The sequence below is a fragment of the Pan troglodytes genome, chromosome 13 (assembly GCF_028858775.2).
Source record: "Pan troglodytes isolate AG18354 chromosome 13, NHGRI_mPanTro3-v2.0_pri, whole genome shotgun sequence".
Taxonomy (NCBI): domain Eukaryota; kingdom Metazoa; phylum Chordata; class Mammalia; order Primates; family Hominidae; genus Pan; species Pan troglodytes.
In genome coordinates, this window is record NC_072411.2 from 41,220,406 (window position 1) to 41,364,584 (window position 144,179).

The window sequence follows — 144,179 nt, forward strand, 5'->3', positions numbered from 1 at the left end:
AAGTAATGGCAAAACCGCAATTACTTTTGCACCAAAATATTTCCATTTTGTTCCACAGAGCTGCACTCTATTTTTGATTTCCTTGCAGTTAAATGAGGCTTTGTGACTGAGTTTCAACAAAGTCACCAGTCCCCATTTCACTAGGCATGTGGATGGATAGCTTGTGCTCCAGGTCCAGGCCTGTCTAGTGGAAATCTACCAGCCATGTTCTTCTCAGCTCTTTTCCACCTGCTGACTGTGTGCCAATGGTCAGGGCAAACACGAAAGTGGCAGGGCCCAAGTAACCTCCATCATGGCATGAGACAAGCCTTACAATCCAGACCCATATTAGACTCTTTTTAGAGCAAGAAATAAACTATTATGTTCAGCCACTGGATGTGTGTGTGTGTGTGTTGGTAACAGTAGTCAGCCTGCCTTAAACAACAGAACCTCAACAAAGCTTATCTGTTATGAACAGTGGCTGTCCATTCAGGGAAATTTTATCCCCCAGGGAAGACTTGTTAATGCCTGGAAACAACTGGGAGAAAGTCCTGTTGGCATGTAGTGGGTAGAGGCCAAGGAGGCTGTAAACACTTTACAATGCATGGGACACACCCCACAGCAAAGAATGATGTGAACCCAAAAATCAGTGGTGCAGAGGATGATAAACCTTGCATAATGAGGGCGAGCACTAGATAAAGTGTCACTCTTATTAACTGTTGAAAAACACATTTTTATCTTAAAGTGAGTTCTATTGCAAATATATTAGCAATTAAAGACCTTGACCTAATGGAATTTGAAATTTCAGGATATTCTTTATGGTCTGAGTCAACACTATACCACAACAATTGCTGGATAAAACTTGAAGTAATTTGAATTTGTCATCAGAGCACTTCTTATCCTCCCCATTGTCTTCCTGAACTCAATTTTCCGTGCTTCTTTGTCATAGCATGCATGCATGCATATATACACACATACACAGAAATGCACACACCACACTAAAACATCCCTTGCTATCCTAATGTCTTTTTGCTTACTCCTGACAAGCTGTGATATCTCACTGAAGAACCGTAATTGAGTAAATGGTCAGGCATCAATCTACATTTTCTATCATTCAATATGTCACTTTTCACATATTTGATTATCCAGGTCCCATTCTCTCAAGACTTTGCACTCTTATAAGTATCTAATACAATTTTAAAAACCACATGTTAATGATTTCATGTTGTTTTTCTTCCATAAGAATACACTAAGTTTTTCATAGGGTCCTATTATTCCAGGAGGACAATACCGTGTTATGAAAAGAGCCATGGACTGAGGATATGCAATCTGTAGCACTAGCTAGATGACTATTGATTAACTAGCAGAGTAAAAGTTAGGCAATATGTTCTCTATAAATCAGTTTTGTTGCTTGAATGGGAAGAAATTTAACTGCATGGTTTCTAAGCTTCATTTTAATAAATTTACTTGAGCATATTCACGCCACAAATACTAAACACTGCTTTTTTTTTTTTTTTTTTTTTTTTGAGATGGAGTTTCGCTCTTGTTCCCCAGGCTGGAGTGCAATGGTGCGATGTCCGCTCACTGCAACCTCCGCCTCCTGGGTTCAAGCAATTCTCCCGCCTCAGCCTCCAGTGTAGCTGTGATTACAGGCATGCCCCACCACGCTCGGCTAATTTTGTATTTGTAGTAGAGACAGGGTTTCTCCATGTTGGTCCGGCTGGTCTCGAACTCCCAACCTCAGGTGATATGCCCGCCTCAGCCTCCCAAAGTGCTGGGATTACAGGCATGAGCCACCGCGCCTGACCTAAACACTGTTTTTGTATAGGCACTGTGCTGATGTTGGAAACTTGATGATGAATAAGGTAAACATGACCTTTTCCCTAATGGAAATTACAGTCCCAATTCCTGTGCGCAGAGCATGGTTCAAGGCACTATGGAGGCTCCAATGGTGTCACAGAAGGCACTTGCTTTTAAGGACTGGAAGTGCACTAAGAAAAATGACAGGTATACCTATGACTGTAGTATGTATTGGGCTGTGGTAGTTACTTTATTAGAGTTAAAAATAAAGTGCTATTGGTGACCAGAAGAAGGATTATCTCCAAGTTCAGGAATGTGAGATAACTTTCAGAAAGAAGGGAACATTTGAGCTAATTATTTAAGAGTACAATAAATTCAGAGACAGAGAGAAACATTAAATATCAGCAAGAATGTACAAAATGGTGAGCAGAAAATATTGGAATAATGTTTCTGTAACTGGAAAATACTACAATGTTATTAAGTTTCAAAGTGTATGTCTTTGTTTGTTAGAGTTGTTATAACAAAATATGACAGACTAGGTGGCTTAAACAACAATTTATTTTCTCAGCTTGGAGGCTGGCAGTTCAAGATCAAGGTGTTGGCAGGGTTAGTTTCTTCTGAGCTCTCTTTTCTTGACTTGCAAATGTCTGTCTTCTCCCTATGCCTGCATATGACTTTTCCTCTGGTGCACAAGCATATCTGGGCCCTGGTCTTCTTTTCCTATGAAGAGATAAGTCAAGGCTGGGCACGGTGGCTCATGCTTGTAATCCCAGCACTTTGGGAGGCAGAGCAGTTAGATAACCTGAGGTCAGGAGTTCAAGATCAGCCTGGCCAACATAGCGTAACCCCATCTCTAATAAAAATACAAAAAGTTGCCAGGAATAGTGGTGGGTGCCTGTATTCCCAGCTACTCTGGAGGCTGAGGCAAGAGAATCACCTGAATCTGGGAGGCAGAGGTTGCAGTGAGCCAAGATCACCCCACTGCACTCCAGCCTGGATGACAGAGACTCTGTCTCAAAAAATACAAAATAAAAATAAACAATAAAAAATAAAAATTGGCTGGGCACAGTGGCTCACGCCTGTAATCCCAGCACTTTGGGAGGTTGAGATGGGTGGATCACCTGAGGTCAAGAATTCGAGACCAGCCTGGCCAACATGGTGAAACTCCACCTCTACTAAGATACCAGGAGGCCAAAGGTTGCAGTGAGCCAAGATTGCACCACTGCACTGCAGCCTGGGCAACAGAGCAAGACTCTGTCACCAGAAAAAAAAAAAAAGAAAAGAAAATACAAGTCAGATTGAATTAGATTGGATTAGGGCTCATCCTAACAGCCTCACTTTAACTGAATCACCTCTTTAAAGGTTTATGCTGCAAATACAGTTATTCTGAAGTACTAGGGGCTAGGGCTTCAACATGTAAATTTTGGGGGGACACAATTCAGCCCATAACAGTGTGTGGGGCTATCGTGAGAGATGAGGCTGGAAATGTACCAAATAGAGATTTAATAAAATTGAAGTAGATGGGACTTTCTCTGTAGGTCCCATTCGGGATGTAGAGCAAGGCATTAACATCATCACATTCTACTTTAAAAAGGTAAATCAGGCAACAGAAAGAATAGTACAGATAAGAATGAACAGACAAATCTCTTTGAAAGGTAAAATGGAAAGACATTCAAACTTATCAGATGTGATTTTTAGAGGACAGAGAAGGGTCAAAAGATAACCCAAATTTCCCTGCATCTATCATTGGAAGCATGGGATCCAGTAATAACAGTATGAGAGTCAGAAAATACATGGTTTTGTGTAGGATGTGATGCCTTGGATTTCAGGTACATAGACATGGAGGTTTTGCTGACTGTCAGAAAAGGTGGCCAGAAAGCACTTGGTACACATATTTGGAATTGTAGGCAGGTGAGGAGGGTTGGTCCAGCAGCCTAGAGGTGATGTAAGCAACTTCAGAATGAGTTAGGATCCCAGTGCTTCCCATGTGTCCAGAGGAAAGGAAAACTGGTCTGAGACAGGGAGTGATGGCATGATAGGTTCTGACACCATCACAAGAAGGGGTTTTCAAAAGAAGGGGACGCTTTACATCCTCTAAACTGTGATACCATCTCTGCTCACAAGAGTGCTGTCCACCTGATGAGAATCGAACTAGCCAGACCCCATCTGTCTCACAGTGGAAGCCCTGCAGTTTGAATTTCCCAAATTCCCAAGAAACTTTCTAACATTTGTCAGAGAGGAATGGCCCAGTTAGTGTTGATTTGGAGATTTCCTTTAATCAAGCATTTTCATGTAGAGTAGACACAACCCAGAGATTCTTATCCAGTAACCCTGAAGGCAGGTGGTAGTGGTCACCCTCTGAACTCTCCTCTCTGTTTTCCAGCAGGGCAAGTCATGTTTTCAATGAAAGTTCTTCTATCTGACCCCATTAGCATTATCCTAGTAGATCTGGCATCGACAAGTTATTATTTAGTCTGCTGGGGAATACACACTGTAGTCTATTTAAACTGCAGGAGACTTGGACTCTTGCCTTTGTTAGTCTCTGAAATGCTATTACATTAATTGTTTCACCCCGCCCTATTTGATATACTATTCACAATGAGAAGTGGGTACCTTTATGCAAATGCATGCAGCATTATCTTTCCATTTTCCCACTCAGCATTCCATGTCTTTTCTCCTCATCTGTTTCCTGTTTTTGAATGCAATTTATTTTTTAAGTACCCGGAAGAGATACTTCAACATTTGTTGATACTAACTAGTTCTGATCTTTCCCGCCCCCATCCAGAAGCTCTGTGGAAAAACTCCAATTGCAAAATAACAAATGAAAGCGTTATGAAATCTCTCAGGAGAGCTAAATAAATGATTAGATGCTCAGGCGGCAAACTAAATTACCAGAATCCTCTCAGGCTTATGTCTGAATTTGACAATCTTCCTGCTTCTCTGACTCTCCTATTGAACTGACCTCTGGATACCAATTCCAATGTATAAGTCTTTTCACACTGAACCAGTATATACATTATTATAACTGGAAGTCCCAGACTTGGATTACCAAAAAAAAAAAAAAAAAACTGAAAATAAAAGCAGTGTTTATCACTCCATTACTAGTTTAAGTGCTATGCAGACACCCTCGGGATTTAAGATCAGAAACTTTCCCCAAATTAGAATTGACAATATCTTCGTTGCTGTATTTGGGTTTACCACTTTGGAGTACTGAGCTATATGATGAAATTATTGAGCAGGTAGAGCGATGAAAGCAGTTGAGTTGGAATAAAAGGCAATAAAGAAGAATATTACTCTCTTTTTGAACACAAACAAACAGAAATCTGTGTTTGACAACTGTGAGATATGTGCATTTCAAAGGTTAAGATATGGAGGGCATAAGAAAATAGCTCTTTCATGATTAAGTTAAAACTGTAGAAGCCAGCAAATATAAAAGATGAATCCTGAAAGGACAATTGTATAGAAGTCAACAACATCCTTCCCCTTAATAAAAATAAGCTGACTAAAGGCAGTATGAGGCATTTCTGCTCTTTTAGGTTGAACTATATGTTTCCAAGTACTATATAATAATAATATTTCCCACACTTCAACACAGGAGTAGAGAAATCTGAGTGAATTGTTATCTAAATGAACAGACCTCAGGAAATGGAAAAGCTGTTCAAATCTAACATGGCAGCTTAAGAAACAAATTCCTTCCTGGGAAAACTTTGTAAGCATGATGAATGGAAACTTCTCCATTATCTCTTGCATCGCTGGAGCTGAAGCCTCTCCATTTTTAATTTTTAATTGGCTGTAATAACCTGAACTGTTGGTCAGCCACACTAAACAGCTTGGTTTAAAAGGAAAAAATAAATAAACTCCTACTCAGAGCAGATGTAAGTTCTCTGTAGGGAGAAAAATAGTCACAAAATGTTTGTGGAATATAAAATTCCAAATAAAAATCCTTTTAATTTGTCTTGGATGTTGAAGTAGGGGGAGTGCAGCAAGCAGAGTTTGTGTGCTTTGCAAGCAATTTCTGAAAATGACAATGCCAAGCCTATTTAGCTCTTATAATTACCTGTCACCGTGCTTCCAGGAACTGGCTGGAGACAAGGGAGCTGCACGCCTGGCAGTGCAGTGCTGCCTGGGAGATAAAAAAATGGGGACATGCCTGGGGCTTGCTCATCCTGACTGTGTTGTGTGGGAAGATAAGCCCGCTGACTCAGTCCTCCACTATAGGTAAAGCAGTTATGTGGCCCCAAGCAACTGCACCTTTGCTCCAGGGTCAAAAAAAAAAAAGTGTCAGACAAGTTTGACTGCACTACCAAGACTAGAAATCAGAGATACTTCTATTTTTAGATGCACTCAATTTTTTTTGAAAAAGTATAAATCTTATAAATTGAGTTATTTGATTTGTTAATTCCTGCTAATATCTGCCTTTTTGATGTAATGATTAGTTTGACTTTAAACTTTGAGACCTTCCTGCCATCCTATGTCTCCTCTCAATTGCCAGCCCGGTTGTTGGGGAATATGAATGATTTCTTGGAGTGTCTTATCTCACTCCTTGGATATATTTGGCTATTTTCATGACTCAACCCTACCTCCAATTTTTGGTGTATTATAATATGGGTACATTAACTTTAATAAAGATATTGCTGTAGCAAACAAAAGATATTCTAGGAATACCCAAGGCTGTCCAAGCTCCACTGGACTTATCTTTCAGTTCTCTTCCAAAATATGAGTTAAGTGAAAGGTATTAACTCAAGAATCAGAAGACTTTATTTTAGTATATGCTTTATAGGGTGAATTCAGAAAACAAAAAAAAAAAAACAAAACAAAGAAAGACAATTTTTTTTGTTTCTTCATTTGTAAAACATGAAGTATATCTTTTGCCCCTCTGCTTCTGAGTGGGCTGTCAAGTATAAATGAGATACTATAAGTGAAATCATATTTTGATCTGTAAAATGCTGTGCAAGGCGTGCATGATGATAATAGTAGATATGCAAAACCTCATTCATGGTAAACAAAAAGCGCCTGGATGACAGGGGAGTCACACACGTTGTACTGTTCTGGTTTGTCGTTTGGATGTGTTTGCCTTCTGTCCAAAATAAAAGGTTAAGGTACATTGTTGCTGTACATGGTTGTGAAATCATTTTAATAAAACTGGCTAGCATAAATATGTGTGTTTGATCATTCATTTATTCACTTAAGATATATATGTGTGTTTATTCATTTACTTATTCATTTGTTCTGGAATGGAGTTTTGGCCCTCCAGAGATTTTAAATCCCTTCTTCAGGTCCCTCTTATACCATTCCAGAACTTTGTTTGAGATTGCACGGAAATCTAGCCTCTCAATTAAGACAACAGCTGCTTTGTACAAGAGAATAGATAGGACATCTGCTTTTCGTACTGAAAGGTAATCCGTTTGTCAAAGGGATTTGCAATGTGTTTCAAGGAAATGATATGTATTGAGAATAGCATTGGATCTGTATCTGTAGGGAGAATAAGTAAAAAAATTATACTAACACTTTGGTTGAGATATGGGGACAAAAAAGAGAGAGGCATATATGGGATTTTTACCTCATCATGTGTCTGTCTGTTTCTGCATTTGAGGCTTTGCCTAATTTGGATATGACTTTCTTTTGCAATTGAACTATATGGTACATATCATAATGAGTTCATGGAATGCTAAGGGGCTGCACTGTGAAGCTTTGGACCCCTAGGGAGCCTTTGGTGTCCTGATATAGAAAGGATTTCTATAGGTGAATGGCCTCATGATACATTTCTTCCACAAGAAGAGACTGGTGAAACTACAAGTTACTTGCTTCACAAGATCAGCATATTTTCAGAAGAATAGAAGATATGCAATGTTGTCAAAGTAAAATGAACTTCTGAGCCAAATTAATTACTGTCTGAAGTATTGACATGCTTGAAACTTGACATGAATATACAACTCGATCAGACTTCTTTTTGGCTTTTCGAAGAGTTGTATGCAATAGTTTTACTGTTCACTGAGATACAATAAAACCTGAAACTAGAATGCAGTCAATTAAGCTGCCTGAAAATCAGATGATGACTATCGTAGAAATATATTGGAAAAGATAGAAGGGAAGAAAGAACATTTCTTCAGTGCACACTGGATTCTTTCATGAATCAAATCAAGTGCTTACATGCTAGAATTAGGACCAGGTTCAATCCAAGTAACAGTCATCTTGAGACACTATGTACACATCAGTAGGACATGTATAGCATTCTTCAGAAATCACAGCCGAACTCTGATCCCTCATATTCTGTATATCAATGGTTACATAGCTCAGCTTCTTCTTTTTTTTTTTTTTTGAGATGGAGTCTCTCTCTGTCTCCCAGGCTGGAGTGCAGTGGCACGATCTCGGCTCACTGCCAGCTCCGCCTCTCGGGTTCATGCCATTCTCCTGCCTCAGCCTCCCGAGTAGCTGGGACATAGCTCAGCTTCTTTAAGGGTATGTTGGGAGTGCAATGCTCATACAGGGATGGAATAAGTAGAAATTATCATCCTTGGAGATGTACCACAAGGAATGTTGACAAGAAAGATATTTTTAACTTGCTGAATTAATAACAATCATAGAATAATTTATACCAGAAAATTCAATATTTTATGGATTAAATACTTAAATATAATTCTCGATTGTTATATCTTTTCTCTGTCTCTCTGTTTCTCTCTCTCTCTCTCCCTGTAAAATATGGATATAACTTTATTATGTGTGGTATTAGAAACCAGGCTTGCCACACTAGGGTATTAGTAAAGCCTTATCTTTGTTCTTATTCAGGTTCTCTTGTGTACTCTGAAAACTATATCATCCACTAATATTGACTAGAATTTATAGCCAAGTGAGGTTGGTAAAGAAAACCACTTAACTCTCCAAGTACTGATTTAAACCCAGCTGACCATACATTGACTTTCCAGCACTTACTATGGCAGTAGGCACTCAATATATATTTCCAGAATGAATTAATCAGCATCTTACCTTTGTCTACATTTATACATCTCAGATTCATCATTTTATTCCTTTGCATTAGACTGGATCTATCAATGACAAAGCATTTCTGTCACCATTGCCTAGATGTGTCCAACATTCAGGCCTCAAATTACAGAAGTTTTACCACCCCAAATTGTATTTCTGAATGTTTTTAGTGCCCTATCTAGGTATTTCCAGTCCTTTCTTGCTGTGTCAGATTCTGGGCAACATAGAACATGTCTGCTATTTTGCTTTCCTCGAATGTGGTAATGATGTACAAAAAGCCTGCAGTTTATGAACACCTGTAAAAGGCTGATGCAGTTGCAGAGGAAAAATATTGGTTGTTGTCATTTCCTAGACTAAGTGTTCACTGGACAATTTCTCTGTTTCCCTCTATTAAGTGATCCCTATGTTGCTGCAGCTGGTGTTAAAATCTATTCCTTTGCAAACAAATGCTGCTTTCCCATGGTATTGTTGTTTATCTAATTTGGTCTTTTTTACATGTTGATTATAGCAAAAAAACCTCAATGTCAAAAGATCCTGGGAATAAGAAACAGAGCTTGTGACATGCTTCTTTTCTTTCTACAGTATCTATCCTTTTGCTGGCACCTCCTGTTCATTTTGGGAAAGACTTTTTTTCACCTGCTGAATTGTATTCTTCTGTGACTATTCTCTTTATTGCAGTTGCTTGTTTTCAATTCACCACAAATGGGAAGTCATCATGCTGATAGGTGGGTATTACTTTGCTCAAGAAGAGGGTTACTGTGTGAGGAGGATAGAGCAAAGAGAATACAGCACTAAGAAGGAAAAACGTTTTCTATGTATGTTTACGTATGTTTTCGTTTTCCTCTGCAGATTACTTTCAAAGCCTTTGAGCTCACATTATGACCTTTTGTTTAGACATGGTTTTGTGGTTCTGCATTGATCGAGCCACTGCTGCATTTGGTTGACTTTTCTTCCAGCTGAGAAGCAGGTAAGGCACAGCAGTACAATAGAACAGAATTGGAATTAGGCAGCATGCAAATTGTATAAGTCAGGCCCATGGCCAGACAATAGCCCTTCACTCTGGCTGTAGTTGATAACCTAGTGAAGGAAAGCTGTCCCTTGATTGGATGAAGCCTGCTATTGCACATGCACAAAAGACCAAAATTAAAAAGAATTGTCTGTGAAACAAAAGGAGGATTTCTGAAAATAACCAGAGAAAAGCACATTTTCTTCAACACCTTTTGCAAAGGAGAGAGCCAGTCTAAAAAGAGCTTGCATAGTCATTGGAATGTATATTTGACAGTAGGCTTGTTCTTTGACCAAGGGTAAACTAATGAGATGAACTTTGGTCAAACAATGGAAATAATGGTCCATAAGGAAAACAAAACACTGTTCTGTATGAGGAAGGAGCTTGATTTGGTTAGCAACCTAAAGAACTGAAATATCATGAGAAGTTCCACAGAGTCACATTTTTTAAAGGGTATTTTAAATTTCCCATGGTAAAGCCTTTTTGCTTGGGTTTGATTCATGTATGCCCTTGGAGCTTAGCTATTAACTGCAAGTTTCCTTAACACAGGTCTCAATTTGTGGGGAAAAAAAAATTTCCAACTGAAGACTGGCAGAGTAGAAAGTAAAGCTAAGAGCCAGGAATAAATAATACTAAGACTCATAAGATCAAATTGATTCAACTAAAAATTTTCAAAAAATTAGTATGCTTTAAATATTTGACATTACGATAAATACCTCACATATATTATGATATGTGGTCCTTACAGTATAATCATTTGTAGCTATTTTGATTCTTATTTTAAATATTATGAATCTCATTAGGGCTATATTAAGGTTCAGTTCAATAATTTACATAAGGTTTCACAGCTAGTAAGTGGCAGAGATAGACTGAACACAGCCCATGTTCCAAATTCCATATTCTTGACCACTGCACTATATTTCCCCAGATGAAGTCTTTGAAACTCAGTCCTTGGAAGCAGTCTGAAGAAATATGATGGCAATATGATGGCAAAATAAATTAGAGAAATACTGTGAGTTACAACAAGTTCTCCTATCCCTTGGTGATCCACCACATTAGGTGACTGACAAATGTGCCATACATTTATCAATTAAAGCATGGTAAATTCTAAAGTTACAAAGTTTATTATATACTTTTAATAAATCTAACATTTTCTCAGGATAATTGATGATAAGATTCTTCCTTTCTCTATTACACCAAGCTTCAGCACACTCATTTTGCTATACTTTGGAGAAGGATTCCCCATTTTAACAATGATGTTTCAAGCACCTGTAAAGTCAAAGACACTGTGCTAGGCTTTGTTTATAAATTTAGTCTCTGCCCTTAAAGAGCATATGATCAAGTGAGGGGTTAAGGGTATGGAACACAGTGCACTAAAATCCATAATGACGACTGTAATTGGATAGAGAGAGGCTAACAGCTACGGGAGAAATAATAAAAGGGCAGTTCAGTGATTTTGAAGAACTGTTATCAACTGTTGATAGTGGGTGGCAAATAATTTGCAGAAAGACTGTCATTCCAGTATCCACAGCATAGGTATATGTTAATTGCCAATGACTTCAGTATCTTCTAATAAGGATAAAAATTTTAAATTTTGTTCAATCAAATGGGTTACAACCAGTAATGGAGCACGATGACTATATGGTGTTCAGTCAGAGATTAATGTTAGGAAGATGATTGCTACCATTAATATGTTGGATCCATTCGTAATATGTATGTTGACTATGCCAATGATTTTCTTATAGGATTAATAAAGAAGCTAATTCACAGGCCAGACATTATTATCTTTACATAGGAGATAATAATTATGAACAATTTTATTCCACCAACAACCAGGAATCCTTGCATTCTACTTAATAATGCATTTAATGTGTTTATCTATGTTGATCTAAAGGAGTACATAAAGGTATACATGCTTGAATTATACTACATAATGTAGTGATTATAAAACCATATCGGAAATTAGTCTCTCTTATTAAAATTTAAAATATGTTTTAAATAGATAACTCTCAAGAATTTGTGATTGAGGTCAAATAACAGATTAAGAATTAAAAACCAACATCCTAAATAAAAGAACTAAACCAGATATTATGAAAGGCGTGACTCCAAAAATAAAACTTAGATGCAATGGAAGAAAGAATTGCATAAGTCAGATGATATGCAACAGAACGTTCATTATACCTTAAACGTTCATGTACTAAGGGTCTGTTTTGGCAAAATCTGAGAATAATTAGTCAAGATAAGCCTTAGAATTTTGCAGTGTATTCAATGAACAAAAATTTTGTTTTGCAAGAACTGATAGGAGGAGGGAAGGTAGTTCCTCAGCAGTTAAAAGTAAATTGGGCAGAAAAACACAACAGACGTCTAATTCTGGCACCAATTTGCAATGCTTCCATTTTTGTGACCATTGGATATAAGGCAACATACTGTCACAATCATGAATTCAGCTGGTTGACTAATACTAAGACCTATGGCAAGTAGGGTGTCTCTCTCTCTCTCTTGCTCTCTCTCTCACCCCACATGCCTCTCCCTCTCTCTCTCTTTTTAGACAGAGTCCCACTCTGTCACCAGGCTGGAGTGCAGTGGTGCGATCTCAGCTCACTGCTACCTCCACCTCCCTGGTTCAAGCAATTCTCCTGCCTCAGCCTCCCAAACAGCTGGGACTACAGATGCGTGCCACCACTCCCACCTAATTTTTGTATTTTTAGTAGAGACGGGGCTTCAGCATGTTTGTCAGGATGGTCTCAACCTCTTGACCTCCTGAACCGCCCACCTCGGCCTCCCAAAGTGCAGGGATTACAGGCGTGAGCCACTGTGTCAGGCCAGTAGAGTGTTTTTTGAGGGAAAGCTGAGAAGTCAAACTGAGTCTCAAGGCATCATTTGAAACAACAAAGATGTACACAGCATTAGCCTCAGTCTGTGACCAAGTTTTAGTCCTGTCAAGAGTTCCCTTCAGATCATTTCCCCAGAGACCAGGGCCAGCTTCTTGTTACTTTATATCCTCTAAAACAGTTGCATTGAAGCAAGGTTTTATTTCACATTGATGTAATTCTTTTCTTAGTGAAATTTAGAAGCTAGAGCAACTAACACATTTTCTGGTAGGCAGTAATGATTACAAGCCTGTTACATCTGCTTTCTTATCACAAAACTTGCAATTCTAGAAGCAACTGGATACTCGCTCTTCTTTATCTCTGGAGGTGAGATAATCACAAGTAGAGTACTTAGGAGTTTTGAATACACATGCTTCCTTCTAATGAATTTTGTATCTTCCTCTGATCTCTGTGATACAGAAATTGTGATGTGTTTTGTTCATAATATAGAGCTTACCAAAGTAGTTTAAAATAAACTTGAAGGTAAACTAAGATATTCAAGGCTGCTTCAGCAGTTGAAGTGTATTTACAGATCTGTTAATTAACTGAGGGTACTTCCAACTTTGGACTTCACAAGCAAAACGTCTCTCAGTCCTCTGTATGCCTTTGGAATGTTTACTTTTTGATATTTGTCTTTTTAATTTTATGAGAATTTACTTCATTAATTTGTATGCGAAAGTCCCCATGTGAATGGAAAGTAGAGTTAAAGATCAGGAAGTGGGTTTCTTGTTTCAATTGTTCCCTTTTTTTCCGTCTGTTTTAGTGACTGGATTTAGAATTGTCATGAACAGCACACAGCTTTCTCATCTAGCCCCAATATATATATATATTCTCCTAACCCTTTTGCAAATTTAATTGAAGAAATAAAAGAGGAAAAATATCTGTCATGTCTCTCACTGTAGCTAAGGGACTTTCCCAGAACCTTAATTTCTCTTAAGTGGACTATGTCTTCAAGATTCCTTTCCATCGGCATAAGAAATAAGAACACTGTAGCACAACACTTTTTTTTTTTTGTAAGGAACTAGAGAAGATCCCAATAATCATAGAGGACTGTCTAGCCTCTTTTTCATGCTTTAATAATAATAATAATAATGTGGATGTTTTATGAGAAAAAAATTAGAACAGGACTCCGAAGTTAAACATCAAGTACCCAGTACAGGCCTACATGTAATTGGCAGTTTGAAAATTGCAGTTTATACAGACAAAATGAACATACAATTGGGAATATATACTGAGCCATTTCTTTGCATTAAATTTTAAGAATTTTGTCTTTTTTGATATGGGCATTATCAGGATGCCTTTTTATCGCTTATTTCTAGTGGACATATTTGTTGTAGGTCTGTAAATGACCTTCCCTTGCCTCTGGCTACAAATTCTAGATGTGGGGGATCCAAACTAATGTTTATCTTTAGGTGTCAGTGCTTCTTTAACTGTCAATAGACATCACAATAGCTTTTATTTCATTCTGTTATATGCTATGCTTTATAACATTCAACATACAGTGGGCTCTCAGTAAATATTGCTGACAAAATGGGTTGCCTGCAAAAGCCAAAATTTTCAAAATGCCAGCTACATGTAGTCCCTGTGCTGGAGCTTCTTTTTTTTTTTTTTTTGAGATGGAGTCTCGCTCTATCACCAGGCTAGAGTGCAGTGGTGTGATCTCGACTCACTGCAACCTCCAACTCACTGGTTCAAGCAATTCTCCTGCCTCAGCCTCCCGAGTAGCTGGGATTACAAGCACGCTCCACCACGCCCAGCTAATTTTTGTATTTTTAGTAGAGATGGGGTTTCACCATGTTGGCCAGGATGGTCTTGAACTCCTGACCTCGTGATCTGCCTGCTTCGGCCTCCCAAAGTGCTGGGATTACAGGTGTGAGCCACCACGCCCAGTCTGGAGGCTTTTTTTTTTTTTTTTTTGGCCTGATTCCAGGGTTCAGTTTAACATTCCTCTCACAAGTTTTTCAAAGTTTGCCGATGGCCAGCTTTGTGACAATGTCTGTCTCGGTGACATCACTTTGCAATTAACATTAGTTCTTACAGTTCTGATAATGGCTCCGAGGTTTATCCGGAGTGAAATGAAGGAATGACTATTTTCTTTGAAAACTTGTTTGTGAATCCAACAGAGCTCTTCTCAATGAATGTCCTTGATGTGGTTTCAGACCATGATTTTAAATTTGTCTGTCTCAAAGGGGCTGTATTGTGAAGGTTGCAAGCCACTGTTCACATACTATGTTTATTGTAGTGCTACAACAAGTAGTTTTCTTAATATTGCTGTTCGCCTCATCTTTGTTGTTATTGTTCATGCACCTGGAGGCTACTTGGCAATGGGTGTACACATAGAAAATAAGAAACCAGCAAATTTCATTGCATAATAATAATCTAGGAAAGGCAAGCACTGTGACAGAAATTATTCTCATCATATTACTCTGCTTTCTATGAAATACACATGCTCACATTCACAAATTGGGTTGCCTCAAGCTTTGAGGATAAGCATTGCCCTGTTCTGTCTCCAAGGAGAAACACAGTAAAAACCTGAGATAGTGCATGCATTAAGCATGCTCAATTCACTCAGCTGCAATTTGGGGGAAATTATAATTGTATTCCAGTCATAGAGCATATTAACTCACTTTTACAAATTATTATATTTGCTGTGTTTCTGTGTGTGTGTGTGTATACACATACATGCATGCATATGTATGTGCAGTATTGGAAAATGAAAGAAATCACTTTTTTCTTTTTTTATTAACAAGTATCAATTGTATATACTTATGGTGGACAACATATTTTGATATATGTATCAATTGTGGAATGGCCAAATTAAACTAATTAGCATGTGCATTTCCTCACACAGTTTTTTTTTTGTTTTTTTTTTTTTGTGGTGAAAACTCTTAAAATCGACTCTCTTAGCAATGTTTAAGGGTACAATATATGGTTATTAAATGCAGTTACCATAACATATATGAGATCTCTTGACCTTATACCTCTTGTCTAGCTGAAATTTTGTATCCTTTGACAACCTCTCTCATCCTCCCACCCCCAGCCTCTGGTAAACACCATTCTACCCTCTGCTTCTCTGAGTTCAACATTTTTAGATTCCACCTATAAGTGAGATCATGAAGTGTTTGTCTTTTTGCTTCTGTCTTATTTTACTTATCATAATGTCCTCCTGATTCATACATGTTGCAAATGACAGGATTCTCCCCTTTCTAAAGGCGGAATTGTATTTCATTGTGTATTTATACCACATTTTCTTTACCCGTTCATAGTTGATGGCTAATATAATTGGAATATTGCATCCTCCAAATCATAGGTCGAAATTTGCTTTCCAATGTTGGAGGTGGGGCCAGGTGAAAAGTGTTTTGGTCATGGGGGTGAACCCCTCACGAATGGCTTCGTGCCATTCTAGAGGTAATGAGTGACTTCTTGCTCTATAATTTCCCTTGAAAGCTGGTTGTTAAAAAGAACCTGCTACGTCCTCCTCTTTCTTGCTTCCTCTCTCTCCATGTGACATGCCTCTTCTAACATAATTGGAAGCTTCTGGGTTATGTACCAGAAGCAGATGATGGTCCCATGCTTCTTACACAGGCTGCAGAACTGTGAGCCAAATAATTTTTTTAAATAAATTACTCAGGTTCAGGTACTGCTTTATAGCAGCATGAATGGACTAAGACAATGGACTGAGATTGATTCTCAGCTATTGTGATAGTGCCACAATAGACATAAGAGTGCAGATGTCTCTTTGACATACTGATTTCATGTCTTTTGGAATTATACCCAGAAGGAGGAATTCTGGATCCTGTGGAAGTTCTATTTTTAATTTTTTGAGGAACCTCCATACTGTTTTCCAAAACTGTTGTCCAAAACTAATTTACATGACTACGAGCAGTGTACAAGAGTTCCCTTTTCTCCACATCTTTGCCAACACTTATCTTTGTTTTTTTGATAGCAGGCATTGTAGCAAGTGTGAGGTGATATCTTGTGATTTTAATTTGTATTTCCCTGATGATTAGTGATGTTAAACATTTTTAACATACCTGTGTGCCATGTGTATGTCTTCTTTTGAGAAATGACTACTCAGGTCCTTTGTCCATTTTTAAATTGGATTATTGTTACTTTCTTACTATTGAGGTGTGGTTCCTTATATATTTTGGATATTAATCCTTTGTCTGATGTATGTTTTTCAAGTACATTTATCCATTCTGTAGGTTGTCTTTTATCTCTGTTTGTTGTTTCCTTTGCTGTGCAGAAGCCTTTTGCTTTAATGCAATCCCATTTGTCTATTTTTGCTTTTGTTGTCTGCACTTTTGTGCTCATACCCCCCAAAAAATCATTGTCCACACCAATGTCATAGAGTGTTTCTCCTATGTTTTCTTTTAATATTTTATAGTTAACAGTTTTACAATTAAGTCTTCAATCCATTTTTTGTTGATTTTTGCATATGGCATGAGATGCGTGTCTAATTTCTTCCTTCTACATGAGGATATCCAGCTATCCCAACACCACTTACTGAAGAGACTGTCGTTTTCCCATTGTGTAGTCTTGGTACTTTTGTCAAAAATCAATCGATGGTAAATGCATAGGTTCATTCTTGGGATCTCTATTCCATTCTTTGGTCTATGCATGTATTTTTATGCTAGTACCATGCTATTTTGATTACAATTGTCTTATAATATGTTTTGAAATTAGGAAGTGTGATGCCTCCAGCTTTCATCTTTTTGCTCAAGATTACTTTGGCTATTTGGGGAATTTTGTGGTTTCATACAAAATAATTGCTTTTTTCCCCTATTTCTGTGAAAAGTGTCAGAAATTTGGTAGGGATTGCATTGAATCTGTATAGCATTTTGGGTAGTACTGACATTTTTACAATATTAATTCTTCCAATCTATGGACACTAGATATCTTTTCATCCATTTGTGTCTTCCTCAGTTTCTTTCATCTATGTTTTACAGTGTTAAGTGTACAGATCTCTTACACTATTGGTTAAATTTATTCCATTTGATGGTATCTATTATAGATGAGATTATTTTATTGATTTCATTTTTGGAAAGTTTTCTCTTAGTATGTAGAAGTGCTACTTTTTTTGTGTGTTGATTTTGTGTACTGCAATTTAACTGAATTTATTAGTTCTAAAAGTTTTTTGGTGGGGTCTTTAAAATTATGTCATCTGCAAACAGACAGTTTAACTTCTTTCTTTCTTATTCAGATGACTTCTACTTATTTCTTTTTCCTAATTGCTCTGCTTGGGACTTCGAGAAATATATTAACTAGAAGTGATGAGAGTGGGCATCCTTGTCTTGTTCTTGATCTTGGAGGCAGATCTGAAGTTTCCCTGGATCCCCTTAGAAAAGTTGCTGAAAGAAACTAACAAATACCTAATCCTCCTACTTTGTTTTCTTCCCAAGTTGGATGGCCAACTAAACACATTGCTTCTTTTATTCTATCATTTTGTTCATTGATTAATACTCTCTGTCCCAATGTTCAAATTTTGTGATTCAGTGGACAGGCAATGGGTTTTGGCATTATACTGACCTGGATGAGAATATGACACTAATGTATGTCACAATTATCTTAAGACATGCTAGAGGTAAGCTAAGTATCCAATTTTGTAGTCCAGCAGGTTGAATGCAAAGATTGCAACATAATCAACAACAGGATACAAAGTGTTCATAAAGAAGAACCAGACAAAGCAGGTTGTTGGAAGGAGAGTTTATTGTTCTTTTTGCTTACTTTTTCTAATTGTATGAATTGAACTTAATTTCTACCATTAATACGCATAAAATAAACATGGTATAATGCATGGAACAACGCTCCTAAGAACATGTACAACATAAGAAATAATAAATTTGTAGGGCTGTTTCTTTTAATTCATTTATTATCCATAAGTATTTAATGCGTAACTAATACATGCCAGACACAGTGTTTAGGACTGGGAATATGATGTTGGTTAAGTCAAGGTCCTAATTTCAGAGAATACAGAGTATAATCAAGGTGATAAACTACAACAGATCATGTCACTAAAGTGACTTAGGTGTAAGGATACAAATAACTATAGGGTTTAATGGGTCCTGGGAAATAAGGAAACAGAAAGAATGGTAGACTGTGATTTAATGGTATGCTATGGAAAGATTTCTGAAGACTGTGGTTTAGCCTTAAGAAATTTATAGGAAACATTCAATAATAGCAATAATAAAATTTGGTGGAACATATGGAATTTCATATAATTAAGGCAATACTCTGTGAATGTTATTCCACATAACTATTTTTAATACAATTTTGGCATCAAAGAGTTTAATATTTTAATCTTAGAGTAAAAATATTTGTTTTACCCAGTTTTTTTTTTGCATCAATACTGAGTAGGCAGATAATTCTGTCATGTCTATCAACAACTTAGAAAATAGGCTATGTAAAAATCTACTTATTCAATAATTTATTTATTCATTATTTAGATATTTATTGAGCACCAGTAGGTGCTGTGTCTAATTTCTGTTGGCAGACATAAAATCAAATGCGTAAGTTAAAAATATAAATAAGATAAAAGATGTTATTCTTGCAATAATTAAATACAAAATCTGGATTATAATCAGTAAAATTTTGGCTGTACTTTGTATTGATCAAATTGATAAATTGTCATTTAGTAAGGGAAGAATGAAAAAATAGAGCATATTCAAACTTATGCAATCAGAGTGATTACAAGGGAGAAAAACACATTCCTTTAATGGTTGACTCCAGACTCAAGTGATTGAAAAATAAGTCTTTTGAATGGTCAGCCATTCAAATTATTTTCTTACATGGCTGACTCACTTGCTTAGATTTGGCACAAATTCAACCAAATTAAAAATAAATTTATTCATTAATGCATGTTTTTCCCAAAAGGAAAAACTCAGGGAAAAAAAACCCTATTTTATTTATATGATTGTGAAATTAACATGTTCTTGTCTGCAAAAGAGGAAAAGATGTTGATTTATTATTTCCTCTCCTGGTGTCAATTTTACATTTTTGGTTTGCTCATTTGTTATTTTATTTTTAATTTTTATCTGTAAATAGTAGGTATATATACTTATGGAATACATGCGATGTTTTGATGCAGGCATACAAAGTATAATAGTGATATCAGGGTAAATGGGGTATCCATCACCTCAAGCATTTATATTTCTTTGTGATAGAAACATTCCAATTCTATTCTTTTATTATTTTAAAATGTACAATAAATTATTGCTGACTATATTCCACCCTATTGTGCCATCAAATACTAGATCATATTCATTCTATCTAACTATATTTTTGCATCCATTAACCATTTCCACAACCCACCCCACTGGTGTTAGCTACTTCAGATAGTACTTTTTCTTAAAAAAAAAAAAATGATTTGGCTCCTGATTGGAAAAGAGGTATCTGTGGCTAATTGCTCCTTGAGATAAATGGTGGAGAGGATACCTGAGTTTTACTAACAATGCCAGTGACAATCAATGTTAAATCCAAAGGCAATTTCTGAGCCCTCATCTTATTCTAATTGTCAGTGTCACATTTGTGACTGCCACAATTTTTTTTACACAACACTCCGAGTTTACTTCCTCCTCTATCTCTATTTTTTGTTTGTTTGCTTGCTTTTTTGTTTGTTTTTATTTTCTTCATCCTGGACTCTAGATGCAGAAGCACCAAGAAGTTTGATCTTTTTCTGTCTTTTCTCTCTAGACTTACTCTTTTAACTGAATTCATATAGTCCCATAGCTTTAAATATGATCTCTACCTGATCATTTCCATTTTTTTCTTCCATCTGGACCTCTTTAATAAAATCCAGTCATCTCTATTATGATGCCTAAAAGAGTCAGATTTAACAAGTTCAAAAATAAACTTTTAATTCAAAATGTACTTAACCTACTCTTTCCCTGGTTGAATAGGTCATTATGCGGATCTACATTCTATCATTTGATGGCAGTAGAAACCAAGGCTACTGTCTGTCTCTCTCACTTATGAACATGTCATCAATTATGCCTTTAAATGATACATAAATGTGACCACTTCTCATCGCTTTCAACCAGTTTCAGTTTTCACCTGGCTATTTGCAGTAGTGCCTCAAATAGTTTCCCCAAATCCTCTCTTGCCTGCTATTTTCTTTCCTGCCTACATCAGCCAGAGTGATGATAATGCAACAGATATGCGGTCATATCACTTTCTTCTCAAACCTTCAACTCGCTGTGGTCTTGGTCCTGTATGTTTCAGTTCCAGCTGGCTTTCTGACTCCCTCTCTGATCACTTGATATCTTCATCACTCTAATTCAACCACACCATCCTCCTCCTCTTCCCTTAAACACACTCACCTTAGGCCCCTTGAGTGCTAAATGCTCTGGCTAATAAGCTCTTCCTTATGTTTACTCATTGTCTCTTCCTCAGTTTCTGTAGATATCTGTATAAATATTCCCTTAACAAAGAAATCTTTCCTGACCACCCCATACAAAATAGCATTCCTCACTCTTACTTTCTATCCAGTTATTACCACATGGTTCATTTTATAAATGTATTTATTTCTGTCTCCCACCACTAGAAGGTAACCTCCATGAGAGTGAGGACTTTGATTTTACTTACTGTTGTGGCTCAAGCACCTTAACTAGTGCACTAAAAAAAAGTGGGCACTAAAAACAACACATAACTTATTTTCTGAATCTATGAATTAATAAAAGTATACTCAAACTTACAGCAGACATTATTTGTCTCATTGCTTTTGAGTCAGATTAGTTGCATAGGACAATATTTTTTATTTTCAAGTTTAATCAGGGTGGAAGAGATAAAGATATGTTAATTTCAGATTTAAAGGAGTAGTGATGCAGGATTAGCATATTATGGCTTACTGTTTGGGTAGAAGCTTCATGGGGTGAAAGTCCATGCTGACAAAACTCCAGAAATGATTAATGTGGCTCACCTGTAACTCACAACCAGCAATTTCTCATAGCTCTAGTAAGCAAGTCTGCTGACTCTCAAGAATTATCCCAGTAAGTAATAAATCACAAAAGTAATTAAAATCCCCCTTAGAGTTCAGTAGACTTCTTACATTCGACCCCACATCCAATTGTCTAGGAGAAATTATTGACTTAAGTTTAAGATCAGAAAACAGTGCAAAGCAACTTACGTGAAGTATTGTAAGATAGGTTATCTTTATTTTTTTCCCTGTCTGTTTCTCAGCTCCCATGTTCAAGAATATAACCTTGCCAGAGAATGACATGCAAAAATGTTGGTTATAGAATTGACAAGAAATAGTCTACCTTCTTAAGGTGTAAATCTACCCACTTAAAACTGGAAAATAAAACTTGATGTCATATCAGACTTATAATTGAGCCCATTGTCACCTTAGTCACAAATAAGGCACTGAAAAGAAATGTATTACTAGGGTTGATGTGTGTCATAATACTGGCTCTGACAAAGTCTGTGAGGCAGATAATGTGCTGGGATTCTAGAAGAAGAACAACACCCTTCAAGTTGCTACTTGCTTTTAGCCTTACGTCTCTTTTCCTCTTCCATGTTTTCCCCACACAAACACTGTAAAATTCCAGGAATTGTACATTGCAGCTTCCATATTCAGACCTATTGCTCTTTTGGGAGTATGTACTTGCTTTGAAAATTCTTCTATTTTACTATGAGGTATGGGGGAAGGTTTTTCATTTCTTTTCGTTTTTGGTACCTATTTAGTTGTTCTAAGGTTCACATTTTTTTTTCTCTTGGTACCAGGAAGAAGAATTGCTTGGAAGTACAATGAAATAGAAGAAAACCTCAGGAAGTAGCCTTTTTAAGGGTACTGGGCACCCACCTGCATGTCTTATGGCAGAAGTTACAGGGCAGAGACCTGTTGATCACGTGCCTTCCCTATCTCTTATCTATCTATACTCATCCTCCTTTCACCCTCCCACAAAAAATGATGGAACAATTATGTGAACTCTTTTATTATTCCAGGTTCTCACTATAAAAATTGTGAAAAGATCAACTAAATAATAAATAAGAAAAGACTGTGAGATGCTGAGGAAAAGTGCTGCATTTATAGAAAGTGCCATGTTATGATATTTTTTTCCCTACAAAACACTCTGCACTGCCATAAAATACCCGAAGACTTTAGTAAAAGTGTTAGTTATTTCTGTACACCTCTCTGGGAATATTTGTAGGTGTTTCACCCCTTTTATTTTTCTCTTTTCTCCCACACCATTTTTCTTTCTTCTTAGTCTGTTTTAGTTCCATCCTTCGGAACTCTCATTATAAGAAATTTCTTCCTAGATTGCAGTTTAATATCTAAGTCAATCAGACACTCTCTAAGGTTAGGAAAGAAATTAGAGGTCACCTAAAGTAGAGAAAATGAAGCAAAAATAGATGAATCCTTGAAATAACATTTTATTGTGAAATTATTTATTATTCATACTGGGACAAAACATTAAAAGAGTCAGAAATAAATACTCAAGGTCTCGGTATATATACTTAGAAAGTAAAATATGGCACACACAGCTGGAAACAGCCAAACTAAAAAAGCTAGACAGTTTCTAAGGTAGATGATTTTACTCTCCTAAGGAAATTGTCTCAAAAATTCGTCTGCCTATCTTAGGACTGTTCATTTTCTAGTTTTAACGTGGAGTTCACAGCCTGAGTCGGCATGAAGAAAACGACCTCTGGGACTGAGTAGCTAATCTAATTGATGTGAACGTGGGTCCATAGTGGGTACTGCGGTGCCGGTGTAGGCACTGGAAAAGGTAATTTGTTAAATGGCTCCCGGTGCTGTGTTAATTTGTCTCACACCAGGAGCTTTTGCTCTCAGAATGTAGCATATACTATTCTCCTGGCTCATGAGGCCTGGGCCTAGGAAGTAATGAAGCATGGTGAATTAAGCCGCTTAGGGCATAATATGCAAGAGGAGGAGCAAAAAGAAAGCCTTGGGGAGGTTCTTATTTAATATTAATTATTTTTATTTGACATTGCCTTTGAGCCAATATATACCTATATATTAACCAACATTTTGAACTTGTAGCTAAGATTTTGTCATGTTTATAGGGCTAACAGGCCCTTTTTGACTCAGAACCTACAAAATAAATTAGTAACTTACTAGTTTATGGTATACGTAAATATATATTGTGTGTTATGTATAATATGCAATATTATAGATAATTAAGATAGTCATTCCTTTATTAGTAGAGGGACCACTTATATAATAAAAAATAATTCCCTTATTAGTAGAGTATTTCTGAGCACTCTGACTCAAGTAAAAGGACATCTAAGGCCATATGTACAAAAAATTTAGAATGTTTTTAGTTATTGCCAGAATTGTTATCTTTATTTTGTAGAGAAATTTAAGTTCACATGGCTACTAAGGGGCAAATTCATAAGCCACATTTTTTACTCCAAACCCCGTGCTATTTACACCAGGCACATATACAGTCTAAGTGAAAAACAACTTCTTATCTGACCAATGATACTTAGCCATACTTTGCTAAGTATCGGGAAGGTAATTACCGCAGTTGCTTGGCATCAACTGGGTTTAAGGCAATGTTGCACAGAGGAATGGATGTGCAGTGAATTTAATACTGACCTATTTCTAACTTCTTGCTCTTTCATTAACAGGCTGTGTGATAATAGAAAAATTACTCAGCTACTCTGGATATCAGGTCACAATTTTATTAAATCAGTAAAGGTGTTGGTTTATTCCATTACATGCTAACACTTTCTGAGTACCTATCGTGAATTGGGCACTACTCTGTGTGCTAAGATTCAAGAGAGAAACAAGATAACATGCCCCAAAGTGCTTAAAATATTGTTGGAGAAATTAGCTTAGATGAATCCTGAAGTCCCTTCAGGCTTTACATTCTAGGGTCTAACAGAGTGCAAAAGACCACAATACAAGCTGTTCATCACTGGCAATCCTGACAGGCTTTTGAGAATTTAGAGAAAGTCTGACCAGAGGCATTGCCACCAACAGAAAGATTCCATAGACACAAATGGCCACCTGGTATCGGAATAATTTCTCCTGAGCAAATCACAGCTACTTGACCAAAAGAGTTGATAAAAGAAAGAAGGCTCTAAAAGTGTTAAAAACAAGCTATGCAATGGAATTGGAATAAATGGAAAGAAAGGAGTCTCTTTGACAGAAGCAAGAGACTCAAGACCCTCCAGGCTTGTTTTCATTGTTAATTGCTCTGCCATGTTTTTTCTCTTTCAATGCAGGAGAGTTCTGGGTTAAGAACAAGACTTTCCCCCAATCTCCAAACACCCAGCAGTTATTTTATTCCCTCTAGCCAGAAAGATTCTACCAGAAAGTCTTCATAGTCCCATAGGCCACACAGCATGTAACACTTTTACTGCAAGCAAGAAAGCAGGATTTCAAGTCTGGGAGGGCTACTTTTCATGAAGTTAAGGGAAGAAAAGTAATACCTATTTATCTACATATCATACATGTGTGTAGTTGTGTGTTTCTGCCATGAAAACAAAAATACTTGCCAGAGGGTGTTCAGAAAAAAGCACTGTGAGAATATGTAGCTGTTCCCTGCTAAAGGCAGACTTCCCTTGACAAATTTGAGCTAGCTAACTAATTTTCCCCTGGGTACAAAGCAGACTTCATGGATCACAGAACATCTAACATTGAAATGCATGCTCAGGATTTGCCAATGCCAAGACCACAAGACTTTCATATGAAGATGAGTCTAGTAATTCCAAAAGGCAAGAGGCATAGCTGTTGAGTACCTATGCATTTTCTTTTGAAGGAAAGGACTGCCATTTAATGTTTTTAAATATTAGGATCACCATCCCAGGACACATATTTAATTCTGTTTTCTCCACGATGAATTTGTATGAGTATAGTTAACAATAATTTCTAACTAAGGACACACTATTCAGTCTAAATCCAGTTAAGCACATAGGCCAGAGTCAACTAATCATTTTCTCTGAGCATATATTTGGCAAAGGAGTATTTCTACTAACCTACTGGTAGCAAGTGTAAGTGCAGGTTCAGAAATAGGAGTCCCTGTTCTTTGTATAGAGGTGGCTGGCTAATATGCCACGTTATGAAACCAGAATATTAGAGCCAAAATTAATCTAAATGCTCTACTTAATATGTATGTGAGAGAAATACAACTAGTGTCTAGTTTAAAAAAATAAGAAATATAGTAGGGAAATGGAGACCCTTTGCATGATAATGCCCCTGTGAGAGGACACTTTTGTTCTTAGATATTCTATATTAATCTTTAGTTTTCCACTTCCTTAATACCAATGTAACAAGATATAAAACTACACAAATGAAAAAGAAGGGACTAAGAAAAAAGGAGATTTGGAGTTTTACAGCTATTTTAATTAGAAGATGAAAACTGTTAATTTCATTTCTTAAAGACCACGGTCTTGTTTTGACAGAATTAGAAGACTGAAATACATGGTGATTGACCTTGGAGAAGATTATTGAATATGTTAATGGTTAAACATTTGCTTAGCCCAAGGTATGCTCCTGAAATAAAACAAATATGATGACAAGGCCTTCCTGGGAAACATTAGCAAATATTATACTTCACATAAACTGAGTCTATACAGGAAAAGCTGATTTAGGTTAAGACTAACATGATGTTTTTCTTTTGCTCATATGAGGAGTTTATGGAGTCTATTGTGTAAAAATAAGTGCTAGAATATAGTCAAAATTATTAGATGCAAGGTTAATTTTTGCTGATTTTGATAGCTGTTCTGTGATTATATGATGTCACACATTGAAACATTTAGGATTTTAAAGGCATGGCTCATGCAACTTATTTTTAAATAAAATATATACAAAGAAGGAGTATAGGGAAAAGGGTATTAGGTGTAGGGGGAGACAAAAAGAGGAAGAGGTAGAAACTCATAAAGCACATATGGGTGAAGGGTTTACAAGAATTCTTTGTGCTATTCTTGCAACCTTTGTCTATGTTTAAAATTGATTCAAAATTTAAAGTCTTTATAAAACATGAATTCTTCTATGTGAATATATTACAAAATAATTTTCTGGGAAAAAACTGGGTAGCAAAAGCTTACACCTATTAAGAATATCAATCATGCACATTCTTTGGTTTCCTCTGTTCTATGTGGCTACTACTGATCAACAGTGGCTCATTTCACTAGGGTGTTCCAGAAGAAAAGTTGCACTTTCACTGGCTCCCTTGATATTCCTGAATCACTGTCATAAATACGGACAGAAAATTCCTCTCTATTCTTCTATGTATAGTTTTTATAGAGAATGTGAACTTCATATTGGATGTAAACCAGAGAAGAAGCTGGTTCTTTTAGAGGTATGTGTGTGTGTGTGTGTGTGTGTGTGTGTGTGTGTGTGTGTGTGTGTGTGTGTGAGAGAGAGAGATTGAGAGACTGAGAGAGAGAGAGAGTTGCTTTTGAGAATGGTTTGGACCAGTGTACAGTAGAAATAACCCTGTTTTAGGCTTCAGGAGACTTGGAATTTACATGGGATTGTCTGTCAATCTAGCTGAATAACTTCGGAAAATCATTTAACCTTCCTGAGACAGTTTCCCTAATCATGAAATAGATGGGTTTCTGTACATTAGCACTGAGCAAGAAAATTTTCTGTGATGAAGTAAATGTTTTATAATCTGTCCTGTTCACAGTGACAACAACAAAGCCCTGTGGTTATTGAACATTTGAAGTGTGGCTAATGTGTCTAAGGAAAATAATTTTTAATTTTATTTAGCTTTAATTAGGTTAAAATAGTCACATACTGCTAGTGGCTACCATGTAAGAGAGCATAGGACTAGATCATTTAGATTTTTAATAATGACATGTCTATGTTTAAGTTCTGGTTTTACTACTTAGTGATTATATAATATTGGGTACATTGTTTCAATTTTTGGGTCTCAGTTTTCTCATGTGGAAAAAATAAAAATAAAGGTGAATCAATATCATATACACTGTTTTAATTCTAAAAAAGTGCTTTCACTCACCCATATTTTCTTATTTCTGAAATCAGATTGCCTTTTCTAAACAAAGCAAAAAAAGAGAACACCTTTCTGGCCACCTGAGCAGATGTAATCTCAGCTGCACAGAGAGGAAAGCTGTTTCTTTATTTTTACCTAAGTTATATTATTTGCTTTGGTAAGGACCTAATGTTTATATTAGGTTTGCATTTGGATCCATAATTCTTTCTTAATATGCTTTGAAAAAGATTATTCCCAAATATAAAATAAATAAGAGTTACTGTATTTCCAGAAGGTAACTTCTATTATAAGTCAAGCAGTAACATCACAGGTAGAAATTCCAAGTCTCAAGAGTAAACTGAAAATGTTCAAATCTAGGAGAGATTAAAACAAACAATCTATGTGTCAGGAAGTCCTGACACTTGGTAACTTGGTCTATCTCTTAAAAGCTCCAAGTGGTTTTCAGAAGAAGCTTTTTCAATTTAAGGGGAAAAATAAATCTATAAATCTAATAAAATAATAAATTCCTTAATCTATACTGTCATCCTAAGAATGGTAAGTAGATAAAAACCATGAACTTGCACTGTGACCATCAATGCCACCATGTCATTATTTATGAATACATATGACCAAGAGTAATTCAGAAGAAGCTTTGAACTCAGAATGTAAGTGCACAGACTTTGACCAAAATGTTAAAAAAAGATAGAAGTTACATGTAAATGTGAACCTAAATGTATGTTCTTCTCTGCATTTCATGTGCACATATAATCTGTGTTAAATTTGAATATTTGCTGTTTATTTCCTTTTCTTTACATGTTCCTGTCCAAATTCCCAGGAAAAATATGTGCTGTCTCATGCTGAGTTTTTGCACTGGGCCACACCAGACCCCCTAATTCGTTATAAATGAGCTATCCAAAGAAGAGGGAAACAAGAAATAGTATGACGTGCTGTTCTATCTTTTAGGAAACAGATTTTCCAAGTGAGGACTAGAGTATACTACTTGTGCCTCAGTGCTTCACAGAATTCTTTGTGAAATGAACTGATGAATTGGCATCTATTTGTTGTTTCCTGAGTCTACCTTTTCATCATTCTTTTTATTATTATTATTATTATTATACTTTAAGTTTTAGGGTACATGTGCACAATGTGCAGGTTAGTTACATATGTATACATGTGCCATGCTGGTGCGCTGCACCCACTAACTCGTCATCTAGCATTAGGTATATCTCCCAATGCTATCCCTCCCCTCTTCCCCCACCCCACAACAGTCCCCAGAGTGATGTTCCCCTTCCTGTGTCCATGTGTTCTCATTGTTCAATTCCCACCTATGAGTGAAAATATGTGGTGTTTGGTTTTTTGTTCTTGTGATAGTTTACTGAGAATGATGATTTCCAATTTCATCCATGTCCCTACAAAGGACATGAACTCATCATTTTTATGGCTGCATAGTATTCCATGGTGTATATGTGCCACATTTTCTTAATCCAGTCTATCATTGTTGGACATTTGGGTTGGTTCCAAGTCTTTACTATTGTGAATAATGTCACAATAAACATACGTGTGCATGTGTCTTTATAGCAGCATGATTTATAGTCCTTTGGGTATATAACCAGTAATGGGATGGCTGGGTCAAATGATATTTCTAGTTCTAGATCCTTGAGGAATCGCCACACTGACTTCCACAATGGTTGAACTAGTTTACAGTCCCACCAACAGTGTAAAAGTGTTCCTATTTCTCCACATCCTCTCCAGCACCTGTTGTTTCCTGACTTTTTAATGATTGCCATTCTAACTGGTGTGAGATGGTATCTCATTGCGGTTTTGATTTGCATTTCTCTGATGGCCAGTGATGGTGAGCATTTTTTCATGTGTCTGTTGGCTGCATAAATGTCTTCTTTTGAGAAGTGTCTGTTCATGTCCTTCACCCACTTTTTGATGGGTTGTTTGTTTTTTTCTTGTAAATTTGTTTGAGTTCATTGTAGATTCTGGATATTAGCCCTTTTTCAGATGAGTAGGTTGTGAAAATTTTCTCCCATTTTGTAGGTTGCCTGTTCACTCTGATGGTAGTTTCTTTTGCTGTGCAGAAGCTTTTTAGTTTAATTAGATCCCATTTGTCAATTTTGGCTTTTGTTGCCAAAATTGACAAATTTTGGTGTTTTAGACATGAAGTCCTTGCCCATGCCTATGTCCTGAATGGTAATGCCTAGGTTTTCTTCTCATGTTTTTAGGTTTTAGGTCTAACGTTTAAGTCTTTAATCTATCTTGAATTGATTTTTGTGTAAGGTGTAAGGAAGGGATCCAGTTTCAGCTTTCTACATATGGCTAGCCAGTTTTCCCAGCACCATTTATTAAATAGGGAATCCTTTCCCTTTTCATCATTCTTATAACCTCTCTTTCTTCTACAACAATCCCTTCAAAGACTATGGAGCTTTTAGATGCTCGCTTTGGAAAACATACTCATACCTTTCATATCTAATCCCTGACAACCAATTCTGAGCAATAAATTTTTTAAATCAGTTTCATCTTGACTGTAACATTGTTTTTCCTGAGGTGTGACCATGCACTGTTGACATAAATCCCAAGTGCATCTGTGACAGGCCTGCCAGAGAGACCAGCTTCGCCTCACATGTGGGTTAACAGGAAGTGGGGAAAAACTTGAGAAGCTAAAGGAGAGCCATCTACCAACACTTGCACACACACATTTAAATAACTGTATTCTGTGAAACAACCACCTAATGGGAAAGAAGTTAATAACTAATGTGTAATCAAAGTTGGGGATCTAATGGGGATCTAGGAAGGGTTCGGTGTAGCTTATGTTTACTGAATGAAGCTGGAGCTGGTGAGAAATAACTTGTTAATGTATCAGCACATGACTCACTGACATCATAAACATGTAAGGCATTATGTGGCTCATATGATTTAGAGACTGGAAAATATCTGGAAAACAGAATAATTGATCTACAATGTACATATCTTTGAACTTAAGAAGACTACTGGACTTTGAGATGCAAAAAGATAGCATATTGTGAAAGACAGTCAATTAAATTCATGCTTTTTGAACAATTTTTGGCAGATGTATTTTTATTTTTAAGGTTAACATTAGTTATTACAAATATTTGGTTGACTACAGCTTTAAATAAATACCATGTAGATCATGCATGTCTTGAAAATAGATCATGTATATGTTAAAAATATTATACCTCTAAAACATATATCTGAGGTAAAAAAGAACAGTGTTCAAAATGTATATTATGTATAATCATCAGTTGAAAATCTCCTGCATCTATTGCAGAAGATTTTTTTTTTATTTCAGGGGAAGATTGTGAGATTCATTGTAAAAATATATTTTTATATTCTTAAGAAGAAAAAAATTGTTATGATAGTACTTTACATTAGGTTGATGTGAAAGTAATTGCAATTTTTGCCATTAAAACTAATGACAAAACCACAATTACTTTCATACCAGCCTAATACATAGTAATCACACTATTTATTTAGTAAATAAATGAATGAATTATTCAATTTTTCAACAAATTAGTTCAACAAATACTTATTAAATACCTACTGTTTGACTGGAGTTGTGTTAGATTTTTGCAAGAGAATATAAATGATTTATGTGAAATATTCTTTGAACTCAGAGAAGTTGTCATTGTTTAGTGGTACTGTCAGGTGTACAGAAAGGCAATTTTACATTAAAAACAGAATAATCCTTGGAGTAAACAATGAAGTGCTAAGCATTATTGACATCAAAATATAGGGTATGTGAAGTAATTACTGTATGTCATCACAAAATGGAGAGATCAACATGAAACATATAAATCAACTTTAATATTTGTTTCTTAGAAAGGATCACATCCTACTTGCTCTTTTTATCTTGTTCCTAATGTGATTGTCATACTTCTGACCACTATAAATACTAAAGTAGAAATTCACTACCTTGAAATTCCTACCTGAAATATGAAAAGGTTACTGAAGTTTTATAAAGAGTTCTTAGTCTATCAAGTTTTTGACATTATTTTCCAAAAAAATCTTTAGAATATTCAAACGTTCATTTTCAGATCTGAGTTAACATTTTTCCCCTGTCATGCCCAATTTGATATTTAAATTAGCAGAAAGCATTGCAGTAATGAAACTGTAAGTCACGTTTTATATCAAATAATATATATAGTATTCTAAATATATTTAGAAGGCTTTACATTGTATTCAAATATGAATATTAATGATTTGGCAGTGGGTTATGTTTGCAGTCCCCAGGTTAACATTATTGCACTCACCCATATATTTTGAATCTCATCAACATTATTATAAATAATATCTTTTTTACCATGGGAACTCTTACATTAAAAATGTTGTTATAGAATGTGCATACTTTTGCATAATACAAATATGCAATCAAAAGGAAAATACCTTGAAAAATAGATTAGTCAGTTTTTAATCTTAAGTGTGTTGAACTTTGATTTTCCAATTCTCTTTAATCACAATGTTTAGTAAATCATGAAGTGAAGAAGAAAACATGTATTTGATTTTAATTTCATTATTACCATACATTGCAAATGAAAACATTTGTTAACAGAAAATGTATAAACCTTAGTATTTACTCATTTGTTTAAGAAACACTTACTGAGTACCTTTACAACTAAATTAAGAGCCCATCCATGATGTCCTGGATGAGTATTCTTTGACAGTTTTGGCTACCACAGGTGGCTGGCTAGTAAAATTGTTTAGAAAATTGACTACAGTAATGTCAAGATTATTGTTCCATTGTTTTTATAGATCAATTAACCTTGATCTTTCTAGTCCTTTAATCTTAGTTATCATTCTCACAGATATTGGCTTGAAAAATATTAAAGAAATCATGGATAAAGAAATAGGGAAAATATTATGAATGGTTCAACAAAATCTATGATGTTTACAAAAAAACTATTTTAGAGTGTGTAGCCTCTATCTCTAGACAGAGAGCATTATGAGATTTGCAGTTATTAAAATAATTGTAAAAGGTTGAAGCTGATAATCAGGGGGAAAATTGAGGTGATTAAAATAAATGGTGTAGCATGAGTAGAAATTTATGCGAGATAGCCTTGAGTCAAAGAATTGAAGTTAAGCATAAAACACCTAAGCCCAAAATCTAATAAACCTGTGTTCCTATGGGTGGTTGGGTGAGAGAGGAGTCAGGGAATCAATGGAGCTGAGATTATGTTTGAAGGGCTGCTTTAGCAGTCAGAACATTTTTATTTCAGGTCATGGTCAGCAGCCACCATAGCTGACACTCAGATATCTGGCCCTCTGTGAGGAAAAGGATGGAACCACTGAATGGCTGAAACCGAGATGATCACAGGCAGAATGCAAAGACAAAGATGACTTGTTTTCTCTGTCCAAATTATATCTTACAGTCAAGCAACAAAACTGTCTTACATAAGCACCATTCTATCTTTCTGTTTCACAGTTAGAATCTATAAGGTTACGAGCAAAAACTTCTGACAAAATAAGCTCACTCACATTCAGGAGGGTAAGCACATGAGGTAGAAAATGTGAGTTAATCAGAGAGTGAAAGATTTTCCATCTCATGGTGTGCAAGAATTAAAGACTTCTGAATAATTAGAGTTGGCAAGAGCATAATTCTGGCAAGAGCTAAGAATGTTCATAGCAATGGAATTAATAAAAGTTGCTTATTTGTGGTACAATATTAGCATTATTTAATATACTAGTTGTGTCTCCACTAAACAATTGAATCAGCTGGCAGTGATTTCAATCATATAAGTGATTTGATTCATCTTTTCACTGAGAAACACTAACATAACAAACTATATAAATTAAGTATGAAATAATTGTGCTCTTGCTGAAAAAGAATCAATTCTTCAAAAAAAAAATCCATTAACTGATGAGCTTGTAAAAATAGGTCCTACATATAAGGATTTCTTTAAAAATTATGTATAAATTCTATTTTAAATGCAGATAATTTTTCCTTTTCTAATTCAATGACTACTCCTCAAGAGCTTGTGTCTTCAAAAGCAATTCCAAATGCAGATTGTTTCAGTGGCTCACAACATGTTTATGCGATTTTCATGGACTCTGTCAGTAGTCTTGCTATTGGTACTGTGTGTGTGCAGAAACTGGGGGGCATGAGGTGTTTGTCAGGAGGTCTTCTGAATTTAAAAGGAAGAGGAATCTTGATTTAAACTGTGTATCAGAGACTGTAAAATGACAAGTGAAGGTGACTTACAGAAGCAATTAGGGTTTCCCAATGTCTAAAACAAAACTAAAACTAAACAAACAAAAGTAGAGAATTAATTGTGAACGTTTGAAATCAGATTTCACCCCCACAGTTGGCTAGAACCTAGTGACAGCCATTACCTTCAAAAAGGTACATGTTCTCCAGCCCTGTTGCTTCTGTCATCTCTTGGTCTCTAGACATTTGAGTTTGCCACTCTCAATATTAGTTTTGGGAATGACTGTAACAAATATTATTAAAGGAATGATTTATGTACGCTTAGGAATGAAATCGGTGATCATCATTAAGTGTAAGTCATACCAGACTAAACTAATTTCATCTGATGATGGAGAAGCTAGTCTGAGGAATCAGAAATAATCATTCAGCAAACAGCATTAACTTCTTTCATTCTATTTTCCACCAGTGTGTTTTGGTGGCATGCATAGATAATCACATTTTTAATAAGAAAATGCTCTCTTACTTTTAGTTCAAGAAATAGATTTGTGGATTTTTATTATATGTTTATTATATGTGTTACTGTGTTTCTTTGCCAGTCATAAAAAAGTGGTTGCCTTGCTCAGTTATAAATGATACTCATTGTGACAAATAGCTCATTGAATAACTTCCTTCCATTTTATAAATTTTCAGATATTGAATTCTACCAGTTTCTTATCCTTTCCATGTTATTATCTAATAGGAAAGTGGAATAAAATAATTAATACTTATTTTTATATTCAGAGAAATTGAATATTTGTCTTAAGAGCTGCAGTTTCCTACCACTGATTTGCTATTAATGACATATTACCAGGGATATTAAACTAAGATCTCAATATTAAGTGCTTTTCTCTTTATTAATAAAATGAATAAGTATAAAGTGGATATATCAGTACTTAATGTAATTAAGTTTAGAATATATTCTTTTATAAGCAATGCTTATAACAATCTACAAGCTTAGCTGTTATAGGCAACTTCTATATGAAGTTTATCTATAAATGATTTATCCATTTTTTAAATATCATACTTTTTAGCAACATCAACAAAACAATTATTAAACTGTAGTGTTCTTGAGATTATACTATAAGTTACCAAACCATGTTACCTTGTTACAATTTAATGTCATAATTTTGGTGGTTCACAAAAGAAACACTCATAAAAATTATTGGTAATGGATATGTAGAATTTTGGCAGCTTTTCCCAACAAATTGGTTTTCAAGGAAATCAAAAGGCATGTTGCTGCTCTACATTTACATTTAACAGATCATTTTTACAGTAAACTTGGTGATTTTACAATTTACATTAAAAGTATTTTCATTTTTGAGGAAAAAATAGGAAGATAGAAATATTATATACGGGTACTTACAAGAGGGCAAGAAAACCAGGGATAAAGTCACAGTACTACAATGAGTGAAAAGAAACGGGTCTGAATCTGTTTTTAAATTGGATATTGTGAAATAGAAAGCATTGTGAATGTGAAGAGAAAATGAGAAAGGAATTAAAGATGAATTGAAGACTTTGAACCTGGGGAATCGACAAAGTGTCTATGCTATTGGAGTAATTAGGGATACGTGATTAATCGCGAATGGAGGGAGTCAGTGAAGGATATTTGTGTTTAGTCTCCTAGCTACTGAGATACACAAAATGGATGCACCTTCAGTCAAAAGGACTGAGAGGCATAGACGGATTTTCAGTTCCTGGAGGGTAGTGACCATGTACATTTCACCATTTTTTCACTCTGAGCCTAATGCATACAGAGTATACAGTAAATATTTGTGTAATGATTGAAGGAGACACACACAGTCTGGCATACATACACACACATTACACATTTGTGTATAATCATATGTATCAAACACATATATTATACTACAACATATCGTATATCTATATCCATATATACATTATACTACACTATTTAAAATTAAGGGCACTGAATGTGGCTTTGAGATCATGGATGAAATTAAGGGAAGTATGAAGATGAGAGTAAATTCTTAGAGGTGACTAAGTAATGAAAGTATAACAGTGAAATAGGAAGAAGTGGATTGTTAACCTGACCAACAATTCAGGTCATTAATCAAAAGGTGAAGATTTGAGAAAACTCTTCTAAGGACTAGTTTAACCTAAGACTGACAATGTTTAATACAGCAGTCAGTGTCCACATGTGGCTTTTGAGCACATAGAATCAGGTCAGTCAGACTGAGATGTGCTGTAACTTTAAAATATATACAAAAATATGAAGTTAGTAACAAAATGTGCAATCCCTCATTTATGACTTATATATACATTGTATTAAATATAACATTTAAAACTAATTTCAACTATTTCTTTTTGACTTTTTAATGGGGCTACTAGAAAATTTCAGTATTCAAAGGTAGTTTATGCTTCTGGCTGACATAGAAAGCACTGAGAAGTGTCTTGAAGCTTCTCTTTTGATATTGAAAACTTCCAGAATATTGACAGGAGTTAGAAAATGTTTTTAGATTAACAGATTTATAATCCTACTGAGTATATTTTTTCCTGCAAGAATGTGCTTTATTTCTCATTTGTAGAAATAAAACCAAATTTATTAGTGTTAATAACTTTATTTCCCCTATGCCATGAAAATCTAAAGTACAGTGATAACAAATATTTATGATAGCTTTTCATTAAAATTATTTAACCTAAGGAAAATGTTAAAAGTAATCTTAAAATAACAATAATTTGGGGTTGTTCAGTCAAGAAAAAAATATGTTTAAAAGGAAGCAAATTAATTTAGAGCAACTCATTGCTAATAAAAATCAATCAAACACTGAAAATATTTAAGATTTGTTGACAGGTATCACCTCAGAGGGTCCAATGAATGAACTTAAATTATTTTCCCCAGAAGATCACCTGAGTACTTTCAATTGATAAAATAATAAAAATAAAATATTGTTTCATTACAGTGAACATTAATACTAAGCTGGGGGTTAGGTAATCTAATAACTTTTCATAGTTTAATTTGCTATGACTCATCATTTCATTCCACTCTATTTAAGTTTCTACACTCAATTAACCAACCCTGAATGCTGCCTCCTATCCATTGAAGCATTGTGATGGTTAATACTGGGTGTCAAATTGATTGGATTGAAGGATACAAAGTATTGATTATGAGTATGTCTGTGAGGATGTTGCCAAAAGAGATTGACATTTGAATCAGTGGGCTGGGGAAGGCCCACCAACCCTTAATCTGGTGGGTACCATATAATCAGCTGCCAGCGAATGTAAAGCAGGCAGAAAAATGTTAAAAGGCGAGACTGGCCTAGCCTCCCCTCCTGGATGCTTCCTGCCCTTGAACGTCCAACTCTAAAGTTCTTCAGTTTTGAGACTTGGACTGGTTCTCCTTGCTCTTCAAGCTTGCAGACAGCCTGTTGTAGGACCTTGTGATCCTGCAAGTTAATACTTAATAAACTTCCATATATATGTATGTGTGTATGTGTGTGTGTATCCTATTAGTTCTGTCTCTCTAGAGAACCTCGACTAATGCAGATTTTGGTGCCGGGAGTGGTTCTAGAGGAACAGAATATTAAAGATGGAGTTCTTTCATTGGTTTTGGGGTTTCTGGAGTTGGCTGCTTAATATGATTAGACCCCAAAATGCTAAGGACTCTACTTCTAATAGTATGGAAAACACTGATAGTCCTTGGCATGAACTGTTCAGAGAGTTATGCAAAATAAATGCATTTGACATTCCTGATTCACCACTCTGCTTGTGAGAGGCAAGGCGTTTAGTGGCTCTATACATAATACCTTTGATCATATGTGGAGAACCAAGGAACATAATGAAGGTGGTTGGTTTCTCCTAAATTCAGTGGACAAACTGATGAAAGAAAATGATGAACTCAGGGATTCTGTCTCCTGTCTTCACAAGCAAATACTGAACCTCAAACCTCTAAGTTGCCATGAGTGAGAGTCTTATCTCCTGTAGAGAAAAAGCTGAAATTGTGGAAAGACAGACACAAGCTCTTATCATGAGAGTGGCTGACCTGCAATGAAAGGTGCATGCACAGCCTCGCCAGGTGTCTACTGTTAAAGTGAGGGCATTGACTGGAAAAGAATGGAACCCTGCAACTTGGAATGGGGACGTGTAGGAGGACCCTGCTGAAACTGGGGACATTGAGTTTGTAAACTCTGATGAAACTTTTTTTTTTGCTAAAAGGAACAGTTTTCCCACCCCCCAGTAGTGGCAACATCCCCTCCCCAACCCATGCTGCTGTCAGTCTTTCTACCTTTGCCTGAGGAGATAAACGCTGTGCTGCCTGAGGCAACATTGATGGCCTCCCCTGACACATAGTTGCCATGCAAAATAATGTTGATTCTTTTCAGGAGCCACCCCCAACACCCCTGTTTTCTTCTAGACCTATAACTAGACTAAAGTCCCAGCAGGCCCCTAGAGGTGAGGCTGAGAGTGTGACCCATGAGGAGGTACGCTGCACTTGAAAAGAATTGCTTGAGTTCTCTATATAAATAAAAATCTGGAGAACAGGCATGGGAACGGATATTAAGGGTGTGGGATGATGATGGAAGGAACATAGAGTTGGATCAGGCTGAATTTATTGATTTGGGCCCACTAAGTAGGGACTCTGTTTTTAATGTTGCAGCTCTGGGAGCTAAAAATGGTTCTAATAGTTTATTTGCTTGGTCAGTGGAAATATGGATTAAAAGATGGCCCACTGTGAGCAAGCTGTAAATGCCTGATCTTCCTTGGTTTAATGTAGAGGAAGGGATCAAAAGGCTTAGGGAGACTGGGATGGTGGAGTGGATTAGTCACTTTAAACCTACTCATCCCAGCTGGGAGGTTCCAGAAGATATACCCTTGACCATTGCCTTGCAAAATAGATTTGTGAGGGCAGCACCTGCATCTTTGAAAAGCCCTGTAATTGCTCTTCCCTGTATGTCAGAGCTAGCAGTGGGAATCACAGTCACTCAGCTACAAAATTTAAATACAATAGAAAAAATAGGATCCCAAGGTGGCAGGAGCCAAGTGGTGCCACTCAACTGTAAACAGCAAGATGGGCATGGCTACGTAATGGACAGCAGAGACAAAGCAGCAATCAGAATAGTCTGACCCATGTAGAACTCTGGCACTGGCTAATAAATCACGATATTCCTAGAAGTGAAGTTGATAGAAAGCCTACTGCATTCCTACTTAATTTATATAAGGAGAAAACTTCTAGGTCAAATGGACAAAAGACTAATTTCAATTATAAAAACAGAGAATCACAACCCCTCTATCAATTTCCAGACTTGAGCCAGTTTACAGACCCAGAACCCCTTGAATGAAGGGGAGGCCGGGTCCCCTAGAGGAAGGACCTCACTACATTACTGACAATTTATGCAGTGAATCTTTTCCCTATCCTTCCCCAAAGAGACCTCCAGCCTTTTACTAGGGTAACTGTACACTGGGGAAAGGGAAATGATCACACATTTGAAGGACTACTGGACATTGGCTCTGAGCTGACATTGATTTCAGGAAACCCAAAATGCCATTGTGGTTCTCCAGTTAAAGTAGGGGCTTATGGAGTTCAGGTAATTAATGGAGTTTTAGCTCAGGTCCCACTTATAGTGGGTCCCCGGACTCATCCTGTGTTCATTTCCCCAGTGCCAGAATGCATAATTGGCATAGACATACTTAGCAGCTGGCAGAACCCCCACATTGTCTCTCTGACTGGTAGGGTGAGGGCCATTATGGTGGGAAAGACCAGATGGAAGCCATTAGAGCTGTCTCTACCCAGAAAAATAGTAAATAACAGGCTGGGTGCGGTGACTCATGCCTGTAATCACAGCACTTTGGGAGGCCGAGGCAGGTGGATCACGAGGTCAGGTGATCGAGACCATCCTGGCTAACATGGTGAAACCCCATCTCTATTAAAAAAAATACAAAAAAATTAGCTGGGCATGGTGGCGGGTGCCTGTAGTCCCAGCTACTCGGGAGGCTGAGGCAGCAGAATGGTGTGAACCCAGGAGGCGGAGCTTGCAGTGAGCCGAGATCATGCCACTGCACTCTAGCCTGGGCGAAACAGCCAGACTCCACCTCAAAAAAAAAAAAAAAGAAAAAAGAAAAAAAGAAAAACAGTAAATAACAATATTGTATCCCTGGAGTGATTGCAGAGATTAGTGCCACCATCAAGGGCTGGAAAGACTCAGGGATGGTGATTCCCACCACATCCTCATTCAACTCTCCCAATTGGCCTGTGCAGAAGACAGATGGATCTTGGAGAACAACAGTGGATTATTGTAAGCTTAACCAAGCGATGACTCCAATTGCAGCTGCTGTACCAGATGTGGTTTCATTGCTTGAGCAAATTAACACATCTCCTAGTACCTGGTATGCAGCCACTGACTTGGTGAGTGCATTTTTATCCATTCCTGTCCATAAGGCCTACCAGAAGCAATTTGCCTTCAGCTGGCAAGGCCAGGAATATACCTTCACTGTCCTACCTCAGGAGTATATCAACTTTCCATCTTTGTGTCATAATCTTATTCAGAGAGAACTTGACCGCTTTTTGCTTCTGCAAGATATCACACTGGTCTGTTATATCAATGGCATTACACTGATTGGATCCAGTGAGCAAGAAGTAGCAAACACACTGGACTTATTGGTGAGACATTTGCTTGCCAGAGGGTGGGAAATAAATCTGACTAAAATTCAGGGAACTTCTACCTCAGTAAATTTTCTAGGGGTCCAGTGGTGTGGGGCCTGTCGATATATTCCTTCCAAGGTGAGGAATTCCTTCTAAGATGCTACATTTGGCCCCTCCTTAAACCCAGAAAGAGGCACAATGCCTAGTGGGCCTATTTGGATTTTGGAGGTAACGCATTCCTCACTTGGATGTGGTACTCCATCCCATCGAGTGACCTAAAAGATTTCCAGTTTTGATTGGGGTCCAGAAAAGAAGGCTCTGCAATAGGTTCAGGCTGCTGTGTAAGCTGCTCTGCCACTTGGGTCATATGATCCAGCAGATCCAATGGTGCTTCAGGTGTTAGTGGCAGATAGGGATGCTGTTTGGAGCCTTTGGCAGGTCCCCGCAGGTGAATCACAGTGGAGGCCTCTAGGATTTTGGAGCAAGGCCCTGCCATCTTCTGCAGATAACTACTCTCCTTTTGAGAGACAGCTCTTGGCCTGTTATTGGGCTTTGGTGGAAACTGAACGTCTGACTGCGGCTCATCAAGTCACCATGAGACCTGAACTGCCTATCATGAATTGGGTGCTTTCTGAACCATCTAGCCATAAAGTGGGTTGTGCACACCAGCACTCCATCATCAAATGGAAGTAGTATATACATGATCAGTCTCAAGCAGGTCCTGAAGGCACAAGCAAGTTACATGAGGAAGCAGTTCAAATGCCCATGGTCTCCACTCCTGCCACCCTGCCTTCTCTCCCCCAGCCTGCACTAATCGCCTCATGGGGAGTTCCTTATGATCAGTTGACAGAGGAAGAGAAGACCAGGGCCTGGTTCACAGATGATTGACAATATGCAGGCACCACCAGAAAGTGGACAACTGCAGCACTATAGCCCCTTTCTAGGACATGCCTGAAGGGCAGTGGTGAAGGAAAATCTTCCCAGTGGGCAGAACTTCGAGCAGTGCACCTGGCTGTGCACTTTGCATGGAAGGAGAAATAGTCAGATGTGCTAGTATATACTGATTCATGGACTGCAGCCAATGATTTGGCTGGATGGTCACGGACTTGGAAAAAGCATGATTGGAAAATTGGTGACCAAGAAATTTGGGGAAGAGTTACGTGGATGGACCTCTCAGAGTGGTCAAAAAGCATAAGATATTTGTTCCCATCTAAGTGCTCACCAATGGGTGACCTCAGCAGAGGAGGATTTAATAATCAAGTGGATAGGATGACTTGTTCTGTGGACACTGCTCATCCTCTTTCTCCAGCCAACCCTGTCATCTCCCAATGGGCCCATGAACAAAGTGGCCATGGTGGCAGGGATGGAAATTATGCATGGGCTCAGCAACATGGACTTCCACTCACCAAGGCTGACATGGCTATGGCCACAGCTGAGTGCCCAGTTTGCCAACGGCAGAGACTAACACTGAGACCTCAATATGGCAACGTACCTCGGGGTGATCAGCCAGCTATCTGGTGGCAGGCTGATTACATTGGACCTCTTCCATCATAGAAACAGCAGAGGTTTGTCCTCACTGGAATTAACACTTATTTTGGATATGGGTTTGCCTATTGTGCATACAACGCTTATGCCAAGACTACCATCTGTGGATGCACCAGAATGCCTTATCCACTATCATGGTATTCCACATAGCATTGCCTCTGACCAAGGCACTCACTTTGCGGCTAAACACGCATGGCAGTGGGCTCATGCTAATGAAATTCACTGGTCTTACCATGTCCCCCATCATCCTGAAGCAGCTGGATTGATAGAATGGTGAAACAACCTTTTGAAGTCACAATTATAATGCCAACTAGGTGACAATACTTTGCAGGGCTGGGGCAAAGTTCTCCAGTAGGCCATGTATGCTCTGAATCAGCATCCGATATATGGTACTGTTTTTCCCATAGCCAGGATTGATGGGTCCAGGAATCAAGGGGTGGAAGTGAAAATGGCACCACTCACCATCACCCTTAGTGATCCACTAGCAAAATTTTTGCTTCCTGTTCTCGCAGCATTACATTCTCCTGGCCTAGAGGTCTTAGTTCCAGAGGGAGGAATGTTGCCACCAGGAGACATAGCAATGATTCCGTTAAACTGGAAGTTAAGCTTGCCACCTGGACACTTTGGGCTCCTCCTACCTTTAAGTCAACAGACTAAGAAGGGAGTTACAGAGTTGGGTGGGGTGATTGACCTGGACTATCAAGATGAAATCAGTCTACTATTCCATATCAGAGGTAAGGAAGAGTATGCATGAGATACAGGAGACCTATTAGGGCCTCTTTTAGTATTACCATGCCCTGTGATTAAGGTCAATGGGAAACTACAACAGCCCAATCCAGGCAGGACTACAAGTAGTCCAGACCCCTCAGGAATGAAAGTTTGGGTCACTCCACCAGGAAAAAACCACAACCTGCTGAGGGGCTTGCTGAAGGCAAAGGGAATACAGAATGTGTAGTAGAAGAAGGTAGTCATCAATACCAGCTATTATCATGTGACCAGTTGCAGAAAGGAGGATTGTAACTGTCATGAGTATTTACTCTTTCTTTTGTTAAAAACACGTTTGTGCATGTATACACTTGTACTAAGAAAATATCTTCATTTTATTTCTTTTTCCTTTATCATGTGACATAAGATTTATTGCCCTCATATCAGCATTTAAGTATTGTTAACTTTATGTAATAGTATTTGGGTTGGGGATTGGTGTGTTTCCAGTTGTACAAAGGATAGTTGTATTATGTTAGGTGTAATTAGGACCTTATTATTGCCTTTATTTGAAGATTATGTATGATCTCAGGAGATGTATGTGGGTTCAAGTTGACAAGAGGTGGAATTGTGATGGTTACTACTGAGTGTCAACTTGATTGGATTGAAGGATACAAATTATTGATCCTCGATGTGTTTGTGAGGGTGTTGCCAAAAGAGATTAACATTTGAGTCAGTCGGCTGGGGAAAGCAGACTCACCCTTAATCTGTTGGGCACCATCTAATCAGCTGCCAGCAAATGTAAAGCAGGCAGAAAAATGTGAAAAGGCATGACTGGCCTAGACTCCCAGCCAACATCTTTCTCCCATGCTGGATGCTTCCTGCCCTTGAGCATCAGGCTCCAAAGTTCTTCAGTTTTGAGACTTGGACTAGCTCTCCTTGCTCCTCAAGCTTGCAGACAGACTATTGTGGGAACTTGTGATCGTGTGAGTTAATACTTACCCATTCTCTAGAGAACCCTGACTAATAAAATCATCTAGCAGTCTAATTGAGTAAGTTGAAATAGCAACCTCTTTGTACCTTTTACATTAGTCACTCCACTGACCCTCTGCATATTCTCTGCATAGAATACTCTCGCTTTCCCCAGTCTTCCTTAACTACAACTAATGCTTCAGAACTCAACAGAAGTAGCCCTATTCTACTTTCTTGTCAAATTCCCATATTTACAACTTTATTTGTGGAATTTATTATAATTACAATGTTTCCTGCATCTGTGTGGTATTTTTATTAATGTTTGTCTCTTCCAATAGACTGATCCTAAGGTCAGAAATGAGGTCTCTGTGATGCTCAGTGTTGTACCCACAGCATACCATATTGGTGTCTGGCACATAATGGGGACTCAGTAAATATTTGCCAAAAAGTAGAGCATCTATGTTCATAAGCTTTAAAATAAAGTACCTGAACTCTTTCTTAGGTTTCTTACCTAATGGCTACGTTTAGGTAATACATTTCGTTGAGGCAATTAGGAATTCAATCGATACAAATTATCAGATCTTTGTATTGTTATATTCCTTTTTTTCAAATATCATTTTATTTCTGCACTTAGGGTTATATATTTTGAAGAGTAATAAAAATAATTTTCTCCTCTTGATGAGTAACTCTTACAAAAATAAATTAATCAAGTCTCCAAAAATATTACATGCTAGGTGTTATAGAGGCTACAGATCGACCTCTTTTTCTCCCTGAGCATATAAAAATAGAGAATGCAGGTATGTAATAAAAATTCTGGTTAGAAAGTGATATTGTTCCTAGAGAGGTCCAGGGCTTTTCAGCACAGAGTCTGGGGAGACTATCTTGAATTAAGGTAATATTCAAGGAAAATTTCAAAATAGGCAGGATTTGGGCTGCAGAGTGTGTAAGGTAGAAATGTATTTTCTTTGAAGAAAGATATATAAGTGGTGGCATGGAGGCCAGGCATTGAGGGACACATATGGATGATGATTATTTCACCATCTTTCTAACAGGAAGGGCAAATGAATGCAGAATGGTACAGTTGTCTAGAATGTAGACTTAGAAGGCAAGATCATGATTTCAATTCCTAGCTCTGCAACCTATTGTGCATGGGACCTTATGCAAATAATACCTCCTCTCTAAGCTTCAGTTTCTCCACATGAGAAAAATGAGAGTAAGAATAATATCAATTTCATGAGATCATTGGGAGGACAAAATAAAATAATGTGTATTAATAACTTAGGACAGAATATCCCAAATAAATCATTAAAAATGGGAGTTAATTTTAAAAAGCAGTTTGGGACACAGTTTTATAAAGGTTCTTAAGTGTTTGTCATTTTATTCTGTAGGCATTTTTTCTATGTGGCCTTAGAAGTCATTTTAGTATAGTGATTAGTAGCACAGATCTTTAAAACAGGCCACCTGTTTGATTTCTGATTTGCTTGTTTGTAGGTATATAATTTTAGGTGTTTGTTCTCATTTATGAAATGAGATGATTATTATGAAGATCAAACAATTTTTTATAATGCAAAATCTATAGGGTAGAAGCTGGCATGCAAGAAGTACTGTAGATGGATAGATAGATGATAGATAGATAGATACATAGATAACATAGATAGATAGATATGTTATCTATTACTATTGCTTAGTCATCAAAAGCATTTTAGAAGAATGTGTCTGAATCAGAGATGTACTTGATATTAAAACAATGACCTATCCCTGTGTAGAATAAATTGAAAAGGGAAACACATTAGAAAGCATCTGCAATCCTCCTAATTGGAGGGAGTGAGGGCATGAATTAAGATAGAAATAGTGAGAAATTAGAATTGAGGGAAGGATTTACAAAATAAATAAACCTTAGAATAGAGAGTACTTGGAAACTAATTGGATATGGGGAAAGAAATACATGAGTGGTAGATGTCAATATTGAGATATTCAGTCTGAGCATTGACAGATGATGCCTCAGACAGAAATAAGAGATTGAGGAAATACACAGATCTGAGATGGATGTATTTTGGACATGTTGAGCTTGTGCTGCTTTTGGCACTTTTCACTGGAGATGCCTACGAGGTGAAAATGAAGAGCTAGGGCTAGAGCACTGAAATATAGATTAATAGGTGCTAGTTGAAATTGGAAAATAACAAGGAAGAGAGGTGAGAGACATAAAACAATAAGACTGAGAGAAGTTACACATAAAAAATATATCTAGCAGGATGAAAGAAAAAGTAAAGTTACAGAAGAAAGGGATAGGAGGGAATCTAAAAGGCCATAGTTTTATAGAAACTAAAGAGGAGTGTTTTAAGATAGAATTAGGCAAAATATCAACTGCTATGAGGAGGTTCACATATAATGAGAGCTAAGAAAATGTCATTAAATTATAATGAGGAGACCCTGACATGGATCACATAACATCTCAGCCCTTCTGGTTTTAGCATCCCTGGATGGACAGTTCCAGGCATCATTAACAGTGACACACATCAAAGCCAGGCCAAGGTAGTTCTCTCTTCTTCACTTCCTCCTAGATTACAGATCGTTCAACAACCTGAAGGCCAACCCAGGAGTGTGGAGGAGTGAAGGTCTGAAAGAAAACCCTCAATCAAGGGGGAATGTAGTTTCAGGATGATATGGTTTGGATATGTGTCCCTGTCCAAATCTCATGTTGAATTGTAATCCCCCATGTTGGGGAGGGACCGGGTGGGAAGTGATTGGATCACACAGTGGATTTTTCCCTTGCTGTTCTCATGACAGTGAGTGAGTTCTCATGACATCTGGTTGTTTAAAAGTGTGTAGCATCTCCTGCTTCACTCTCTTCTTTCCGCTCTGGTCACGTAAGGAGTGCTTCCTTCCTCTTGGCCTTCTGCCAGGACTGCAAGTTGTCTGAAGCCTCCACAGCCATGCTTCCTGTACAGCCTGTAGAACTGGGGGCCAATGAAACCTCTTTCCTTTATAAATTACCCAGTCTCAGGTAGTTCTTTATAGTAATGCAAGAATGGACTAATACAAAGGATAAATGCCCCAGCTCTATAGTCCTCTGTGGGAAAATGCTGAGGCCTGTTGTACATGTCTTCTCAGAGGATATCTAGCAGGAATGAACCCCAGTTTTTCACATAAAAAAATCAGCATATTAGCACACTTTTCCCTTTTCTCTCTCCCAGGAATCAGTGGTCCCACTTTCTCAATTCTGTTGCAAGAGACCCAAATGTATTATCTGCATCCACATCCTTGTCTAAGCGTTTGTTTCCAGGACAAAAACCTAAGTTAAGACAGTTGATACCAGAAGTGGCTTTCAAAATCAGATCTTCATGATGAAATTATGGAATGAATTTATCCCACAGTCAGACGACAAGTAGGGTTTCATTGCTCACGGCAAGTGAAGTGGTTGTAACTCTTGGCATGCATTGACTAACATGAAACTGTGGTGGATTGGAAGGAGTTACAGATTAAAAGAAAAGCATTAGCCAAGCCAAATCTTTACCCATTGATATTCATGGCCACACAGGTAATTATAAAAATTGTGTGGTTGCCTGGCTTTTATTAACTACCTTGGTATCTTGACGAAAGGTGATGACAATTTCAGTTCAGCCAAATATCTACTCAGAGAATGCTGTGAAAGTTGCATGGTAGTATTTAGAGCTATCTTTATCTCCTATGACTAGATTGCAGACTGTACTAAAAATAAGGCTTTCAAATGAATCATAAAGGTGGCAGAACTTGCAAAGAAGACTGACTTCCTTTGGTTTTAGTATAAATGTAGAAGTTGTCGTCAAGGAATATCATTTTAAAACTGAAGATTTTGGCAGTGGATCATTGCTCAGAGGTGGTGAGATTCAAGGTATAAAGCCAAGATTATAGGCAGCTGACTTGAAACAATAAAAAAAGATAAAGAGTTGAGAAGATGAAGAAGCTACAAGACTGTAGTGCTAGAAAATTTATTGATGAAGGCTTGTGACTGTGACCAGAGAATTCAATGCATTTTATCAGAGTGAATGGGGGGAGGAGCTCATAAAAATATGTAGCATGGGGCCTGTAGGCCCTTTGTTTTGGCCAATTTGTCCCATTTGGAATGGCTGTATTTATCCAATGCCTGTACCTCCATTGTATCTAGGAAGTAACTAATTTGCTTTCGATTTTACAGGCTCATAGGTGAAAGGGACTTGCATTGTCTCAGATGCAACTTTGGACTGTGAATTTTTGAGGTAATGCTGAAATGAGTTAAGACTTTGGGGGACTGGTGGGAAGGCATTATTGGTTTTGAAATGTGAGGACATGAGATTTAGGAGGGCCAGGAGCAGAATGGTATGGTTTGGCTGTGTCTCCACCCAAATCTCATCTTGAATTTAGCTCCCATAATCCCCACGTGTCATGGGAGGGACCTGAGGGCAGGTAATTGAATCATGGGGTTCGGGTTTTTCCTGTGCTGTTCTCGTGATAGTGAATAAGTCTCACGAGATATAATGGTTTTAGAAAGGGCAGTTCCTCTGCACCTGCTCTCTTGCCTGCCCCCATGTAACTAGAAATCTCTGCCTACTTTACACTTTTTGGGTCAATCTGCTAATGAATTAAATTCTGATGTTAAAACAAGATTTGCTGCCTGCCACTGTATGCTTCTATACATCTTTGTGCTTTCTATGTCCATATCTTTTTCTACACACACACAATTATGCAAAAAGAGATATATATACAGCGAGAGAGAGAGAGGAGAGAGGCTGGAGAACTAGATGGACAAAAATGTCTTTTCAAGTAAGAAAGTAAGTAATGGGGGCTGGAAACACATTCTCGAATAACATAAGAACATAACTGAAAAAGTAGAGTAATGGAGTAACCTGCAGGAAAATTTCTACCTTGGAATCCTTGTAGAAGTGATATGTGTTCACAATTTCCAGTGAAACATAGAAAATGTGCAACTGAGAGTCTGCATGGTGGCCTCATTCAATATGCTTGGAGACCGCAGTCATTGTAACTGACTACAACTTGCATTGTTAAGGCAGGTGGCAGGATGTGGGCTGGGTTTTCTGCCTCCCTCCAGGGCTCAGTGACCTTGGTGTATGAAGTCAAGAGTAAAAGAACTGGTTTAGATGAAAATGTATGCAGCTTGGGCATTGGCGAGAAATGAACTTGGCTCTTTTAGTTGAATTCTATAATAGCAGGATGAATTTTTTTACAGACACAGAAAAAAGGAAAATAAACAACAACAACAACAAAAAACCTTCCGGTGCTGAGAGGAATGGGTTTTGTAAATTTTCACAGGTTAGGTCAGCATCTAAACACTTATTTAGAATTTTATTTCATCACTTAAACAATGGGGAGGCTTTGAAGGGGTTTTACTTTAAAGAGATCAATGTGATTGCTGTGTCAGGGTATGGAGAAAAGAGTCACCGGAAACAGAGGGAACATGAGGAGCTTGTTATATTCTTCCGGAAGAGAAGTAATAAGGGCTTCGGCTGTTTATATTAGATGTATATGTTATGTACCATTTTCCGTTAATTAAGCTTCTTAGTATAACAGTGCAAGAGAGTTTGTTTTATGGATATCCTGGAGTGCTAAGAAAAGGGGAGAATACTCCACCCCGCAATAGTTCATTAAAAATTAATTTCTGCAAAATTTCTTAAAAGCTTGAAGGGATTAAGTGGTCATATATGTACCTTATGTAATCATTCTCTGATAAATCTCTTTGGTTATATGCATCTAAGAGTCACTTGGTAAAATGAGGAAAATATAGGTAATATCTATATGGTTAAAAATCTGATCATATGGTAAACTACGGGCATTTGATGTTTATAAATTCTGAACAGGTATCCTCTGTAAATAAGCTATATTATAGAGAATACATACAAATTCTCCTAATGCAGTTGAGTATTAACTTCCCATGCATGGGTGGGTAGATTATTAAACAAATCAGGTATAACTCAGAGACTAGGAAAGTGGGGACAACTGAAATTAATCTGCATCAGATTCTTAGAGAAAAGTCTTTAGAACAATATAAAATGATAAGTTAAATTCCACCTGTTGGAAAGTTGAATTCTGCTGACTTAATTTGCAAGCAAAAAATGTGGATGTAGAAAATGAATCATAAAATCACATATTTTCATTTAGCTTTTCTATATACCTTATCAGAAAAAGGAAAAAGAAAGCCATGCAGAAAGGACTGGAAAATAATCCTTGTGATGCCCCTGGTTTGAGCATTGACAGCAAAATCTCAATCTGTAGTAGTGCTTAAAACTAAGGAAATGAAACAAATAAACTATTTTACTTTTTTTTTTTTGCTTCAAAACTAGGAGTATTTATATTTTAAACTTGTAGTTGGAAAGATGAATAAAATATCCAACAATGCATTCCTTTATTGCTTCCATTTTAAATAGAAATATTTATAAGGGCATGGATATGAAGTTTTGATGTAAAAGCTTTGTTGGAACCTTAAGGTCATGTGCAATGAAGACAAGCTACGCACTGTAGCTTATAAATTAAACAGGACACATTTTTGCTTCTGTGGGGCCCTGGATTCTACAGCAGGAAGTGAAGAATCAAGTGACTTCTTGTAGTCTTCTATATGTTGACTTTTGCTGTACACTTTGGTGAAAACATTTCTGTTCTCCAAACTAGATCTCAAAGGAATGGTGTTGAAATGCAGTCTACAAGTAGCATATATTTATTTCTGTAGCAGTCAAAGGATGGTTTCTTTTAAAAACACATTCTTGACCCTCACTTCCTTTTTTTTTGTTTTTAAATGGGGTCTCACCCTTTCACCCAGGCTGGAGTGCAGTGGCATGATCAAGCAGATTCAAGTGGTTCTCCTGCCTCAGCCTCCCGAGTAGCTGGGACTACAGGCACGTGCCACAACACCCAGCTAAATTTTTGTATCTTAGTAGAGACTCGATTTCTCCATGTTGGCCAGGCTGGTCTCGAACTCCTGACCTCGTGATCCACTCACCTCGGCCTCCCAAAGTGCTGGGATTACAGATGTGAGTCACCGCGCCCATCCACTTCCTTATAAATTGAACAATTTCTATAAATGCTTGACATAATGAAGGCATTTACTCCAACAGGCAGTTTTTAAATTTCTTTTTATATTGAGGGTAATTTTTGTTCCAAGTTTTGCCTTTTCTGAAATGAGATAAAAATGTGATGCAAATTCCTTAAAGTTAAGCAGTTCACAGCTCCATTTATAACTAAATTTATACAGATTTAAAAGTAAATTAAATTAGTATGTATTATTTGCCCGAATGAACCATATGTCTATACTCAATAAACCAAGAAAGATAGTTTTATGATAAAAAAGTTATGTTTTATATGTAATATCCTCCTAAATTTAAATTTAAATTTTAGGCAATTTAAAGGGTAGTGAAAAGCATATATCTGAAACTCTCAGAAAACTGAAACAATTATAATAAATCATATTCTTATGAGACAAGTAAAATAAAAGAAGTATAAAGCACAAAGTACTGTGGAAATTTCACAATAGTGCATCTCACCTATGCAGACTCCACTGTACTGCCCAGATGAGGAAGAGAGAAAAGGAGATAGAATGTTTTTAGTATGGGAGACTCAGCTTATCTTTTCACTAGTCACCAGGGATGAACTTGGGAAGAGACATGTTACTTGATTCCTCTGAGTGTATATAGCTCACTGTATTAAAGGTAATTTAGTGCTAGAAAATACTTACCTACTTTTCATCCAACTTGGCCCCTAAACACACGCTAACCACTAGATACGATGCGCAATGGAGAAACAGTGACCCACTCCAAATCTAATCGGAAAACAAATGCATGTGTTGGACGTTTGTAATTTGGGGCTAGTACTTTATTCTCTAGAGCAGTGCTTCTGTATGGGATCTATATGAGTTTTCTTGGGCTGCCAAAATAAAGTACCACAAACTGGGTGTCTTTAAACAACAGAAATATATTCTCTCACAGTTCTGGAGAGTAGAAGTCTGAAATCAAGGTGTCAGCAGGGCCATGCTCTCTATAGGGAATCTGTCCCCATGCCTTTCTCTTAGCTTCCGGTGTTGCTGGCAATCTTGGGCATTTCATGACATTCACCACTCCAATCTCTGCCTCCACTGTCATGTGGTTTGCTCCCCGTGCCAAGCTGTCTCTCTCCACTTATAAGGACACTAGCCATATTGGATTAGAACCCACCCTAATGATTTCATCTTAACTTAATTACATCTACAAAGACCTTAATTACCAAATACGCTTCCATTCACAGGTTCTTGGAATTAGGAATTCAACATATTTTGGGGTAGAGGGACAAAATTCGACCCACACCAGGGTCTTAGAGTTAATTTTTACTATGGTAGATTTTTATTTTTAACCGTCTATATTGATTTTGGACTTCAATTCCTGTTTAGGATGTGACTCTACAGGACGTAAAAGTAAAGGTACCAGAAATATTTCACAAAAAAAGTTGTTTTATCTTCTGTTAAATTTCTCTTCCAGTAAGAAACATTAATTATTGTGGTCTATGGGTAGATAATAAATTTTCCTAAATATCAACTTGTAGTCAGAATTCTGAAGAAGGTACTAGATAGTAATTACTTCACTTGTGATATGTCCTTAGTTTTTCACCTCATCTGGTGATATTTGTTCTGCCTTCATCTGAGCTGACAGTACAAGAGGCAAATATTTAAGGTTAGTTCAACCACAATTAACTTTAATCCAAGTATGTAACTATGCAAAATGAAAAACTGATCCAAACTAATATTAAATATCCTGAAAAGAAATAGCTTTCCTGAATTCAATCAGTTACCACACTTTGTTTTTAGGCAGCTTTAAATTTAGTAAATCTTAAAAAGATAGGGCAAAATCTCACAGACATGTGAAAATAAGCTATAAGCAGAAACATTATTCTTCTTTTTCAAAAGACTAAATGAACACTTATGTTCTCCGTAACAGAAGTATTGGTTATAACTTGGGTCAAACAACCCAGGTATAAATTCTAGTTCTGTTACTTACTAAGACAGATTTTACTTCTGTAAAATTGGCATAATAGTGATACAAATATCATAATGTATTAAATGAAATAACGGAAGGAGAAAACAGCACAGTTCCTGGTACAAAGTAAGTGTTCAAAATGTTTGCAATAATATTTATCTAAAAATAACTCCAGTGAATATTTATTTAATATGTAAATTTTTCCAGGTGGCTTCAGGCTAGATGCTGAGGTAATTAATAAAAATAATTAGAATTTTTTTTTCTGATTTCAAAGATCTGTTAATTTAGTGGGAAAACTTATAATTTTAAAAACCATCACAATCAATATGTTGCAAATATGGTTAAAAAAATAAAGTAAGTAAGCAGAGTCTAGAAATATCTTATTTTCTAGGAGCTTTGGAAAGAGCAAGTTATTGGAAATTAGAATCTGAATGTTGTTCTTAATTGCTTCTGAAGTGCCATGAAGAGAACATCTTGAACGTGTTCTCCAGTAAAATTACGTTGGCGTATATGCTATTTCCAATTTATTTACATAAAACCATGCACACTGTACTTTATGAGATATTAAAATAATTTCCCAGAGTGGTTTTGGCTGCACGTGATCTTTGCCTAATGCCCTGACATTAAAATCAATCTCACTGTATAGTGTAATACTCCTATAAATTAGCCCAATCTTACTGAGGGATAATTTTACATTTTTGCAATTCATACCAGAAAAATACCTTGACATGCAATTTCACTTTCATAAATTTAGACTCAGTAAAAAATTAAGGATATGTACCAGTATTTAGCTATAAGCATGATTATTTCAGGCTTATATTCAATAGTAAATATTGGAAAGACCAACATCAATGTTCAAATACAGAAGATTTACTGAATATGTGTTTTTATTTCAATATAATCAATAGAAATACAGTCTTTTAATAATATTGCAAAATTATATGTAACAAAATTGAAGTATATTTATGATATTTTCAGTAATGGCAGCAGATTGCAAAATAGCAAACACAGATTCTATTAATATTTATGAAAAAAGTATAAACTATATATACACAGGAAAAAGTCTGTCAGAAGATATGCTAAGAGTGATTTCAATTTTCTTGATTTTGCTTGTACACGTTTTCTAATTTTTCTATACATACTTAACAAGCACAGTTTTAAAATCTTATTACAAGTGAATTGTTTAGGAATCTGTAGCCACGATCTGAAACTATGGATTCATTTAGTAGAACAATTAGGTTTTGCTGATTTTTAAAAACCTTATGGTAAAATAGAGCACATATTTTATTGTGAAAACTTTAACCCTCTTATTGTAAAATAAAACATGGATAAAGAAAAATCGCACAGAAGACATATGCACCTTAAATAGTTCTTATGAGGCAAACACCCTTGCAACCACCAACTTTGTTAGTCACTTCAGAAGCCTCTTGTACCCTGTTCCAATCACAATCCTTGTCTTCTCCTAATAAGTAACCATTATCTTGATTTACAGCACTTTCTTGTATTTCTTCCTCATGTTTTATCATCCAAATATGCATTTCTAGACAATCTTGTTTAGTCTTGCCCATTTAGATGTTTAGTTTAAACGTTGTTGATGCCGTGAGAATATTTGACATGTTTCTCAGTGCCCCGTATATCCTGAGATTTGGCTGCTGGATTGAAAGTCCTCATTAGGCTCAGGTTTAATACTACTCTCAAGACTGTGGGGTGACGTGTTTTCCCACTGGAGGCTCATAATGCCTAGTTGTCCCACTTACTGTATAATTAGCAGCTGCTGATGCTCTATGATTCATTTATTCACTGAGAGTTGCAAAATGGTGATATTCCAGCTCTATAATTCCTTTCTCATGTATTAATTGGACTAATTACATGTATTATATGGATTTTTATAAAAAGATGCTTCCCTCATCTATTATTCAGTAACCCAGTGGTAAAATTCACATAGGAAAAATAAGATAAATGCGTGATTCTTCAATTTTTAGTTTGCTGACTTTTCTAAAGGGGACCAATTCATTTTCTGTCTTTTAAATTATTATTTACAATAGATTTAACCATATTTAGTGGGATTCAATACATTGTAATTCCTTGTTCTGAAGCTCATATTGCGTCATTTAGAGTCTCATGTACTCCACTGTCTTTAACAGTTAGATCTTTAGCAGTTGTAAGAAGGTTCAGGCTCATCTTGCACATTTTCTGCTTTGTAAATGGATTTAGCCATTTCCTTAAGAAGGAAGTAACATTGTGAAATAACTTGGAAAAGAAGCATTTTAAGACCACAAGATATTTGGATGCTAGAGATTCTCATGATATTGTGTTGGTTGTTGCTTCTAGGCCTTTTGAGTGGCCAGGCTAGAAAACATAACGGTTAATTCATACATATTAAAACATACACATATACAGTTATCATACATATATACGTATATATGATAAATTCAAGTTCATACTGATAAGTCAAATTTAGAACTATGGAGTTTTTTTCTTAATCTCTTCTATATTACTTCTATATCTCCTTTCTTCCACACTAAGAAACCTACTTTTTAAGGACACAGGGGATGGCTGAATCAGACTATCCCGTAATTATTCATTTACTTTATCTCATTACACACACACTCATCTGAGAATAACTGTACTAATATTATCCCTGTCAACATAACATTTCTTTAAATATGCATTCTCCATTCTTTCCCCATTGTAATAGTTTTACCATACCCACATTACCTGAACATATAGCCATTTCATATTATATTCTTTGCCTCTTAGCCCTCAGCTAGTCTTCCTTCTGCAAGTAGCCTTATCACCACCCAGCCTTATGTCAAGCTTGTATGGAATTCAGTCTCTGTAAGATTTGTAAGAAAGATTCACGGAAAAAATATTCGGTGGGTTCTTACATGTTGATACACATTTGGGTCCATATTTTGAAAGTCAATTTTGCTGGATATAAAACCATTTATGCATATTTTAATTTGGGGGGATTACTTTAGTTTGTAACTGTTTTATTCTAACATAAAATGTCACTGTTGAAGTGCTTAATGATGACCTAATTCTTCCTTACTTTGTAAATCACTAAATGTTTTTGCCAGAGGAAAGAATCTTTCTTTCTTTCTAAAGCACATTTAGTAATTTTAGTAAAATATCTTTTTATTAGTTTCAGGTATGTGATTTGCTTTTTCAATACGGAGTTTCTTTATTTTAATTTCAAAAATGCTTTTATGATTTTAGTTTTTATTCTGTTCTCTTGCAGACTCCTGTTTCCATACATTAGATCTTTGTCTATTGTTAACATTTGCCCTTTCTTTCCAGTCTTTCATACCTTTTGCTTTATTTCTTTTTGATTAAAAAAATCTTTCATCTTGTACTTCTCTTAAGGCACCATATTCTTTGTATTCCTTCTTGTGTTCCCTCTAATTTAGTCTTTATTCAAAAATTGTTTTTTTCTTTCTGTTCCAATTTTTTTCTTATAGTTCTATCATCTTTCTGAGTTTTTCTAATTTTGAGTTTTGTTATTCTTTAATGTGTTGAATCATTTCATAAATGTCTTTCAACTCATTCTGAAATGGAATGTTGTAGAGCTCCAATCGGTGGACATGTCTTTCTGGTATTTTGTAATCGTTTGTAGGGATTTTATTTTGCTCTTCATTCTCTCCCTCTTTTCTGTGGTAACACTGTTCAGATTTGATTTTGATATTTTTCTGTTGCTCATTTTTATGTGAAGTCAGTTTCCTAAAATTTTAGAAGAAAGCATGGTTTAAGGTAGCTTCTCTCACTTCATAGACATCTTCTGTTGTTTTTGTGAAATGTTCAAAATTATGATGGCTTGCTTACATTTCTGGTTCTTTTCCTCATCCTGTCCCTATCCCCTGCCCAGTCACTTTCATCAGTATATTATTATTTTTTTTTTCAGAGTTTCACTCTGTCACCCAGACTGGAGTGCAGTGGCACAATCTTGGATCACTGCAACCTCCACCTTCCAGGTTCAAGATTCTCGTGCCTCAGCCTCTGTAGCTGGAACTACAGGCATGCGCCACTGTGTCTGGCTAATTTTTGTACTTTTAGTAGAGATGGGGTTTCACCCTGTTGGCAAGGCTGGTCTCCAACTCCTGACCTCAGGTGATCCGCGTGCCTTGGCCTCCCAAAGTGCTGGGATTATAGGCTTGAGCCACTGCTCCTGTCCTATCAACACATTCTCTTCCTCTCCTCTAATTGGCCCCTTTCCTGCTCCACTTTAATTTTACACCATCAGTTTCTTCCCGGTGTAAATCCTGGTTCTGGAAGAGAGCCAAGCTGGCCAGTTTCAAGGAGTTGTAAGATCTAGACTTCTTCTTTTTGCAGCCTTACCTCAGGCCCTTAGCAATGATTGGTTCCTGGATTGGGCAACACCTCTCCCGTTTTAACAGCTGTTATCAAATTGGACCAATGTGATTTCCAATAAGCACCTGCAGGATATTTTAAGATTATTCTGTTCTCACCGGCATCCCTTGCTCTGTTGCTTCCACACAGATACTAATACCATGCAAGTCTCCTGGCTGTTGGTGATTCACCTCACCTGCTTAAATACTGTGGTTTGTGGAGAAACCTTGTGGCCTTGTTTTCTGGTAAATACTGTCTACAGGTTTTATTCTTTTTTTGTTCTTGTTTCTTGCAATATCATTGCTCTATTCTTATATGGGATTAGGAGAGAGTCACAAATGTGCCATTGCTTCTGCCCCACCTTCCTTAATTTTTAAACTGCACAGAAGTCACATATATATAGATAGCCTTGATAATTGGTTCCTTTCCTCATTATTAACTGGTCAGTCATTATTAACCGGTTAATCATATACTATGTTGTTCAATATGGACAATGGAATTAAAGTAAGGATTTGCCTTTCCTTTTGCATTTTAATGAAATGTGGAATCACAGATTGAAACAGGTTGTATGTTTTCCACTATGATATAACATATTATGTTTGAAGAAGGCAATAGTCAAAGGACACTAGTATTTTTCCTATATTATATTGTAGCACTTGGGATGAATTTGGGTTTTAGTGCTTTATCTGCATATCTTAATTAAACAAATTGTCATGGTTAATTTTATGTGTCAGCTTGGCTTGGCCGTGGTACCCAAATATTTAGTCAAACACTGTTCTAGATGTTTCTGTGTAGGTATTTTTTTGGACGATCTTAACATATTAATCAGTAGATCTTGACACCTTGAGTAAAGAAGATTGCCATCTATAACACGTCATCCTGTCAGTTGAAGGCCAAAGGAAAAAGGCTGACCTCCTCCAAGTGAGAGGGATTTCTTCCAGAAGAGTGCCTTTGAACTTGAACTGTAAGTCTTCTGTGGATCTTCAGCCTGCAGGCCTGTCATGCAGATTTTGGACCTGCCAGCCTCAAAAATTATGTGGATCAATTTCTTAAAATCTCTCTCTCTCCTCTTTGTCTCTCTATATATCATCTATAAATATGTAGATATATCTATATCTATATATGTGTGTATATATCACTATATCTATATTATCCATATATAATGTAGTATATCTATATAATATATAGTATATAGATATCTATACTATATGTATATCTATACTATATATGTATAGTATAACTAGATCTAGTATCTATATCTATGCTATCTATATTATGATAAATTTAGTTATCTATACTATATATACCGTATCTATATCACATATATAATATAGATATACTCTGTATAGTATCTATGTCTATATACTATCTATATTGTGATAGATGTAGGTATCTATGCTATATCTATATAAATTAGTCTGTCTATACTATAGATGTACTACACAAAGGAAAGTTTACTAGAAAAGTAGTATGTGCACACCAATGCAAAAATTCTATAATCTTTGACTACGTATGAATAATTTGTGTATGAGTCAGGATTGTTTAGAGACAGATCCAGTAGGGTGTGTGTATGTGTATAGATAGATACATCTATACTGTATCTATATCTTATCTATAGACATAAATCTATATGTATAGATATCTATATTTACACTATATATATCATATCTAAGATATAGAATATCTATACTATATAGATATTTATATCCTGTCTATACTCTAGCTATATCATATCTATCATATTTATAGATAGATATGATATAGCTAGAGTATAGATAGATATATCTATCATATCTATCATATCTATAGATAGATATGATATAGCTAGAGTATAGATATGATATAGTACAGATGTATCTATGTATACACACACACACACACACACTCTATTGGTTATGCCTCTGGACACCCTAGTAGGAATCCATACCAGATAAGAAGATCACTAGGACAGTTCGGCTTTAGGCTTCGAGAAAAATAATTCTTTTTTTATTTTCCTTTTTAAACTTTATTTTATTTTGGTAAAAACACTTAATCTGAGATCTACCCTCTTAACAATTTTTAAGTATATAATGCATTATTGTCAACTATAGGTACCCTGTTGTACAGCAGCTCTCCAGATCCTATTCATCTTGTTTAACTGAAACTTTATAGCTATTGATTAGCAACTCCTCATTTCCGCCTCCGCCAGCCCCTAGCAACCACCATTCCACTGTAGAAGCCTGTGAATTGTATTATTGTGGATACTTCATGTAAGTGGAACCATACAGTATTTGTCCTTCTGTGACTGGCTTATTTCACTCAGGCAGATAAAATGTAAGCGGTGAGGGACCTGTAACAAGGTTGAGACATAAGGAAGAAGTGAGGAAGCAAAATTCCCAGCTTGCCTCCAGCCTACACTCTAAATAAAAGTAACAAAAGGAGTCTACATAGGTCGCTTGTGACATTGCCATGCTTTCCAGGGCAGGAGACCAGGAAAGGATTTGGAGCTAAAACCCCTTATAGCAAAATATAGGATATATTTACGAATCTATGTCTGTATCTATAAATTTATATATGTATAATATATACTATGCATACACATATATGTTTGTGTATATACACACATATTTGTATATAGCATATATTATACATATATGTGTGTGTGTGTGTGTGTGTGTGTGTAACCAAACATAGATAGGGAATTAACCAAGGATACATGATACTGGGATTCTGGCTATTTTCTCCTAGAAGGCGGAATGACAGTCATAAGTCCTGTCCGGAAAGACAGTCATAAGTTAACATGACTGTCATGTTAACAATTAACATGGTTCATTGTTATTAATGATTAAAATGAAAAGATTTGCCCAGAGGCAGTCCCTGTGCTATTCTATCTATATGAATTTATTTTCTTAATCATTGCAGGAATTGTACTGAAGGAAGCATTATTGTCAACATTTCATAAACGAAGCAACTGAGTTTCAGAGAAGTTACATAACCAGTCCAAGGTTATGTGTGATTATCTTTGAAGAATCATCTTGACATTTCTCCAAACTACATCATTAGCTTCAACTTCTTTCTGTCTTTATTCTTTTTTAAGGGCAAGGGCAAGTGCCAGGACAGATCTTTTAAAACACTCAAGTTTCTAATCACGCTGCTCTGACTCCCTTTGGTCCACTTAGCTTGATTTCTTGTACATATTTCTCTAATACACTTCCGATGTGTTTTGTAATGTTTCTTGACACTCACCCTGATTAAGCAACTGGCCCGAGATTGCACGAGGATTAATGACAGAACTATAAATTAAAATTTTTCATTCTCCTATTCCTTTAGTTTATTGAGCTATGTTGCTTTCCCAAAGATGCATTATAGAGCACAACATCTTTTCAAATAAAGGAAACTCATTTGTGTTTCCAGTCCTACAAATCTAGATGAGAAATGCATGGCCACCATAGGCAAAACAAAGTTTTAAGGTTAATATTTTCATGCTTACAGTACTCTCAAGAAATTTTATCTATTCTCTTGTGCTCATTGTCCAAGTAATCAGAAGGATATTAATGTTAAAGAGTGAAATGAAATATATTATTATACACTAGTTCTGTATTGCCCAGGGACTGTCACTCCTTATGTTAAAAGTTCATTTGAATATTTGCTGAATAGAAATTGTAGCTAAAATAAAAAGACTCCCTCAGGCAAAATTAAGCAGGAGGTATTTTACATGCATAGAAAGAAAAGGGTTAATTAAACCATCACATTTAGAGCCACTTTTCTGGGACATTTCCTTTTACAGGAGCTATTTGGGTAAATGTATGCAAATTGTACATGGATTTGGTGAGCAGTAAAAGGATATTGTAAAACTTCATTAATTATAAATTCTAGAGAAGAGACAAAATGGACTTTGAATGAACTGAGTCCATTTGCTCCATTATGTACATTTATCTGCATAGATGTGGAATTTACAGAATTGAAACTCCATTTATCGGACACCTGCTACATGTCACATGAGGCTAAGTGACTTACATTTGGTTTCTCACTTAACCTTCACATTTAATCCATGAGAGTGCTACTCATATCCCTCACTTTATATGTTAGAAAAGTAAGGCTCAAGTGCATCTCACACAAAGATGCACAATATGAAGTAGCGACTCAGGCATCCTAAAGAGTTCTGACTTAGTCTCCGGACTTTTCAAGTGATATTCTTTCCAATACACATCCCTTCTATACATTCATGTGCTTATTTTTACATAGATGTTGCTATTCTCACACATCTGAGGTATTTGCATTTCCTTGTTTGATACGAGTAGAAACACCGATGTTTGCTGTATTTTGAACAAATTACTATTAGTCCAATTAATGGACCAAAATTAACCATTTATCTGGCCCCTAATTTTTTGCTCAGCCAATAGTGGACAACAGGAAATATGTTTAGTGCATTTTATAAATTTTTTTCCATTTCTACCTTATCAAGATTTTTAACAGGAATAGGTAATAAAATGTATTAAATGCTATTATGGTACATCCATTGAGATGAATATGTTTTTCTTCATACTTAAACTTTCATGTAGTGAGGAGAATCAGAAGACTTCATGATGTTAAACCTATGTGGTCATGATATTTTATTTAAAAATGCACTTAATGTCTTATAATGTTAGATTTAATTTGCGAATATTGTATTGATGAGCTTTTACATTTGTGCAGCTATTACAAGAGGGACGGTGACAGACAAAATAATGCAAATATGAATAAAAGATGTAAAACACATAAATACACACAGATGGCTCCTGAGAGCATGACACTTGGTCACCTTACCGTTTGGATCAGCCAAATTACCAGTCTTCAAATCCCATGAAAATGACCTACAGCCTAAATGGAGTGCTGGAGTGCTAATACACTAAGGAATCACACCTTCTGGGGGTGGTGTGTGTGTGTGTGTGTGTGTGTAGGAGTAGTTATATGTATCCCTGTGGCCATTCCTAAATGCTCTAAGGAGCATGAAACATGTGACCATTCTGGCTATGAATCCACCAGCTGATCTGGAAACTCAAAAATAAAAAATGTATCTCTACATATCAACTGAAATCAGGGAATATTTTTCTCTCTTGGCAGCATTGAAGTTATGATTAGCCAATTCCAAAATACTAATCAGCAAACACAGACAGAGTTCAATCAGAAGTCCTCAAAAGTCAATTCCACGGGTTCCCCTGAGTTAATGGAATTGTCTTTTAAGATCAATCTCACAGCATTTCTGTTCATTCATGTGGGTATGCACTTATGAATTTTTAAAATCAGTTTTAGGTTTTCTTCATGGATTGACTTATTACAACTATTTCAAATATGAAGAAAAGTACAGGTAATAATATCATGAACACCTGTTGGAAGGAATAAACTATAACAGAATGATTTGAAGTTTTCTTTGTACTCTGCTTCCCATTTTCCTTTTTTAGAGGAAAGCACCACGTTCAAGGTGGTTTGTATTCTTGCTATTTGCATTTCTATACCGCAGTGTTAGTAGTTTACAAAAGTGGTTTTAACTTCTCCTTTAATAACAGCATGTTGTAGGTACCATTTTGCAGTTCACTTTTCTCACTTGATATGACAATTTTTCAAAATTTATTCCTGTTGATATTTGCAGACCTAGTTTCTGCTCTCTAACTTTTGTATCAATTGTAAACAATTGTGGTTGTGGTTATCACACAGTGTTTTGTACCAAGGGACATTTGGTTGTTTTTATTTTACATTTTTACAACAAAGGTTGCAAAGAGTTACTCACAAATGGCTTCTATCTCTTGCGTGAGAATTTTGCAACTGAAAATAGAGCTGTTGGCGGAAGAGTAAGCTCACATTTAGGTTTAATGTATCTTGCCAAATTGCTCTCCAATAACAAAGGTGGTCCCACTGTGTGTCAGCTGGATTGGGGGATATCTGCTTTGTATTGAATTAAAAATAGCATGTTCATCAATCAAAAGTAACCTGAAGGGACTGAGGAAGTGGTTTAAGCAAGACAAATGGTAAACAACTGCCACTGAATAAAATCCTTTTGATGTTGCAACTGTACAAAGAAAAGACACTGCCTATGATGCCCATGACAAAATGGAGCCGTGTGCTTTCCCTCATGTTGACAGGCATTTCTATAGCAGTTTCAGTCATGCAGAAGCATCAGTTCAATTTTTACCACAATTTTATAAACAAAAGAATGAATCAGAACATACCTAATCAGAAAGTTTTTCATGTGATTATTATAAATTATGTTCCTCTGACCCTCCTCGCTCTGCACAGAGCTTCATCTTCTGGAACAGATCCACCAAACGAGAGCCAGAAGATGCAGCAGCCCAGGTCTAATTTGTATGCAGAGACCCTGGTCAGACAGGCAAAATATCTTTGTCCAAAAAACCTCAGAATTGAATATCCAAACCCCTATCTAGATAGTGTGCTTCTTAGAATACAAATAGAATTACAAAATGTTTCAGTAATCAAAAAGGGACAGCATCGGCAAACAGTTGACATCGAAATGTAAGCATATTTATTTTAAAACTATTTACCCTTTATTATAGCTTTTATTGGAATTTTGGGCTTTATATTTGAAAGTATGTGTGTGTGTGCATGTGTGTTTGGAGAGCGAGAGAGAGAAAAAGCCTGAAAGGACAACGGAGATATATAGATATGGGCATTGTTGGGTACTGTCAAAGTTAATGTGTACTAATTTCATTAATCAATTGGCAGGATTTGGGGAGCAAAGTTAAATATATGCAGAGATCAGAAAAAAATCACCACATAAAAGCTGTGCACTTACCTAGTTTCTCTTCAGCCATTTTATTTATTTTGTGGACTTGGAAATCTGACTTTAAAAAAAATTTTCTGCATGATATAAACATCAAAATATTTAACAAACATTTATTGACCAATTTCTCTTTATTGCGTGCTTCACTTTGTGCAGAAGATTTTATATCAATAACTACAACCAACTGAGCTTTTATTCTCTGTCAAAATATTTGTATACTTTTTCAATAATCCTAAAATAATTCTATAATAACACTGTAAGGATGGAATTATTAATCTTTCTTTTCAGCAAATGAGAAAGTTGAAAAAATATTCAAGGTAATCCCACAGTAAGAAGCAGATCTGATATTCAAAACCAAGACTATCTGATTCCAAAGTTTGTGTTTTTTCAGCATATAATTTTTTTTCATAGCTGTAAATATATTTCCACCCTTTGTTCAGGCATCTCAGACACAAATGAGGGGAAACATGTAGAACAAAACAGTATTATGGTATGCCTTAGCTGAATTTTTGTTTCTTCTCTTGTATCACTCCATTTGTAACAGCAGCTAGGTGATACTGTTAAAAATATAACCTAGATCTTAGGACACTTCTACTCAGACTGTCCAGTGCAAGTCCATTCCCACTCAAGTCAAACCCAATGTCCTTCCAATGGCCTACCTGATCCTGCAGATCTTCTCATTTTTCTGATCTCCTGTCTTACTCTCCTTTCTGTTATTACTGCTGCAGTTACACTGTCCACCTTGGTGTGCTTTAAACACACAGCCAGCCTCTTGCCTCTGGACTTGCACTGCCTGGTCTTTTGCCAGAAGGTTCTTCCTGCCCAATCTTTCTTCTTCTCTATATCCTCATCCCCATGAAATGTACCATGGGTTTTTATCTTCTTTTTTCACTATGATAACTCCAATCCTAAAGGAATGCTTGGCATACAGAAAGCATGTATTTAGTATGTGTCGGATGAAGATAAATGGATGAACAAGTAATAATCAGTGAATACATGAATAAACAAATACAAACATTGATGTAATTAGGGTATGCACAAAAAGTTAAGGGCTCTCTGAGTCTGATCATGAAGGCTAGGCAAGGCTTGACAGAAAAGACACTTCAAACAGGGACCTGAAAAATGAGTTGTGGTTATTCCAGTGACATATTTTAGATGTTTGTCCTCACACAAATCTCATGTTGAATTGCAATTCCCAGTGTTGAAGGTGGGGCCTGACGGGAGCTGTTTGATCATGAAAGCCGATCCCTCATGAAGGACTCGGGCCATCCCCTTGGTAACAAGTGAGCTTTTGCTCTGAGTTCACAGGAGATCTGGTCATTTAAAAGTGTGTGGCACTTCCTTCTTTCTCTTGCTCCTGCTCTGGCTATGTGAATGCCTGCTTCTGCTTTGCCTTCCACCATGATTGTAGGCTTCCTAAGGCCTCCCCAAAAGCTGAACAGATGCTAGTACCATGCTTCCTATAAAGTCTGCAGAACCATGAGCCAATGGAACGTGTTTTATTTATAAATTACACAGTCTTATGTATTTCTTTATAGCAATACAAGACCAGCCTAACACACTTGGTGAATAAGGAAGAAAAGTGACCTGAAGGCAGAATGAAAAACATAAGCGAATGTATAGAGAGACTTAGAAGAGCATACTTTGTTTGGAGAACTACAAGCATGACAATTTAGTATTGAATAATAAATATGAGGCTTAAAGGAAAAAACTCAAATACTATAAGGAAGCAAGATGATGAAGTACCTTGGATGCCATGCATATCAACCAACATCTTAGCAAGAGACCCTGCAGAGATGACACACTTGTAGATGATAACACTCACCAGGTCCTAGAGGACATATTAATGAAGGGGCCTCTTATAAAGGTATGAACAGGTTAAGGGAAACTAATAAGGTATGGTGAAGTACTCCTCGGCTGGCATCGCACATAGGCCTAAAATGGAAAGAGAGAAAGTGATAACAAAAGAGTAATTACAGAGAGTTAATTGCAGCTCTAGGAAAGGGCTCCCAGTCAATAGAGAAATACAACCAATTTACTACCTGGGAGAATTAATACCCTAAACTCATTCTTCTCTCACTTCCAATCTCCTGCCATTACCTCTCATTGCTAAACCCAACGAGAAGCCAGATGGGAAGGAAGCCAACTGATGATGTCAGTATAGATCAGGCTCCCAGGGCACACAGAGCAGGGTGATGAAGGGTAGACCGTGAATCAAAGTGAAATAGGAAACGCCCAGTAGAGGAATAAGAAATTTCACTGCATAGGTGTTAGAGAATCATTAAAAAATTTTAGGCGGAAGTATTGCAGGATCAGATTTGAGAAAACGAAAGATGACTCTGGCAAGAGAAAAATAATAAATGTAGACAACTAGTGAGTCAGTAGAGAGGGGACAGTATTAAGTGGGATTACAAAGATCCTGGTGAGAAATTATGAGGATCTGCACAGAGCAATGACCGTTGGCGAAGGAAGGAAAGAACCAAAATCAGAGACATAATAGCAATTTACCTCACAGCTAAAGGCCTGTCACGAATGTCTGCAGGCAGAACAATGATCAATTCCCTGAATTGTATATTAGCTTACATGTCTAATATGAAGGATAACTCCTTTTCAGCTTCAGTAAGACTTTGCACCTTATGTAGACAGGATATTTTCTCTGAAATTCAAACAGTCCAGAAACGATTTCAGTCTAGGGAGAAGGTACCTCTTTAACTAAATATTTGATTTGATTATTGAACTGTGAAAAGTATCCAAGTTCATTTAATTGCTAGCATTTTTCCTAAGGATCAAGAATTAAGGATATTAACTGTTATTGTACCATTAGCTAGTGTGCTAGCTAGTTGTATAGATAGAGATTCTATGTGCATGCAGCAAGTGATGTTTTTGTACCCATGCTCCTTGCACAAAAACAAAACAAAACAAAAAACACAAAAAACACCAAGTCTTCCAAAAACTTGTAAGTTGAAGGAAGGCCTCTAAATGTAGCAAATAATAAACTTTGTCTAAAAGATTCAAATCGTAGTAAAAAAAAAAAAAAAGAAAAGAAAAGAAAAAAGAGCTTTGCGTTAGGCCAAACTATAAAGCCTGGTCAAGGCATGAGAATTGAGAATAATGAGCTGACCTCCTTGACCAAGATTACTTTCAGTGATTGTAGATTTAGCACACAATGCGAGGGGTAAGCAGGTAAGCAGGAGATCACACACTCATGATGCAGAGAGGAGCTGGGGCTCCACAGTGCCTCTCCTGTTTCTTACTGAGGAATACCTCAATGTTAGGAGCTTCTGCAGCCTTATTCTCCATACCTTGCCCTATGCATCTCTTCTTCAGGGCTATCAGCTCAGCAGTGTATTTTTATAATTGACAATTTCCAACAGGTTACTTGGTGGGATTTCTATTTCTAGCATTAGTGTTAGGAAAAGTGAAGGAATTCTCATCTTAAGTTAAATGTTATTTAACCCCTGGACAACTGTATGTAGTCTTTGATTATCAGTAGTAAACTGTACTAGAATTTCTAATGCTGTTGTTTTGATATTGGACACTTTTACATTATAGATAGTTTGGGGAGGGGTGTACATCAGCTAATTAAACTCTTAGAAAAGTTTTAATTTCCTAATGAGAGCTTAATGAGACAGATATAAGCATAAAACTAGCCAGACTCCTTTACAATTTCAGAATATTCAAAAAGGGATACAAAAATGTAAGGGGTAGGAAAACCAAGGAGGGAGTGTATAACAAATAATTTGGAAAATCCTTGATGTTTCAGTTGCACAGGTGAAACTTTCAGGCACTGTGAGGGTTAATACTGAGTGTCAACTTGATTGGATTGAAGGATACAAAGTATTGGTCCTGGGTGTATCTGTGAGGGTGTTGCCAAAGGAGATTAACATGTGAGTCAGTGGGCTGGGAAAGGCAGACCCACCCTTAATCTGGGTGTGCACCACCTAATCAGCTGCCAGCATGGCCAGAATATAAAGCAGACAGAAAAACATGAAAAGACTAGACTGGCTTAGCCTCCCAGCCTACATCTTTCTCCAGTGTTGGATGCTTCCTGCCCTCGAACATTGGACTCCAACTTCTTCAGCTTTGGGACTAGGAATGGCTTCCTTGCTCCTCAGCTTGCAGACAGCCTATTGTGGGACCTTGTGATCATGTAAGTTAATACTCTTTAATAAACTCCCCTTTATATATATATATATATATATATATTTATATATATATACACACACACACACGTGTATATATTATATATATAACATATATAAATATGTATTACAAATATGTTCATATATTACATATATAAATAAATATCAATAAATAAATAAATAAATATATACATATCAATCAATATATATATACACATATCAATCAATCAATATATATATATACACACACACACACACACATATATCCTGTTAGTTCTGTCCCTCTAGAGAACCTTGACTAATACAGACATGAACCCATTTGGCTTATACTTTCAACTATGCCAGAGGGACCATAACTTCCTGAGGTAAAAGACTTTATCAGATCTTATCTGATATTTTTCCACCTTAGTATACATTATCTCCCCTTCCAACATGACTTTGTTCTTTCAACCCCAGTTAAGTTAGCCCATCAGATGATGCAAATGTACTCTAAGTGTTCTAACTCACCTTAACTCAGCAGAACTCACTGTTACAGTAGAAAGGAGACTCAAAAATACCTTACAATCAGACTGGCTTTACAAACTGGTATTTCAGTGTCTAATCATTCTATAGAAGACTGTCATAATAGAAATATTTTAGAGAAATTATTAAAATATTCAAAGAGAGTCTATAGTGATGTGTATGGCATACTTTAAGATTCTATTTTAAACCCACAATTCATGGAAGTAGAACATAAATCATGCATCAATGAAAGGGCCACCTTTTTATCTCTCATGAGATCCATTGAATAATCTTGTATATCCATGAATAGGGAAGAGGTGTATGCCTACTGCAGGGTGTCTCCCACCTTGGTGTCCTTCCCAGGCATCTGGGAATTCTGGATAATTCTTAACGTTAGTGCAATGTTTTTTTTGGATATCTGTAGCTTCTTTGGGTCCTCATTATCTGTTGGGATATAGGATGCCACAGAAAAGGAGGGGGATAGAGGCTGACATTTCTGTAAAAGGAAAAGTACGGCACGAGAGAAACAGCAACTTTATTCTACTCATATCATTTACAAAGTTCTATTTGACCTTAACAAAGTAGACATGAGTATTGGACAGAAAATCAGACTCAAAGATATTTTATTATCAGAGCTGTTTTTTAGGATTGTTATCCAAGTTCATAATCATTCTACAGAATGTCATCATTCTGAAAGACTCTAGAGAAATGCTATTAACATATTCCAGGAAAGATTTTAACAACTGTGCACAGCATATTTCAGGATTCTCTCCACTGTATAATGATGTAGAAGGTATCTAGTAAATGTCTTAAAATAGGCATTTTTTTAAATCAGAAAGCTAATGAATAATTTTCATTATAATTTAAAGAGAAATTAGAAAAGAGAAATAATTTAAAGCCTACTTAATTCACTCTCATTTCTGATAATAAGTCATTCTCCACTGAGCCCTGTCTCTGCCCTTGCTTTTTAAAGGGATGTTTAGTACATAGTCCTTCTGATTGGGTAACCTAACTGGAGTTGTTAGTTAAGTCATGAGAAAAGAAAATGAGGTCAAGATTCTTAAAGACCATTTTCTTGCTGATCCAGAAGATCAGAGTTAAAGGGGCACTAAAATATATGAGAGCGTGCTGGTGATTACCAAGGTAGATTTGATTTAGTGTCTTCTTTTCCCCTCACATTGCATGAGTATCACTCATGAGTCAGAAAAAAAAATGATCCCAAAGAGAAAGGGCTTTTGGGCATAGGCAAGGACGAGTTTCTACAGGGCACTCTTGTCGTTACTCGGGGACATTAGCTGGGATGGTCTAACATCCTTTCTGTCAATATGAACACACAGACTGCTCACCAATGCTAAAAAAAAGTGATGGGAAGGGTCTCTTGAAGATCTGGATAAGCTCTTGGTAGAACAATAGGCTTGAGCTCAGGTGCTGTCGTCCAGTCATGAGTGCCAGGGTGTTTTCAGGAAGTCAGACTACTACCCTACCTGTAAATCTGCATAGTTGCAGTGAGGCCAGAGTTAGTCCAAGATAAAATATCTCTGGAGTATTCATAACATGCAGGAAGGAACTGAAAATACATGTGCACTGAAGGGAGATCATTATGTCAGCCTTGTATAATTAGTGAATCATTGGGGTTCAATCTTGATAGTTGGAGACAGATTGGAAGATTTCCATATGCCTAGTATATTACATAAAAGTGAACTATAACAGAGAATCTGCTACAATATGTTTCTCCAATGAGTCAGGCCTGTTTAGGGTAAGCTACACATAAGGTAAAACATGTCGTCTTTGGAAGCATTCAAGCTTGGAATGACTAGGGTTCATGTGTTGATTCTGGTACTTTGTAATTGAACACCTCAGATGCATTAATTAAACACACCATTAAGAAATTCTTCATCTGTGAAATAAGATTAGTTCCAATTGTTTCCCTGCTGAACATGACATCAGTATTTCTCTTAAAGAAGAAATGTCTTTACTTATAAACAGACTCTGATTGGGGTAGAGACAGTGAAGCTTTAAAAGCATGATATTGCAGGAGACGAGGGACGAAACTAACAGCTCGTCTTCTCTGGTAAGTTGATGAGAATTGCCAAAGGATTTTATTTGTGTAACAGGAAAATATAATGTTTTGTTTTAAATAATATTCTGTATAATCTTGCAATGAAGTGCTTGTCTCCATTACCCCCATGAATCTCCTTTCTGTAAAAGCCTATTGCAAATTCTAGATATGCCATGAATGGCAGTTTTTTGGAGGTTTTAGGAATGGAATCAAGAAGTAAAAACTGTATCCCAGGAGGAACTCACTAAATTAACAGAATAAAATGCATAACATAAAATTGAGAATTCATGAAGAACATGAAATAACATCTGAAAGTGCTAGAATTAGAAGAAATGTTGGAAAAGGCACGGACTTTCCATGTGAACAGGATGGAGCTTGAGATGATTCTCCTCCTGAGGTCACAAAGGAAAGGATGACACTGCTGACATCTTGATTAATTAGTTGATATGATATTGTAATTGAATACCAAATTAGATTTCATTACATAATGCATATATTTCTTCAACAACATGGCCACCATCTCCTTTCTCATAAATTTATTGCTTCTTTTTTTCACTTCCCCTGGATTTCTATGCCCATATGCTAAGTATGGCTATTCATGACTTCTACTCTAAGATTCTTCTTGAATCTGCTCTTAGTGATAATGTGCCATTATGAAACTCTCAGAGTCTGTATAATTGGTTAATATCTTCCTCAGAAATTTGTGAGGATTTCCTAAAATAAGATACAGGAAGAAAGCAAGCTGTAAAATACAGTTTTTATATTTAAACAACAGCTCACAACTTTTCTAATAAAAGAATAAACTAAGGCAGAGAATAGTCTCTAAACAACCCCCTCTCCCTGTGGACAATGCAGCTGGAAAGAGCCCTAGAGACTCCCCAGCACCGTCTTCATGTGACTCTGTTTAATTGCACACTAGAACCTGAACTCTGTCTTTCCCCGAGGTCTTTCTGCAGGAAGCTGTGTTCCCAGTGCCCGCAGACTGGGATGTGATGGTGGTGTGATGATAGACTAGAGATAGTCCTGGCCCCTAAACCCCATACGTCCAGATTGTCCTTCAAACGTGACTTTCAACTGAGTAGTTACCCATACACAGAGATAGATGCCAGGCATTTAGAGTAAGTGCTTGGATTGGCTAATCTATCTTCATTTGGTTGTCATGGGAGGACTTGAACTATTTCAGAATTTACTGAATGTGAATAATGGCTTGATTTCCCTCATTTCTTTGTATGAGAATGTGGCAACATCGATTTAAGATGGGTTGAGGGTGGGGTGGGGGGTGAAGCTTGCCTTTCCTTAGAATTTTTTCTGCTGTCGTTTAACTCAATTTCTCCTGATTGTGGTCAATGGCAACAACACATCGCTTTGATATCCTTTTATATATGTGTTGACAGCTTTGATGTTTCCACTTTGTCTTCCTGTATCCCCCAGACTGCGCACATACAGTTCTCTTAACCTTCCCACACAGATCTTATTTTGTAAATTTTCTACCATCTTGTAGCTAGCTTCAAAGCATCCCATCTGTTTCCTCTGAAGAAAATCCATAAAGAAAATCAAAAGGGCAAGTAGAAATAAAAGGGCAAATATATATTTATAGCTTCTTCCATCTACTTCATTTTTCTTATTTGCCCATTAGCAAGAAAGGTGTACAAAAAAGAAATAAACCTGATATTCAAACCAGCAGTTGATCTTGTGCTATGCGACAGCATGGCTAAGCCAGGTGCTTCCTTCTGAAACATTACTACTAAGCTTTGGTGCACAGTACAGTAAATTCAATGCCCGAGTTAAAAAATAAAAAGTTTTTTACTTCATTGGTACAGAGCTCATTGCACTAGATCTAATCTTCTTGATGTCGATATGAACAGGAGTATGGATGACATGTCTTTTTTTAAAACTTTAGTTTAGATAAATACAAGATAACCATAAAACCAAGCTTTACCAAGATTTTTCTGGGAGACTAAATAGATTTTGAAGCCACTCAAGTATTTTGCCTCAAGTTGAGTCTTGCCATGAAGCTTACTTAAGATTGAGCTACCCACAATGGAAAAGTGTTACATACACACACATATACACAAACATATAATCTCTACTCATTATTTAGTCCTTCTGTATCATGTTCAATAATGGATTTATAAGGTGTTGCTCTCTGAGGTTGAGGTGTTGGTTGTTTCTGCCATCTTTTTTGTTTGTTTGTTTGCGATGAATTCCCGCTCTGTCACCCAGACCGGAGTGCAATGGCTTGATCTCCTCTCATCGCAACCTCCACCTCCTGGGTTCAAGCAATTCTCGTGCCTCAGCCTCCCAAGCAGCTGAGACAACAGGCGCTTGCCACCATGCCCGGCTAATTGTTGTGTTTTTAGTAGAGATGGGATTTCACCATGTTAGCCAGGCTGGTTCTGACCTCAGATGATTCACTCATCTCAGCCTCCCAAAGTGATGGGATTACAGACATAAACCACTGCACCAGACCTTGCTAACCCTTTTTTTTTAAAAATGTGTTTTACTGGGAATGCTATATACTTCATCTGTGTCCTGATATTATGTTGGTGATATTGTCCAATACCAGTTTAACAATAATAAGAGAAAAATAAAAAATACTGTGTTTTTGACAAAATCAGTGTTGTTAATGTTAATTTACTTCGTGTTGGCATTTCCATTGTTGACTTTCTCCACCAGAGATTTTAAGAACTCTTAGAATAGGAATTTATTTTTTTCATTTCTCTTTTCTAAGAATATGTAAGAATGGCAAGCAAAATCTTTGATTTTGATTATAATACTAGGGTGCTTTCAAGAAATGGGTTAGTATAATTTTGAATTGTTTGAATCAGTACAATGAATACAGAAAAATGAAAGATTAATTCCAGAATTAAATTGATTTGTAGGAAAATAATTCTCTCCCCATTCCACCCTTCCCAAAAATAGCAGATAAGTGAAAACTTACTAATTTACATGATGTTCTATATAACTATGTATAAATCTAGAATGTGTTTTTCCCCCAATTTGGTATCGATAAAATTTTTAAGTGATCTTTGCTAACTTATTTGAATGCTCTACAATAAGAAAAATATAAAAGTGAAAACCAAACCTGTGCTAGTTTTTCAAGGTAACATCATTTTTCTTACCTTTATGTTACTTCTTTACACTGTGAACATCTGAGATAAATCTAGGTAATATTGTAGTATAGCAGAAATGTGATTATTTAGATAACCTCACTGCTGCAGATCCCATATACCAATGCCTGAAATTGCATTAATGACATGTAATCACTTATTTCTCTATCATAGATAAGGTTTGAAATGTAAATACCTTGGAAGAGGGTATATATTGATTTTAATTTGTGTGAAAATAAATAGGTAGTCCTAGATCCTTTTTTGAATGTTTATTTTCAAAAAAAGGATAAAGAGAAAAAATATGGGCAAAAGGGTGGAGTGTATCGCAGAAGGAGAAAGAATACAGAGAAACGATCTTGAAGACACTGAGTTGCTTCTTTTCCTATTCCACATTAATACGAAGGCCACCCTAATGAAGACTCTCTCTCAAAGCTGACCTGGTATATTTTCACTCTACTTGAACCCTCGGGAGTGATGCCACAGATAAGCCGTTACCTGCTTTTAAAAGTTAATTTATTTTCTAACTAGAATTTTAAAAATATTCAGACTATTAAACATAGGGCAGTGTGCCATCTGGGACAGCCTGACCCACTATATAAATTCTAGGAGTTGAGTAGCCGGAAGATTCTCTTTCTATTTGGGGTTAATGTAGGCATCAGTACAGGAATATTTTTTCAATAATGAATAGAATCATGTCTCAATTGTTTACTTGTCAGGATCAACTTGACTGCTTTCTGAAGATCACTGTGACACGGTAAATGTGAGAAAAGTAAAGGAAATTCTTAAAAAGAAATGGTTTAAAGCCTGAGTTTTTGTCAGTCACTTAAAAGTAAAAATAAAATCCATATACATATTTTTAATACGTACAAAATACCAAATTTGATTTTATGCTAAACTGAGCATCCTTATGGGATTAAATAGTTTGGCTGGTAATTTTTGATATTACAGACATCATTTTTTTAATTTTAACTTTTTGTCTGTCTGGTTAAAACTCTCAAATATCATCACATATTGTAACACATTGTCTTGTCCTTATATTATCTCATCATTTCTAAAATCATCAAGAATGAAGAGAATAATTGATTTTCTTAGTCATATTCCCTCCACCCCAAGGGAATGTATAAATGCTTCAACGTTCCATTTTAAAATTTTAGGAAAGTCTTTTAATTATCTCAAACTTGGAACTTAATTAATAATCTTTTACCTCATAATTAGCTCATTGCTTTATCAGATATGCATGTATTTGCTAACTCATGATTGGAACATTTGTTCTAGTTATTGTTTTAGGTGCTGCAGAGGAAAGGGTGAATAACACATGCATTCAGCCCTCCATCAGCTTGCAGTCTTTGAGAGAAAAACATTTATGAAAATTATGAAACCCTTCTACCACAGTGCTTAAAAAGAAAATCTGTGTGGGATCTTCCTGGAAGAATGTGTACAAATCCGGAGGAAAAGCCATCAAATTCAGTCTCAGGTGTAGTAAACTAGGCTGAAAAAATCTGTAAGGTAAAGTGATGTAAATGATGTCTTCATCTTGAAGTGCAAATGCAAATAAGAGCTGCAGACCAGTTGGGAGGTTACTACAATAGCACAAGAGACAAATGGTAGTATGTTTCATACCATGGTGATACTTAAGCTGGAGAGATTTATACTGAGATAGCTTTGGTAATGCATTCATTAAGTCTCAGTTAATTGAATTCAAGGGGTACATAGACGGAGTCTCGCTCTGTTGCCCAGGCTGGAGTGCAGTGGCGTAATCTCCACTCATTGCAAGCTCCACCTCCCGGGTTCATGCCATTCTCCTGCCTCAGCCTCCCGAGTAGCTGGGACTACAGGTGCCTGCCACCATGCCCGGATAATTTTTTGTATTTTTAGTAAAGACGGGGTTTCACCGTGTTACCCAGGATGGTCTCGATCTCCTGACCTCGTGATCGGCCCTCCTCGGCCTCCCAAAGTGCTGGGATTACAGGCTTGAGCCACCGCACCCAGCCTCAAGGGGTACGTATTCTTAATTAAATAATATAATCATAAATAAGCAGAATTCAAGCTCTGAGTTTCTAGTATTTATTAAGAAACTATGCTATATTATGCACAGAAATGTTTATTATGAAATAGGAAATATAATATGAATACTTACTCAGAATATAATAAATGATAATCATAAGTAGGTTCAAAAACTATAAATCTCCTATAATTTCTCCAACCTCTAGATGGACTCTGAGGCAAGATGGCTGTGAATGACTACAGAGCTTTCTTTCTTTTGGGCAACCTATGTTGGAAAATTTTGTTAAATACATTTTTATCTTGGACAGTTAAAACCCTAAATAGGCTGGACATGATGGCTCACGCCTGTAATCCCAGCACTTTGGGAGGCCAAGATGGGCAGATCACCTGAGGTCAGGAGTTCGAGACCAGCCTGCTCAACATGGCAAAACCCTGTCTCTACTGAAAATACAAAAATTAGCTGGGCATGGTGACGGGTGCCTGTAATCCCAGCTATTTGGGAGGCTGAGGCAGGAGAATCGCTTGAAGCCAGGAGGCAGAGTTTGCAGGGAGCCGAGATAGCATCACTGCACTCCAGCCTGGGCAACAAGAATGGGGCTCTGTCAAAAAACAAAACAAAACAAACAAACAAAACCCTAAATAAACAAGCTTCTTTGTGGGAAAAATATATTTTTTATCTTGGACAGCTAAAATCCTAAATAAATTTATTTGTAGAAAAATAAACTTTAGTATATTTTAAAAATTTCATTATGACTATCAAATAAAAGTACATATACTAATTATAAATAATTTAAACAATAGACCAAAGTTGAAGGATAGTATTAAAAATAATTTATCTCTTAATAACATTTACTTCAGGTATATTTATATTGATGGAGAGAGAATAAAAGAGAGTAAGAGAAAAAGAAAGTTATACAGACACTCAATATCGAATCATATCATACTAAATAAAATGTATTCATTTTAAGTCTTCCCAAGTTTACCAAGAAAAAGAGAAATTATAGTGAAATTAAAAACATTGCTGAGCTTTTAATAATTAATTATTCATCTAAGAAATGAAACAAAACAAACTCCGTCAGATCTTTGGAAAGTTCATCCTACAAGTTTCTGGGAACTTAATCATTTGGCAATTATTTCTTCATCTAGAAACAGATATGCTTGATTATTCCTTGTGTTCTTTGTGCATGACATTTCAAGTTGTTAACTGCTTTGTCACATCACGTATCTATTTACGCGTTAATAAAACACCTTGTTGGGCATGATGGCTCACGCCTGTCATCCCAGCACTTTGGGAGGCCGAAGTGGGTGGATCACTTAAGCCCAAGAGGTCGAGACCAACCTGGCCAAAATGGTGAGATCCCGCCTCTACTAAAAATACAAAAATTAACCCGGCATAGTGGCACGCACGTGTAGTCTCAGCTACTCTGGAGGCTGAGAAAGGAGAATCGCTTGAACCCTCCCAGCCCCCAATAAAAACACCTTAAAGCAAAACCCAACAGTTTTCCTCAGTGGTTGAACTAATTTAAATTCCCACTGACAGTGTAAAAGTGTTCCTTTTTCTCCACAATCTCACCAGCATCTGTTGTTTCTTGACTTTTTAATAATCGCCATTCTGACTATGAGATGGTATCTCATTGTGGTTTTGATTTGCATTTCTCTAATGATCAGTGATGTTGAGATTTTTTTTTCATGTTTGTTGGCCACATGAATATCTTCTTTAGAGAAATGTCTGTTCATGTCCTTTGCCCACTTTTTGATGGTGTTGTTCATTTTTTTCTTGTAAATTTTTTTAAGTTTCTTGCAGATTCTGGATATTAGACTTTTGTTAGATGCATAGATTGCAAAAGTTTTCTCCCACTCTGTAAGTTGCCTGTTCTCTCTGATGATAGTTTCTTTTGCTGTGCAGAAGCTCTTTTATTTAGTTAGATCCCATTTGTCAATTTTGGGTTTTGTTTCAATTGCTTTTGGTGATTTCGTCATGAAATCTTTGCCCATGCCTATGTTCTGAATGGTATTGCCTAGGTTTTCTTCTAGGGTTTTTATAGTTTTGGGTTTTACAGTTAAGTCTTTAATCCATTTTCAGTTAATTATTGTATAAGGTGTAAGAAAGGGGTCCAGTTTCAGTTTTCTGCATATGGCTAGCCAGTTTTCCCAGCACCTTTTATTAAATAGGGAATCCTTTCCGTATTGCTTGTTTTTGTCAAGTTTGTCAAAGATCAGATGGTTGTAGATGTGTGGTCTTCTGAATTCTTTATTCTGTTCCATTAGTCTGTTTTTGTACCAGTACTATGCTATTTTGGTTTCTCCAGCCTTGTAGTACAGTTTGAAGTCCAGTAGTGTGATGCCCCCAGCTTTGTTCTTTTTGATTATGTTTGGCTTGACTATGAAAACTTTTTTTGTTCCATATGAATTTTTGAATAGTTTCTTCTAATTCTGTGAAGAATGTCAATGGTAGTTTAATGGGAAAAGCATTGAATCTATAGATTACGTTGGGCCATATGGCCATTTTCATGATATTCATTCTTCCTATCCATGAGCATGGAATGTTTTTCCATTTGCTTGTGTCCTCTCTTATTTCCTTGAGCAGTGGTTTGTAGTTCTCCTGGAAGAGATTCTTCACTTCCCTTATTAGCTGTTTTCCTAGGTGTTTCATTCCCTTTGTAGCAATTGTGAATGGGAGTTCATTTATGATTTGGCTCCCTGCTTACCTGTTGTTGGTGTATAGGAATGCTTGTGACTTTTGCATATTGATTTTGTATCCTGAGACTGCTGAATTTGCTTACCAGCTTAAGAAGCTTTAGGGCTGAGATGATGGAGTTTTCTAGATATAGGATCATGTGATCTGCAAACAAAGACAATTTGACTTCCTCTCTTCCTATCTGAATACCCTTTAAAAATAACATTTTTAAAATAAAAATTAAATTAAAAATTAAAAAATCAGAGTCTTTTGAGCCAGATCCAGTTGACTACACATTCCAGATCCACAAATTACTTATTATGTTGCTTTGGGAAAGTCACTTCATATCTCTAAACTTACATTTCTTCATATGTAAAGAATAACAGTACTACTTTATTGGGTTGTTGGGATGATTGAGGAGATAATTTATGTGAAATGCTTAAAATAGGGTGTGCATTATGCACATTCAATTAATGTTACATATCAGAGTAGAGTTTATATGTTTATTTCCTACTATCTTTCAATGGGCATGCTCTCAGTATAACATTATATTCCACAGATGTTTAATTTTATGTCTTTATTCAAGAGCACTTAGGTAGTGAACAACACGCTGAAGAATTTGATATGGATTGCTAAATGCCCATGTGAAACATAGCTTATAGGAGGCTGAGGCAGGTGGATCGCTTGATGCCAGGAGTTAGAGACCAGACTGGTAACATGGTGAAACCCATTCTCTACTAAAAATACAAAAATTAGCTGAGTGTGGTGACACATACCTGTAGTCCCAGAAATACCATTTGATACAGCAATCCCATTACTGATTATATACCCCCCAAAAGTATAAACCATTCTATAACAAAGATGCATGCATGTGTATCTTCATATCAGAGCTACTAACAATAGCAAAGGCATGGAAGCAAACCAAATGCCCATCAGTGATAGACTGGATAAAGAAAATATGGTACACATACACCATAGAATACTATGCAGCCATAAAAAGAAATGAGATCATGTCCTTTGCAGGGACATGGATGGAACCAAAAGCCATTATCCTCAGCAAACTAACGCAGGAACAGAAAACCAAACACCACATGTTCTCACTTATAAGTGGGAACTGAACAATGAGATCACATGGACACAAAGAGGGGAACAACACACACTGGGGCCTGTCAGGGGGTGTGGTGGGGGGAGGGAAAGCATTAGGAAAAGTAGCTAATCCAAGCTGGACTTAGTACCTAGGTGATGAGTTGATAGGTGCAGCAAACCTCCATGGCACACATTTACCTGTGTAACAAACCTGCACATCCTGTACCCCAGAAACTTAAAATAAAAATAAAATTTTTAAAAAACCAGTTTATTATTTCTCACAGTTCTGTCCGTGGGAAGGGCATTCTTCTGCTAGTTTCCCATGGACTCACACATGTGGCACCCTTCAGCTGGAGAATCCACTGAACCTCTCTCCTCACGTGGTCATTGTTCCTTAAGGCCACTGGACAAGACTGGAATTTCTCAGCTGGTGGCATCTGTAGCACCAGAGTGCAGTCCACAATGTGCAAACACTTACCAAGCCTTTGCTTGCGTCATGTTTGCCCATGTCTCTTTGGTCAAGCAAGTCCCATGGCCAAACCCAGGATACTACGAAAGGGACTACATAAGGGCAAGAATATTGAAAGTGGGATTGATTGGTGGGACAATCGATGATATAATCTACCTCCTTTTTAATAAATAGTACACGCACATTCTAATTCAAATTTTAAAGTAAGATAGACTATGCATCTTTGCCACTTTAAAAAATATCTTAGATAGGTAAGCTCTTTTTTTTTTTTTTTAGTTTCCTTTAAAAAGGAGTTAAAGCAAACTGCTGTCAGTCATCTGGGTTACCAAAGAGGGTATCTCATCGTTGTCTCATCTCTTTAGAAAAGGCCATCTGTCTGCACACCTTCAGTGGAGGGTCTCAGCATATCTTGATGTAGGACAGAGTGAAGTTTTCCAAGCTATTTTTTTTTATTGAAAATATTAAAGTATGACAATCTTCTTCTTCTTCTCCTTCTCCTTCTTTTTTTTATTGAGACGGGGTCTTGCTCTGTCACTTAGGCTGGAGTGCAGTGGCACGATCTCGGCTCACTGCAATCTCTGCCTCCCAGGCTCAAGCCATCCTTCCACTTCAGCCTCCCAAGTAGCTGAGACTATAGGTATTTTCCACCATGCCCAGCTTTCACCATGTTGCCCAGGCTGGTCTCAAATTTCTAGCCTTGAGTGAGCCACCCATCTCCATCTCCTATAAACTATGTTTTAATTTAAGATAATACCCATTGATCACTGTTATGAAGGTTAGGGAAGTGATCCTCTTCCAATTCTTCCGCCACTTCTTTCTTTACTTCCTGATTCTTATTAGTTATATTACCATTATTACTCAATTATATATATCATTAATGTTCTCTAAATTATGTTCTCAAAGTTTGTAATTTTACTTAGCATTTCTTTCAGAAAGTTTAGTATAGAAGAGCCCAAGCCCTGAAGTCGGAATACTTGGGAGTAAAATCCCTCTTCCACTTCTTCTTAACTGTTTATATTTCGGTATACACACACACACACACACACACAGAATGATGCATGCATATATATAGCTAGATATAATTGTGTTGATATACATAGATATGTATATATTTGTGTGTACATGTACACATAAAGTTTTTCCATCATAATAAGCGATCAAATACTATTCTATATTTTCATTATAGTGTGCAGACAAACTGATTCTTACCAGTGGCTCTTGTACCCCAATACTTTTTACCTTTAAATATGTTTAATTTGATTCATGTCTTAATTGGTTGAATTTCAACTTTAAGAAATTTACCCAAAGAATACTTATAATGGCAGCTATCATATTACCTTGTATATGATGGGAGCTTGGTAAATATTTGTTGAATAAATTAAAGCTGGATATTACCTGTATTGCTTCATGGCATAGATATTTTATGTTTTGCTTTTTTATTTGACTTACATCTTAATTGGATATGATATTTGCAGTTCAAACTTTATTTCCTTGAGAAATTTGTAGACATTTTTGCTATTGAATTTTAGTATGTGGTAGTTTGAGTCAAGCCAGATTTTTTCTTTTTCTCTTGCAGATAGTTTGGGTTTTTTAGCCTAAATGTTTGAAGAATTATTTTTTAATGTTGGAAGTTTCCCAATTTAACTATTATGCATCTCATTGTTGAGCAATCTGTATCACTTATTTCTTCTTTTTTTTTTTTTTTTTTTTTTTTGACAGTCTTGCTTGCTCCCTCACCCAGGCTGGAGTGCAGTGGCGCGATCTCGGTTTGCTGCAAACTCCGCCTCCCAGGTTTAAGCGATTCTCCTGCCTCAGACTCTCGAATAGCTGGGATTACAGTCGTGCTCCACAACACCCAGCTAATTTTTGTATTTTTAGTAGAGACGGGATTTCACCGTGTTGGCCAGGCTGGTCTTGAACTCCCTACCTCAAGCGATCTGCCCACCTGGGCCTCCCAAAGTGCCGGGATTAGAGGCATAAGCCACCATGCCCAGCCTATATCAATTATTTTTTCTGAAACAGATTATCTTTTCTTCTGAAGACTGGCCTTTTTCTGTCATAAAATGTTTCTGGTAAGAAATGTTTCTGTTAATATCTGCCCATTTGTTGGGCGTTAGGCCTCAGAAACACCAGTTGTCTTTGTGTTGGGTCCTTTCTGCCTCTTCTTCATAACTACATTTTCTCTGTTAAAATCTTAGGCTGGGCACAGTGACTCATGCCTATAATCCCAGCACTTTGGGAGGCTGAGGCAGGCAGATTACCTGAGGTCAGGAGTTCGAGATCACACAACACAGGACTTATGAGATAAACAGGTTGTGAAACCCCGTCTCTATCTAAAATATGAAAAAATTAGCAGGGCATGGTGATGGGAGCCTGTAATCCCAGCTTCTCGGGAGGCTGAGGCAGGAGAATCGCTTGAACCCAGGAGGCGGAGGTTGTAGTGAGCTGAGATCATGCCACTGCACTCCAGCATGGACAACAGAGTGAGACTTCATCTCAAAACAAAACAAAACAAAACCCTTATTAACAGCCTACTAATAGAAACCGCATGAAGCATTTCTTCATGTTAGAATTATGACTTTCAGCCTTGTCTCTTTGTTATTTTAAAACTATTTATTAGGCTTTAAAAATAATACTCTTGCTCATGCTTATTAAATTCTCCAGCAATTGTATTTGCTGTGTAAAGTGTGGCAGTTTTCTAAAATTTATTTTTATTTTATTTGAGAAGACTTTGATTCCCCACTAATTTTAGTTCGAGAGTAAGGAAATTTATTGTTCTTTCTACTCTTTTTCCTTTCTTCACTTATTTGGGTCAGAGGAAACCTCATTGAATGCCAGGACTTTCACCATTACCTAGTACGAATTGTCTATCCTACTAGTGGTAGTGGAGACCATTTAGGAAGCAATGCTAAATGTGTATGCTCAAAACAGTAGAACTACAAAATAGATGAAGAAAACCTGAGAGGACTGAAAGAATAAACAAATGCACGACTATAATTGGAGAAGTTAACAACTGGTAGACCCAAAATAGGAAAGGATGCAGAATAACTCAGTAACACCATCAAATAAAAAGTATTTAATGAACATTTTTAGAACACTCCACCCAACAGCATCAGAATACACATTTCTTTCAAGTGTCCAGGAAAGATATGCCAAGATAAATCACATCCTGGGGCATGAAACAAACCTCAACAAATTTAAAAGAATTGAAAGCATACAGAGTGCGTTCTTTAAACACCTTGAAATCAATAACAAAGATAAAGGACAAATCTTCAAATGCTAGAAACTTAACAATATACATCTAAATAATCCATGAATAAACAAGGAAGTCTCAATGGAAATTAAAAAATACACTGCCTGAATGAAAATAAAAATAAAAAATATTTAAATTTGTAGGGCAAAGTTAACCAGTATTGGGACGAAAATTTACACCACTGAATGCATACATTAGTAAAGAGAAAATGCCTTAAATCAATAGTCTAAACTCCCACCTCAAGAACCTAATAAATAAATAAATAAGTAAGTAAAATAAACCCCGACCAATCAGAAGGAAAAAAGAAATAATAAGGAGGGGAAATAGCAGAAATTAATGAAATTGAAACAAAAAAATAAATAACAGAGAGAAACAACGAAAACAGCTAGCTGGTTCTTAAAAAGATTGATAAAATTCACAAACCACTACTAAGACAGATAGAGAAAAAAGAGAGTAGAAAAAATTACCAGTATCACAAATGAAACAGGGACATCACTATAGACTTTACAGACACCAAAAGGATAACAAAGAAATACTTTATAACTCTATAAATGTGAATTTAGCAATTTTGGTGAAATGAGCTAGTTCCTAGAAAAACACAAACTACTGCAATTCACGCAATATAAAATCAATAAGTTAAACAGTCCTATAACTGTTAAGGAAATTAAAATTTTAATTTAAAAAATACACCAAAAAATCTAGGTTCAGAAGGTTTCACTGAAGAATTATTTCAAATGTTTAAAAAATTAATATCAATTCTATACAATCTCTTTCTGAAAATAAGAGTAAAGAATACTCCAAATTCATTTTATTAAGCTAGAATTATCCTGAAGCCAAAACCATACAAAGACAAAGGAAAATAGAAACTACAGACCACTATTTGTCTTGAATATAGACACAAAAATCCTGAGTAAAATATTAGCAAATATAAATCAGTAATTATTTTTAAAAACCATGATTAAGTGGATTTTAATCTAGAGATACAAGGCTGGCTTAATTTTGAAAATAATGTAAACCACCATATTAACAAGCTAAAGCAGAAAACTCTCATGTTCATATCAGTTGATTCCAAATATATACATACGTGTATGTGTGTAAGTGTTTCAATGTTTTTGCCAAATTCAACATTAATCATGATATAAACTCTCAGAAAAATGGGAATAGAGGAGAACTTCCTGAACTTTATAGAGAACATCTATAAAAAACCTGCAGCTAACATCTACCAATGGTAAAAGACTGAATGTTCTCTCCTCAGATAAACAGCAAGGCTAGCGTGTCTGCTTTTATTCAGCCATTCTTATTTAACATAGGACAGGAAGTTCTAGCCAGTACAATAGAGAAAAGAAAGGAATAAAAAGCATGCTCATTGGAAAAGACAAAATAAACAGTGTCCATTTGCAGATGACATATTTGCCTACATAGAAAATCTCAAGAAATTGTGAAAAACGGCCGGGTGCTGTGGCTCACGCCTGTAATCCCAGCACTTTGGGAGGCTGAGGCGGGCAGATCACGAGGTCAGGAGATCGAGACCATCCTGGCTAACACGGTGAAACCCCGTCTCTACTAAAAATACCAAAAATTAGCTGGGCATGGTGGCGGGCGCCTGTAGTCCCAGCTACTCGGGAGGCTGAGGCAGGAGAATGGCGTGAACCCGGGAGGTGGAGCTTGCAATGAGTGGAGATTACGCCACTGCACTCCAGCCTGGGCGACAGAGCGAGACTCCATCTCAAAAAAAAAAAAAAAAAAAAAAAAAGAAATTGTGAAAAACACTCCTAGAACGAATAGGTGATTTCAGTAGTGTTACAGAATGCAAGATAAACATACAAAGCTGAACTGAACTTCTATATACCAGTAATAGACATGTTGACAATGAAATTAAAATGTCATTTTCAATCACTCAAGAAAAGAAAATACTTACGAGCAAATCTAACAAAACATGAGCAAGGAGTGTATGCGGCAAACTGTGGAATGTTGATGAAAGAAATCAAAGGAAATGTAAGTAAATATAGAGGGATTTCATAGATTATAAGACTCAACATCCAGTCTGTGCAACATTGTGAAATCCTGTATCTACAAAAAATACAAAAATTAGCTGGGCATGGTGACATGCACCTGTCTGTAGTCCCAGCTCTTCAGGATGCTAACGTGGGAGGATCACTTGACCTTGGGAGGTTGAGGCTGCAGTGAGCCTGACCACACCACTGCACTCCAGGCTGAAAGACAGAGTAAAACCCTGTTTCAAAAAAAAAAAAAGATTCAACACAGTAAAGATGACAATTTCCCCAAATATATATATATATATATATATATATATAGGTTTTAAATAATTCTTATCAAAATCTCACCAAGATTTTTGTTGATATAGAAAATATAATTCTAAAATTTATATTAAAAGACAAAGAAGCTTTAATAGCTAAAACAATTTTGAAAAAAAAAAGAAAAAAAATTAAGTGGGAGGAATCCTTCGACCTAAGATGCATTTTATAGCTACACTAATCAAGACTATGTAGTATTAGTGGAATGAAATACACAGAGACAAATGGAGTGAAACAGAGAATGCAGACATACAGTATATCTCCATATATATATATACCCAATTAATTTATATATATGTACACCCAATTAATATATATATATATGTACACCCAATTAATTTTTGACAGAGATGCAGAAGTACTTCAATGGAGGAAAGACAACCTTTTCAGCAAATGATGCTGGAATAATTGGACATCCATAGGCAAAACAAACAAAAAGACCTTGGGAGAAGTCTCATGCTTTATATGTAAAAACAAAACAGAACAAAACAAACAAACAAAAAACAAAAACCTCCAAATAAATTCATGGACTTCAATGTAAAATATAAAACTAAAATACTTTTGATTAAAAAAAAAACCCTGGAAGAAAATATTCAGGATCTAGAGGTTGACAGAGTTCTTAGCCTTGGTACTAAAAGCACAATTCATGAGAAAAAGGTGAAAAATTGAACTTGATGAAAATTAAAAACTTTTACTCTGTTAAAGCCCCCATTAACGGGTGAAAACACAGAGTGGGTAAAAATTCTTGCAAAGTACATATCTGACAAAAGCTAGTGTGAAGAATATATTAATAGCTCTTAAAAGTCATTGGGAAAATAACAATCTGATTAGAAAATGGGCCAAAGATATGAAGAGAAATTTCATTGGTGAAAATACACAGATATAATTAAGCACATGAAAAAATGTTCAACCTTATAAGCCATTAGAGAAATGCAAACTAAAACCACAATGAGATATCTCTACACATATCAAGGTGGCTAAAATAAGAAAATAGTGATAAATCACGGCAAGGATACCAAAAAAACTCATCACTCACATATTGCTGTCACTCTGGAAAATAGTTTAGCAATTTTTTAAAGAAAACTGAACGTGCAACCAGAAGCTGCACTACTCTGCTTTATCTCCAAGAAATGAAGACCTATGTTCACACAAAAACCTGGACTTGGATGTTTATAGCAGCTTTATTTATAATAGCTCCAAACCAGAAAATATCCAGATATTCTTTAACAGGTAAAGGGTTAAATAAATATGGTATTTCCATACTCTGGAATACTCAGTAATAAAAAGGAATAAACTCATGATACACAGAACAACATGGATGAATGTAAAGATAATTATCCTAAGTGAAGAAGAGTCCTTCTCAAAAGGTTGCACAGTGTAATTTCTTTTACACAGCATTTTTGAACTGGCAAAATTATAAAAATGGAGAAGCGATTAGTGGTTAACAGGTGCTAAAGAAGTGGTCCAGGTGAAAGGAGAGTAGGTTTGGCTACAAAAGAGCTACATGAAATTTCGTGTGTTGATGAAAATATTGTGTATTTAACTGTATTCATGTCATTATCCTGTTTGTGATATTGTATCTTTCAATATGTTACCATTAGGGAAACTGGATTAGGGTACAAGAAATCTGTCTGTATTATTTCTTAATGATTACAAGTAAATTTACAATTATCTTAATTAAATTAAGTAAATTAATTGAAAGCTTAATTAAAAAGAACACAACACAGGACTTATGAGATAAACAGGTTCAGACACAACACTCCAAAACTTAGTAACATATAATAAAGATAGGAACCTAATTAAAATAGTAGCAGTTTTACACATTTTAAGTGGTCACGAAATACATAAACTCTGTGATAAATATTACATTTCATCTTAAAAAAGAAAATCCCTTAAAGCCTAAAGAATTCTGTGCTTACTCAACCACTAGGAAAGGTTTAATAATATCATTAATATGGTTTTTGTAATTTCAAAACTATTACTAAGTTCTTATGTGCTTTTATGGGAAGAAAAACATGAGTCAACTTTTTAAATATCTTAACTGTACAATTTTTTTAGATAGGTTATATGAATAATCAATAATATATTATAAACTTACACTAGGATGAAATCTAGTTCTTATATAATCTTGTCATTTATTCAGTTGATTTGGTCTGTCATGAGGTAGAGAATTGTAACAACTTTTTGAGTACGAGACTGTTATACATTCAGAGTAAAATAATTTGGATTTATAAAGCATTTTTTTTTACAGACTCTGTAGAGACTAGACAAAAATGGGAAAAGGTAAGTATCTTAGCTTCATTTTAAGCTGATCTTTGTAAAGTGGAGTTCTTCCAAAGTAAGCATTTATACTAGCATTTTGAGGAAAATGTAATATTGAAATCTGTATGACTGTGCATAAACTTAATCCATGTGTGCCTATGTTTAGCAACCAGCTAGAGAATTAATATCCATCCCTTCTCTGGTGATAAAGACTCCAATTTTTTACAACATTGTAAAGCCTTCTTAACTAAATCATGGTTATGATAATAAATTCATATCTTGAAGGGCTTAAACTCAAGAGAATAAAAAACTTAATAATGAAAGTTAATGGATTACAATCCATTTAAACTGTGCATTCAGAAAGACTTTGTTTCATTGGGGAGCTTTCTCTAGGTTAATAAATGAGAATCTTTTGTCCTGCATGTAAAAAATAACCCTGGATAACCACACAAGCAAGGTCAGCTCACTCATCAAAGTACTAACAGGGAAGTTATGGACATGAGGTGCTTTAAGGGCACTTTATCTCCAGACCTGGACCATGACCTTGACACAGGACATTTTTTTCCCTCTCTTACAAAATAGCTATTTACAGTGAGTTTGTTTTTGAATGACTCATTTGAGAAAAGAAGTAGCTTTTCACACCTAAAGATGAAAAATACCTGTAGGGAAAAATGTCAAGTTACTCCCTCATCTACTTATTGTTTGTGGGTCTCAAAAACACAAGCCACTTTGATGATGGGATTAAATGAGTCAGGAAACACAGGATTTGGCCATGAGTCAGTTAAGCTGGGTTTTGGAGTTAGGTCCCGTAAACCCCAAGAGATCCTCTTTGTTCCATAGGCACACCAACTGCCTTACCGCTTTAGAATGCTCTGAAGGTGATTTAACTGACCCGTACCAAACTGACCAGCCACTCTGAACTGGGTGCCCTGACCCAGGTGCATGTCTAAAGATGCACGTAGGACGAGTTAGAAATTAGGAATTGTGAATAAGAAATACATAAATTGGGAAAATGGACGAGGTTTCACTCAAGAGGTGGAACTGGAAGGGAAAACTGTGACTCCCCTGAAAGAAAATAGCCATGAGTTAGGCGGAAGTCTGGGAGACAGGACCAATCTGCATATTAGACCCTAGAGGCAGAGAGAGCAGGGGTTATGGCAAAGTGTAAGGCTGTGTCTGGCCATTAGAGGACACACACACACACACACACACACACCCCTCCCAGTCCCAATCCTGAGTATGTAGCTTTGGGAAAGGGAAGACCATGACACATGGCAAAGAGCTACATCACTGTGAGCCAGTGATGGGCAGTGCAACAATGTTGTGTAGTGCAACGTCCTTTAGAAAGAGCTGGTTTTAAAACTGAAGAAGAAAAAAATAACAACAGTAGAATATCAGCACTTAAAAAATCTACCATGACAGAGGTAGTGGTAATAGCAAAGATGACCCTAAACATATCTGATTTTATGCATAGGTGGTATAAATCTCAAGCCACATAATTCAGGTATATTGAGAATGATAACTTGTTCTATTACTCAATTTTATATTTTACATCCTCTTTCAGCTGGAATGGAAGAAATTGAAATAATAATTTATCAGGGTCTTTCTTGATCCATGCATCTGTGTTCAAGTTGCAGGAGCCTAATGAACTGCCAAAGGGTCATTTCTAGTTATTTCTTCACTCTTGTGGAATGCCAGGTCATAATTTATTGTTCTTTAACTAGCCCTTTTGTGCCCCAGAGCTCTCAGTGACACATTAGTGACATACTTGGGGTCACAGGGATTAGTTTGCCATGCTCTGCTTTCCTGGGAGAGCAGAAACCTCACTGAGGATGCCTGAAACATAGAGATAGATTGATGTAGATAGATAGATAGATAGATAAGCAGATAGATTGGCAGATAGATAATAGATAGATGATAGATAGGTAGATAGATAAATAGATCAGCAGATAGATTGGGAGATAGATAGATAGATAGATAGATAATAGATAGATTGGCAGGTAGTTAGACAGATAGATAATGACTCTGCCATATGAGTGAGACTTCCAGCTCATAGTGATAATGGCGCTCAAGAGTACCGAGTTCTGAATTACCTTGCATGCTGTAGTAGTATACTACTGGATAAAGCTGAGAAGAGATCACATCCATTTTAACCCATTATTTAAGATCTTGGAGTGACTGCCATGCTGTCCTCACAACCCAGTAAATGCTCATCTTGTAGAACTTTCTACAGTATGGCCATTGAAATACTACTTAGCACAGATCCAGGTGGTCAGAAATCCTAAAATGTGAGAGACACATAACTTTGTTATTAATAATAATGTTAAATAAACTCGGTCGATACTTGACTGAAGGCTATGGAGCATGAAAGAAATGTAGATCAAAAGCACCTAGAGGCTTCATGTATATCTAATTTTTCTTTTTAGGTGCTCTTTCTAGTAACCATAAGACAACTAATATTTAAGATAGTATTTATTAAAACTAAAAACAAATAGCTGTATATTATATCAATAAGGTATTTCCATTTAGTTTGCTCAAAACTTGTGCATATGGCAACAATTAAAGCTAAATACCCAATAGTAGTTGTATAAAGTAGTTAGGTTTACTTGTTTATAACTCTTTTAGGTATACAAGTTAGTGTTAGGGAAACAACTCAATCCCTATAGGAAACTCAAGGTTTCCTACTGCATCTAAGAAAGAGCAAAACTGGTAGGAAACAGGGCAAAAATACTTTAATATCCTCTATAATAGTATCAAACAATTATTATGTATCAAGTTTTATTCAACATGTAACTCATTTAACCTTTAATGAGTAATAGACTTATTATCTTCATTTACAGATGAGGAAACTGAGGCACTGAGAGGCTGAATAGCTTGTCCAAGTCAGTGGATGAGCCAAGATTTACAACCTGGCAGACTGCTGTAGTCTATGAACTTACCTTCTTCCCTCCACACCCCAGATACTCCAGTTCCCTTGGACCTTGTAGTTAACATGAGTTCAGAGGCACTAGGGCTTCAAAGTGGCATTTAAATTTAAGAATAGTCAAAGGTAATAGTTGCAGCGTTGAGTCAAATTATTAGAGATTTTAAATAAATTTGTTTACTTATTTGTAATAATGAAAATATTAATTTGTTCAATTGATTGAAGACTTCACATATCAGGATATATTATTTAGGTATGTATAGTTGCTGAACATTTTTTTATGGCCTTGTCTAAAGAATTTCTCCCTTCTTAGTGACTAGTTGTGGTCAATTTGTACCTGAGTTTATGATAATTTCCAAAGCATCATATGGAAATATGAAGTTCAAGACATTAATTGGGGTCTTTAGGCAAAACCAAAAATGTAAGTTTAATTTACTTTCCTAAAGAAATCCACAGATCAAATCTTCCAATCATATATAATTTTAGAAAACGTGGTATGTGGTATGGAGTGAAATTTTGAGTCAGTAGACTAGAATATGTGTTTGCTTGCAGTGTGAACTTGGGAAAGCTACTTAACTTCTCTAACCCTTAATTTCCTAATTGTAAAATACAAATAAAAACGTGAGTCAGGGCCAGGTGCGGTGGCTCACGTCTGTAATCCCAGCACTTTGGAAGGCCGAGGCAGGCGGATCACGAGGTCAGGAAATCGAGACCATCCTGGCTAATACAGTGAAACCCCGTCTCTGCTAAAAAAAATACAAAAAAATTAGCCTGGCGTGGTGGCGGGCACCTGTAGTCTCAGCTACTCGGGAGGCTGAGGCAGGAGAATGGCGTGAACCCAGGAGGCAGAGCTTGCGGTGAGCCGAGATCCCGCCACTGCACTCCAGCCTGGGCGACAGAGCGAGACTCCGTCTCAAAAAAAAAAAAAAAAAAATGTGAGTCAGATGAGTTGGCTCACACCCATAATCCCAGCACTTTGGGAGGCTGAGGAAGGTGGATTGCTTGAGTCCAGGAGTTCGAGACCAGCCTGGGCAACATAGGGAGACTTTGTCTCTACAAAAAGTTATCCAGGCATGGTGGCATGCACCTGTGTTCCAAGCTATTCAGGAGGCTGAGTTGGGAGAATTGCTTGAGCCTGGGAGCTCGAAGTTGCAGTGGGCCATGATGGCACCACTGCACACCAGCCTGGGCAACAGACTGAGATCTTGTTCTTTTTTTTATTTTTTAAATGTCTATATAGGTCTCTGTGGAGACAAATGAGATAAAATACAAATGCATCCTGAAAAATGGTCGTACCTGCTCAAGTAATATTAGCTACTATCCCTATTTGAGCAAGAACATTTTAATGGCACCTAGAAAAATGTTTTGTCATCAAATCACTGAGGTCAGCCAATAAGGTATCTTTTGGGCCTGAAAAGTTCTTGTCATGACTCTCATGAATTGCAGAAAAGTATACCCTCTTTGGTCAGAGTGCCTGGATTTAAATCCTGTATCTGCCACTTACTAGCTTGTGATTCTGGGCAAGTTGCTTAATGTCTCTGTATTTCTGTTTGCTCACTTATATAATGCGTGTAATAATAGTACTCTCATTGGTTGTTATGAAGATAAAATAAGTTAATATTTATAGATTTCGCACAGCAGTGATTTACACACAATTACTACCACACAGGTGCTTGTTAAGTAAATACCTTCACAATGTCTTGCTCATTTAAACTCTAATAATGGTATTAGACTGTATGGTTTATTTAGTCACATACATTTCTGGCATTTTTTGGTTTATGGCTCAAATAGAAAATTATATCATACCTTGTAGAGGTAAGCAGAAGTACAAGCTTTCAGATATTCCGCAAATATTATTTTACATAGCTGAATAGTTCACCTTCATGATGCTGACAAGTCTTGGTTGATTTATTATTTTTGGAATGTGGTGTCCATTGTGTATTTAAACTGAAATAATACAAGTAAAATTTTGAATTTGTTATATATTCTCAAATTTTGAATTTGTTATATATTCTCAATTTTGAATTTGTTATATATTCTCAAAGATGTCTGACATTATATATCATCCACATAAGAATTTGAGTTCATACACGAAGGAGAAAGCCTGAATAAAAGTGCAGTTACCTTGGTGGTGAGTATTGTGATTATTACACACACACACACACACACACACACATCTTATTTCTGTAATAACGGAGTATTATAGAAATAAGTAATCAAGGGTCCAAATCTGCAATTTCCTGCAATCCTCAAGATTCTTGCAAATCTGCAATCTGTTGCTAACCAATAAAATTGCTCCTCAAATATAAACCCCATTCTCCATGTTGGATTCAGAGATTCTAATCTTGTTTTTCATCCCAATGTATGATTAGATGCTGGCTGATTGAGTTTCTCAGACAGTGATGAGACGCCTTGTCAAGGCTACAGTCAGTAACTCAAACACTCCATCTCGTATCATTTAGAGTTGGAAGGTGGTAGCTGCATTTATTTCTGTTAAGTGAGCATTGGAAATAAATGGCAGGGTTTACTTTCCAACTTAACGCTTTTGTGAAGGTGAATAATGGATAGCTAAAAGCACCGGTGATATCTTAACAAAAAAGAGTGGGAACTTGGATTTAGCCTGCTCTATCTGTCTAAAATAATATTCCCTGTTTTTACCTGTTACTGACCTCTCAGTAGTACCCTATTCTGTAAGCTTATTTTTTGGCAAAAACAAAAAATGTCAGAATTGAAGAAGAGATCATTAAGTATTTCTTCTGTGGAGTGTGGACCATGTCATATACATCCTTAATATATTTTGTCAGAAGGTAACATCTACTTTGAGAGTGAAATTTAAAAATAAATCTTTTAAGAATATAGTTATGAATGGAGGCTTAAAAGGAGTGCTTTCTAGATCAAACCAAAGTCCACAAAAACATGATGTGATGATAATATGTCTGGGCTTCAACACAGAAAGAACAAGCATAGTTTCTTTGTAAGAAGTTACTGATGAGCATCACAATAACCAACTCAGGTGCATATGCCATCAAGAGAGAATACAGCTCTTTCTAATTTCCTTGTAGAAAAATGGCCATTTTGTAAATGGCAAGAAATGACTTTCAAAACTTTGATGGAAAGAATGTGATCTCTGCCCGCTGCTATTCAGTAGTGATTCTCCTGACTTGTGTTGAACGGGGAGCAGGGTGGTTAAACATGACCAACCCATTGACTTTAAAGCACAACAAAATATGAGTTTTTAAACTGCCTACTCCCTTTGGCCACTCCTGCCTCTTGGTTTAACTATTGATCTCATTATCAAAATCAAGCTAAATTACCCTAGCTGCTAAGGTTTGTGAGAAAGCACAGCGAGGGAAAGGTTAGTGGAACCCATCTCTTGACTGCTGCATGCCTGGGGTCCTTTTACATGGCAGGATGATACATTGTTCCCTATGCTTTCGTTGCCACAATCCTACTGTTCTGCAACCCAGCATATAATTTTTAAATCTAATCTCATGATTAGCACATTTCGATAAAGTTCAAATTTGTATAGACTCAAAGCCATTAACATTTTGTAGCACATTCTGGGTGGCACATTTCTCATTCAGAAAAATGTCTACAGAGGAACGCTTTTCTGATAAATTACACTCCTTGGTTCATCATTTAAAACTTGAGACATCCACCTGCATATACATCTTATTTAAAGTGTCAAAAGAGGGCAAAAAATTGCACTGACATAAAGAGCCTTGTTACTTAAACTTCAGGGATCACTGCATCCATTTTCCTTTTTCTCTGTTAACTGTTTTTTTCCCCTACTTTTGTCTCTGTTCATTCTTTTTCAAATGAGAACCAATAAGGAGACAGAGAGAATGGGTAAGTGTCTTTTAAAACATAGTATTTAAACCCAATATTTGAGGGAAAAATATCAAAATGATTTGTTCACGCATAAAGAGGGCAACCTAGAAATTATCTAGATACTTAGAAGCATTCTTTTGCAGATTCATAGCATTGCAAAATAATAAAATTATCTTCAGATAGATAAAGCTGAAAAAAACAATCAAAGTATTTTTAATTATATAGGAAGACCCAATAAAACCGTTAAGGTCTGGAGAGGTTTTTTTGGAGTTTGCAAATTGAATGTTTATATCTTTTACTACTGTTTAGGGATTTGTTATGGAATAAATTATAAAAGAACATCAATGTCATGTGGCTTAGCAGAGGCACTGTATAATTGCTTGCTTTATATACATCTGGGTGTATTTTCGAATATAATGGATAATCATCTCCAAAGTGTCATGGGAAAGGCTCTGCTGAATGACTCCATTTTCTTATTTTGATACTGTACAAGTTACCACTTGAGATTTATTGTCTTAGTGGTTCTCAAACTTTGCTGGACTCTAATTTGCTTAGGAGGCTTGTTAACAAGGATGCCCAGAGCTCAAATGCAGAAGAGCCTGGGATACAGTCTTGACTTCTGCAATCTTATACACTTCTTATATGATTCTGATGGACACTAAATTTGGGAAATATTGAGTTCATGGAATTCTTCAGGGAATTTCTGTTAAACACAAATGTTTTTGGATATATTATCTTGTAGCACATTATCACATGCTAGATTTAATACTTTTTCTGATTTATTTCTGCCTCATAAGATGGTGCTCAGGAAAAAGAACAGTGGTGTGTGATAAACTTGCTGGAAGGAGAGGCGGGCATTGGGGAATTGAGTGGGGGGATGGAGAAAACTTTGATTTAAAGCATTTGCCAATTCCTGTGGTGTAAATATTCTTATCATGGCTGACGTTAAGCCGCTAACGGATTGACAACCACTCATGAAATATTGGAATATCTAACAATCATCCCTTGTGAGCCAATGAGATTTGGCTTCTGCATTCCACTGAGACTATGAGTAATTATTTTTCAGAAGAAGGGAAGATAGGCTCTGACAATATGGTCTAAGGTCAATAAAGTGAGGCCAGAATGTGATGCTGTGTTGAAGACACCTAGGGAAGGACTATGGTTAAGAAAAACACATACACACAACAAGGGAACTGTGTTTTAAACAGGGTTTTATTTGGGGCATGGTTCTCTGGGCCTGTTGAGAAGGCTATACGGATGGGGAAACTCCAGGAGGATGGCTGAGGTCAGGAGTCAGGTTAATGGTTTTGTGTAGGCAGCCGGAAAAGAGGCATTTTAGCGAAGAGTAGATGAGCCATTAACCAGAAACCTAACGGGCAAAAAATAAAAAAATAAAAATAAAGAAGTAGATCAGTCAAGATGCCAAAGCCAGAGGATGTAGAGAGCTAAAGTCTCTTGGGCAGACAAAGGCATGCAAAGATAAGACAAGTTACAGATGAGACTGAATGCCAATTCAGGGCAAATATCAGGAGCCCAGAGACTAATTGTGTGCTACATTTTTGCAGTGTTAAGAACAAAGGATCTGTTAACAGAGAAGAGCTGTGTGGATAACTAAAACCACTGAAATACAGAGATAAAATCCATATAAAGGGGAAACTCAAATTATCTTAACTAGAGTGATGACTTCCTAAACTGCAATATCAGTGTCATGGTGTGAACTTTCTGACATACACTAAGGATACCTCTTCAATTCTTATGTCTGTGACTTGGAAGCCACTTTTTGATGAAAGATTTTCCTTGTGGTTTAATATTTGAGGTTCCTTTTTCAAATACAATATCAAAAAATAGCTGCACAGCTTCCTGAAATAACACTAACATAACATTCTCTGTTAGGGATCTTCAATTAATTTATTAGCCTTATACTCACAGGGGCAGACCCTTGGAATGTGTATGAGCTTTTGTTCTTTCATCTGAGAGTCACTTATAGAACATGAAGGATTATTACTTTCTCTACTTCCCAGTCCCCTCAGGATGAAGAAGTGATCCCTCTTATCCCAGGCAGAAAAATGAAGGATCAATGATTCATGACATCTTAAGAGTATCATAGGGGTTCATGAACATGATGGGAGGACAAACAGTTTTCCTTTTTCTCAAAGAAATGCCTGTTATAACTGTATAAAAAACTGATATAATATGTTAGGATAAAGATACTATTTCAAGAAACAATTTGCCTCTTTGTTATAATGAGAATAAGTCCATATAATGAATTATAAGGAAAAGGAAATAGAGCTGATTTTTATCCACAGAAACAAATGCTGAATGAATAGCCTTATTACGAATGTATACTCATTTTCTTATTTGATTTTGTCCAAATGGTTTCTCACCCTGACACTCATCTTGCAATATGATCCAGCATAAGGATTTAGAGACAAACAGTAATGTCTCTTATTGGTTTTGTATGTGAGCTGCTTCCCCAAACCAAATTGCTTCATGAAAAAGAATAGGAGATTTGATATCACAGAATTAAGAGGAATATGCTATTTACAACTGCCAGCCTTGAGAATCTCAGATCGAAAGCCAATCTAAAACAATACCTTGAGATATTAAGGCAGGGTGTTTTACACCATACATTCCAAGAACATACTTTATTTTCCACAGCTTTCCTCTGTCCTTTAATTTGGATCCTACTAATTTAATTTGTGTAATGATCATGACAAGGGTTGGGTTAGAATGAAATCTTTCATTTACAATAATTTAACAATAGTCAGAAACAGCATAGTACAAAGAAATTTTGTTTGCCTGATAATCATAAAATAATAATATGAAAAGGTAATGTCCTTTAAGCTTCTTGGTAATCAGAGGAAAAGAAAACATTATTGATTGTATGATTAGTATCAGAAGTGAGAAAGCACACCAATTTTTCAGATAAAATATTATTTTCTCCTTGAATTCTAAATTAATTTATATGAGAGATACTGAATACCATCACAATTTAAGCCCCTCAATAATTATAGTAAAGGTAGTATGCCCTTAGGTTGATAATTCCACAAAAGACGAATCATGTAGTTCACACACATGGCTTTGTATTCAATCAGCGGATTTTAGTACTCTGCAAAAATCAAATTCTATAATAACTGCCAAAGTTATAATAGATAATAGTCTCCTAATTTCTTTATTCTTGATGGGTTCTCTTTTTTAAAAATAAAAAGCAAAATCTATTAGCTGGTGATCTTAGTATATGAGCACCTGTATACGTAAGAATAGCATCTTTTGACATTATTGTACAAGGGGATGACAAAAGACAGCTTTACTTCCTCTCGAGTTTGCCCTATATGAAAATCTATCTACTTTTCCAGAAAAGTTGTATTGGAGTTCATCAAAGCCATTAGAATTGACATGTAAACATATCAGTGAATTTTTATGCATGTTAAAGACAATAATGCTTTAATCATATTATTTTACAATCAAAGAATTATACCAATTGCAGGTAACAGACTTATATATCACTACAAGCATTCCGTTTTTTTTTTCCAGAAGTACATCAAAGAGGTAATCTTTGTGTTCAGAATAGCATAATTGTAACTTAAATTAATTTTCTCAAGGAGAAAATAAAAATAATTACAGAGAATGAGACGGATTCAGTTGTTTTGCAAATAACATTTGCAGTTATTTAAGAAAGGACTTTTTTGAAAAAAATTATGTGAGTTAAAAATGACTATAGATAATGGCTGTAGTGTTCTTACAGTTTCTAAATACTATATTTTAAATCTATCATCAGTTGTAGATAATTGTTTGAAAGATAAAGACACAGTTCCTAACTATGAAACAGAAAAACTGATGATTTTTATAAAATTTGAAACTTTTTTAGAGACCCAAAATCTGAATATCTGAAAGAGAAGATTTGAGCTTCTATCATCTTGGAGGTCTTTTTCTAGAAATATCTTTGGGTTTGTGCTGACTAGAGGAGACAATAAGTATAACCCCACCTTGCAGTGACCAGATTGAACAGTTTAAATCCTACCTATTAACAAATGAAGGCTACTGTCAAATAATAACAATACATGTGAATAAAATCGTAACAGCACACTAAATGAGTTCTTTTAGGAGGAAATAGTTCTGTGAGCAGACGCTAAATCAACAATGATTATATTATCTTAAAAGTGTCTATCAACAGCTCTTTTTAGGTTACTCTAACGTCCTGAACAATATAGCAAAATATGCTGAAAAGTAAAAGAGTAAGATTAAAAATATATTTTAAAACAAAACCCCCAAATCCTGAATTCTGACCTTGTCACTGAAAAAGAAATTGAACTAGATAAATTGAACTAAACACTATTATTCTATTAATTTGCATTTGAGATCAAATATTCATAGTTGTATATGGATGTAAATCTGTCTCAATAGCCAATAAAGAAACTAGATTATTCTTCTGTGCCTGGCTTATTTCACTTAAAATAATGATCTCTAGTTTCATCCATGTTGTTTAAAATGACTGGATCACATTCTCTCTTAAGGCTAAATAGTACTCCATTGTACATAACTACCACATTTTCTTTGTCCATTCATCTGTCGATGGACACTTAGGTTGCTTCCAAATCTTAGCTATTGTAAACAGTGCTGCAACGAACAGAGTGCAGATATCTCTTTGATACACTGATGTCCTTTGTTGGGGGTATACTCCCAGCATTGAGATTGCTGGATCATATAGTAGCTCAATTTTTAATTTTTTGAGGAACTTCCGAAATGTTTTTGAATTCTGTACTCAAAATGGCCAGTGAAACAGTTATGGTGCCTTTATTTGCAAAAATCACAATCTATCGGACTGCTGAACAGCAAGAGCTCACTGTCTGGTTCCTCACTTGGCAGGTGCCATTGGCCTGTGGTTTTGTCTCTGAACTGGGATTTCTGGTAAACAACATGTTTGGAGGGTTCTTGCTTAATTTTACCCCACAGACTCAAAACTGTTGGTCTGAGTTCAGTAAATGTGTAAACACGAATAACTAGTAAAGCATTTGACATCAAGCAGTTGCTTATTTTGGTCTAAGCATTTGACCTCCAAAAGTATATTGAAAGTTCCAGCCATTAACCAGCTTGGGGGAAATAACAGAATCTAATACATTGTGCTTTGCTGAACAGAATCTAATACATTGTGCTTTGCTGAAATACATGTGTACATGCTTCACTATGTACACAGTGAAGTGCATAGGAAGTTTAAGACAACAGATGTTTGTTGTGTTGTTGTTGTTAAATGATAGATAAAAATAGCCGTTTGTCCTCAAAATTAATTTTATGTTTTTAAAATTGAACCATTAACTTTCTTAGTGTTTTGTTTGTGAACTTTATATATTACACAACAGCTTGTCAAAACAACTATCATTATCAACTTTAGAAAAGTAAGAGATATGATATAGAGCAGGGATCCCCAACCCCCAGCCACAGACCAGTACCAGTCCTCCCGCTGTGCGCCTGGTCCATGGCCTGTTAGGAACCTGGCCGCACAGCAGGAGATGAGTAGCTGGCAAGCACACATAACTGCCTTAGCTCTGCCTCCTGTCAGATCATCAGCAGCAGCATTAGACTCTCATAGGTGTGCAAACCCTATTGTAAACTGTGCATGCAAGGGATCCAGGTTTCAAGCTCCTTATGAGAATCTAATGTCTGATGATCTGAGGTGGAACAGTTTCAGGCTGAAACCATCCCCTATCCCACCACAAGTTTCATGGAAAAAATTGTCTTCCACAAAACTGTCCCTGTTGCCAAAACGGTTGGGGACTGCTGATATAGAGAATGAACAACAATGTTAAAATTAGCAATGTGCCTCCTGTCACTTTTCCTGAGTTTATACTTTTACTGTTTTGGCAAACACAAGTGGATCTCTTTGTCATTCAAGTTTGTTTGCCCCATGCTTTCAGGTACTTCTCTGGACTGCCCATATTGAAATCTAATTCCCTCTGCTTAGATACATATAAAGACATACATGAGACAAAATAGAGAACTGAAGGAAGTGAGAGCTATGGAGGGTGCTTGTATATTATCCCAATTGTCTACTGCTGAGTTACAAACAACCTAACACTCAGTTGCTAGAACAGTAATAACAATCATTTATTTTGTTGCAAATCTGCAGTTTGGAGATGTTTCTGAAGAGATGTTTATCTCAGCTTTGTGAGGCCTCAGCTGGGATTTCTCAGCCACAGCTTGAGGACCCATTCTTACAATGGCTTACACACAAGCCTAGTAAGTTGTCAGGGGCTGTCAGCTGGGCAATCAGTCGGGGCTATTGCTGGGGCCTCACATCTTGTCCATATAGGCTTCTCCATGGTACTGCCTTTACTTTCTCAACACATGGATGCAAAAGTAAGTGTTCAAGAGGCAAAGTAGAAGCTGATAGTCTCTTATGGGCCTAGAAATTGGTACACACCAGCTTTTGGCATATTCCTATTGACCAAGCAGTTCTGCACCCACCAAGATTCAAGAGGTAGGAACACTGATGCTACCACTGTTTGGGAAAGTTATAAAATATTTTTGACCTCCCTTAATCTATCACATATATATTGCCCACCTGGATATCTCAGAATGTTAAATGCTTCTGCCTGTAGATGAAGACACAGTAGGTGACCAACTACACTGTTATTTTTCTGCATTCAAATTAATTTTCCCAACAGCTTCCCAGGGTCTCTACAGTCTAGTTATTTAATTTGAGAGCTGAAATTTGTCTTAGGATAATTTCCTTGTTTTAATGATGAGAAGAAAGAAAAAATAATAGTTATTTGATGGCAAAATTCAGACAGAAACTAGATTTCTAAAAGAGTTCCCTTTCCTCCATTTGGGTTATGCATTTTCTTCAGAAAGTTTTCATTAACCTGTACCTAGAAAACCTAGAATGTCTCAACATCATCACAAGATAAATTTACCAGATTGGCCAGCTGTCTCCTAATGAAGCTCTGAGTGAATAAAGTGTACGTATTTGGAAGGTGAAAGAGAAAGAGTGCACTGAATGCTAATCACTAGACCACCAGGGAAAAAAGGTGAAAGAAATCCTAGAATGACTGAAGACATATGTAAATAATTTATGGATAAGGATTGGGGTAGTTGGTGAATAGAATCAGTGAGGTAGCAGTAGAAGGAAACATACAAACATTAGTTGATTCAAATGTATGGAGGGGAGAAGTGAAAAATGAATTTTGAGGGAAATTTCTGTTTTGCCCTGAGGACAAAAAGAGAAGATTTAACAGGGCTTAGTGTAGTTTAATTCGAGCACTAACCAGAATGAAAGTATAATTATGATATTTTGATCTGTAAATATATAGGACTGAAAGCTCTTTTGCATATGAAATAAAAATGATATGCACAATGCTTTGTTGAAGAATAATAAGAGATGTCTTAAGTATCACATAAGCCCATCTAAATGCCTTTTACATAGTGTCTTCCTTTATTCAATTCTAGAAGATTTTAAAAACTGCTTGAAATTGATTAGGCCATCTTGGTTCCCTAATATAAAAAAGCTTAGAAAATAGCTTTCACGGTGCTGCAGTATATTGTAATTTAAACTGAGTGATTTTCTAGCCACCACAGGTAAATTATGAGCCAAACCACAGTATGGCCTTAGATGAACCTATTTGAGAAACGAGTAACTTACATGTTAACTTGTTTTAGCAGAGAAAGCACAGAAGATGCTATTTATTAACCTTGTTCTCTGCAAGTAGAGAATTTGTATGTTACAGTGCATCTGAGTGGTTGGACTGAATTGACCAATTTGGAAAAATTGACCAGTCACCTCAGAGCTAGGGATACACAACCAGGTTTAATTATAATTTAGATGTCGATATCAGCAGTTTCCCCAGAACAGTTGAGGTGATTTGCCGCTGTGTTATATTAAACTAGGATAAGAGTCAACCAAAGCATTCAACTATTTTGTTTCCTGTGGGTAGCACAAAAATAATCTATATTAAAAGCTCTATCTATAATAGTTGTATAATCACCACAAGTAATAATATTTTAAAATTAACAGCTGACATATGTCAGGACTTTTAGCTGAAAGCAGTAGACATTGACTGTGGCTGATTTTAGAAAATGTTGGGGTTATGCAAAGGAATGTCTGAAAAAATGCCAGAAATCCAGGCTCAGGTGTTTGTGATAAAGCCCCAAACCCTATCATAGATCTGGCCCAGTGATAAAGCCCCAGACCCTACCATAGATCTGGTCCAGTAATGATACCAGGGGGCTAACCTCTAAGCAGACACATCTTCCACAGCTTTTACCATGGGCACACTAGCATGGAACTCTGCAGCTAGGAAGGCTGCCATGGCTTCCCACATATCACCCAAATGAATGCTGATGGGTCCTAGCTTTTGTCTGGATCAGTACAACTCATGGGTGGAGCCAAAGTGTCTTAGTCAGCCAATGCTACCATAAAAAAAAGTTATAGACTGGTGGCTTAAACAACCAACATTTTTATTTTCTCACAATTCTGGAGGTTGAAATTTGGAAATTTGGAAATTGGAGGACATACCTTGGAGTGTTCTTGATGGAGACAATTCTTGATGCCAGTTAAGATTGGACTCCTCTCCATGAGTGGTTTTGAAAAGTAACGTAAGTATTCACAGCAATCAAGAGTTCAGCTCAGAAATAAATAGACTGACAGGAAACAACTTTTTTTGCAATCATTCTGTCCCATTGGCTTGGATCAGGCCTGTCACTAGAGTGGGTAAACAATGGCAGGGGATCCAATGCCTGCTTGTGTACGGTTAAACTAATCCTTATATCACAATTGTGCCCTATAATCAGAAGTCACTTGACACTGGCACGAGAGTGAAAGAAAATGATTTGAACCTGGAATTCTATAATTGGCTATGCTAGCATTCTAACAAAAGGGATAAATGAGATTTTTCCAAACAGGTATATACCACAGAAAGAGAAAAAATAAATCCATGGGGAAAAAAAAGTGTGAGTGAATGATTTAGTAAATCTTATATTTAACTCTGAACATTTATTTTGCTTTACATTTAAAAATATTGTTGTCTATTTTCTACTAAAAACCTAAGACATAATCAAATTAAGAAGAAGCTGCAGTGAATGAATGCTTATATTTTTATTCTCTGGTTGGGAAATAGACTGTATAAATATTTATTAAGACTTATTTAATAAATGTGTTAGAAATGTGAAAGTAGCCACTAGATTACAATACTATATCTACATATCAGATCATTAGAAGAAAAAGTTAGAATTAAGAAAACAGAGTCAAAAAGGCAGAAAGGTAAGAAAAGGAGTAAGAAAATGGAACAAAAAATTTAAGATAAAATATCAGGAATAATGCAAAATGCATCAATAATCACACTAAAATAGGATGAATTACATCTTTTATTAGAAGTAAATTCTCATTTGAATTTTGGTTAAAAAATAAACACCTCATAAAAGACAAAGTTTGACAATAACACAAAATTTGAATATAATGTAATGTTAAAACATTAGAAGGCAGATGCTGAATAAAATTACAGAGATGTAGCAATACTAACATTAGACTGAACATTTCTCATTATATATATATTCAGTGGGATTTTAAAGAAGGATAAAAAGAGGTGTTTAATAATAATAAATGTTATTATCCACTCAAAACACATTAGTCACAAATATTTATGTACCTAATAAAAATAGTATTAAAATATATTAATAGCTTTGAATTTTTTTTTTTGACACTGTGTCTTGCTTTGTCACCCAGGCTGGAGTGCAGTGATGCGATCTCGGCTCACTGCAACCTTTGCCTCCCGGGTTCAAGTGATTCTCCTGCCTCAGCCTCCTGAGTTCAAGTGATTCTCTTGCTTCGGCCTCCTGAGTATCTGGTATTACAGGAGCACGACACTACGCCTGGCTAATTTTTGTATTTTTAGTGGAGATGGGGTTTCACCACGTCGGTCAGGCTGGTCTTGAACTCCTGACCTCTTGATCCGCCCGCCTAAGCCTCCCAAAGTGCTAGGATTACAGGCGTGAGCCCCCATGCCTGGCCAATAGCTTTGAATTTAAAACACCTAGTGAAACATGAAAATATTTGACAAATCACAATCATTGTGGCAGACTTCAGCAAATTTTTCTCAGCAATTTTAAGATCAAGAAATTACACCAAAGGTTGACTAATGGGAATAAAGTCTGATATGATAAAAACTTTCCTTCATAGAGTGAAAATTTCTAAAACACAGCTCAATGTAGGAAGGATAGAAGCAGTTCATAAAAGAATACAAGTTAAACAGTAAGCATTTAAATAGATGTACAAAAGCATTAATCACTAGAGAAATGCATATGTAAACACCTTTTTAACTCTATCAAACTTTAAAGAGCGTGGCCGGACACGGTGGCTCACGCCTGTAATCCCAATACTTTGGAAGGCCGAGGCGGGCAGATCACGAGGTCAGGAGATCGAGACCATCCTGGCTAACACGGTGAAACCCCGTCTCTACTAAAAATACAAAAAAAAAAACAGCCGGGCGTGGTGGCGGGCACCTGTAGTCCCAGCTGCTTGGGAGGCTGAGGCAGGAGAATGGAGTGAACCTGGAAGGCGGAGCTTGCAGTCAGCCGAGATCGCGCCACTGCACTCCAGCCTGGGCAACAGAGGGAGACTTCATCTCAAAAAAACAAAACAAAACAAAACAAAACAAAACTTTAAAGAGTGTGATAATATCCAGTGTTGGTGTGGATACAAAAAGGAGTGATCTCATAGAGTGAGATCATGATTGGTTTAGCCTAGGAGCAACTTGCCAGCATGAGCCGAAATTAAAAACCTAAAAAAAACCCCTAATCTTTGATCCAGCAATTTCAATGCTATGACTGTACCCTAATGAAATATTTGTGTGTTTGTTTAAGAATGCTACTGTAGCATTGTCTATATGAATGAAAAAATATAACTATTCTAAACATCTATCAATTAGGAAACCAGTTGAATAAAATTATAGTATATTAACAAAGAATTACATATATTAGCATGTAAATACTAGAAAAATTACTAGATATCTCTTGATGTCAAACTCTTAATTTTAGGAATTGCTGGGGCAGGTGATGGAAAGCAATAAGGAAAAGGATAAGGAGTAATGTTCCTGTTTCTCTCTAAATATATATTTGAATATTTTTCAGAAAGGAAATATTAATGTGTCCTATACGTGAAATTAAAAATAACCACAGCAGGCTGAATAGATGTTTACCCCATATTACAATTAAGTGAATTGAATTATTAGGGTAACTATTAAACCAGTAAGTTCAATGGCCATGATATGAATTTAGGAAGGTTCTTTTCAAGACCAGTTGAACTGTCTTTTATTAGAAATAGTTAAAAGCCTTAAAGATATTAGGTTTTAGTCATTTATATTCTTTCCCACACTTTATTTGTCATTAACTAGGTGCCTGTGCTTTAACAGATTCCAAAGTATCAATGTGCCTGATTGAAGTTTGATGAACTGGTACATGTCAGTGCATTTCCAGGGTTTTCTCTATGTTGAATCAAATTTGATAGTAAGTTGTCATTCTGCCTTATGGCTCATGTCATTTGCATTGGGGGAAATACAATTTTTTTTCTGGTAAGCATAAGTTTAAATGAAAACATTGAATTGTTTTTAGCTTCTTTCCTTTAAAATACTACATGTTAAAATATATCAATCATGTGCACTTTTTTAAGCTTTACAAATGTTACATAATCTGAACAGTTTATTCTGCCAATAAGTTTAGGTAATGGAAATTTTATTGTATATTAGTTGAAATCAATCAAGTTTATAAGGCACATGATAAAAATGGAAAATAATCCAGTGATGTAACTGTAAAAACTAAATGCTGTTTTGCCTACAGAATTGTTTGGAAATAGGTTTATTATTTCCTTATAAAAGTCAGGAGGTATTTATGATTGATGAAGAGAAAAAAATCACTACCTTAGTTAGGGATATGTAATATAAATCTGAGGTTCTGGTAAATCTGAATAGTATTCATGGCACATAGCCTAGAGTCTTTTCCCTGGTGGTTTTACAGCTTGGGCTTTATTGTTGAACTACATCATTAGCTAACTATATCATTAGAATTGGGAGTATTAGCAATTTAGCAAATCCTAGACTGATTGCTTAGGTGCAAACCTAGATTTGTCACAAAAAGGAACTATTCATTTTTTTAGTCATCTAAACAAATCCTGCCCATCTTGGCAACTTTAGGTGTTATATCTGGATTACAAAACTCAACAAAAATGTGTAATTATGAGATTTTGTTACTGGAGAGGTTATTGTGTGTGTGTGTGTGTGTGTGTGTGTGGGTGCACACTTGTATATTTGTATGCAAATGGATAAAGAACATGGAAAGAGAAAAGGATATCACAAACAGAAGAATATTTTCAGAATTGTTATCTTGTCTTCAAGATGGGGGATGATTCTCTGCACTCTTCTCTTTAATTCTTGATATTTTTGCAATTTGCCTCTGTTGCCTCAGTTTCCATGGATTGTCCAAGACTTAAATTAGGAAAATTGGAACAGGTCAGTAAAAATCCTCTAGGAATTTTTGTCTTCTAATAAGTGTTGTAAGTAGTGTCTAGGCATCTCCTTCTCTCTCCCACCCCACCAAGCAATTGAAGGACTAAAATATGGTAATTTTTGGAGAAAAACTATGGAAAAATTTCCAGAGTTAATGATGACAATATACAAGCAATAATTCCCATCATCGTGTGACCTCTATAATAGGGCTAATATTTCTGCTGGTTTTGTTAAGACATATAATGTTCTATGCCTAGGGGTGTTGTGGCATTAGCAGTGATTGAGTAGCTAAATATAGCAGAGGTTTCCACACCACTATTAGAAATAGTGCTCCCTGCACAAAAATTGTGGTAATATACTCATTCATATCAAAAGCTAGTACAAAAATATGAGGCCAATAAATGTCCAATAATATGTATTTCAAATAGGTAACTAGAATTATACCCATATAAGGAGTACAGTAACATCACTAAAAATATTACTGAAGTAAATTTACTGACACTCAATGTATGTAGTGGAAGAAAAAGCATTTGCTTCAAGGCAATCTGTGAAATTAACCATAATCTAGTTTTTTTAAAAGTAAGATACATGTGGGTGATTTTGTATATTAAAAATGAATCTAAAAGTAATATCTTCTGTGTTGATTGGTTAGACTGGAAGCTCTGCAGGTGCCAGGGAAACTTTATTGTTAACTATTATGTCCCAGATAGCTACCACGCTATGTGGCATATAAAATATGTTCAATATATATTTGAATAATTAAATTATATTTCTAGAGCAAATAGTTTAATATCTACCAAGTAATATTTGGTTAAAAAAATGAAAGAAATTATTACTATTAATGTATATCAAGAAACAGAACTAGAAAACACCATGTAATTATCAGAAGAGTTATTCAGCTCTATAGCTTGCATGTATGGCACCTTAAGGCAATTACATGAGGTCAAATAATTAAAAGGACCCATGAAACTATATAGAAAGCTTTAATAAAGGTGAAGGATACAGTCCAACTGGAGAAAAAAAGCACAGGCAAATAGCAGAGAAGTTCTAGAAGTACAGGCCCAGATCCAGGCGCCTTGCTCAGTAACACAGGAAATACTTTATTTTGACATCATGAACCCACAAGAAACATACAAGTTACCTTAGTTTCAGGAGAGCCAAAGCACTGGTAAATGTAGCTCAGACTTGGCTAGGCAACCATATAAATCTGACACATTTTCAAAAAACAATATAAACAAGCTGGTACAGGTTGCCTTCCAATGAGTTTTGGTCTTTAAATAATCACAGTATAGTATCATTAATAACTATAGGATAGGAATAACTTTCATTTCTATCTTGGCCAAGGACAGTCAGTACCATGATTCCAGGCATTGTTGGAGATAAGAATGGGACAACTTAAGCCAGCTGCAAGTTAAACTATCCTTGCTCAGCCTTTTCATGGGAATTCGAAAAAGGCACTATCCTGGTATATCTAGTGCTTGATGAGCCAATAATCTGAAGGAACAGGTAAAGCTTTCCTCCTCTGGGATCATAGCCCCATAGACATACAGTCTCCAGTAAGGGACGGATCCAGTTGTGGACAATGACCACAGTCTCAGTCTAGCAGACACGCTTCTTAAATTGAGATTATGGTGACATCTACTCCTGAATGCAGTTGATATCAAAGGGGTCCAAACTACCCCAGTGCTATGGGGCTGTACTGTGTCCCCTTCAAAATTTACATGTTGAAATCTTCCTCTCAGTACCTCAAAATATGTCTATATTTAGAGATAGGGCCTTTAGAGAGGTAATTAAGTTACAATGAGGTCTCTAGGGTGGGCCCTAATTCAACATAACTGGTGCCCTTATAAGAAGACACAGAAATACACAGAGGGAAGACCCTGTGAAGACAGGGAGAGGATGGCTACAAGCTAAGGAAAAAGGCCTTGGAAGAAACAAACCTGCTCAGATTTGATCTTGGACTTCTAGCCTCTAGAACTCTGAGGAAATGGCTTTCCATTGCTTAAGCCACCTAGTCTGTGGTATTTGTTACAGTGGCCTGAGAAAGCTAATACAGCACATCTGTTAGTAAAGTGGAGCTCAATAAGGGTGAGTGTAAGATTATTAGTGTTTGAAGAACAGGGTAAGCCGATGATGTCTAGATGGTAAAAAATTACAAAATACTTAATAAGTATAAACAAATGATTATAACAATTTCCAGCAACCGTGCCATGTACAGAGTCAGGACACATGATTCAAGAAGGTTTGTGAGATGGGACTTGACCTTGGTTTTGTAACATTTGATATGAGGCAAGGAGGTTCAAGGCAGCATTTCCAATGTAGAAGAGGCAGAACTCACAATACCAGAACTGGAGTTTCAAGTGAGCATTTGATCCCAGCCAAGAATCACATGCGAAGAAATTACAAGATGGGACACAAGGTAAGCATAGGAAAAGTAAACATAAACTTAGAGAGTAAAATGGTAATTTTACTCATTTAGGATTTGCTTTTTAAAATCCAGCCTAATTAAAATGATATTAAGAAGCAAAACAGAAATGAGGACATGTGCTGGAAGGAAAATGGCAGATAGGAGTCAGGACTAAATTGCCGCTCTCACTTGGATGGACAGAGCAGTGTGTGGGGACTCAGATCGTGAACTGTTGCTCCAGAAACTACTGCAGGTACATACCAGGAAAGCTGAGAGAATCCACAGACCATCTGAAGGAAGCAGACTGCTCCTGCAGGACCCAGGAAACAGTCCAAATACTGTGAGTGCCCAAAGTGTGAAAGTGTAAAAGGGGGATCATCTGCCCCTGAACACACACCCTCACTGAGGAACCTGAAGGTCCAGATCATGGGAGAAGGATTTGACCTCACCTGGAGCTGAGATGAATTTATAGAGCCCAGCAAAATACAGAAGCAGCAGCAGGAAGAGCCCTGTGGGCTCTCTTGGTCCCCAGGGAAGCCATTTCTGACTTCGTCTTGAAATTGTCCTTGGGGAGGGCTGCCAGAGGAAATGAGAAAAGACCACAAAGAGAAGAAAAATTCCAGCTGAACTTTGTAATAATTTCAACTGAATGTAAAGTTTCCTTGATGGATCTTGGGGGAGGGGGTGAATCTGGAGTGGAGACACAGCACAGAAGCCACAGTAGGCAGCGAGGTGTAAAACCTGAAAACCCTGCTTGCTTTCTAAGCCAGGAGGCTGGTAGCCTGGAACAAATTATCAGTCCTGATCATCTGCTAGCTGGAAATAAACTCAGTGCTACTGGTGGGCATGGTGGGAGTGAAACCAGCCTTTTGGGCTGCATGGGAGCTAGATGAGGCCTTTGGCTGCCGGCCTTCCCTGGCTTCCCTGGCAACCTGCATAACGCAGCAGAAGCAGCCATAATCCCCCTGGGAATATAACTCCATTGGCCGAGGAACCATACCCCATACCCTATAGCATCCACAATAAGCCCCACCCAAGGACAGTCTGAGCTCAGACACACCTAACCCTGACCCACTTGATGGTCTTTCTCTACCCATCCTGGTAGCCAAAGACAAAGAGCATAATTTCTTGGGAGCTCTAGGGTCTTGTCCACCTCCAGAGCCTCCCTACACTACCACAGCGATGCTGTCTTGAAAGTGCCACCTCCTGGCAGGAGGCCAACCAACACAAAACTAGAGTAATAAACAAAACTAAGGACCCTCACAGAGTCCATTTCACTCTCCTGCCACCTCCACCAAAGCAGGTGCCGGTATGCATGGCTAGAAGACCTGAAGACGGTTCATGTCACAGAACCCTTTGCGGAAACACACCCAGTATGAGCCTGGAGCCTGGTAGTTCCACTGGGTGGCTAGATCCAGAATTAAAAATAACAATTACTGCAGTTCGGGCCTCAAGAAACCACATCCTTTTGGGAAGGGGCAGAATGCTACATCAAGGGAGCACCCCACGTGACAAAAGGATCTGAACAGCAGCCCTTAAACCACAGACCTTCCCTCTGACATAGTCTACCCAAATGAGAAGGAACCAGAAAAACAATTCTGGTAATATGAAAAAACAAGATTCTTTAATACACCTAAAAGATCACACTAGCTTACCAGCAATGGATCCAAACCAAGAAAAAAGCCCTTAATTGCCAGAAAAATAATTCAGAAGGGTGATTATTAAGCTGATCAATGAGGCACCAGAGAAAGGTGAAGTTGAGTTTAATGAAATCAAAAAGTACATAAGATATGAAGGGAAGGATCCTCAGTGAAACATACAGCATACATAAAAAATAATCACAACTTCTGGTAATGAAGGACACATTTAGAGAAATGTGAAATGCACTGCAAAGTCTCAGCAATAGAATTGAATAAGCAGAAGAAAGAACTTCAGAGCTCGAAGACAAGGTTTTTGAATTAACCCAATCAAAGACAAATAAAAATGAATTTAAAAAAACAAAGTTTTCAAGAAGTTTGGGACTATGTTAAATGACCAAACCTAAGAATAATTGGTGTTCTTGAGGAAGAAAAGAAATCTCGGTTTTGAAAAGTATATTTGAGGGAATAATCAAGGTAAGCTTCCATGGCCTTGTTGGAGATCTAGACATCCAAATACAAGAAGCTCAAAGAACACCTGAGAAATTTATCACAAAAAGACAATTGCCTAGGTACACAGTAGTCTGGTTATCTAAAGTCAAAATAAAGGAAAGAATCTTAAGAGCTCTGAGACAAAAGCACCAGTTAAACTATGAAGGAAAACCTATCAGATTAACAGCAGATTTATCAGCAGAAACCTTACAAGCTAGAAGGTATTGGGGACCTATATTCAGCCTCCTTAAACAAAACTATTGTCAACCAAGAATTTTGTATCCAGAGAAACTAAGCTTCACAAATGAAGGAAATATAGTCTTCTTCAGAAAAACAAATGCTGAGACAATTCTCCACTGCCAAACTAGCACTACAAGAACTACTAAAAGGTGCTCTAAATCTTGAAACAAATCCTTGAAACACATCAAAATAGAACCTCCTTAAAGTATACATCTCACAAGATCTATAAAACAAAAACACAATACATAAATAAATAAAACAAGGTATTCAGAACACAAATAGAATGATGAATAGAATAGTACCTCACATCCCAATACTAACATTGAAGGTTAATGGTCTAAATGTTTCAATTAAAAGATACAGAATAGCAGAATGGGGAAGAATTCACAAACTAAGCATCTGTTATCTTCAAGAGACTCACCTAACACATAAGCACTAACGTAAACTTAAGGTAAAGGGGTAGAAAAACATATTCCATGCAAATGAACACCAAAAGCAAGCAAGAGTAGCTATTGTTATATAAGACAAAACAAACTTTAAGCAACACCCATTAAAAAAGACAAAGAGGGACATTACATAATGATAAAAGGACTTGTCCAACAGGAAAATATCACAGTATTAAATATATATGCACCTAACACTGGTGCTCCCAAATTTATAAAGCAGTTACTACTAGACCTAAAAATTGAGACAGCAACACAATAATAGTGGGGGACTTCAATACTACACTGACAGCACTCTAGAGGTCATCAAGACAGAAAGTCAACAACAACAACAAAATAGATTTAAAATATACCCCAGAAAAAATGGTCTTAATAGACATCTATAGAGCACTGTACCCAACGACTGCAGAATATACATTCTATTAATCAGCACATGGTACATTCTCTAAGATAGACCATATGATAGGCCACAAAACAAGTCTCAATACATTTAAGAAAATTAAAATTATATCAAGTACTGTCTTAGACCACAGTGGAATAAAATTGGAATTCAACTCCAGAAGGAACATTCAAAACCATGCAAATACATGGAAATTAAATAACCTACTCCTGAATTATTGTTGGGTCAACAATGAAATCAGATGGAAATTTAAAAATTCTTTAAACTGCACAATGATAATGACACGACCTATCAAAACCTCTGGAATATGGCAAAGGCAGTGCTAAGAGGAAAGTTCATAGCATTAAATGCCTACATGAAAAAGTCTAAAAGAGCACAAATAGACAATTTGAGGTTATATCTCAAGTAACTAGAGAAACAAGAAGAAACCAAACCTAAACCCACCAGAAGAAAAGAAATAACAAAGATCAGAGCAGAACGAAATAAAATTGGAACCAAAAAATACAAAAGGTAAATGAAACAAAAAGCTGATTCTTTGAAAAGATAAAATTGATAAACCATTAATGAGATTAACCAAGAGAAGAAGAGAGATGATCCAATTAGAAAAGAAATGGGAGATATTTCAATCAATACAAGAGAAATAGAAAAGATCATTCAAGACTACTGTGAACACCTTTATGCACATAAACTAGAAAACCTAGGAGATGGATAAGTTACTGGAAATACACAACCATCCTAGATTAAACCAGGAAGAAATAGAACCTCTGAACAGACCAATAACAAGCAGTAAGATTGAAATGTTAATAAAATAATGCCAACAAAAAACCTCCAGGACCAGACAGATTCACAGCTGAATTCTATCAAGCAGTCAAGGAAGAATTGGTACCAATCCTATTGACACTATCCTACAAGATAGAGAAAAAGGGAATCCTCCCTAAATCGTTCTATGAAGCCACTATTGCCCTAATACTAAAGCCAGGAAAAAAAATAACAAAAAAAGAAAACTATAGACCAATATCCCTAATGAAATTGATGCAAAAATCCTTAACAAAACACTAGCTAATCAAATCCAACAGCATATCGAAAAGATACCCAACCATTATCAGGTGGGTTTCATACCAGGTATGCAGGGATGGTTTAACATACTCAAGTCAATAAATGTGATACACCCCATAAACATAATTAAAAACAAAAATCACATGATCATCTCAATAGATGCAGAAAAATCATTTGACAAAATCTAGCATCCCTTTATGATTAAAACCCTCAGAAAAATCAGCATAGGAGGAACATATCTTAATGTAATAAAAGCCATTTATGACAAACCCACAGCCAACATAACACTCAACAAGGAAAAGTTGAAAGCATACCACCTGAGGAATGGAACAAGAAAGAGATGACCACTCTCACCACTTCTATTTAACACGGTACTGGAATTTCTCGCCAGAGCAATCAGAAAAGAGAAAGAAGTAAAGGGCATCCAAATCAGTAAAGAAGAAGCCGAACTGTTGCTGTTTGCTGATTATATGATCATATATACCTAGAAAACCCTAAAGACTCTCCAAAAAGCCCCTTGAACTGATAAATGAATTCAGCAAAGTTTCAGGATACAAAATTAATGTACACAAATCAGTAGCTCTGCTATACGCCCACAGCAACCAAACTGAGAATCAAGTTAAGAACTCAACCACTTTTACAATAGCTGCAAAACAGCAACAACAACAACAGAACCATTAAGAACATACCCAACCAAGTAGATGAAAGACCCCTACAAGGAAAACTACAAAACATTGCTGAAAGAAGTCATAGACAACACAAACAATTGGAAACACATCCCATGTTCATGGATGTGTAGCATCAATATTATGAAAATGATCTTACTGCCAAAAGCAATCTGCAAATTCAATGTAATTCCCATCAAAATACCACCATCATTCTTAACAGAACTAAAAGAAAACAATCCTAAAATTCATATGGAACCAAAAAAGAGCCCATACAGCCAAAGCAAGACTAAGCAAAAAGAACAAATCTGGAGGCATCACGTTGCCTAATTTAAACTCTACTATAAGACCATAGTCACCAAAATAGCATGGTACTGGTATGAAAATAGCCACATAGACCAATGGAACAGAATAGAGAACCCAGAAATAAAGCAAAATACTTACAGCCAACTGATCTTTGACATAGCAAACAAAAACAAAGTCAGGAAAGGACACCATATTCAACAAATGGTGCTGGGATAATTGGCAAGCCACATGTAGAAAAATGGAACTGAATCCTCATCTCTCACCTTATAAAAAATCAACTCAAGATGGATCAAGGACTTACACCTAAGACATGAAACCATTAAAATTCTAGAAAATAACATCAGGAAAACCTTTCTAAACATTGGCTTGGGTGAAGACTTCATGACCAAGAACCCAAAAGCAAATGCAACAAAAACAAAGATAAATAGAAGGAACTTAATTAAACTAAAAGCTTCTGCACAGCAAAAGAAACAATCAGTACAGTAAACAATCCACTGAGTTGGAGAAAATCTTCACAATCTATACATCCAACGACAAACTAATATCCAAAATCTACAAGGAACTTAAACAAATCAGCAAGACATGACGGACATGAATAGACAATACTCAAAAGAAAATATAAAAATGGCCAATGGGGCCGGGCGAGGTGGCTCACGCCTGTGATCCCAGCACTTTTGGAGGCGGAGGTGGGCAGACCATGACGTCAGGAGATCGCGGCTATCCTGGCTAACATGGTGAAACCACGTCTCTACTGAAAACACAAAAAATTAGCCAGGCATGGTGGTGGGCACCTGTAGTCCCAGCTACTCAGGAGGCTGAGGCAGGACAATGGTGTGAACCCGGGAGGCACAGCTTGTAGTGAGCGGAGATGGCATCACTGCACTCCAGTCTGGGCGACAGAGCGAGACTCCGTCTCAAAAACAAAACAAAACAAAAAAAATGGCCAAAGAACATATGAAAAAATGCTCAACATCACTAATGATCAGGGAAATGCAAGTCAAAACCACAATGCAATACCACCTTATTCCTGCAACAGTGGCCATAATAAAAAAGCAAAGAATAATAGATGCTGTGAAAAGTGAACGCTATTATTCTTTACCCAGAGGTAAGGAAGTCACAATACAAAAAGGATATTTGTGCATGCATGTTTATAGCAGCACAATTTGCAATTGTAATAATATGGAAGCAGCCCAAATGCTGGTCAATCAATGAGTGGATAAATAAATTGTGACACACACACACACACACACACACACACACACCATGGAATACCACTCAGCCCTAAAAAGAAATGAAATAATGGCATCCACAGCAACCTGGAATGAATTAGACACCGTTATTCTAAGTGAAGTAACTCAGGAATGGAAAACCAAACAATGTATGTTCTCACTCATAAGTGGGAGCTAAGCTATGAGGTTGCAAAAGCATAAGAATGATACAATGGACTTTAGGGACTCAGGAGAAAGAGCGGGGGTGGGTGATGAGGGATAAAAAAAACTACACATTGGGTACAGTGCACACTGCTCAGGTGTTGGGTGCACCAAAGCCTCAGAAATCAACACTAGAGACCTTATTCATGTAAGCAAACACCACCTGTTCCCCAAAAATCTACTGAAAAAAAGTAAGAAGCAAAACAAAATAGGAATTAAGAGCCAAATTCTGGTGCCAGAGTCCGATGCAAATTCTAGGTTATGTGACTTATCATCTGTGTGATCTTAGACATGCTATTAATTTTAAATCTATTTTTCTCCCAGTTTCCCCATCTGTAAAACAAGTGTAATAACAGCACCTAATTCAAAGAGGTGGTTTTCGAATCAAATGTAATAATAACAGATATAAGATTCTTAGAAGTGTGCATATAACTTTGTATATTACACTTTGTATATAAGATGTAAGCATTGTTGTAAGCCATTCTTATTATTCTTCCCAGAGGCAGAAATGGAGCAAAGCTGCAGCAGAAGGTGGAGCCTGGACTGATGCTTTTAAATGGGCCAGATGCCTCTGCTCTAATGTGATTAGTATTTGGTCAGAACAGACATTTCTCTTCTCATTAATTCCCATTCCTGGGTGAACAGTTTGTTTCAACAACTCCCATTCTGTGCTATTATACAATTCCTAAGCCCGGCTCACCTCTCTGGCTTTTGAAGACTGAACTGTTTTTCTTTTTATGGATTTTATTCAGCAGATTATACTTTGAGATTGATATATATTTTACTTTCTTGACCATATCTATTAGACTTTTAAGCTCCATGAGGGCAGGAGCTACATCTGTTTTCACCAGTGTGTATTTAATATTGAACAAAGCGCCTGGAACATAGTTTAAAGAAAGAAGGACTTACCCTTACCACATGGACCCGGCATTCGATTCTTCTGCTTTGGTAATAACTTCTGGCTCCCTTCTTTGACACCGTTCATGGCTCACATCTTTGCTGGCTCTATACTCACTTCTGCAAGTTAATATCTTACTCACTCCAATTCCATCCTTAGAACTCAATCACCTATTAGAATTTCACCATTTGTGACCCCTGAATGAGTCCTGGGCATGAGGAGTATTGAGATGTTGGTATGAGAATCAACGAAAGTTATTGCACCAATAACTTCAGAATGCACTGCATACGCAAAAAAAAAAAAAAAAAAAAAAAAAAAAAAAAAAAATCATTATAACTTATCCCAGTATGCCAATTTTGTGCATTGTGTTCATGTCAACATTCATCCCTACTAAAAAACAGTTATTTGGAAAACAATCTTTTCACAGAGTTATGGGATATATAATAGATAATACCATTAAGCTATATATAAATGACTAAATGACTCTTCTTTCGTCTTCTTTCATTCTAAGTATATTTTACTATCCCCAACCCATCTCAGTAGTAACTACAAGGTTGAGAATATGCTATCATTGACTCACAATGCCGTGCTGCTAAGGGTATTCTCAAAGATGACTCGGTAGGTGTGAAAACTGTCCCTGGAGAGATGGTCACTTGCCCTAAGTCATATTGCAATATAGATATAGACTGTGTTCCGTCTATTGTATTAGAATTCCTCCCTATGGACCTGCCATAATAAAATGAAAAGTTAGTCATTGGAATATATAGTGTACATCCCCATCAGGGTATATTATACCTTATATAGTGATAATTGGCTACATACCTTGGCAATAAGCTTTGTCCTTTCACGTGGGGTGCACCTTTACGCTTGGTGCTTCAGCCATTACTGATTATATTTCATCAATTTATATTTTTTCTCCAAAGTAAGGGCACATAATTATTAGCACTGATGTTGGATTGTATTAAATTAGTTGCAGTTTTGAATTTAAAAATTGCTTTCCAAGCAGGATGGATTGTTTACTTATTTCATCAGGCAGTTGTAGCAGTGAAGATTGAGAAGGCTTTAATGACTTGGAATTTTCTTTTTATTATGCTATTGAACAAATTACAGAGCTAATGAGATTTACACTAAGTGGAAAATCTCTGCATCACCTGCTGTTTTATGGGTCTTAGAAAAAAATTATTGATAATTCTTCTCTTTCTACAATTAAACAAAGTTTTGTTTTTAAACAATATTTTCTCTGAACGTAAAATGTAAAATTAAAGCTCACATTCTTTCCTTGTGGGAATTAAATTTGATATGAAAAATGAAACACAGAGTTCACATCAAGGGTCTCTTTGTACACTAAATACTTAATCAAAATAATGCAATGATATCAAACTAAGTTTGATATCAGGAAACCTGAGTTCAAATCACAGCTCTTTTACATTTAGTTTTTAAATAGAAAAAATCACTTACTCTCTCAGCCTTCATTTTCTCAGGTAAAAAATGTCAGTATTTATGTGAACTATAAGTCAAAGTACACCTGTAAAGAACGAAACCAATTGCCTAAAACATTATAAAACCTCAGTAAATAGTAGTGGTGTTGAAGTTGTCATTGACATTGAAAACCATCACTATATATTATTTTTAGGACATTTTATTTTATTTATTAATTATTATTATTATTTTGAGAAGGAGTTTTGCTCTTGTTGCCCAGGCTGGACTGCAGTGGCACTATCTTGGCTCACTGCAACTTCTGCCTCCAAGGTTCAAGCTATTCTCCTGCCTCAGCCTGCCAAGTAGCTGGGATTACAGGCATGCACTACCATGCCCAGCTAATTTTGTATTTTTAGTAGAGACAGGGTTTCATCATGTCGGTCAGGCTGGTCTCAAACTCCTGACCTCAAGTGATCCACCCGCCTTGGCCTCCCAAAGTGCTGGGATTATAAGTGTGAGCCACCACATCTGGCCTACAGGACATTTTAAATAGTTGGTTTGGGTGGAGATGAGCAACCCTACAGTATTGTAAGAAAATACACTAGATTACCTTTAATCTTTCATTAGTGACTATTACAAGACATGAAGGTTTAAGAAGAAAAGAAAATTAGAATTAAAAGGAAAATGGATTAGATGAAAATAGCAAATCAGAAACCATTACCATGACAGGTCAATACTTTCACATGGACTTAATGAATAGGAATAGGACCTTTCTAAATTTGATTGGGCAATAGTTTAGAGTAAAGGAAAAGAAAGAGATTAAATTAGATGATGCTCATTGGTCATAATTCACATGAAGACATTATTTTATTTGGAAGTTTATGGGTTTTTTTTTTCTGCTCTCTCTTATTTACCCAAGCCTCTTTGTTCCACATTGCTAAAGTACCACTGCCGCTCTGAAATAAAATTAGCAAAACAGGCCCACAATCCAACTCTGATCTCAAAAGAGATGACTCCCCGTCTACCCTAGGCACAGTGTTTTTTTTTTTCTTTTTTTCAAGTTTCTAAACAATAAAGGAAACTACTTTCTTATTACCTTGATAGATATTTCTGTGGAGCTGTACGAGGGCACCCGGCTTGCCACTGAAATCTAGATAAATGATTCAATAAAGATACACAAGCATATAATAGAGGTTCATGTGGTCTGCAAAAGATAAGACACACCACATTAACCCTCTCCATGAGAAGTAAGAAAAACGTACACATCTATCTAAATACCTCTGGAATTGTGAGCTCAATGCCTTTATATCATTGACTGAAAAATAGTTTCTGTGGAAATATCCCCCTTGCTGGGACTTTTCTATCCAAAGCAAACTGCCAGTATAAAGTAGTCCTCAGTCAAGCAGCCATAAAGCAGCAAAAGAAAATAAGTCTGTGATTTTAAAACCTGCTGTTTGGTACAGAAAATAAAAGACAGCATATTCTAAAGGAGCTGTGGCTTTCCCCCATGAAGCACCTCTCAGCTCCAGAGACTTGGGGTAGCAATTCTTCAAAACAAGTAACACTGTAACCCAGGCTTGCCTCAAATTTTCCTGAGAATGGGTCCCCTGAACCCATCCTTCACCATGCACTTTCTTCTCCTGCTTCTTAATGTTTTAAATTCTTTTATAGAAGTACAATCTTTTAATTTTAAGACTTAAAAGTGTTTAATATGCAAATAGCCCCCAGTAAGATGTATGATCTATCTTTTAAGCATTAGTTCAACAATCATTTATCAAGCACCTACTCTATTTGCTGTCTGCCAGGTACTCTACCAAGTCCTGGTGATAGAGATATCAATACTAAGAGGTCAGAAAGCACCTAAAGACTACTTAGTGGTGAATATAAAAAAGCAAATGAGCAGATACAGAGAGTGAGACAGTGCTACTTTTCCAATAGTGGTAAGAAAGGGGTGTCATGGGAATATGAAGGAGAGAAACATAATCTGATATCAGAATATCAAGGAAAGGTTGAAGGAAGTGGCTTCTAACCTAAGACCTGAAAAAAGGAGGGTTAGTTGAAAAGGAGAGGGGATGAATTTGAAGAGTAGTTCATACAGGGCAGGTGAGCTAGGAAGAAGTAGGATTGTCCCTTCATAGAAAGAAAGAAATACAAAGGCCAGAGTCCCTGCTTTGAATGCATTCTGTGTAAACTAGGTGGCTGCGGCTTGAAGCATACCTGGGAAGAGCGCAGAGTGGCACAGATGAGGGTGGCGAAGGAAGCAGGTTCTGTCGCACAGGGCTCTGTAAACCAGAGCTTTTCAAAGCATAGGCAGAAGACCGTCACTTTCAGCTTGTTGTGGGAGCTAAGTAGAAATGCAGAACCTGATTTAGGGGACACAGCATTGAGCCTCAGGTTCTACAATTCTACCAGGTTCTCATATAACCATTTTTAGCAGCAAGGTATAAACCACATTAAGAGTTGTTTCTTCATCTTATGGACAATCCATGGATGAATATGATTTGTACTTTAAAAAATTACTCTAGTTGTATCAAGGAGGCCATATTTCTTGACACAATGCATCATTCATGACATTGAATGAATTAATGAATTAATCAATATGTGACTTAATTTATTCTAATAAATCCTAATGTTTAGATCCTAATTTTTTTAACTTAAAAAAAACTTTCACTTGGAGGCTCTTTCTATGAAGGTAGAGATGTTGAAATACACAAACTGTAGAAAATACTATTGTGCTTGATTTATAGATAATTTAATGAATATTACTGGACATTTTCATTCTGATATACCAATGAAATATAGATCAAGGATTTCTTTTTTGTTGAGTACAGTTTCTAGTTGCTGCGAATTTTTAATATGCTTCTGATGAACTGAGATTGGAGTTGTTTGGGCTGTGGCTGGACAATCCTGGGGGCCACTGTTTGGGAAAACAAGCTCATTAGAGAGAGAGGGAGTATCAGTGCTCACCTACACTTGGAAGTTTGACTTGGTAGATTAGCTTTAGGGGAATTGGCCCTACTTGTCTTATTTGCTCTGAGCCAGGGTTGTCACGAAAAGGAGAAAGTGAGTATTTTAAATTATTTTTTATAGAGAGGGAGAGAAAATGAGAATGAGGGTACACAGCTGCCTATTTCTCAAGAATATTGCTCAGCTCAGAGCCTCAGAGTCAAAGAATTCCTCCCAGGCTGTTGTTGATTATGACTTATGAAAGGGCACCTGTCCAACCTGACAAGTGTACACAGTGCTGTAGGCTTCAACTTTCCATTAGTAGCAAGAGCCCCAAAAGGTTAATTTGTTTTGGCACTTGCTGATTACTTTCTGTGTTCATCTCATTCTGAGATTTCACATTCACCATCTGATTTAGGGGCTCTACTTAGCAACATATTGTCATTTTTCCCAACTTATTGCTAGCTTTGGTCTTGTGATCTCTAAATGCAGGTAAATAGCTGAAATCAATTTTCTGTTTAGAGGGGTTGATGACACCTAGAGGAATTTGCAAATCTCTCTTCTTGGATGTGTTTGGGAGTCATGCTGAAGCATTATCCCAAATGGATGGAATTTGAGGCCTTCCCCTTCCTGTTCATGACCTTGGTGCAGGTCCCCTTAGTTTTGGCTTATTTGATTCCTTGTAATGGTTTTCTCAAGTACTTCATCAGCTGCAAACTTTTTGAGGAACATTAATATTTTAATTTATTTCTTTTTGCAAAAAAAAATTAATAAATTTAGTAGACAAAAAATTCCATGCTGTTTGTGCATATTCAGGACCTCTATAATAACCCAACCCTCTTACCTTACTTCTATGAAAGCCCCCAGGTGGGTTAGCCTGCCAAAGCACATCACATCCATAATCTCTCACTCAGCCATCAGACCTTTCATTCAGCTACTACCTGGGCTTCCACGAGCTATATACAGGTTTCTATCCTACTTTCTTTCTCTCTTACCTCATTTCTTTAGACTTCCTATCATGAGGTTATTGACCCATGTAAGATTTTGAAACACATACCTGGAATCTAGGGACACACACACACATATACACACCACACACACCTCACATGGAATTGCAGGAAAAAATGAACTAAAAGTGTTTGCTTTCAAAATCAGTGATAAAATTGAGTTCTTAATATACAATGTTATAGAGAGGTACTGTGTTTCATAAAGACAAGAAGAATAATACAACAAATTTGACAAAACAATAGTCAAAACACTAAAGCTAGCAGAGTATACAAATAGAAATAGAAACAGTTGAAAATGTATGAGAAGACAGTCAACCTCACTAATTTCTATTGAAATGAAATAATATGAAGAGTTTGTTTTGACTACCATACGGGTCAATATGAAAATGTTAAATTGTCAGATATATTTCTGCCTAGCAAACCATCCCAAAACATGGTGACTTAAAACAACAACTACTTATTTTTTTCTCATGTCTCTACTTCAGAGATTTGTGCAATCACTTTTTCACTCCATGTGCCACTGGTAATCCTGGCTGGGGCCGCTCACACAGCTCAGTTCAACTGGTTAGCTGGGCTGAATTGAAGTTCCAGAAGGCTCCACTCACACATTGATTCACCGTACTTTTTCATGTGGCCTTTCTCTTTCTCTTCATGTCATCTCGGCATTTATTTGGTAATCTTGACCTTATTTACTTCCTGGTGGCTGGCATTCCCAAACAAAAGTGAAAGCTGCCAGTCCTCATAGGGGCTGGGCCTCCAGCTGGTGTAGGTGGGGTTATATCTGCTGTATTATATTGGTCAGAGCAAGTCAAAATCAGTAGAGATTCAAAAGGAGGGGAAAAAGACTCCTCTTTCAACGGGAGAGGTGGCATACATAGAGAAGGAATCATAAGAGGAAACTTTGAGGACTGCTGCAATTGAAATTCAGAGTTACAAAGAGTGGAAGGAAAGAAGGAGAAAGGTCTCATCAGGTTTTTGTGGAAATGAACAATGAAATAGAATACTAAAAAGGCACATACAATTATGTTCAAATCTATATAAATCAACAAAATCATATTATTTTACCTAGAGATGTATTTACTAGGAATCTATCCTATTGAAAACCCAAGCTTCACAAATACTTTAAAAAAATTGTTCAGTACAATATTTTTTTTGTAAAACTTAGGGAGAAAAAACCAAATGCTTATCATTGGAAGTTAGGTTAAATATAATATGGGATGTCTACATAATTAAATACTGTGAAACTCTTAAATACCTGGGACTTTTGCTAAGATGAAAAGGTGTCCAAATTGAAATTCTGTGCCAATTAATTCTTATTTATTCATTGACTTATTTAAAAAAAAAAAAAACAGCTAGTGTCTGTTGTACTAAAGCAGTGGAAGAAAGTTAATCTTTGTAAGACTTGACCTCTGATCAGGGTTTTCAGGACCTAGAATTAAATTATTACATTGTGAGTACTAAATCTGAAGTCAGATTTTAACTTAGGATTATTTTCAAACAAAACTTTTAAAATTTAGCACTCTCTTTTCTATAGCCTGAAGCTTAATCTCTTTTGAAATAGGATTAGTAGAAAATTATAGCTAATTCATTTAACTACAACAAATCTGTATCCAATGTACAATTACTTTTATGGTAGGACTTATAGTTACTGATTGTTGGTGTATAGTTATAATGGACAAATTTTAACGCAGAATAAAGTAAGACTGATATTTTTTTTCCTGATTTGTAAAATCTAATTGTTTAATCTTCCTAATGCAATATCAGCATTTAATTTATAGATGGTAAATATTATTCTGTAATTAGTGTTGCTCAGGGACTATCATGGCATGTTAACTGTGGTAAGGGAAGCTAGTCATGAACAAGAGAAGTAGTGAACTCTTAATAACCTGCACTCATAGAAGGTAGGGTCTGGGTGTGTGGTCCAGTGCAGTGCAGAGCACCGAAGCATACACACTACAGTGCTAGTATCAGCCCAGAATGACATATTTAGTAAGAAATTAATAACCACATTAGTGCTCTCCTTAACCGTAAATTTATTGTTCTCTAGACCTGGGGCTTGTCTGTTGCTAGCTAACTTGACAACCCTTGAAACTGCCTGGCTCTCCCAATGCTAGAATTCAATCAGAGATTCTGCCTTCTAGATGCCCAGGTATAAGGTAAGGTTAAGGAATGAGCAGCTGTCTTGTATCCCTCTATCAATATCTCTTCACTGAATAGGACAGGCTCTTATGCTGAGTGATTTTATGGACAACCAGAATGGCCCTTGGCACTTGTGAGTAACCTTGGCTCCTGGCCATTTCAGCCCATATCTCACTGGTGATTGTGGCTTATTAGGCTTGGGATGGTCAGAAGTCTAGAGAGTCTCTAGGATGGTGGGAGGCAGGAAGAAAGTCCCAAAGATCTCAAGAAAGATATGACTTGTTATCTTTTCTAGGAAGTGTGGTCTAAACTAGTACTCATCCCACCTGAAGAATGGGGAACAGAGGGAAATTCTGAAACATTCTTTCTCTTTTCTGCAACTAGATTCAGAATAACACCTTCAAGATCTCAGCTGAAACCTTAGGCAACTCCAAAGATTCGCAACTTTGGGGGTTTGTGGATATGTTGTTATTGGGTAGAGAAGCCTAGTAGTGTCCATAATCTCTAGAGATACTGCATTGCCACTGACATCACATGATGACTGGGTATGCCAGGCTGTTGCTGTTTTTAACGTCACCACTTGATTACGATGTGGCGAAGCACACTGCATACCAGTGACCAGGTAGCAGCATCAATCTATTTTAGCTCATTTCATTTGACACATCATTGAATAATAATGAGAGCTAATTTAAAACAGTCTAGCAGTCTGCCTTTTCATGGAATATGTCTATGCTGAGAATAGTTTCACTGTGGACTGAAAAATTTACTACTCCTGAGCATGCAACTAATTTTGGAAAAAAGTGATTATGATTTAATTTAAACTTTATATTTGACTAGAAGGGACCTGGCATTTTTTTCTATTATGGAAATACTGAAACTTTCTTCCTGGAAGGAGGATGCCATAGATTAACTGGAGGAATATCAGGGATCCTATCTGACTCACATACTGTCTTGAGGCAATTCAGAATGACCATTTAATTTGGCAGGAATCAGTCTAAGATGAGCAATTCAGGTGAAGGAGCTATAATTTATTTTTTAACCTCAATCATTCAGTGTCATTTTGGCAGTTCTCTGTTGGTAAATATGTTTCTTCAGCTCTGAGTCCTCTTGCAAAAGCAAATCTAAACAAGTCTGTCAGAACTGAATTGTCAGTGCTAATCACCACGGTTATATTTGGTAATACATCTGTGGTAGCTGGAATTCAGTTGACTCACAAAATCGTCAAGCCTAATGCATCCTTCACTTACAATGCCATGACATGACTGATTGATTTAAGAACAACTTTTCTCTTCTCCACTCTACCCTCACACACTCCCACACACACACCCAGTTGTCTGTATGTTATTTAGAAGAAATCTGTATTTCCTCAGTCTCTATTTCACTAGGGATGTTAAGGAGAGGTAGACAGAAAAAATATATATATATACACACACACATACACACACACACACACACACACACACTTTTGCTTCTACATCCAGGACTTGCATCCAGGCCTCTTACTTCTCACAGAAGATTTTTCCCCTCAACCACATTTTTCTCTGACTACTTCTTTCCTTTATAGCCAAATTTCTTTAAAAAGGGGGCTTATAGCTGCCACTACTGTCTCACCTTCTCTCAACACTTGATTCCACTGTGATCTACTTCCACTTTCACAATTTCACTGAATTTACTCTTGTCAATTATAGACAATGTCCTTCTGGCTGGGTGGGTGGCTCACGCCTGTAATCCCAGCACTTTAGGAGGCCGAGGCAGGCGGATCATGAGGTCAGGAGATGGAGACCATTCTGGCTAAAACAGTGAAACCCTGTCTCTACTAAAAATACAAAAAATTGGCAGGGCGTGGTGGCAGGCGCCTGTAGTCCCAGCTACTCGGGAGGCTGAGGTAGGAGAATGGCATGAACCCGGGAGGCGGAGCTTGCAGTGAGTCGAGATCACACCACTGCACTCCAGTCTGGGCGACAGAGCTAGGCTCCATCTCAAAAAAAATGAAATGAAGTGAAATAAAATAAAATAAAACAATGACCTTCTATGGGCTTAATGTAATGCACACTAGTAAGTCCTTTACTATTTGATCTCTTGCATTACTTTGCAATGCAGTTTACCCACTCTGTTAAAATAAAAACAAAACAAAATATAGAATCCCTTTTCCAACCCTGGCTAGGATGTATTACTCCCACCTGAGTTTCTAACTACCTTCTCCTTATGGCTTCTTGCTGTTGTTTGAGACATTTCTTCCTGACACAGCATCTTGAGTGCTGATGTTTTCCAGAGTTTCATGTTTATTCCTTCCTTTTTATAATTCAGTAAACTACATGGTTAGTTTACTAATTACCATGACCTCAATTTCCACAAATGTGAACATTTTGCCAAGTCTTCAATAGTTACGTATGGCCAATTCATACAGTGTAAATGTGTCAGAGATAACTAACTGGTGGGTGACACTCAACATTCAATTCACTCATTCCAAAGGTCTTATTATGCCTTCTCAGTCCTGAATGTACCCTTCTTACTAATCTGAATTAAGAGGATTGGTTCCCTTTTGACATTTGCCTTGCCAATAATATTGCCTGCCATTTAACCCAAGGTTTCCAATGCCTGGCAGATAGTCTCTGTCACCACACACAGCACTGGTCACATAGTGTGTTCTCAATACATGTGTGTTTAATGAAACTGAAAAGAACACATAGCAGGATATAAGAAGATGTTAAGCCACATGAAAGGATAGTAATAATGGCAGCTTAATGTACTGGGTGAAATGGTCAGAGAGACATGAGGGCTGGCACTAATCAACTGCATAGTCTTAGAGAAGGTTCTTAATCTGAATTTCACTTTCTTCATCCACAATATAAGAGTATTGGACAACACGATCCCTGTTTTCTCTTCTAACACTAAATAGTGCTGTCTTAACCTATAGGGTGGATGGACCTCATTACAGACAATCCTTGGGATGGTAGCAACATGGGATTAAGAATCTTGTGCAAGATATATTCCCAAATATTTTCTTCCAAAATGCTTCAGTTGAAGGGGTACAACTGAGATGAGTCTGTCAGAAGCTGATATTTCTCTCTTGATAAAATGTTTTCATTATTTCACTGTTTAACTGAGTGGTCCCAAGAGTTTAGGTGTTTGTTTTGAACAAGCTGCACAGATGCACAGGCACACATCTGAAGCTATATCTGTCTGCCTTCCCATGGAGCAGTTGAGCAAAAAGTAAATGTTGTGTCTAAACAGCAAACCAATTCTTTCTATATATAGGAACTTAATTACTTCTCTTTTCATAATACATGGGGGAGGAATAGTGTCCCTAGGTATTGAAATTCAAGCCACGGTTTCAAATGAGACAAGCATTTCTTAACTTAGCCAACTTTAATTAGAGCTATAACTTTATTTTTCTATAAAATGCTTGAAATCAAAATGAAGAGATTGTGTGTGTATATATTATTATGTGACAATGGGGGTATTTTTATGCACCACCCCAAATGAGCAATAGCATGATACAGATGTATATATATGGTGGTATGCTATAGGAATATCTGCAGATGCTGCCTTTAATTTGTTGCAATTTTTAGGATTCAACAACTTAACAGGTTAGTCTTGGATATCTACTTTGCTAATCTTAGTTTAGTTCAACTACGACTTTCAGTAACACAAGCTCTTAACTCATCAGTATAGGCCTTATCTATGAACAGAAATATGGAAAGAGAGAAATAATTTTGAACTTTGCTGAGATCAGAGGCAAAACAAAGCAAAACCCAAAGTATGTGACTCCATCATCTGTCTCCGCCCACTCCCCCAAAATGTTTTCACTTGGAATAAACCATCATAGCCAAACCAAAAACAGCCAAAGGGCCAGCTCATGTAATTTTTATTAACATTGTCAAGGAAAATGGTATGAAGTTACAAATTTCTCATTATTTCCCCAACTGAGGTGCAAAACTAACATAATAATATGAAACTCAAACTGTCATTGCTTTTTCATTGCAGACACACATTTTGATTTTTAAAACAAGCACAAATAAAGAAGAAAAATTTACCAGTTTTTATCAGTCAGTGTCCTAACAAGAAGCAGATGGTTCACTCACAGTGCTTATTCAATAGAAGAGAACTTAACAATGAGAATACTTACAGTAGTGTGAGGAGGGCAAAGAGAACTAAAAAGAACTCCGAGCCAGGTATCGGTGAGAAATCATTACCATCCCTCTGATTAGATGGGCACAAGAAAAAAAGAGTGTTACTGAAACTTAACTAGGATTTTAACCATGGGAGAATGGCCACCCAACAGGACATGAATTCATATGTGGACCAAGAACTACAGCCAGATTGGGAGAGGACAAGAATAAAAATATCCCACCCTTCCTCTCCTCTACTACTCATCTCTGGCTCTGGGATGGCTCCGAATTCATTGTCTGAACCCAGTGAGCAAGAGGCCAGACAGCCTGATGATGGAGTCCATAGCGGTCCACCTCCCAGGGCCATTCATGGCAGAGAGGTCAGGAGAATGTATCTAGAGGAGCAGAGAATCACACACACAGCAATGGGTCAATCATTTGGAAGTATGCACTGTTAAAATGCTGGTATAAATCTTTCCAAGCTTTTCCAAACTTACCTCCTATGATGATTGGGACTACTTTTTTCCCCTTTCTGAGACTTGTATCAAATTGTAAGTATGTGTGTCCACGGCAATATTTCAAAGGAAAATGACATCTGTTAGAAGAATCAGAAGAACCTTCTTGTCCTCTTCTTATAAGTAGAAAGTTGCCTTTCAGAAAAGTCTTCCCTGGAGTAGTACTTTCTACATGTTGATTAGGTTTTAATGAATTAGATTTTATAGATCAAGGAAAAAGACATGGGTCTAAAATCCAGCTACCCTGAATTATCTTTTTTTTCCTTCTCAGAAGTGACTAAGCAAAAATGTTCATATGCAGTATCTAGTGCAGTTCCAGATATTCACAGCTGTTGACTGGGATGATAAAAAACAAAGTTTGTAGTTTATAGTTTTTAAGTGTGGAAAGTACAGGATTGTCTTTTATCTCTAACTGTGACATTCATAATAATCACTGCATTTTGCTTGTTTCTGATGATCAGGTGCTACCAGACAGTCTCTCTGATCCAGGGAGCATACCACCACATTGCTCTTGGGGAAGCCAGTCCTTCAGCAATATATGTTGTCTATGGAGGGGAAGACTGGCATACAGAGGACAGCTCCACTGACTTTATTAACAACGTTGGTGCCCATCCTAGTAGCACATCCCTTAGCACTTTGGTAACTCAAACTGTCAATACTTTTCATTGTAGATACACATTTTGATTTTTAAAACAAGTACAAATAACAGATGGTACACTCAAAGTGGTCTAGTCAACAGAAGAGAACTTGACATATTTACTCTGGCTCCTCCATGATAGTTAACCAGTTAGTTGTTTGGCTTTAGATAGTATATCCACTTTAGAATGCTTATTCATTTGAGGTATTTGATTACTTCTTCCCCTTTTTCAAGGTAGATTTGGTGTCTCTACTTCTCTTAGAGTGGACCATCTCTTTTACTAAGCTTCTACGGCCCAACCAGTGTGTATAAGCACTGTATCCCAGGGTCCTTTCTAATAGGTTCTAGTTCTAGGATTTGAAATCTTGTATTATATGTGAATGCTCCCATATTGGTACTTTTTCTTGTTTTACTTTACATCTGTCCCTCTCCCTCCTTGATCCAGCATTCTCAGCATCTGGCCCCACACATACTCTCCATGTTCTTGCCCCAGCATGTTGGCTGGGTCCAGCAGCTCCTTCTGTGCACTGCCTCATTTTCTTCCTTAGCCAGCCCAGCACTTCTTGGCAGGGCAGGGTTATGCTGTGAATTGACCCTTTCATTGGTCCAATAGGAAGATAGATGAGTGTAGATTACAAGGGGAGCACATGTTATCTAACAAACAAGACTCTTTTCATTATATTTAAGCAAGGTGAGAAAGCTTATGTTTTGATCTATTGGAGAGGTAGTTTAGGATATTACATGCCTAAAGTGTTCAGAATGATCTGGGTATTCAAGAATTCCAGCTTCCTTGACCCAGATGTAACCATTTCAGGTGTCTGAGTCTTATTCCTTCATAATCAAGGACCTCACCCAGCACAGCATATCTGCTAAGGTTGGTAATGCATCTATCTCTAGAGTTCTGCTAATCTTAGTCCTGGCACAAGAACATCGGGTTATTTTGACCTTTGGCTATTCTGGAAGAGACTCTTTATATGCTGCTAAGAAGAACTTCTGGCTTAGAAAATTTACCTTATATTGTTGATTAACTAGTACATTGACGACTTCCATTCATCTGATTCTATAATCTTTGACTTGTCCTTGGATCTCCCAAATGCCTACAATGTTGCACCTCCTGGTGCAGTCCCTTCTCCAGGATTCCAGTATTAGTTTCACCACTTGTGAAAGGTTTGTAATTGCCCTCAGACTACCCCAAGTGCTATCTATCCACCATCTACCACCAGAGATAGGGGCTCCATGGCCAGTTGGTTAGTGAGCCACTCCTCTGCTAGAATCACTTCTAGTACCAACTCTAGTAAGTGAGTTTCTTCAGGGAACAGTTTCTGGGATAAGTGTGCAGGAAGTTTATTGCTGAGAAATTCCAGGAATAACATTTGTGAAGGGTGAGGAAAGCAGGATTGAGCAGAGGGCAGAGTTCATCCGTAATGCAGCTATAACAGAGGCCTCCGTTGATCCAAAGGGAAGCTCTGGAATTGGGATAGTTTTTCTGAGTTGTCCTGAATTGTCAAGGCATTTGTTCTCCATCAGTCATTGTGTGCGGGCTGCTCTCTGGGAGAAGGACAGAGCAGTTCCTGGCAAGGGGTTTAGCTCTGTGTAATTGGCAACTAACCCTCCTGGCCACTGGAGGTGTCAATCCATTGCTTTTGCTACAAGTACTTCCTACGTGGGTGGTGAAAGAAACAAGACATCAATGACTTTATTGCACTGAATTTTCATAGCTAAATGAAATGAGTAATTTAATAATTTAATAGACTACATATCTAATATCAATCATGTCAGGTAAGATTAGTTAAAGGATTGGAAAAACACTGGAATTTCTGCATCATTTTCTGGATAACATTTATGCCATTATGGGATCTTTGGTATAAGCTCATTTCTTTGGTTAATCATAGAATTTTCATATCTCATACCTTGTAATTTAATTAATTGGCAATGGCTTTTTATGTGGGACTCTTGCTCACATGGAGTCTAATCAATATTCTCAATTTGCACATGTAGTCTAAGTATAGCTTTAAAATGACTCCAGATCCATGAACAGTTGAAAGCTTTTGTGATAAAATAACATAAAATATACATAATTATGAACTTAATATTAAAAACCACAAATGCTTCAAATAAATTACTAAAAGAACACCTTTGCAAAGACCCCCTGCTCCAAAGTTTAGTACACAGCAAGAGAAAATTAAGAAAACTGGACTTGATTCTGACAAATGTGTAAGTGTCCAGTAGAAGAAATAATAGTTATACAAAGGAAGCAAAGCTGGTCCTATCAGGGCTAACACTGGTGCCTTTATGCAAATTACAACAAACAGAAAAATCAGTATCTTCTCTAGGTGGACTTGCCTCCAGGAATACACTGCTTAGGAAATAACTAGTTCTTATTTGTATCAGTTAAGAAAAGGACCCCCCATATTGTAGATTGATGAAGCCCTATCCTAGGGAGTGTGCTTGGCAAACAGAATGTAGTCTGGATTCCAATCCCTACCTGCTCTTTCAGTTTATGCCTTCATGCAGTGAAAAACCTGTATAACTGCATGTTGGCCTTGTAAGCCTTGGGTCCATAATGGGTAGCGAAGGCAGTCATTCAAATAGTATGTCTAGAGATCCCGAAGAACGACATACAAGCCCAATATATGGCTTGTATATTTCAAGACTGAATCAGTATTAAATTATTAAGATTCACATTAATAATTATTTTTGTTGTCAAGAATTGGTTTTAATATGTTTTTAGCCATTACCACTTTAGTTCTAATTAAATTATCATTTCAATGGACTGAATAAATAATGCTTACAAAAAGTAACGGTTAACTATGGGAGAAGAAAATTCTGGTGCAGGAAGTAATGACTGGAGCAGCCAGAGCAACTGCTTAGGAGTATATGCGAAGTAGCGACCTAGAAGAGGACAGCCCTAGAATATGTTGGTGCAAAACATCAGCCAATAAGGAGCTGTCCTAAAAGTACAGGGAGTAGAGAGTAGTATTGATACTTTTACTTTCTAAAAACAAATCCCTCGTGAAGTCTTAGGAATGATTGTATTAGAATCAGTTATACCAATCATGCTAGAATATGTGGAGGAAAAACATAATTGACTTACATAAAGATGCAGCTCAGGGACACCCCTGCAAGAAAGAGAGAGGCATTTCCTTCCTAATTTAGCGCCGTGTCACTTTTCCTTAAACATTTCCAATCAATTCATCATACTTATTTAATAACCTTGATCTCGCCACTGATTTAAGTACATTTTCTGAGCAGTTTTCTGTCCAATGTTTTTTCAAAATAACAAACAAATATTGGTAAAAAGGTAACAAGATATAGATAATCTTGTTCAGTGTTTGTAAGGGGCTTTTTTAAACTTTATAATTTTTTGTATAATTTTTGCCAATTATGCTGCAATGAAATGAAAATAAAAGTAAATAAAGTAAGTGAATAAGCAAATGAAGCCACCCAAATGCATACTCAATCAAATTATAAGGAGATTGAAACAAATAAGCCTATTATATCTAAAAGACACAGTTTATATTGGCAACTTACTCCAACTTTCATTCATAGGATCCCTAGATTTAGCACTGAAATTGTCTAGGTGACACCCTTCAGCTTGTCACATGAGCAAACCTCAATTAATTACTGACAAGATAGCATTTTGTAACAATCAAAGAAGGACTCAATACACTATTGATGCCTCATTATTAAACTCAATTTGAAAAGGACTGATTGTTTGGGTTCTAGAACTCTTTAAATACGGGAGTACAGAATTAAATATTGAAATACTTTAAATACTAAGAGCATCTCTCTTTATTGTCAACTTGCTAATGACACCTCCATATTTGAAATTAAAAAAATAGAAGGTTGACTCAAGAGATCTTTGCCAAATGTTTCATCTAGTTTCAATTAGGCTGTTTCTTTAGACTGGATCTATGCCCCATGTACATCCTTTATGCTGAAAGACGTAGATGGAAATCACAGGAGCTCAGTACAGTTAAGGTGTAGGTGGGCATAAAGGTCATGGGCAAATTTCAGGATCTGTTTCAGAACAAAAGACACAAATATGGCCTGAAGGAAGAAAGCAAGGCTCAATGAATGCTCTGAAAACCAATAGATAAAGACTAAATGTCTTGGGAGTTTCATACCTCTGTTAGCAGTAGGAAAGAAGTCTGAGAACTAGGAAGTCAAGCAGAGGGGCAAGGGACTCCAAAGTGAGTTAAACATTCACTTAATGCACATTTACTGAGTCTAGGAATAAGCGTAACCTGCCTTCAAAGCCTAGGCTAGTGTCTGTCATTATCCGTGAGATGCAGGTCAAACATTTAAAATTTTGCATGAGAAGAGGAGATTGATGGTCTTAAAAAAGGCTTCAAATTTAGTATGTTAAAAATGTAGAACAATAAAGCAATGATTAGAATAAACGACTATAATATTATGTAACCAGAAACATCTAAGTTAAGAATAAATGGTCCCTTCTTGTCCTTCATATAACTTGTACCTAATCTACATTCACTTATACTTGAAAAGTAAGAACACGATGTATTCCTGAGACTAGAACTTTGATTGTAACTTTTATCCTAGTTTCTTAGACTTAAACAGTCATTTGGTACCATGTTGCTCTTGTGTAATTTCATGGTGCATATACCTTAGCTCCTTAAGTAGCTGATGGTTTTTAAACTCAATATGTAATTGTTTAGGAATTTATAAAGGTTGTATTGCTCATAAAAAATGCACTTCCACCCTTTCACTGTATTTTACTGAAGTCTTCATCTTCATTCATAAACATTTAGGTCACACTGGAAGAAAAAAAGGCCCTTGCTTTATAAGTCTATCTTGAGAATCAGTACTTTCATTTTTTTCATTCATTCATTAAAAATTGATATTATGGACAGCCTATTTGTAATAGATTCTGTTCCTAAACTTTTGGCAATAGAGGGTCATAAGGAGACAATAGGTATATATGAAGTAAATAGAAAAGAGATGTTAGATTGCACTATATGCTATGAAAGAAATAAACAACGTAATATGATAGAGAGTAAAGAAGAGAGGTACTCAGGGAAAAATGAAGAAAAACATGGGAAAAAGATGAAAGTAATAGAAACAACAACAGGGAGAAGAAAGGGAGTTATATGGCAGGTTGAATCACCGAATAGTAATTCATCCTGTGACTAGGTGAATGGGGCAGAGAAAGTTCTTAGAGAATAGACAAAGAATGTTTTCATGAAAGAGGCAAATATCCCAAAAGGGGAGTGCTTCTTACAATGGACTCTCTAAGAAGTTCATGCTTATTCTTCTTAAGTTCCAAATATTTGGAATCTATTTACAGCGAATTGCAGTAGGTTATGGGTGGCTTTCTAGACGATTGAGACATAAGCACAGAGCCGAGGGTGAGATTTCACTGATATATTACTGAACCTGCCCTAAAGTAACATCATGAATATTTTAGTCATCTCCTTGCTCAGTGTGCACAAAACTTCTCTACGATTATTAAAACATTGAGATGCATTCCTATGTCCTTCAATAGTATTATTTGTCACCTCCTTAAGTTGTAGAATAAAATAGAAGAAATATCCAAAATTTAGAGTACATTTATAAAGATGCTCAGACAGGTGAGCATTTATTAAAATTAAAACAAAATGGCAATATCTTATTCTGTCTTTTTTGTTTAATTGATTTTTATTTAATTGATTGGCATTTTAGCAGCTGTTTTAACACATTATTACAAAGATTATAATAATGCCTTTCATCTGAAAATAGTTCTTTGGTAGCTGGGAGTTATAATTTAAACAAGTAATTAATAAATGTTGATTCCCAGAAACATTTTTGTTGCACAATATAAACACGCTCAAGGAAAGCATAAATACTTCTAATACTAATCCTGAAAAATAATGTATATCCTATTAGATCACAGAAAACAAATAATGTGTAATAAACTAGAATTGAAGTCTTCCTGGTTTAGCTATCAGACTATAGCTAGCCACCGAGAAGGAGCCTCCCTCCTTTGTTGCAACTCTATTCTGGCTTGTGTACACCTATCACAAGCAATTGCCTGATGAGAATTAATTGTAGGTGAAAGAAATGATAGTTCCTTTTAACTGACATACACTGGAATTCAAAGGCAAGGATTCAACACGAAGTAGAGGACAATCATCCTTCACCATTTCTTCAAAGCCCCAGAGTGCATGGAACTTATACTTACCGACAGGTAAAGCCTCCTGGAATTTTCTCACTTCGTCAGGAGAATCTTAGTTTATCCCAGAGGTAATCATTTGGTGGTGGTAGCAGAAAAAGAAGAGAGCACCATGACTAGACTCTTATAAAACCCTATTTTGACAAAGTTAAAAAATGTGTAAATGTATAAATACATTTTTTCCTCTTTAAAAGTGATGCTTTGTGTTTTATTAATTATACTACCCATTTGTACGTGTGTGCATTCACAATGTGCCAAACACTGTTTTAAGTATTTTATTTGCAATTTTTACGCAACCTTATTAGTTTGATAGCACTACACTCATTTATACAGATAAGGAAACTATGGCACAGATAATTTAAGTCTTTTATCCATGATTTGCTAAGTAGTTAAGTAGTGAAGCTGGGATTCAAGTCCAGTAGTCTGATTCTAGAATTTTTATGCTTAACAGGATAGGTATATAGCACAGGTAGTTCCCACTTGTTTCTCCATTTCCAAGTAAAACTAGTCTGAATACATACCTTTGCCTATTATCCCATTTTATTAACATAAAGGATATTACTAGGCTATATCTAATTTTAATTTCTATTTTAAATTTTTGTATTTTGTAGTGAAATCATTGTCTTGCTATACACAGTAGCATGTAGATTTCCTTTGCCATTGACATTAATGTTTTAAGAAAAAATCCTATAAAGATCAGAAGACATTAAAAAGTTTCCTAGGAACAACCTGCTCCTGAATGACTACTGGGTACATAACGAAATGAAGGCAGAAATAAAGATGTTCTTTGAAACCAACGAGAACAGACACAACATACCAGAATCTCTGGGACACGTTCAAAGCAGTGTGTAGAGGGAAATTTATAGCACTAAATGCCCACAAGAGAAAGCAGGAAAGATACAAAATTGACACCCTAACATCACAATTAAAAGAACAAGAAAAGCAAGAGCAAACACACTCAAAAGCTAGCAGAAGGCAAGAAATAACTAAAATCAGAGCAGAACTGAAGGAAATAGAGACACAAAACACCCTTCAAAAAATTAATGAATCCAGGAGCTGGTTTTTTGAAAGGATCAACAAAATTGATAGACTGCTAGCAAGACTAATAAAGAAGAAAAGAGAGAAGAATCAAATAGAGGCAATAAAAAATAATAAAGGGGATATCACCACCGATCCCACAGAAATACAAATTACCATCAGAGAATACTACAAACACCTCTACTCAAATAAACTAGAAAATCTAGAAGAAATGGATAAATTCCTCGACACATACACCCTCCCAAGACTAAACCAGGAAGAAGTTGAATCTCTGAATAGACCAATAACAGGCTCTGAAATTGTGGCAATAATCAATAGCTTACCAACCAAAAAGAGTCCAGGACCAGATGGATTCACAGCCACATTCTACCAGAGGTACAAGGAGGAACTGGTACCATTCCTTCTGAAACTATTCCAATCAATAGAAAAAGAGGGAATCCTCCCTAACTCATTTTATGAGGCCAGCATCATTCTGATACCAAAGCTGGGCAGAGACACAACCAAAAAAGAGAATTTTAGACGAATATCCTTGATGAACATTGATGCAAAAATCCTCAATAAAATACTGGCAAACAGAATTCAGCAGCACATAAAAAGCTTATCCACCATGATCAAGTGGGCTTCATCCCTGGGATGCAAGGCTGGTTCAATATATGCAAATCAATAAATGTAATCCAGCATATAAACAGAGCCAAAGACAAAAACCACATGATTATCTCAATAGATGCAGAAAAGGCCTTTGACAAAATTCAACAACTCTTCATGCTAAAAACTCTCAATAAATTAGGTATTGATGGGACGTATCTCAAACTAATAAGAGCTATCTATGACAAACCCACAGCCAATATCATACTGAATGGGCAAAAACTGGAAGCATTCCCTTTGAAAACTGGCACAAGACAGGGATGCCCTCTCTCACCACTGCTATTCAACTTAGTGTTGGAAGTTCTGGCCAGGGCAATTAGGCAGGAGAAGGAAATAAAGGGTATTCAATTAGGAAAAGAGGAAGGCAAATTGTCCCTGTTTACAGACGACATGATTGTATATCTAGAAAACCGCATTGTCTCAGCCCAAAATCTCCTTAAGCTGATAAGCAACTTCAGCTAAGTCTCAGGATACAAAATCAATGTACAAAAATCACAAGCATTCTTATACACCAATAACAGACAAACAGAGAGCCAAATCATGAGTGAACTCCCATTCACAATTGCTTCAAAGAGAATAAAATACCTAGGAATCCAACTTACAAGGGATGTGAAGGACCTCTTCAAGGAGAACTACAAACCACTGCTCAATGAAATAAAAGAGGATACAAACAAATGGAAGAACAGTCCATGTTCATGGGTAGGAAGAATCAATATCGTGAAAATGGCCATACTGCCCAAGGTAATTTATAGATTCAATGCCATCCCCAACAAGCTACCAATGACTTTCTTCACAGAATTGGAAAAAACTACTTTAAAGTTCATATGGAACCAAAAAAGAGCCCTCATCGCTAAGTCAATCCTAAGCCAAAAGAACAAAGCTGGAGGCATCATGCTACCTGACTTCAAACTATACTACAAGGCTACAGTGACCAAAACAGCATGGTACTGGTACCAAAACAGAGATATAGATCAATGGAACAGAACAGAGCCCTCAGAAATAATGCTGCATATCTACAACTATCTGATCTTTGACAAACCTGAGAAAAACAAGCAATGAGGAAAGGATTCCCTATTTAATAAATGGTGCTGGGAAAACTGGCTAGCCATATGTAGAAAGCTGAAACTGGATCCCTTCCTTACACCTTATACAAAAATTAATTCAAGATGGATTAAAGACTTAAATGTTAAATCTAAAACCATAAAAACCCTAGAAGAAAACCTAGGCAATACCATTCAGGACATAGGCATGGGCAAGGACTTCATGTCTAAAACACCAAAAGCAATGGCAACAAAAGCCAAAATTGACAAATGGGATTTAATTAAACTGAAGAGCTTCTGCACAGCAAAAGAAACTATCATCAGAGTGAACAGGCAACCTACAAAATGGGAGAAAATTTTCACAACCTACTCATCTGACAAAAGGCTAATATCCAGAATCTACAAAGAACTCGAACAAATTTACAAGAAAAAAACAAACAACCCCATCAAAAAGTGGGCGAAGGACATGAACACTTCTCAAAAGAAGACTTTTATGCAGCCAAAAAACACATGAAAATGTGCTCACCATCAGTGGCCATCAGAGAAATGCAAATCAAAACCACAATGAGATACCATCTCACACCAGTTAGAATGGCAATCATTAAAAAGTCAGGAAACAACAGGTGCTGGGGAGGATGTGGAGAAATAGGAAAACTTTTACACTGTTGGTAGGACTGTAAACTAGTTCAACCATTGTGGAAGTCAATGTGGCGATTCCTCAGGGATCTAGAACTAGAAATACCATTTGACCCAGCCATCCCATTACTGGGTATATACCCAAAAGACTGTAAATCATGCTGCTATAAAGACACATGCACACGTATGTTTATTGCGGCACTATTCACAATAGCAAAGACTTGGAACCAACCCAAATGTCCAACAATGATAGACTGGACTAAGAAAATGTGGCACATATACACCATGGAATACTATGCAGCCATAAAAAATGATGAGTTCATGTCCTTTGTAGGGACATGGATGAAATTGGAAATCATCATTCTCAATAAACTATCGCAAGGACAAAAAACCAAACACCGCATGTTCTCACTCATAGGTGGGAATTGAACAATGAGAATACATGGACACAGGAAGGGGAACATCACACTCTAGGGACTGTTGTGTTGTAGGGGGAGTGGGGAGGGATAGCATTAGGAGATATACCTAATGCTCAATGACGAGTTAATGGGTGCAGCACACCAGCATGGCACATGTATACATATGTAACTAACCTGCACATTGTGCACATGTACCCTAAAACTTAAAGTATAATAATAATTAAAAAAATAAAAAATAAAAAGTTTCCTAGGAGTTTTGGATTATTCTTTACAAATTTGACCATTGTTATTTTCTTTTGAGATGGCATTGAGGTTATTTCCAACTCTGCAGTGTAGCGTGAGTTCAGTAATGGGATATACTGAGTCGTTCACCCCTAGGCAACTGGTTTAGATACAGCCCGAGGTGGGAGAAGCAGAGAACTCTTTTCGTCTGACAGTTTCTTGTTAGTGTGGGTGAGATGAGTTGGTGGTGTCATACTAGTTCCTGTAGTCAGATATCCACACTGTAATTGGCACCAGACATTACAATCTCTTCAGTGAGTTCTTGGAGGACAAATAGAATTACCCTCTCATTAACTCTGAGGAAGCCAACCAGGTGAAGTTTTAATCTCAGAGTGAAAAAGGTACCTACTTGCCTACCCCTGCTATCTAAGTTCTATGTACAAATATAGTTGCTGCATTTTATTCAAACATGATCATTAAGTTAATGGAAAACCCAGGGATTAAAAACATCAAATTGTTTTAATGTCTTTAAAAGAGGATTGGTTTCCTCTCTCCCTCTTTTCTTCTTCTTTTTTTCTCTCTCTGTCTCTGTGTCACCATCTGTCTCCTTTGTTTCTCTTTTACACACACATGCGCACACACACACACACAAGAAATGTCAAGAGATAATATGCAAAATACAAAACTCTAAATAAGGCGTATTTTAAAAATCTGGTCCAATAGTAGTAAAGGTCTTTGCATAATGCCTTGTATTATTTTAAAAAAAAAGAGAGATAAAGAGTTAGTATGTATGCTCTTTTACCATATTTTTTCCTCACCAAAATACGTAAACACCTTCCATTTCACATGGGCATCTAGAGTCTTTAAATGGACAGCCAGAGGGCTAAGAAAGTGAAACTAGCTGGTTTGGATTTATCTCCCTTTCCTTTGTGTCTTGATAATTTAAAAGGCAGAGTAATTTCATCCTGGATTATATATTAATTTTCTGAGTGATTTGTTACATGTTCTTTGGTTCTCTAAATACTCACCAGAGACAATTTCAATATGTTTCTCTTTCCTGAAGTTTCCCTGTTACTTAGGCTTTATTTCAAGCTCTTATTTTTGGACAGAGGGTAATGGAAGAACAGGCCACCAAATTATCTTTACAAAACGAGACAATTTAAATTTGAGCAGTTACCAAGTTATGACTTAACAATCATTTTTATATATGTTCTCTAGATATACCCCACTTAGTTTGCCTGATGTAAGAGTCAGGATAGGAGCATTTGAAATATTTCCATTCCCTTCCACTGCAGTGTTTAAAATTATGTCAAACACCGCAATCTAGTCTTACTATAGCAAATAAGAACATGAGAATGGTGTTCCTTCTATCAAAAGTATAATAGATTGTTATTTTGCAAAATTGAGTAGAGAAATATTTATGTTTCATATGCATACTGAATCAAAGAACAAAAGGGATCTTTAGACACCTTCACATTTTGCAGAAGTGAAAATTGAGTACCAGATAGATAAAGTAACTTCTGTAAGATTTTGTTGTTGTTGTTGTTATTGATATATTTGAAAGTTATCTCCTCAAATAAGATCAGTGCTTTACATTTTATCTCCGTGGCAGAAATCACCTTTCACAGTTAACTGTACAATGACAAGCAGAGTCTATATTCCACAAATACAAAGGTCAGTTCTAATACAGAATTCAACTCAGCCTGTGTGAATTCAATGCCAAATTCCTCTCTTTCTTTGAATAATAAATAATATTAACAGTAACAAACACACAAAAACACCATAAGGTATGTGCTTCTTTCTTATTATATAAGACCCTTTCTAATATAGAAGCAATTGGGTGGAATATGTAATGCTATGAAATTAGTCATTCATAGCATGTAGTCTTGTGGATCTTCCACACAGAATTGATAGATGGCATTAATGTTCTTCTTGCCAAATTCCTCTTCAAGTTTAAAAGGTGAATTTTCTAACTTTTCATCCTTTTTTAAAACCCTTTCCCAAAGAAGTAAACTTAAAGTTCTTTGGGAGTATAATTTAGTCTTTCCAGTTTTCTCTAAAAATTTAACAGGAAAAAAAATGTGGCACATATATATTATTTATTGAAAGTGCTTACTTTTGAAATGCAGTATATTTGGAAGCACAGTTGGTACATGTTTCATTTAAATAGTTAAATGAAATCATTAATAATTAGCTAAAATATTTGTTCCAATACATTCTTCCATGGGATTCAGGATATCAGCCTGCATATCAGTGAAAGTCCTTTACTCTTGCTCAGTTTGTTTGTGGGATGTTTTGGTTTCTTTTAAGTACATACTTTTAAAAAAAAAACTAAATTTGAACAAATACTTTAAGTCTTATTGTTCTTTCCCTAACTTTAGTTCCACCAATTCTACCATGGAAGTGGAAGTGAAAACTAATTCATTAAAAGAAAAAATCCTTCAGTACTAGGAATCTGCATCGTACCGTATTAAACCTATGCTATCATTGGACAAACATAGCAGCTCATTCAAGACTCACGAAGAGACAATGGAGGTAGAGAGAGGACACTGTGAAAGTATCACTGCACTGCTCACCTCCCTCCAAATTCCAAATGCAAACTCTGAATTTAAAAGCAGATTAATGAGCCATTAACAGGTTCCACAAGAGTGTTCTTTCCAAAAGCAATCAATAGTTCCTCCTTTCTTTCCCCCACTATATACACACACACAGACACACACACACACACACACACACACACACACACATATATATATATAGTTTCTATGTTCTTAGAGATATTTATTTGATTAATTCATCATTACTGCTATGCTGGAAAATATGCATTTACTAGGAAATAGCTGAAGCCCTAGCTTTTAAGACAGTAACGAATTATTACAGATAATGGAAATTGCATTCAAGCAATAGCACAATAAACAGGTTGTTCTGTGTGGAGTGTTTATTTATTTATTTTTAATTTAATATTCATGGCCAATTCCACATTGTATCTTTTCTAGACATAGTACTCATTAGCCTTCTGAAGTAGAAAAAGTGTGAACTTTAGAGCGGACTCTCAGGAGAACAGCAATTTGGCTCAGGCCCCAATCCAACATTACACAGAGAGTACTGGTGGCTGGCAGGATTTCTGTACAAATGGGCTCCTGGAATGCCTCAAACCCTACAGAAATGGCTTTAAATTGTTAACATGTTAGGGCTGAACACAATGCCAGAAAATGTGCTTATATTTTCCCAGATGACAAAGACCACTCCATTATAACTAAGTCTGCACCTGTAAACCTGGTTATGTTAATCAAAATGCCTGACTTATTGTGTGTGGTTTGTTTTGTTTTGTTTTACCTGACAAGAGAGTTCCAGACTTGAAGGGAGGGGAATGTCAGGATCCAGAAGAGGTAAGATGTAAGTGTGTAAAACATAATTTCTGTTTCTTTTCTGTGTTTATCTTCTATTACTACAAGGGCAAATACTGTGTGCAGTTCTTAAGAATGATATTGAGGTGAGTGAGGGTTACCAGGAGAGCTGTAGAGCACTTGGGGATATGAAATTAAATGTAGAGGAATTAAAGCATTCCCTAGCATTAGCTAAATATACCAAATGACAGAATAATATTTGTGAAAGATTAACCAATATTTTTCCTATATCCTTAGTCCACATTTGGATACATAGGAAATTTGTGTTTTTAGTCACTCTGCATATGTATGTAACAAAATAATGCAGAAAAAAAGGAAGACTCTTCCTTGCTTTTGAGTCTCAAAAGCTAAGGGCTCGCACAAGTTATAAATAAAAGATTTGGGAAAAAACCTCATGTCTAAGAGCAAGGCCTTTACCACTTCTTCAACTTGAATAACACAATAACAACAGCAAAAATTCCTTAAGGATGTTCGAGTAAAGAGTATAATAGGAGTTGAGATGTCAGTAGATCCTAGAAGTCCACATAGGTTCAGAACATGAGGCAGTGCCTGAAGGGAAATAAATAGAGGAGCAACAGCATAGAAGCCTGGGGCAGATAGGAGGCAGCAGAATGATACATGGGAACTGTCTGCATCAACGTGGACAAAACAAGGGCCAGGTCAAATAATTGGAGCAGCAGGGTTCTGATGCCACATTCCTCTAAATGTCCAGACTAACCTGCACTCAATCACATATTTACCTATTGTCTCCTTAAACTATTGGGTCATAAATTTGGTTACTCTTAACTGGAGATTGGAGTAACCATCCTCCTGGAGATAATTAGAATTACACAACAACTTCTAAACAGTAATATTTAAGAAATATGAAATATCTGAGTTTGGCCAGTCATGGTGGCTCACACCTGTAATCCTAGCACTTTGGGAGACTGAGGCAGGTGGATCACTTGAGGCCAGGAGTTTGAGACCAATCAGGCCAACATGGCGAAACCCCGTCTCTACTAAAAATACAAAAATTAGCCAGGCATGGTGGCACATGCCTGTAATCCTAGCTACTCGGGAGGCTGAGACAGGAGAATCACTTGAACCCAGGAGGCACA